Consider the following 105414-nt stretch of genomic DNA (forward strand, 5'->3'; position numbering starts at 1 on the left):
GGGAGCAGAAGCAGCAGATTTAATATTAAACATGTTTAAAATCATTATTTGGAAACAAGCGATCAGCTGCGGCAGAAGCTTTCCAACTCATAAGCCGGCTTGAAAGCTCTTCCGCCGCAGCTCTTTGGCTTATCTATTCTCTCGATTCATTCGCTCACTTTCTTTGAAACCAAAACCACGCAAAAACTTTGTAACAAACCCACACACAAGCACGCACAAATTAAAACATAACTAATTTTACGCCAACACAAAACAAACCCCTCGCTAAATCAATTCGCTTAATAGGTGGCATAAATTAATGCCCTCCTCAAAACATTTGATGACCCCGACGTGATCGCGTAAAAAATCGTTTTCGTTAAAATAAAAGGTGAAAAGTGCTTATATATAGTTCGTATGCTCACACAATACAATTGCATATCGTTGCATTGCTATTGAACTCTATCGGTACATTCGAGTACATAGCATATCTTTATACATTTGTGCACTAGCATATAGTTGCAGCCCTTTTATATACTTTTCGTGCAAATTGTGTTTGTGCTGTTGGTTTTGGTGGTCCGATAGAACCGTTAGCTCGCGGTCAGTGAACGCCAAGCTTGGCTCCGCTATTCTTTCGTTCTCTATTCTCTGAGTTTAGTATAGCTGCATCGGTCGCAAACCCAAGGTGACATTTTAATACTCTTTTTGAAAAATAAAATGGCAGAGCATGATTCGGTTACTGCGTGCCCATCCGGGGCCAATAGTGACTTGGACTTTTATAAAGCCAAAGCGGACTCGGTTTTTCGACAGCTAGGGGCTTTAAATGACTTTTTCGGTTCAGAAGAGGTGGCTCATTTTGATGAGGCCGACCTTCAAGTCAGGCTTGAGCTTATTGAACAAATGCAAGATAATTTTGATAAATCTCAAACAGCTGTCGAAAGGCTCAATCTACTGGAGCTGGCTAGTGATGTGCGTGCAAATTTTCTAAACATTTATTGTGCGGTGAAATCCAAAATATCTCGCGAACTAGCAAAACTCCGCCGAGTGTCAGTGATAAATTCGACTGCACTCGCAAATTTCAACGTCGAGCAGGCTTCAACCTCCAGGGCTGGTGTCCAGGCCACTAATCTGCCCGAGTTTAAGCTGCCACGGTTTGGAGGCGCTTATATGGACTGGCCAGATTTCTACGCTATGTACAGTACAGTCATCGGCAACAACGAGGACCTGACCAATTTGGAAAAATTCCAGCATCTACGCTCCTGTTTGGATGGCCCCGCGCTAGACACAATTCGCTCGCTGGAGCCAACAGAGGCCAATTATGAGAAGGCAGTCGACCTATTGACTGCTAGGTTTGATAACAAACTTTTGCATTTTCAGGGGCACATACGATCTATTTTCAGGCTTTCTAGTGTGGTGAAAGGGTCGACAAGGAGTTTGCGGCAATTGAGCGACGGCATCAACTCTCATCTGCGAGCCCTTAACACAATGGCAACCACCCAGGAGATTGCGGATGGAATGCTCATATCCCTGGTGTCCTCCAAACTGGATCAGCATACCCAGGAGAAGTGGGAAGACGGATTGCCTACCAATAAGCTGCTAAAATGGACGGATATGGCTGCTTTTTTGGAGAAGAGATGTCGGATGATGGAAAACATTGAAAATGCTATGGTAACAAACACACCTAGCAACCAGGTGGGAAAAACTATCAATAAAAATGTCCAAAGCGCTTGCACCGCATCCTCCTACACCTCATTATGTATTTTGTGTGATTCTAAGGATCACTTTATTTCGAAATGTCCACAATTTATTGCCTTGAGTCCCACATTACGCTACAAAGAAGCAAAAAGGCTACATCTTTGCCTAAATTGCCTCCGTAAAGGCCACAGCCTGCAGCAGTGCAAAGCTGGGAACTGCAGGCATTGTCGCTCTAAGCGTCATACAATGCTACATTTGGAGTCAAATCCTACTTCATCACCCTCGCAGCCTACATCCACTTCTGCTCCTCAAAATAGTGCCTTGCTCATTTCTGTTTCGCCAAATTCACCCCCACCTAAAGCCTCGGTAGATCATCAATCTGATTATGTGCTTCTTGCCACTGCCATCATATATGTCCGAAATCGTTCCGGCATAATGGTGCCCTGCAGAGCCTTGCTCGACTCTGCATCGCAAATTAATTTCATTACTTCTCGACTCGCTCATCAATTGCAACTGTCAACTCGTCGCTCAAATACATGCATCTCAGGTATAGGAGAGTCTTCACTCATGGCTGATAAGGCGGTAGATATTATTGTACAATCTCGCAACAAAGGTTACCGAACATCATTCGCTGCAATAATGACTAGCACCATCACAAATTATCAGCCGCATTTCGACCTAAACTCTTCAGAATGGAACATTCCCAGCAATTTATTCCTCGCCGATCCGCTCTTTCATAAAAGTCAAAGGATTGACATTCTTATAGGAGCTGGAATCTTCTTCGACCTGCTTTGCGTTGGGCAGATACGGCTGGCCGACCACCTTCCCTCTTTGCAAAAAACTAGATTGGGTTGGGTAGTATCTGGTGGCATATCTTCGCCGGCCCATAAACACTCTTCTCTTCCCGCATTGTCAGTTGAGCACGATGTACAATTGGACCCTGAATCGTTGCCGGACCTTGTCAAACGGTTTTGGGAAATTGACAGCTATTGTGGATCGTCATCTGCTCCAACTGATGAGGATGCCTTGTGCGAGAATTTATTTGCTCAATCTTATTCTCGGCTTAAGTCAGGCCAATATTCAGTTCGATTGCCCGCAAAGACTAGTCTCGATATGCTAGGAGATTCATACCATCGTGCTTCGCAGTGAATCAAATCATTGGAATCCAAATTGGCTAGAAATCCTAATCTCAAGGCTCAATATATTGCCTTTATAAAGGAGTATATCGATTTAGGCCATATGTCGCTCTCTTGCAAGCAGTCAGCTTTGCCGCAATATTATTTGCCCCACCACTGCGTTCACAAATTGGACAGCTCGACTACCAAACTCAGGGTAGTCTTCGATGGTTCTGCCAAGTCTTCGTCTGGATACTCTTTAAACGAGTTGCTCTTTGCTGGTCCCTCCATTCAGCCTAAAATCTTCAACACTTTGGTTCGGTTCAGATTCTTTAAAGTGGCACTATGCGGCGACATCTGCAAAATGTATCGCTGTATGCGTGTCACCGAACCTGATAATCTGCTCCAATGTATCCTCTGGCGTGATAGTCCAAGCGAAGAAATTAAAATATACACCCTGGACACCGTCACTTATGGCACTAAGCCTGCTGCATTCCTAGCAATTCGTGCTATGCAGCAGCTCTCCTATGATGAGGAGAAGGATTTTCCTGTGGCAGCCAAGATCATGCGTAGGGACTTTTATGTTGACGACCTTATTTCTGGAGGCGACTCGATCGAAGAGGTCGTTTATATCCGGAAGCAGGTTAAATCGTTACTTGCAAAATGCCTATTTCCAATTCGTAAATGGTGCTCCAATGAGCCGGCAGCGCTTGAAGGAGAACTTGAGGCTGATCGCGAGAAAATGCTCAAATTCAATGATGGGACTGACGTCGCCAAAACACTTGGCCTATACTGGGATACAAGTTCCGATAATTTGCTTTTTGGATTCTCTAGAAATGTAGCAGACAAGCCAGCTACCAAGCGCTCTATTTTATCAGCCGTAGCCAAATTCTACGATCCCCTAGGTCTTATAGCGCCCATTATAACCAGGCTCAAAATATTCCTGCAAATCCTGTGGAAAGATAAGCTCGTCTGGGATGAGACTTTGCCACAATCTTTGCATTCCTTATGGTTGGAACACTCCGCGCAAATCTCGGCAGTCAGCCATTTAAAATTTCCTCGCTTCATCATGCAATCTGACTCATCTTTGGAAATTCATGGATTTTGTGATGTAAGCTTGGCGGCATATGGTGCCTGTATTTATGTGCGCTCCGAAACAGGGGGCACCTACTCATCACATTTGCTTTGCTCCAAGTCTAGGGTCTCGCCGCTTAAAACACTAACCATACCCAAGCTTAAATTATGCGCAGCTCTATTGCTATCCGAACTCATCCACAACATCGCTAATGCCATTTCTCAGCCTTGCACATATCATTGTTGGTCTGACTCAACAATTGCGCTGTCTTGGATTCGCCAGGCCCTATAAGACTTTAACATTTTCGTCTCCAACAGAATCGCGCAGATTCAAGAAAGGACCAAAGATATGGCTTGGCATCATATATCGACCCACTACAACCCGGCTGACATATTATCCAGAGGATGTACTCCGCTCGAATTTTTGGATTCGACGCTGTGGCGTGAGGGCCCACCATTCCTGCGGACTGACGAAGCTTGCTGGCCGCCTCATACGCCTACTCTAGTAGATGTGCCTGAACGCCGCCGACTCGCGCTGGTGCTGACGTAAAGCCAGGATATTTCGTATGGCTGCAAGTTTCAAAATTGTTTTGGAAAGCTGCAGCGAGTCTTTGGCTACATACATCGGTTCCTAATGCTAAAAGCCAAGGATGAGCCACGACGGCGAGGACCTCTTACAGTAGACGACATCAAGGGAGGCACGCATCTGCTCATCAAGGGAATCCAGCTCATCAACTTTGCTGAGGAGTATAAGGCCCTGCAATCCGAAAGGCAGATTTCCTCAAAAAGCAAGCTGTACTCGCTGCATCCAATCTGCGATGAATCGGGACTTATTCGAGTTGGCGGTCGGCTGCAGAATTCATTATTGGATTATGATGCAAAACACCCAATTTTGCTTCCCAAGGATCATCCAGTCACGTCAGCAATCATAGCTCACTATCATTTGAAATTTCTTCACTCAGGCCCGCAGAGCTTATTGGCGGCTTTACGGCAAAGGTTTTGGCCAATTGGTGGTCGAAAAATAGTCGCCGCCACTATCAACAAATGCATTCGCTGCTTTCGATTAAAGCCCAAATTAGCTGAGCACATCATGGCCCCCTTGCCATCCAACCGCGTGCAGCCATGTCGACCATTTGTCACAGTGGGAATCGATTTCTGTGGTCCTTTCTACTCCAAGTCTGAAGTCAGAAACCGGCCACCCGTCAAATGCTATATCGCAATATTTGTTTGCTTCGCCACTAAAGCCTGCCATTTGGAGCTGGTGGAGGATTCGTCTGCGGCTTCATTTATCGCTGCCCTCAAGCGCTTCATAAGCCTAACGGGCAAGCCTGGCATAATATGCTCCGATAACGCTACAAACTTCGTTGGAGCCAAAAACGAGCTGCTGGAACTGAGGCAACTTTTTCTCGCCGACCCTCAAAACAGCGATCTTCAGCAGGCCTTCGTTTCCATCGGGATCAAATGGCAATTTATTCCCCCTCGTTCGCCTCATTTCGGCGGCCTATGGGAGGCTGCCGTCAAATCTGCAAAATATCACTTTCATCGGGTCGTTGGCAACACTATTCTCGCATTCAATGAGCTTCGCACTTTAGTCTATGAAATTTCAGCGATGCTTAACTCTCGGCCGCTCTGTCCAATTTCAGAAAACCCTAACGATTTGGATGTCCTTACACCTGGTCACTTTTTGATTGGGTCTTCTTTCGCCACAATCGAGGAGCCCGACATCACGCACCTCAGCATCGATCGGCTTAGCCGCTGGCAACGAGTTTGCCAAATTCAGCAAATCATCTGGCGGAAGTGGAGTACCAGCTACCTCTCGCTTTTACAAGAGCGTGGGAAATGGCGTGCATCAAGGCCCAACATCCTACCGCATAGCATTGTGGTGCTCAAGGAGGACAACATCCCTCCGCTTCAATGGCGCCTTGGCAGAGTGGAGAGCATCATCCATGGAGCTGACGGTGTGGTCCGTGTCGCTGTCATTCGGACAGCCACCGGCCTAATAAAAAGGGCTGTTGGCAAAATAGCTGTTCTACCCCTGGAAACCACCTCATCTGGCAGCGTGCCGCATCCAGCGGGGGGAGTATGTCGGGAGCAGAAGCAGTAGATTTAATATTAAACATGTTTAAAATCATTATTTGTAAACAAGCGATCAGCTGCGGCAGAAGCTTTCCAACTCATAAGCCGGCTTGAAAGCTCTTCCGCCGCAGCTCTTCTGTTTGGCTTATCTATTCTCTCGATTCATTCGCTCACTTACTTTGAAACCAAAACCACGCAAAAACTTTGTAACAAACCCACACACAAGCACGCACAAATTAAAACATAACTAATTTTACGCCAACACAAAACAAACCCCTCGCTAAATCAATTCGCTTAATAGGTGGCATAAATTAATGCCCTCCTCAAAACAGGTTGAAAATAAAACAAAAATTATATATATATTTTAATGGCAGATGATAACGGGATAGAATGAAGTATAAGCTTAAGTTAAAGGGTTCTTCTGCTCAGCTGGAGTCTAGTATGCACATATATTGAGTTCAAATTGTACTTCATACATTGATGCATATAGAAACAAATATAAAAAGACATTAATTTAGAGTCCCGGTCATATTCGATATTCTTCGGTCGGCCAATGCAAAAAAAATTTGTCAGCATTTTGACATGCGTAGACTCCACAAATAACAGACCCCAAATATGTGCCCCTTCGGCAGCAGAGCCATGAGACTTAGCCATATTTAGACTTTAAGAATATTTTATAAATCAGAAGCCAATGCGGATTGAAAGTGGAACCACTTTCTGCTCCTCATTCTAGCACAGCACATCTTATCATTTAAAACATATAAAAATAACATATGAAAAAAAACTTACGAATCGTAACGAACATTGCCAATACACTTGTGCCAGCACCGGTGCCCCATCAGAAAAGCAGACATCACGGAAGTAGAAGCCTGTGCAGCCAGCACTGGCCCCATCTAAACCAAAGATCTAGACCCGAAATTGTAATCCGACAGCACTCCTGAATGTGTCCAACAGCCAAAATTTTCTTTATGCACTGCGACGCATACCATTTAAATTTAATATACAAATTATTAAATTAATCTAAATCTTATCTGCCCAAACAGCAATATAGTATATTTAGGCAGGCATATAAATATGTAAAACAAAAACAACCCATAAACACATATATATATTCAATACTAGCTATACCCTGCCACGTTTCTCTGTGGCATATTGTGGTTGAACGCATAAGAAATAAGTCAAACAAAAAGGAATAATTTTCAAATTCATTTAATTCTGTAATACTTGTTGGTATACAATATTCTTCGTTTCTCCATTCTCCGCGTAAATATAAAGACTATCTGGTTTTCCGACACGGGAACACGCAACACATAATTGTCTGTGTGAAAAACAATCTGCATCCAAATCTAGACCACACAACTACAGAGATTGACCTTGAGCTTTATTAATGGTCATTGCGAACGCCAAACGAATGGGAAACTGCAATCTCTTGAACTGGATCAGTCGGGATCAGAGGAATCCTAGGAATGAGGACATCTTCACCTTTGAAAGGACCAGTTATGATCGTTGCTTCTACTACGTTGTTCATCAATTTCTTGACTGCAAGTCGCGTAGCGTTGCAGAGTTTTGGGTGATTTATATTCCGGAGCATGATATTCGGCACACCTATTTTTAATTTCAATATGTGTGGTGGCATTCCAGGCAGATCAAGTGAGTTAAGAAATTCCGTTGGGTAATTAACTGCTTCCTCTGCCTCCACAACGGTATCTATCGACTTATATGTAATTTCGTCAGTTTCTATTCAGGATTGGATTACATGATTGAGCTGGTTGACATCTTTGTTCTTGGCAGCGAGAATCGCTCGTCCACTGAGCCAATCGTGATTCCTATAATTTATTCGGTTATCGGGGAAAACTTTTTGGACAAGTCCTTCCTTCGATGTAACTAAATTACAGAAATTCTCGGACAATACTATTTTTCTCGACGTCTCATTGACTGGCAGCTTTCCGTTCCCAATGTCCAGTAGCTGTCGTGAGAATACGTCGGCTGAGTCATCGTTCTGTAACTGGACACGCATATTCGTCTTCAACTGTAATGTACGTACATGTTGCCACAATATAGAATATTTTAGGCAAGCATTTATCTCGTCAGCTGGTGTCGATCGGGAAATCACAGGCAACGTTTGCCTGAAATCCCCTGCGAGCAATATTAACGCATTCCCAAATGGTTGGACAGCTCCATGCAAATCCCGCAATGATCGATCGAGAGCCTCCAGCGATTTTTTGTGTGCCATTGTGCATTCATCCCAAACAATGAGTTTACATCTTTGCAATACTTTTCCCATGCCAGATGCTCTGGAAATGTTGCACGTAGGAGTCTCGATGATTTGCATGTTCAACGGCAACTTCAGCGCTGAATGAGCAGTCCTCCCACCAGGTAACAATGTCGCAGCGATTCCAGATGAAGCAAGAGCTAAAGCTATGTCCTTGTTAGCTCGAACCGTAGCCAGAATCAATGTAATGAGGAATGTTTTCCCCGTTCCTCCTAGAGCATCCAAGCTTCAGCTACCCTTGCCCTATCGCGTTCATTATTTTGAGAGTGAATCAAATCGGTTGCTGCAGAACGCGACTGCCTAACTCTCAATCGTTTTCTCTAAAGCATATCTGCTCGTCTTTCTGCGTATTCCGCGTTGTGCATCTGCATTGCTCTTAGCCGCTTAGTCTCTCGGATGGAGGCCCGCTCTTCGTCAGTCATATTCGTAATCTTACCTCTTTTTGCTTTTGTATTGCGAGTACGACGACCCAAACTCGACTTCTTGGGTGGCATGACTTCGTTTCTTACTGAACCTGAACAAAAAAATAAAATTTTAATCTCCAATTTCTTCTTTCAATATGTTTTGAATGTTTGACAGGAAATGCTTCGATTCAGCTGGGTGCCTGTAGAGGGCGCAGCAGTAGGGGCACGGGGAAACGCGAAAAAAAACTGATATATTCGCAAACGCAGATAAGCTATCAACATCAAAAGTAGACAATACCCGAGCTGGAACATCAACGCATGTTGTGTAAAAATTTGGGCTTAAACGGTTCAGAACTTTTCAAGTCTATAAAGGAAGTAGACAGGAACAGAGCATTTTTATATATATAGATTAATTAACTGAAGGGTTTCTACAGTTACCACCTTTTGCACGAACGCACGCAAATATATTTTCAAGCGGATCCAGGTTAACTCGACTAGTTACGAAAAAAAAGTGATCCGTGTGGTCTTTAAAAAGATATTTTACGAGTCCAAACATATCCTCAGTAGTTTGGAGCACGCAATCAAGGCAATATATAGTACTTCCTTGGTATTTAACATTCTTTATTCCTACCTTTCCTTCAGTTTGTTCCAAACCATATAATCAATTTGAAGTGCGCATTTCATGGGGTTTTTGTCAGTTAATAATCAGCTATTTAGTCAAAGTAATTATTAACTCTTTGGACAAATGCAGCTGTAGAGGCTGCCACTTCTGAACTATTTCAATGGAGCTGCTTGTTTTGGTTACAAGCAATCATACCCGCATAAGCTTAAATCTATTATATCTATACCTCTCGTACAACATCAAAATCAACTTTCATTTCATTCACCTATACATAATATATTTGCAGTTTTACATTTATTATTTATAAAGTAAATAGCAATGACTGCCATTCTTTTTTAACGATGTGCTCCGTCTCACATCAGGTGGGCAGAGGCAAGGATAGGTAATTTAACAAAATTTGAACATTAAACTCGATGGATAATTCAACATGTAACAGAAAATTATACATATTGTACATGGAACATAGAACACGGAAAGGATCATGCTCGTCAATGTTCGTCTTACAGACGTTAAGGGCAATTGGACGAAAATAACGAGAAGGCCTTACAGGGACTGCGAGTCGTAATTTGCTTAATAAGTATGTGGAGCAAATTTGACCATTAATTAGCTTAAGAATAAAAATAACGCCGTGGCAGATTCGACGATCCTTTAGGGTGGGGAGGCTTAAAAGTCTTAGCCTGTCGGCATACGATGGAAGACGACGATGTGGGTCCCAGTTTAATCCACGTAAAGCAAACAAAAGAAATTGTTTCTGAACAGATTCAATAAGGTCTTGATACTTCGCATATTGAGGTGACCAAACACACGAACAATATTCTAGAATAGGGCGAACGAGTGAGATATAAAGAAGTTTTGATGTATAAGGATCATCTAACTCATTTGACCATCGCTTAACAAAGGCAAAAACCCCTCGAGCTTTACTAATAATTAGACCAATGTGGTCATTAAAATTAAGGATGTGGTTAAATAGGACTCCGAGATCTGTTACCGTATAGATGCGTTCAAGATCGCACGCACCTATAGAGTAATTGGCGAGCAGGCAAAAGACATAAATTTGCATTTGGAGTTGTTGAGAAAGAGGAGATATTAGTGCACCAGGATTGCATGTTATTGAGGTCAGTTTGCAAAAGGTTGTGTGAATGAGAGTTCGTCAATGGCAAACATAGTTTTGAGTGTAGAACCACTTCAGGCAAGTCGTTGATAAAGAGGCCGAATAGAAGTGGCCCAAGGTGGCTTCCTTAAGGAACGCCAGAAGTAACAAAAACCCGGTTTGAGAGAGAGCGCTTAATGGCAACACGTTGACTACGGTTGGATAAATATATTGCAATCCAGTTAGTCAATAAAGCAGGGAAAGCCAAAAGCGTATGTGTTGGCTAATATGATCATTTTTTTTAAGTCTAGTGTAGTTAGTTTTGGGCGAAGGCGAGAGCGCAATAAAGCTCTCTCGCGCTCTTCGCGAATTCGCCTCGCCTTCGCCAACCTTAGCATAAGCTAGGCTAAGCTAAGAAATATAGATTACTCGCATTTTTTGAATTCGAAGCATCGCATCAATTTTTCGTCCGTGCTTACCAAGTCACCGAGAGTAATTACGAAAAGGCGATGGCCAGTTTGAAAAAGGTTTACGACAACGAATGCCTCATCTTTATGAATAATATTTCAACATTGTTTAGTCTTCCAAAAATATCGCATCAATCCGCATCCTCCTTGAGAAATCTTATCGACACTGTTTCGTCGATTTACGGTTCTCTGCTATCGATAGGAGATGATACAAGATTTCGAACGCAATGTTGATATATTTGGTATTAAATAGAGTCGACCCAGTGACTAAACAAAAATGGGAGGAACAGCTCGATTATGAGACATTGCCACTTTGGTCCGATTGTGAGAAAATGTTAAATCGCCGATACCAGCATTTATCGGCTGAAGAATCGACAAAACCAAAGCTGGAAAAATTACCGTCGAGCAAACCACATAATCGAAGATCATTTTCGTGTTCCTCCTCCAACAGCAAGCCTCAGCAAACTTGTAGCTATTGCAATGCAGAAGATCATTCACTACAGAACTGCAGCCCGTTTGGGCGTCTCTCTGTAATGCAAAGGTTCGAGTTTGTTAAGTCAGCCTCCTTATACATCAATTGTCTGCGAAAAGGCCATACTGTGTCAAAATGCAAAGGAAAAAAGTGTAGAGCTTGTGACCGCTCACATCACATTCTGCTCCACAGATACACAGTGCCTGATAAAAGTTTAGAGTTGCCACCCCTTCAAGAGAATATTTCTCCTCCCTTTAACCAAGAGCAGCCTTCCACGTCACATGTTATGCATGCTACGTCATTGGACAGGATGATCTTGGTTACGTCAATCGTAAGCGTGCGCACCACAAGCGGCAAATACGTTTTAGCCCGAGCACTTCTGGACTCTGGGTCTCAAACGAATTTCATAACAGAAAAATTTACAAGCCGCTTACAGACTCGTAGAGAGGAGTCGTGTATCAACTTACTTGGTATTGGCGAATCCAATGGGAGTGAGTTCTCGTTCGATTTCTGGATCTTGAAATCGATCACCGGTTATCATCCCGATCAATCGGTGAACGTCAACGATTGGAAGATTTACAAGTCCCAAAAAATTGATATGCTAATTGGAGCCGAATCATTTTTCGAATTGCTAGCTGTTGGTAAAATTAAACAAGGTCCTGACTATCCAACTCTTCAAAAGACCCTTCTTGGTTGGGTTGTTTCGGGGAGATATAAGACTGCAGTCCCGAAGCAAGTTGTGAATAGTTTCAGTTGTAGTGAAGGATCGTTAGTGTCGATCGACACCACGCTACAGAAATTTTGGTCACTGGAGGAAATGCCAAATCCAAAGAAAATTCTTTCGCCTGAGCACAAATTATGTGAAGAGTACTACAGGAAGACTACTCAGGTATTGCCGTCAGGTCGGTTTGAAGTAAGGCTGCCGTTTAAATCTGACCCTAAGGGGTTAGGCAATTCTTTTGAAGTTGCAAAACGGCGGTTTTTGTCGCTTGAGAGAAGGTTGTCTCGAGATCCTGACTTAAAGACCATGTACTTGGAATTTATGGAAGAATATCTCGCCTTAGGTCATATGTCGCCTACCGACAATAAAATTCTCTCCACTCCACATTATGTCATTCCCCATCAATGTGTGTTGAGGCCCCAGAGTACGTCAACAAAGTTGCGCGTTGTTTTCGATGCATCGTGCAAAACATCGACTCAGGTGGCCTTAAATGACATCTTGATGGTGGAACCGACAATCCAAGAAGAGTTGTACTCTACTCCGCTTCCGGCTGCACAGGTATGCCCTGACTGCCGATGTAAAAAAGATGTATCGCCAAGTGATGGTTAACGAAGCGGATAGGCAGTTTCAACTCATAGTGTGGAGAAGAGACCCCTCTGAATCCTTGAGATTATACAAGCTCAACACCGTTACATATGGTACTGGACCAGCCCCTTTTCTTGCTATTCGGTGTTTAAAAAGGTTGAGTGAATCTGCGAAACTTTCATTCCCTAGAGCTGCCGACGTAATTGGATCCGATTTTTACGTCGATGACATGCTAACTGGTGCTGCATGCGTAGAGGAGCTACGGACAATCAAGTCTGAAGTGTCTCAGGTTCTTCAAACAGCAGGTTTTGAATTGACAAATTGGTTTTCAAACTCACCTGAGGTCACTGCATCTGAGAGCACAGTTAAGTCGATACCTATCTCGGACTCAGAGTCAACTAAGGCGTTAGGAATATCTTGGTTGCCTAGCGAAGATGCCTTCAAATTTAAAATTGACGATTCGGTCATGGGTCTCCGAGCGACAAAACGGAACATTTTATCGGTAACATCCAAGCTGTTTGACCCCCTCGGCTTATTAAGTCCCATTGTAATAAAAGGAAAGATCCTATTGCAGGAACTGTGGCTTAAGAAGTTAGACTGGGATGAGTCAATTCCGCTGAATTTAGAAACTGCATGGAATATGCTAAAAAACACCTTGTCTCAATTAGATAAGATAGCTATTCCTCAGTTTGTGCATACTGATCCGATGACACCGGTGCAATTACATGCCTTTGCCGACACATCCATGAGAGCCTATGGAGCTTGCGTCTACATTCGTAGCAAATCTGCTGAAGGTTACAAATTATCGTTGTTGACTTCAAAGTCGAAAGTAGCGCCGCTCAAGACAAAAACGCTCCCAAGGCTTGAGTTATGTGCCGCTCACCTTCTCGCAGATCTCTGCCAGAGAATCAAACCGCTAATAAATGTCTCTATCGAGCGAATCGTTTACTGGTCGGATTCGGAAGTCACTCTCCATTGGATCCGATCTCATCCATCGTCGTTGTCGACATTCGTTTCGAACAGGGTTGCGGAGATTCAAGAATTGTCAGGACAGGCTACATGGCGGCATGTTCCAACGAAGCAGAACCCAGCAGATATAGTGTCTAGAGGTTGTGACGTCGACGAAATTGGACAGTCGATCTGGTTCACCGGACCTCAATTTCTGAAGGACGAGGAGGAGAACTGGCCCAAAAATGTTCATTTCGAACCGGATGAGAAAGTCTTGCGTCAGGAATCAAAAAAGACTGTGGTCGGGCTGACCGCTGCGGTGCAAACTCTCGATTTGCTAGACGTTATCGAGGGATTCTCGTCACACCTGAAACTGCTGAGAGTGTTCGCTTATATGTTCCGCTTTATAAGAAAATGTAAAGACAAGAGTATAGTTTTCGAAAAAACTCTGTCACCGACTGAATATACTGAAGCATTTAATAAGATCGTCGAAATAATTCAGAATCACGAGTATCAGGTAGAAATAGTAAAAATTCGTAAAAGTTCCAAGGTCGGCCCAAGTCTTCAGCGATTGAACCCATTCATCCATGAAGACGCCGGCACTTGGTGCAATTTTTCGTTGTTGCGAGTTGGGGGGCGACTAGCAAACGCTCCTATATCTTACGATGCCAAGTTTCCCTTGCTGTTGACGAAACGCTCCCAATTTGTGCAGAGCTACGTCCGGCATCTGCACCACACAAATTTTCATGTCGGTCCTCGAGCACTTGTGAGCATCCTACGACAGCGTATTTGGACCATAAACTCTCAGGAACTCTGCAGTCAGACAGTTCGATCGTGTGTGCGCTGTTTTAAATACAAGCCCCGACTGATGACTCAAATTATGGGAAATCTTCCCGCAGAAAGACTCCGTGCTCTCCGCCCATTTGCAATATGTGGCGTTGATTTTTGTGGCCCTGTTTATACGACATTGAAAATACGAGGAAGGCCCCCATATAAGTCCTACATTGCCCTATTTGTTTGTTTTGCGGCCAAGGCGGTTCATTTAGAAATTGTTTCAGACCTAAGTACTGACTCTTTTTTATTGGCTTTTCAAAGGTTTATTGGTCGCCGAGGTCTGTCCCCAGTCTGTCCCCAGACCGTACATTGCGACAACGCGAAGAAACTTCGTCGGAGCGAGTCGCCACTTCCAGGCTCTTCGCGAGAGGCTCGAGGAGCAGGCGGACGCGATTCGCATCAAAAAGCGGATGCGAATTTGCGTTCACACCCCCTCGGGCTCCGCACATGGGCGGACTATGGGAGGCAGGTGTGAAAACTGCCAAGCACCTACTCCTACGAGCGGTGGGCAGCGCACTCCTCAACGCAGAAGAGCTGGGGACAGTCCTCGTCGGAATCGAGGCCATAATGAACTCACAGCCCCTCGGAGCTCTCAGCCAGGACCCAAGCGACGGAAAGGCACTCACTCCCGGACACCTGCTGACAGGCCCCTCGTCGCAGCACCAGCACTGCGGACCCCGGACCAGGCGGGTCTCAGCTGCTTGCGGCGATGGCGGCTTGTCTCGTCAGCCAAGCAAATGTTTTGACGGCGATGGTCCCGGGAGTATGTGCTGGGCCTTCAAATCCGAGGCAAGTGGCACCACGAGCAGGACAATGTAAAGGAGGGACAGATCGTCATCGTGGCAGAGGACAACCTGCCGCCTCAACAGTGGCTACTGGGGCGGATCGTCGCGACGCACGCAGGGGAGGACGGCATGGTCAGGGTCGTCGATCTTAGACGGAGCGATGGAGCCATCTTCCGGAGGGCGATTCACAAGCTGGCGCCGCTTCCAGGAGGTTGAAGCTGTGGAGGCGTTCAACGGGGCCGGTGTTGGCTAATATGATCTTTTTTTTTGAAGTCTAGTGTAGTTAGTTTAGGGCGAAGGCGAGAGCGCAATAAAGCTCTCTCGCGCTCTTCGCGAATTCGCCTCGCCTTCGCCAACCTTAGCATATGCTAGGCTAAGCTAAGAAATATAGATTACTCGCATTTTTTGAATTCAAAAAATTGCATCAATTTTTCGTCCGTGCCAAAGTCTTGCCACCACATCTCGGTCTAGTTAATTTAATTTTAATAAACTAATTAAAAAATTCAGTATGCTTTCTTAGTAGGTGATTGATCGAGTCAAAAGCTTTGCTAAAATCGGTGAAGATAACGTCCGTTTGAAAATTCAATTTGAAAGTGTTTCTAATGACAGCACAAAACTCAAGATGGTTTGTAGACGTTGATCTGTTTTTTATAAAGCCGTGCTGAGAGGGGGACATAATTGACCGACATTGGTGCTGCGCAGTAATCAGAAGTTCGAATAACTTGGGAATATCACTAAGCTTTGCAATTAATCTGTAGTTTTCGATATCAGATTTACTGCCCTTTTTATGGAGAGGAATGATAAAAGATTCCCTCCAACTTTCTGGGAAAAATGAAAGACGAAGCGACATCTGAAAAAGAATTCACAAAGGTCGGCATAAAGCACCAGCACAATGTCTTAAAACACAGCTAGGAACGCGATCAGGACCAGAAGAAAAGGAAGGCTTTAGTGTCTTGAGGTTCTGAAAAACATCGTCTTCGCATATAGCAGGCATGAAAATGGAATTAGAAAGTGGAAGAGCATAAGGATATGAAGAGGTTGTATTGTAGCCAATGGATGAGTATTTAGACTGGAAATAGGTTCGCTATATTAGGCTCGTTAGACGCGAACTCAGTATTGAGATGAAGACAAGAAGGGAAAAGTTGGGATCTTCGTTTTGAATTAACAAACGCGTAAAATTGCTTAGGATTAGCCTGGAACTCATTTCTACACCGATTTTCTGTAGCATTCAGAATTGTGGGCTAAGAATTTTGTGCGAGCTGTCAAATATCTAGAAAGGTCAAACCTGTGACCCAGTCCTAGTGAATTTCTTGTAAAGCCTAGACTTCAAGTTATTAAGGTAAGAAAGTCGACGAGAAAACCATGGGGGCTTGTAAGACGCATCAGGTGAAGGAAAGGATGTGACTTAAATGTCAAAGGCAGAGTATAAAATATAATAAAAGCGCATAACCATGTTATTGGGGTCGTCTAGAGAATTCAGTCGAAGAAACATTCAATTTGTTGCTCAAGTAAAAAGCGATGAGACAAAAACTAGCCTTTTTGAGGGGAAGCTAAGTCATCGGCAACACCCGTGATATTAACATTGGGTGGGTTGCGTAGGCTAAACAGCAAAAGGGGGCTCGAAGGGTCTGCAACAGGCAAGAAATTATTAGGAATAGCTTCCGTATTGCTATTTGATGATCGTTTTGAAAAAAGATTCCATTTTCTGGAAACGGCTTGCCAAATCCTTGAACTATTCCGTCAGCGGTTTCAAACTTAGCTTTTAGTAAGTTACTTCTTATACATTCGAAAAGATGCGGAATGTCATTAAACAAATAATACTTCTTATTATTGAAGCTAAAGTAAGGTTTCTCATTCGTGACTTCAAGTAACAAGGTAGATTTTCTATTGTTATAAAATATTGTTTTATAAATAAGACTTTTAAGACATTCTCCTTTAATGTTTGTTTCTGGCACAAAAAATTCAATATAAATTTCAATAAATACCCCGTATAACAAATACTCAAATGTGGCTTCCCATTTTATTTGAGAGTTCTAGTAAATGCTCTAAGCCATCAATTACGTCAACTGAAAACTGTTACGTTAAGTTTTTTTTATTGCAACATTGCAACATCACAATTTATTATGAATTCGTTTTAAGATTCTGTCATTTCCTTTATAGTATTTTTTAAGGGCTGAGTTCAAATATTCGTTCTCCCGGCTGTAATTTATTTATGCTGTTCCACTTTTGTAAAGACGATGGACTGCGAAGATTTAATTCCTAGAAGTCTCTTAAAAAGATATATATTGAGGACTACCTGTAATAAATGCTCTGAGCGAACAACTTTTAGGAATCATTCCTCATATTTGTTGCCTTTTTTTATTTTAAAAGCATTTTAGCACAATATCTTTTCGTTTCCATTTAAATTCATTTTGTCAATTTCAGAAAGTAGGTTTTTTGCGCCTATGCTTCTAACCTAATCACCGTTTGAATCTTATTTTTTCAGCTTCTTTATTCTCATTTGTCTATCATCAGACAATTTTCTAAATGGAAAAATATTTTTTTTTTTTTAATTTTAAGGTTTTTGTGCTTTTATGGCACTGAAGATAAATTTCAGCAGGTGAATGTGAGCGGTGTCTTTTTAGTGGAGGAGAGCTTACAGCATTAAAATCTGTTTCAACTGTAATCTTTCACTAGATTGCGATCTGGGATTGTTCCTTGGCATAAAAACAGTAATGAAATGTTCGCCACAAAATCCTCGCTAAAATTGCATTTTTCTGCACATTTTATTAAAATTTCTGGGTCTTTCTCTGAAAATTTAAACTATTTAAGGGCGGGAAATCGCGCCTAGATTTTTGGCAGTGGGGCTGCACTTGTTTCCTCCGATTTGTCTGCCATTACCATAAAGGCTTTTAAGTGTCCTAATTAACAACTCCTAAACAACAAATAATGCTGAAACTCAAACCTGTGTCAATATCAAGCAGCAGCAGAACGTTAAATTGGCGCGCAAAGTTCCGCAATATCGAAAAAAGTTGTAATTTTCTATTTATACCACTTATTTGCACAATTTTTACACTCACTTATTATAGTTTATGACACAAATGCAACGGGTTAAATTTTATTTGATGGGAATGCATTTGAGTAATTAATATTCTTACTAATCTTATTAAATAATTATGAATTGGCGCGCCTTTCTTAGTCCGCTTTTTCACCCGAGCGCGCAAATCAAAACAAATTTGAATTACAGAAAATCATGTAACTAAATTTTATTTTCATATCAAGTACTAAAAATGGGTTATTTGCATAATATGTACATTCAGAATATATAAATATATATGTATACTAGCTGTAGCCTGCCACGTTTCTCTGTGGCATATTGTGGTTAAGAGGGCACTTCTGAATACATCAAGGTTATGGCAAAAGCATCTTCCTGGCATAAGGTGAAGAAGGCAGTCAGAGTTGTCGTAGGGGGATTCAGGACTCTTTCTTGCACATTTAGTTCTGTGAAACAGACACGTTGACCATTCTCCAAATTGATTGCCAAGTGAACTACAGCTGGATAGCGGTCATGAATTGGGAACGAAAAAATTCGCCATGCAGCCTCGTTGCTGCTTATGTATTTTCCAGCCTGGTATTGAGAGATTTCATCGACAACTCGTACTGCATTGCTGTCACCATTTTCTGCCTGAACACGGAATTGCAATATTCTACGTTGATGTGCGCTTTGTATGATTTTGACAATAGTGGTGAGTATGGAACCACCCAACGATTGTCTACCTCAATATCACCAATTCTCATGTTTAAAATTGCCGAAGTCCCTCCATCTTCAGTTGACCGTCTCCTATACAGAGGATATCCATCGTCCCCTGTTACGGTGTTGGCTGTAAATGCTCGAGGATATCGCTTGGAACACTTCCCGTCTACCATTCATGGTGAACATGGGTTGAGGGTAACACAAGGGCCATGGATCATGTTCTTGATGACAACTTCATGCAAATCCGAATCTCAGCGCATATAACATCGTCGATTTCGTCTGGAGTAATTTTATCATACCGCCAAATCAGTATGTGCGCATGCGGCAATCCTCTCTTCTGCCATTCTACTGAATACATCCAGCACCGCACAGATCCAAAAACTCCATGTTTCACAATGAAATCCATCAGTGGCTTGAGTTTTTGTCTGAAAACACGGGCTGTGATGTCATGCCTATCCCTATATGATTGTCCAGGAAATATCAGCTGTACTATCTCGTCCCAAGCTGGATTGCATGTGAAGGTGATAAATAAATCTGGATGGCCGTAGCAACGAACATATGCCATGGCATCTTGAGCATATTCATGCATGTGGCGTGGACTACCTATGTATGAGGATGGCAAAATCGTGAGCTTTCGAACGTTGGTTGTATTACGGTCATTCATCACAGCATCCCGCAAATGGATATATTCCTCGGACCGAAGTTTCGTCTGATTCAATCGAAGGAGCCTGACAGTATATGCAGACCTGATGCATCCGGCCAATAACGACATTGCGATTCGAGCTGTAATCAACAGTTGGATTATATCTGAATGCAAGACGATTGTATTGCAGGTTTTGATTTGCTGCAAGCTGTAAACGCGCTTCAGCTACCCTTGCCCTTTCGCGTTCATTATTTTGAGACTGAATCAAGTCGATTGCTGCAGAACGCGACTGCCTAACTCTCAATCGTTTTCTCTCAAGCCTATCTGCTCGTCTTTCTGCTGATTCCTCGTTGTGCATCTGCATTGCTCTCAGCCACTCAGTCTCTCGGATGGAGGCCCGTTCTTTGTCAGTCATATTCGAAATCTTACGTCTTTTTGTTTCTGTATTGCGAGTACGACGACCCAAACTCGACTTCTTGGGTGGCATGACTTCGTTTCTTACTGAACCTGAACAAAAAAATAAAATTTTAATCTCCAATTTCTTCTTTCAATATGTTTTGAATGTTTGACAGGAAATGCTTCGATTCAGCTGGGTGCCTGTAGAGGGCGCAGCAGTAGGGGCACGGGGAAACGCGAAAAAAAACTGATATATTCGCAAACGCAGATAAGCTATCAACATCAAAAGTAGACAATAAACGAGCTGGAACCTCAACGCATGTTGTCTAAAAATTTGGGCTTAAACGGTTCAGAACATTTCAAGTTTCTTTCAATATTCTTTTAATGTTTGAAAGGAAATGCTTTGATTCAGCTGGCTGCCTGTAGAGGGCGCAGTAGTAGGGGCACGGGGAAACGCTAAAAAAACTGATATATTCGCAAATGCAGATAAGCTATCAACATCAAAAGTAGACAATAAACGAGCTGGAACCTCAACGCATGTTGTCTAAAAATTTGGGCTTAAACGGTTCAGAACATTTCAAGTTTCTTCTTTCAATATTCTTTTAATGTTTGAAAGGAAATGCTTTGATTCAGCTGGCTGCCTGTAGAGGGCGCAGCAGTAGGGGCACGGGGAAACGCTAAAAAAATTGATATTCGCAACCGCAGATAAGCTATCAACATCAAAAGTAGACAATAACCGAGCTGGAACCTCAACGCATGTTGTGTAAAAATTTGGGCTTAAACGGTTCAGAACTTTTCAAGTCTATGAAGGAAGTAGACACTAACAGAGCATTTTTATATATATAGATAGATTATATATTTGAATAATTAAAAATATATATTAATTATTATTATTATTATTATAACAAAAAAGATCATATGAATTCATATTTATAGATGTATTTACATTTATTTAATTCAATTGACTAAGAAATAATGTATTATAACACATAAATTATTAAAATAAAATAAAATAATTGTGAAACAAGAAAGGAAGCTAACTTCGGCACTACAAAGTTTATATACCCTTGCAGATAGAACAATGAAGTAATGCCTGCTTTCATTTCATTCACCTATACATATTATATTTGCAGTTTTACATTCACAGATTTGCATTTTTCCTCCACATCTAACGATCGTTTTTATAGCACCTATATGATATAGTCGTCCGATTTTCATAAAATTTGACACAAGACTGATATAAAATGGCTATATCTCTAATTTGATCTGTAGAAAACTGGAAAAGTTATAATTTTTAATTGGATTAATTTATCGATCGTTCCTATGGGAGCTATTTGATATAGTAGTTTAATTTTCATAACATTTTACACAAAATTGTAGAATAATATGAAATGGCTATATCTGAAATTTGATTAAATTTTATTGAAAACTGAAAACGTTATAATTTTTTTTTGTACAAGTTATCCAATCATTCATATGGCAGCTATATGATATAGTCGTCCGATCCGGCCCGTTCCGACAAATATTCGAGTGAGATTATATGGAAGACTAACTACAAAGTTTCATTCAGATAGCTTCAAAACTAGATGACTAGTTTGCGTAGAAATGGACATACGGCTGTTGATCCTGATCAAGAATATATATAATTTATATAGTCGGAGGTTCCTCCTTCACTGCGTTGCAAACTTCTGACTGAAATTATAATACCCTGCAAGGGTATAACAAGAAAGGAAGCTAACTTCGGCACGCCGAAGAACTTCGATGACTAGGAATCTATACAATATAAATTATATATATTTTTGTTAAAAAACAGTGAAGTAATACCTGCTTTCATTTCATTTACCTATACATATTATATTTGCGGATTTACATTCACAGATTTGCATTTTTGCTTCACATCTAACGATCGTCTGTATGGCACCTATATGATATAGTCGTCCGATTATCATAAAATTTAACACAAAATTTAAGACTAATATAAAATGGCTATATTTCTGATGAAAACTGAAAACGTTATATTTTTAATTGCATTAATTTCTCGATTGTTCCTATGGGAGCTATATGATATAGTTGTCCGATTTTCATAAAATTTTCCACAAAATTGTAGAATAATATGAATTGGCTGTATCTCAAATTTGATGAAAATCTTTTGAAAACTGAATATGTTATAATTTTTTATTGAATTAATTTCTCGATCGTTCCTATGGGAGCAATATGATATAGTAGTCTGATTTTCATAAAATTTTACACAATTTGTTATAATATTTAATAGAATTAATGTCTTGTTCGTTCCTATGGGAGCTATATGAAATAGTAGTCCGATTTTCATAAAATTTTCCACAAAATTGTAGAATAATATGAATTGGCTGTATCTCAAATTTGATGAAAATCTTTTGAAAACTGAATATGTTATAATTTTTAATTGAATTAATTTCTCGATCGTTCCTATGGGAGCAATATGATATAGTAGTCTGATTTTCATAAAATTTTACACAATTTGTTATAATATTTAATAGAATTAATGTCTTGTTCGTTCCTATTGGAGCTATATGATATAGTAGTCCGATTTTCATCAAATTTTCCACAAAATTGTAGAATAATATGAATTGGCTGTATCTCAAATTTGATGAAAATCTTTTGAAAACTGAATATGTTATAATTTTTTATTGAATTAATTTCTCGATCGTTCCTATGGGAGCAATATGATATAGTAGTCTGATTTTCATAAAATTTTACACAATTTGTTATAATATTTAATAGAATTAATGTCTTGTTCGTTCCTATAGCACCTATATGATATAGTCGTCCGATTTTCATAAAATTTGACACAAGACTGATATAAAATGGCTATATCTCTAATTTGATCTGTAGAAAACTGGAAAAGTTATAATTTTTAATTGGATTAATTTATCGATCGTTCCTATGGGAGCTATTTGATATAGTAGTTTAATTTTCATAACATTTTACACAAAATTGTAGAATAATATGAAATGGCTATATCTGAAATTTGATTAAATTTTATTGAAAACTGAAAACGTTATAATTTTTTTTTGTACAAGTTATCCAATCATTCATATGGCAGCTATATGATATAGTCGTCCGATCCGGCCCGTTCCGACAAATATTCGAGTGAGATTATATGGAAGACTAACTACAAAGTTTCATTCAGATAGCTTCAAAACTAGATGACTAGTTTGCGTAGAAATGGACATACGGCTGTTGATCCTGATCAAGAATATATATAATTTATATAGTCGGAGGTTCCTCCTTCACTGCGTTGCAAACTTCTGACTGAAATTATAATACCCTGCAAGGGTATAACAAGAAAGGAAGCTAACTTCGGCACGCCGAAGAACTTCGATGACTAGGAATCTATACAATATAAATTATATATATTTTTGTTAAAAAACAGTGAAGTAATACCTGCTTTCATTTCATTTACCTATACATATTATATTTGCGGATTTACATTCACAGATTTGCATTTTTGCTTCACATCTAACGATCGTCTGTATGGCACCTATATGATATAGTCGTCCGATTATCATAAAATTTAACACAAAATTTAAGACTAATATAAAATGGCTATATTTCTGATGAAAACTGAAAACGTTATATTTTTAATTGCATTAATTTCTCGATTGTTCCTATGGGAGCTATATGATATAGTTGTCCGATTTTCATAAAATTTTCCACAAAATTGTAGAATAATATGAATTGGCTGTATCTCAAATTTGATGAAAATCTTTTGAAAACTGAATATGTTATAATTTTTTATTGAATTAATTTCTCGATCGTTCCTATGGGAGCAATATGATATAGTAGTCTGATTTTCATAAAATTTTACACAATTTGTTATAATATTTAATAGAATTAATGTCTTGTTCGTTCCTATGGGAGCTATATGAAATAGTAGTCCGATTTTCATAAAATTTTCCACAAAATTGTAGAATAATATGAATTGGCTGTATCTCAAATTTGATGAAAATCTTTTGAAAACTGAATATGTTATAATTTTTAATTGAATTAATTTCTCGATCGTTCCTATGGGAGCAATATGATATAGTAGTCTGATTTTCATAAAATTTTACACAATTTGTTATAATATTTAATAGAATTAATGTCTTGTTCGTTCCTATTGGAGCTATATGATATAGTAGTCCGATTTTCATCAAATTTTCCACAAAATTGTAGAATAATATGAATTGGCTGTATCTCAAATTTGATGAAAATCTTTTGAAAACTGAATATGTTATAATTTTTTATTGAATTAATTTCTCGATCGTTCCTATGGGAGCAATATGATATAGTAGTCTGATTTTCATAAAATTTTACACAATTTGTTATAATATTTAATAGAATTAATGTCTTGTTCGTTCCTATAGCACCTATATGATATAGTCGTCCGATTTTCATAAAATTTGACACAAGACTGATATAAAATGGCTATATCTCTAATTTGATCTGTAGAAAACTGGAAAAGTTATAATTTTTAATTGGATTAATTTATCGATCGTTCCTATGGGAGCTATTTGATATAGTAGTTTAATTTTCATAACATTTTACACAAAATTGTAGAATAATATGAAATGGCTATATCTGAAATTTGATTAAATTTTATTGAAAACTGAAAACGTTATAATTTTTTTTTGTACAAGTTATCCAATCATTCATATGGCAGCTATATGATATAGTCGTCCGATCCGGCCCGTTCCGACAAATATTCGAGTGAGATTATATGGAAGACTAACTACAAAGTTTCATTCAGATAGCTTCAAAACTAGATGACTAGTTTGCGTAGAAATGGACATACGGCTGTTGATCCTGATCAAGAATATATATAATTTATATAGTCGGAGGTTCCTCCTTCACTGCGTTGCAAACTTCTGACTGAAATTATAATACCCTGCAAGGGTATAACAAGAAAGGAAGCTAACTTCGGCACGCCGAAGAACTTCGATGACTAGGAATCTATACAATATAAATTATATATATTTTTGTTAAAAAACAGTGAAGTAATACCTGCTTTCATTTCATTTACCTATACATATTATATTTGCGGATTTACATTCACAGATTTGCATTTTTGCTTCACATCTAACGATCGTCTGTATGGCACCTATATGATATAGTCGTCCGATTATCATAAAATTTAACACAAAATTTAAGACTAATATAAAATGGCTATATTTCTGATGAAAACTGAAAACGTTATATTTTTAATTGCATTAATTTCTCGATTGTTCCTATGGGAGCTATATGATATAGTTGTCCGATTTTCATAAAATTTTCCACAAAATTGTAGAATAATATGAATTGGCTGTATCTCAAATTTGATGAAAATCTTTTGAAAACTGAATATGTTATAATTTTTTATTGAATTAATTTCTCGATCGTTCCTATGGGAGCAATATGATATAGTAGTCTGATTTTCATAAAATTTTACACAATTTGTTATAATATTTAATAGAATTAATGTCTTGTTCGTTCCTATGGGAGCTATATGAAATAGTAGTCCGATTTTCATAAAATTTTCCACAAAATTGTAGAATAATATGAATTGGCTGTATCTCAAATTTGATGAAAATCTTTTGAAAACTGAATATGTTATAATTTTTAATTGAATTAATTTCTCGATCGTTCCTATGGGAGCAATATGATATAGTAGTCTGATTTTCATAAAATTTTACACAATTTGTTATAATATTTAATAGAATTAATGTCTTGTTCGTTCCTATTGGAGCTATATGATATAGTAGTCCGATTTTCATAAAATTTTCCACAAAATTGTAGAATAATATGAATTGGCTGTATCTCAAATTTGATGAAAATCTTTTGAAAACTGAATATGTTATAATTTTTTATTGAATTAATTTCTCGATCGTTCCTATGGGAGCAATATGATATAGTAGTCTGATTTTCATAAAATTTTACACAATTTGTTATAATATTTAATAGAATTAATGTCTTGTTCGTTCCTATGGGAGCTATATGAAATAGTAGTCCGATTTTCATAAAATTTTCCACAAAATTGTAGAATAATATGAATTGGCTGTATCTCAAATTTGATGAAAATCTTTTGAAAACTGAATATGTTATAATTTTTTATTGAATTAATTTCTCGATCGTTCCTATGGGAGCAATATGATATAGTAGTCTGATTTTCATAAAATTTTACACAATTTGTTATAATATTTAATAGAATTAATGTCTTGTTCGTTCCTATTGGAGCTATATGATATAGTAGTCCGATTTTCATCAAATTTTCCACAAAATTGTAGAATAATATGAATTGGCTGTATCTCAAATTTGATGAAAATCTTTTGAAAACTGAATATGTTATAATTTTTTATTGAATTAATTTCTCGATCGTTCCTATGGGAGCAATATGATATAGTAGTCTGATTTTCATAAAATTTTACACAATTTGTTATAATATTTAATAGAATTAATGTCTTGTTCGTTCCTATGGGAGCTATATGAAATAGTAGTCCGATTTTCATAAAATTTTCCACAAAATTGTAGAATAATATGAATTGGCTGTATCTCAAATTTGATGAAAATCTTTTGAAAACTGAATATGTTATAATTTTTTATTGAATTAATTTCTCGATCGTTCCTATGGGAGCAATATGATATAGTAGTCTGATTTTCATACAATTTTACACAATTTATTATAATATTTAATAGAATTAATGTCTTGTTCGTTCCTATTGGAGCTATATGATATAGTAGTCCGATTTTTAAAAAATTTTCCACAAAATTGTAGAATAATATGAATTAGCTGTATCTCAAATTTGATGAAAATCTTTTGAAAACTGAATATGTTATAATTTTTTATTGAATTAATTTCTCGATCGTTCCTATGGGAGCAATATGATAGTAGTCTGATTTTCATAAAATTTTACACAATTTGTTATAATATTTAATAGAATTAATGTCTTGTTCGTTCCTATGGGAGCTATATGAAATAGTAGTCCGATTTTTATAAAATTTTCCACAAAATTGTAGAATAATATGAATTAGCTGTATCTAAAATTTTATTAAATTCTGTTAAAAACTGAAAATGTTATAATTTTTTTTGTAAATATTTTACGATCATTCCTATGGCAGCTATATGATATAGTCGTCCGATCCGGCCCGTTCCGACAAATATTCGAGTGAGAGTATAAAGAAGACTAACTACAAAGTTTTATTTAGATAGCTTCAAAACTGAGAGACTAGTTTGCGTTGAAACGGACAGACGGACAGAAGGACAGATGGACCGACGGACATGGCTAGATCGACTCGGCTGTTGATCCTGATCAAGAATATATATGTATACTTTATATGGTTGGAGGTGCCTACTTCACTGCGTTGCAAACTTCTGACTGAAATTATAATACCCTGCAAGGGTATAAATATTTAATAAATTTAATCGCGAAATCGGTATTTTGAGGCACGTCATGTTGATGTACATATGTATGTATGTGAATGAGAGAGCAGCTGGCTCTCTCGCTGGCTTTTGATCGAAATGTGAGAGAGCCTGAAGCCAGTTCAAAAGCCAGCACGAAAAAATCGTGCTCAAAAAAATCGTATGGCGTTACGAATCGTTCACTCTGTATATTCTTTGTTATAGCCGACCCAAGCGATGCCTTATAAAGATAACCACACAAGGCAGATTTTTTAAGTTGAACATTTTGTCTTTGCCTAAAGCCAATTCTTAAAACGTGTCAATATACCATACGATAAAATAAGTAAACATCTATTAAATAAAATCTTGATTATTTATTAACATTCCAACTAATTCTAAAAAGGATAATCTGATGTCGATCCGATACACTTTTAGTTTTTGACACAAATTTTTTCGTGTAGAATTGTCCAAACCCACTCCAATAAAACAGACCATTGGCTGTGGCTTGTTTGAGCGTCTTTATTCGAATATTCTTTAGTTCTCTTAGACAAAGGCTTGCTAGCTGTCGGAGCAGCGACAGAGCAGATGTTTTATATATATTTTTTTATATAAGTAAAGTAATAATATGTAAAATGGGCAGAGAGAGACATTTATGCATGCACATATGTATATAATCGGTCAGTGTAGGAACCATGCTGACTCGGCTCTAATCGGCCAATGCTAAGTGTGCATATCATATTACGTTTGCACTTGAAATGTGTGTGGGCACTTGACACTTGTCGCTGAGTGACAAAGTCAATGCCATATGTACTTTATTGGCATAACAACAAAGTGTTGTGACTTCGGCTGACAAAGTGTTGCCTCTCAATATTTATGTAAAGTAATAAGAGCGCATATGTGCATACACTACATCTCCCTCCTTCTGAAAAAGTAACGAAATTTCATGAAGTTATTTTAATTCTTATTATCTAAAAAATAAAAAATAAAAAAAAATTTTTGTGTTTTTTTTATATGTTAGAGATTGTACTTAATAACGATAAAGAAAATGAAATGATCAAAAACATCTATATATCAAAAATATTTATATATTTATACATATACTATCTATACCCTGCCACGTTTCTCTGTGGCATATTGTGGTTGCACGCATAAGAAATAAGTCAAACAAAAAAGAATAATTTTCAAATTCATTTAATTCTGTAATACTTGTGGGTATGCAATATTCTTCGTTTCTCCATTCTCCGCGTAAATATAAAGACTATCTGGTTTTCCGATACGGGAACACGCAACATATAATTATCCGTGTGAAAAACAATCTGCATCCTTGAGCTTTATTAATGGTCATTGCGAACGCCAAACGAATGGGAAACTGCAATCTCTTGAACTGGAACGGTGTATCAGTCGGGATCAGAGGAATCCTAAGAATGAGGACATCTTCACCTTTGAAAGGACCAGTTATGATCGTTGCTTCTACTACGTTGTTCATCAATTTCCTGACTGCGAGTCGCGTACCGTTGCATAATTTCGGCTGATTTATATTTCGGAGCATGATTATCGGCACACCTATTTTTAATTTCAATATGTGTGGTGGCACTCCAGGCGGATCAAGTGAGTTTAGAAATTCCGTATGGTAATTAACTGCTTCCTCTGCCTTCACAACGGGGTCTATCGACTTATATGTAATTTTGTCAGTTTCTATGCTGGACTGGATTACATGATTGAGCTGGTATACATCTTTGTTCTTGGCAGCGAGAATCGCTCGTCCACTGAGCCAATCCTGATTCCTATAATTTATTCGGATATCGGAGAACACTTTTTGGATAAGTCCTTCCTTCGATGTAACTAAATTACAGAAATTCTCGGGCAATACTATTTTTCTCGACGTCTCATTGACTGACAGCTTTCCGTTCCCAATATTCAGTAGATGTCGTGAGAATACGTCGGCTGTGTCATCGTTCTGTAACTGGACACGCATATTCGTCTTCAACTGTAATGTACGTACATGTTACCACAATATAGAATATTTAAGGCAAGCATTTATCTCGTCAGCTGGTGTCGATCGGGAAATCACAGGCAACGTTTGCCTGAAATCCCCTGCGAGCAATAATAACGCATTCCCAAATGGTTGGACAGCTCCATGCAAATCCCGCAATGATCGATCGAGAGCCTCCAGCGATTTTTTGTGTGCCATTGTGCATTCATCCCAAATAATGAGTTTACATCTTTGCAATACTTTTCCCATGCCAGATGCGCTGGAAATGTTGCACGTAGGAGTCTCGATGACTTGCATGTTCAACGGCAACTTCAGCGCTGAATGAGCATTCCTCCCACCAGGTAACAATGTCGCAGCGATTCCAAATGAAGCAAAAGCTAAAGCTATGTCCTTGTTAGCTCGAACCGTAGCCAGAATCAATGTAATGAGGAATGTTTTCCCCGTTTCTCCTGGAGCATCCAAGCTTCAGCTACCCTTGCCCTGTCGCGTTCATTATTTTGAGAGTGAATCAAATCGATTGCTGCAGAACGCGACTGCCTAACTCTCAATCGTTTTCTCTTAAGCCTATCTGCTCGTCTTTCTGCTGATTCCGCGTTGTGCATCTGCATTGCTCTTAGCCGCTCAGTCTCTCGGATGGAGGCCCGCTCTTCGTTAGTCATATTCGTAATCTTACGTCTTTTTGCTTCTGTATTGCGAGTACGACGACCCAAACTCGACTTCTTGGGTGGCATGACTTCGTTTCTTACTGAACCTGAACAAAAAAATAAAATTTTAATCTCCAATTCTTCAGAAGTCTGACACTTCTTCTTCTTTCAATATGTTTTGAATGTTTGACAGGAAATGCTTCGATTCAGCTGGGTGCCTGTAGAGGGCGCAGCAGTAGGGACACTGGAAAACGCGAAAAAAAAAACGGATATATTCGCAAACACAGATAAGCTATCAACATCAAAAGTAGACAATAACCGAGCTGGAACCTCAACGCATGTTGTGTAAAAATTTGGGCTTAAACGGTTCAGAACTTTTCAAGTCTATGAAGGAAGTAGACACTAACAGAGCATTTTTATATTTATAGATGTATATATGTATATTATATATCTATGGCCATACTAAATGTGATTATGAAATTAAAATTTTTAGTTTATCTTTATGAACTGTCTGTTTTTTGTTTTTGTAATTAACTATTAACTCCTATTTTCGTTACTTTACCAGTATAATTTTAATCTAACTTATGACCTGTTTTATTTTTTATTAATATTGTATCTCCTACTGATATATCTATTATTTATTCTTATGCTCTTACTTTTATTCTTATGCTCTTCTATCATTATTTTAGCTCTTTTATATGCTACTTTTAATCTGTATTTACTTCCTGGAGCATAATCATCTATATACATTATTATATTGTCTATACTATTATATAAAGTGGTAATGTAAGTTTGTTTGTATGATTTGAATAGGCTCCGAAAGTACTTGGCAGATTTGAAAAATTCTTTCACTGTTGGAAAGCTACATCATTCCTGAGTGTCATAGGCTATATTTCATTTAAAAAAAATAGGCATCCTTACTAAAATTAAGATAACGTAATCCAAGGTGTTAAAAAAAAAAACAAAAAACTACCTTACATCTACCGCCCTCTACAGGCAGCCAAAGCATTTCCTGTCAAACATTCAAAACATATTGAAATAAGGAATTGGAGATAAAAATGTTATTTTTTTGTTCAGGTTCAGTAAGAAACGAAGTCCTGCCACCCAAGAAGTAGAGTTTGGGTCGTCGTAATCGTAATACAGAAGCAAAAAGACGTAAGATTACGAATATAACTGACGAAGAACGGGCCTCCATCCGAGAGACTGAGCGGCTGAGAGCAATGCAGATGCACAAGGAAGAATCAGCAGAAAGACGAGCAGATAGGCTTGAGAGAAAACGATTAAGAGTTAGACAGTCGCGTTCTGCAGCAATCGATTTGATTCACTCTCAAAATAATGAACGCGACAGGGCAAGGGTAGCTGAAGCGCGTTTACAGCTTGCAGAAGATCAGATATAATCCAACTATTGATTACAGCTCGAATCGAATGTCGTTATTGGCCGGATGAATCAGGTCTGTCAGGCCTCTTAGATTGAATCAGACGAAACTTCGGTCCGAGGAATATATCCATTTGCGGGATGCTGTGATGAATGCTGCAACTCTCTTGAAGGATGGCAAAACTGCTCATTCTACTTTTAAACTTCCACTATCCGTCAATCTTGAACAACAATCTACATGTTCAATCCGCAAAAATGGACCAATTGGTAAATTACTACAAGACGCCTCATTGGTTATGTGGGACGAATGCACGATGAGCCATAGAGCACATATAGAGGCCGTGAACAGAACCTTACAGGATCTAAGGAACTCCTCTGCAGTCATGGGCGGGATTACTTTTGTATTTGCTGAAGATTTTCGACAGACTCTACCCGTTATTAACAGAGGCACGCGAGCAGAAATCATCAAGGCATGCTTGAAATCGTCTCCCATATGGACTACGATTGAAACGTTAAAATTAAGGACAAATATGAGAGCTCATCTTCATGGAATCACTGATAGCGATTTCCCACAGCAACTGCTAAAACTTGGGGAAGGAATTTTTCCAACTCCAAATTTAAGCGGTCAATGTGACATTCTTCTGGATGAGTCTCTAGGCCAAATACTCGATAATTTGGAAAATTTAATAGATTCTGTATACCCTGATATCGAGAATTTGCACGAAAGAGACTTCCATTGGCTGTGTTCTCGGGCTATAGTATCACCTAAGAATGATACTGTCAATGAAATAAATAATCTGATTGTTCAAAAAGTCCCCGGCCAAACAAAAACATACAAATCGATCGACACTGTAACGAATATTGAAGATGCAGTCCATTATCCACAGGAATTTTTAAATTCGTTGAACCCTTCTGGACTGCCACCCCATGAATTGACGTTAAAAATCGGAATCCCAATCATGCTTTTAAGAAATTTAAACCCTCCGAGCATGTGTAATGGGACGAGGCTGCTTATTAAGGAGTTAAAGGACAATTTAATAGTAGCAAATATTATCACTGGCCCAGCAAGTGGTCAACTAGCTCATATACCGAGGATACCGATGATCCCAACTGATCTGCCAATCCCATTTAAACGGCTTCAATTTCCGGTAAAAACATCTTTCGCATTAACAATTAACAAGTCCCAAGGCCAAACCTTCGAATTAGTAGGGATCGATCTGCGAAATAAATGTTTTACTCATGGTCAACTGTATGTTGGTCTATCGCGAATCGGAGCCCCTGAAAATCAATTTATTTTGCTGCCACAAAATAAAACAACATCAAATATTGTTTACAGAGAAGCACTAACTAAATAAATGTAATGAACTCAATAATTGAAAAAAAAGGATGAATATGTGTCATATTATTATTATTATTATGAATGTGTTAAAATTGACTAATCTAAATGTAATGTTTAATTCCCGTGCGAAGCAGGGACGGGCCGGCTAGTATATTATATATGGTTTGTATTGCTATTAAATTGCTTTGGCAGATTACTTGTTTTACCAAATACTAGCTTATATAGATGTCGCAGTGTGATTCCTAGTAAATGTAGCATTCTGGTAAATTGGGAATTCGGGGAATTCCCTGCTTCTGCTTTACTAGCTGATATTGAGCGAAAGCACGGCAGCAGAGGCAGAGACGCTCTGCTGCTGAGTGAGGTTCGATGGTAAAATACCAAGAGTCTTGAGTAAGACAGAGATGGCTGACTCGACTTGAGTGAGTTTATGACGTGAGCGCGTATGCTGAAATGGTCAGTTAGTGGAACTTGGGTATTCGAACCGATCGGAACTCGCTGTGCAGCTGCATCAATTATCAAAAGTGTTAACATGGATAACATACCCTTGCCGCCGACCGACATACCCTTGCCGCCGACATCAGAAGTGGGATTGGCTCCGCCAAAAGAGGACAGCTCTAGTCTATATAGGGCAGCCTTAGAAGAACAAAATCGGAATTTAATGGAAATAATAAAATCCATGCAGGCACCAAGAGCACCGGTAATAGACGGGAGAGCACTCCACGTCACTCTACCCAAGTTTTGCCCTGACACAGCTGGAGCAGATGCATCAGCTTGGTGTACTACAGTGGACTTATTTTTTACGGATAATGCTCTCGAAGGCAGTCCGCTTGTGATTACGTTAAGAAAAGCATTAGAAGGCAGTGCATCGCAATGGCTGTCCCAAATATGCTTCGCTGGCATCACATGGCCGCAGTTTAAGGAACTCTTCATCCAACGTTTCGTGGGCATTGAGACAACTTCTGCCATACTGATGAACACTTTGAACGGACGTCCTAAAACTGGAGAGAGTTTTGCTGAGTACGGCAGTCGCATTGTCACCCTATTGCTCTCTAAGTGGAAGTGGCTTTCAAGAAGCGTATCAACGAGGAGGATGGATATTCGACGGGTCCGGATAAAAAGAAAACAAGAATGCAGTTGCAGGTGAAGTGCCATTTTTGTGGAAAGGCTGGCTACAAATATGCAGAATGCCGCTCTCGAATGGAGAAAACATCAACCCCAACAGAAAGGAGTTATAGCGTGAGCAGCACGGCCGGAGTGAAGGATCGATCAAAAATTAAATGTTTTAAGTGCGATGAAAACGGACAAGTTGCAAGTTCTAAGTAATATTAATATTGAACAATATTGTTTAGAAGTTTTATTACATGGACAAATATTTGAAGCATGACGTGTTGATTGGCCGTGAAGTTTTAAGCCTGGGCTTTGGTGTATCAATTATTATGCAGATAAATTTTGCTTTTATAAGACAAAAAGAGTAAATGTTCTGAGCCTTGTGAAGTATGAAGAAATCATAAATTCTGATACCAATTTAAACGATTCCGATAAGACGATATTAAACAATATGTTGAGATGTCACTCTGATAGGTTTATTGACGGAATTCCAATGACTCGTGTGACGACTGGTCAATTAGATATTAGGCTAATAGATCCACAAAAGACTGTGCAACGCCGACCTTATAGGCTTAGCGAAAATGAGAAGAAGCACGTTCGGTGCAAAATTGATGAATTGCTTACATCAAAAATTATTCGTCCCAGCTGCTCACCATTTGCTAGTCCCATGATGCTGGTTAAGAAGAAAAATGGCACAGATCGTCATGGCGTAAATGTAGCATTCTGGTAAATTGGGAATTCGGGGAATTCCCTGCTTCTGCTTTACTAGCTGATATTGAGCGAAAGCACGGCAGCAGAGGCAGAGACACTCTGCTGCTGAGTGAGGTTCGATGGTAAGATACCAAGAGTCTTGAGTAAGACAGAGATGGCTGCATACGCTCGACTTGAGTGAGTTTATGACGTGAGCGCGTATGCTGAAATGGTCAGTTAGTGGAACTTGGGTATTCGAACCGATCGGAAGTCGCTGTGCAGCTGCATCAATTATCAAAAGTGTTAACATGGATAACATACACTTGCCGCCGACATAGACAATAGTTATGTGCCATTGAGGGGGTCGTTTTGTATTAAAGAACAAAGTATTGAAGTCATACGTCCAATCAGTTTTATCAACCGATATACATATAAGATCGTATGTATTCATTAAAAGTTCTATGACTTCTTTCTATTGTTCCAACTGTCTGGTGGTGGTGTGCTGTAGACGTAATATTTTTAATATTTAAATACTTGCACAAATTGTCTATAATTGAATTCTTGTATTCTGTTCCCATGTCCGTATAGAACGTCTTCATTGGACCGTACTTCAGGATAAAAGATTCAAATATTGCTTTAGCGACAGTATTAGCGTTCTTATTTGACACAGATATGGTTACCTGCATACTCGTTGCCATTTTCTGATTTTGGTAGCGGACCAATAGTGTCCACTATCACTCTGTCGAAAACATTTATGGGAGTGTCTGTTATTGTTAGTGGGGTCTTACTGTGTTTAGTTATTTTAGCTTTGTTTATGGGGAAGACAACGATTTTGCCACCCTTGACCAATAATAGCTAACGCACTAATAGGTTGATTATATGTCGTTTTTTATTTTCTTGTTTTTTGTTCTCTAGTCGGAGCTACAACAACCGATCGAACGCTTGGCTTCAATACATATAATCTACAATGTAGCTTAGCTTAAAAGATAAGGCGGCAGAATAAGAAGAGAGAGAGAAATAGATATGAAAAGAGCTAAGAGCGCAGCAGATGCAGCCATGCACGCATAATTAGGCACTAGCGTTCTGCTCCGAACATACTCCCCCCGTTGGAAGAGGTACTGTTCCAACTACATCGGCTTGATACGATTTTGCGGCCTCCAATTGGCCAACAACTTTTCCGCAATATGGTCAGCAAAGCTTGTGATCCTGCATTCGAATATTTACTCTTATCGTAAGAGTGCTGTTGCATTGCTGTTGTTGCCAAGAAGGCAGCTGGCTTTACTACAGCAGGAAGCGTGCCATCATCAGAATAATTACTTGGATCCTTGACGATGGTAGCAAAGACAGACTGAGGAGTTGACGCTCTCGGCAGCCCTTCAGACAAGATCCAACCAAGTTTGGTGTTCTGAAGTGTTGGCAACGCGCTATCCAAATGATTTTGACCGCGGAAAATGAGGCACGATAGCTTGCATCCCGGGATTGCGCTAGAATGTCGACTGCATTATCAGAATTCAAGGAAGATTATGCGACTTTCGATGATTAAAATTTAGTTGGTTCGCTAGGAGAGAAGTTATGAAATTTATTTGACGCCGAGTCAAAGATCGCTCGGCAAGGCATAAATTCTCCAGCCTTATTTCTCACATAGATAATAGCGGCTGGAAGCAACACGTAGTCGATGGGCAGAATATTTGTGGGTTTTGGTGGAGGGTTTGATGAATGGTGATCACGTTAAGATGATGAATGTGAACATGGTAATAATGCTGATGAAGATGATGTTGATGGCTGAGAGTTCAGAAATGGATAGGATGATAGAGATGAACGCAAGAATAGAATAGAATCCAACGTAGATATATTGTTGATGGACAAATCCTCTTCCCATTTTTCACGCGTCCTCTGATTGAGCTTTCGTCCAAGATTGCTCTCAGATGCGAATTCATGTAATCGCTTAACTCCCGAAGACCCTTGGCTGATCCCTTCTCGACACCTTTTAACCCAAATATTGTCTCTACGTGTGCCTGAAAATGTAGAACTTTATTATCGAATCGATTTGTGAGTAAATTCAAAGCCTTTCAAGCGAACGTATGGTCTCTAGAGCCATGCCGCCTAAACTTGACATTAGATATTGTAATTTTTAATATCGCTTAGCTCCTCATCATTTCCGATGACTGTGGTGAACGTCGCAATAAAATCCGGCCAATCAGAATAGGATCCATGGAACCGAGCTATCTCCAAAATTGGCAACCGAGGCTTCCTAGATCGGAAAGAAAGATCCAGATGGTTAATAATGTCTATGGATGTTGAATTTGCAGCGGTTGCAGCCGGCAATTGCGATTTGCGAAGCGCCGCTAAACCTGGATTTATCTTCGCCTTCACATCCATGAACGCCGTGGAGAATTCGATCCGATGGTCGCTTGCTATCTCCGAAAAGTCCAATTTTTCCAGCGAAAACTGTGCGGAATCAAAGGCCAGGTTTAAAGAATTAATCCACTCCAGCCGCGCCAGTAAATCAGCTTCATCACACTGATCTATAATCTCTGGGCTTATATAATAATTCTCGGGCTTTGGCTCGGTAAAAGTCCACGTCACTTCGCAGTTCATTTTGATGCCGAACCGAGTTTTCCGTTTTAGACATTTTATTTTCTCACGCGACATGAAATAATAAAAGGACAATGTCCGACCGCTTTAGTAGGTATGAACCCGTTTAGTTTTCGCCTCGCAAATTTAGAGGTTAATCAGCGTCACAGATATGCAACGAAACCTCATCAACGTTGTTGTTGTAAATTGCCTGCCTCGCATCAGCGGAGTTTTTGCAAACGATCGTCTATGCTATGTATACATATGTCTATATATATTGTATATAATGTTTGGCACAACACCGCTTTGTTTTAACAGCACGATGCAACCGAAAATCAGCGGCCGGCTATATGCACTCAGCTAGTTATGTATGTAAGTATGTATGTGAGTTTGCTTGTGTGCTTATGACCGAATGCCAGTAAGCGACAGTGGAGCAAAGCGATTTGTTTTAACAATATTAAACAGCGAACACCGGGTTGCAGACTTCGAGCCAAAGAATCACGTCGGGGTCACCAAAATGTTTATGGGGAAGATAACGAATTTGCCTCCCTTGAGCAATAATAGCTAACGTACGAATAGGTTGAGCATATGCCGTATTTATTATCTTGCTTTAAGTTCTCTAGTCGGAGCTGCAACAACCGATCGAACGCTTTGCTTCAATACATATAATCTACAATGTAGCTTAGCTTAAAAGATAAGACGACAGAAGAAGAGAGAGAGAGAAATAGAGAGAAGAGCGCAGCAGGAGCAACCATGCTCCGAACAAGCTTTCTGGCCTTTTTTGACATTTTGAATCTTAATATTTTCAATATTTTATTGCCCATTAATTTGAAATTATCTATTGAAGTATACTCAAAGATATTTTCCCACGGTGCCACTTTAAGTTGGCTGATTTTATTTATACCGGCTTGCAGTTCAAGCTTTTGGAAAAATGGACCTAAGTCTAGAAATCCATTGGTATATAAATCGCTAACATCGTATCTTGCAGTAATTTTTCTGCCATGTTTAAATAAATATAACATATCTTTTACATGCAATGTCACTACTTTACGTACTTCGTCATGGTTTATGACTTCATATAAGTTGGGCCTAGAAGCTATAGTTAAAGATTGCGAAGGTAATTCTTTCTCTTTATTTTCCGCGCGGATTTTCTGTCTATTCTGATATCTTGTAGTGACTTTGTTGATATTGCCAGTTATGTTTTGTAGGTCTTTCATGGTCTTGATAACGCATCAGCTACATATGTAGTTGTCTTTACCCTTTAAGTATTTAACTGAGAAATCATATTCTTCTAACTCAAGCCTCATACGTGTCAGTTTAGAACTGGGATTAATCATTGAGAAGAGGTATATTAAAGGTCTATGGTCTGTTTTAATCAGGAAATGTTTTCCATATATATGGTCTAAAATGTAATATTGCCCAGTGTATTGCAGCTAATTCCTGCTCAGTAGTACACTTATAACTTTACTTCTATTTACTTACTCTTTTAGTAAAAGCTCTATGTGCATAATCAATGCGAAGTTGGAGTCCATCATGGTTTTGAGCTAAAACCGCTCCACATGCTTTTTTGCTTGCATCCAATTATACATATTTCTTTATTATTTATTATTTATTGTAATAATTTTGGTTCTATTAGTTTGGTTTTATTGGAATATATTGGAATATTGGAATGCGTTTTGGTATTTAACTGTCCATTCAAAGGGAACATTCTTTTTGCATAATCTTGTTATGTGCCGGGAATATTCGGCAAAGTTTTTTTTTTTTGTCATCTGTAAAAATTGCTTTATCTGTGCATTTATGACCGAGAAAAGTCAACTCATGCATAAAAAATGAACCTTATTCTAGATGTAACTTTAGATTGTATTTCCTGCATTTCTCAAAAACATCTGTTAAGTTTTTAAGCATATGTTTTTCGAAACAACCTGTAACTATAAAGTCATCCTAATAGAGGAATACTTGTGAAGGCTCTAATCCAGAGAATGCAAAAGTCATCATCTTCTGAAATGAATTAGGCGCTATAGGTAATCGCGTGAAACGATACGAGCCATTGCTCGTTGAAACTGACGTTATATCTCGTGAACTTTTTTCTAGTTCAATTTGGTGGAATCCTGACATAAGGTCAAGACACGAAATTTATTTTGCTCGCCTTAGTTGATCTAAAATGTCATCAATTCTAGGGAGTGAAAATTTATCAGACAATAATTTTTTGTTTATTTCACGATAGTCAATCACTAATCGCCATTTCTTTGAATTTGAATCGGGAGATGGTTTTTTGGGGAAAAGTATTATTGGGCTATTATATTCAGATACAGAAGGTGATCCGTCAGTGATAAATTTTCCGACTTGCTTCTGTATTTCGTTCACCTGACTGTGTGGGCTTCTATATATACTGGTTCATCATCTCAGTTTCTGTTTGTAAAAATTATTCGTACTGGTTGGTTTTGTTTCCAATCCGAATATATCGCTGTTTTGGTGCATAAGCTTGAGAGCTGTGACTTAAATTGTGAAGGAAAATTCTTTGATAGTTGCGATAATACAGACTTTTCTCTATATTTTCATTGTTAGTTTTGACTACTTCGTAGTTCGAAAGTGATTCCTATACCATGTTACTGGTACTGACTACATGATCTCTACATGTAGTATTAAGTAGTCTAATTAATACATTTTTTTGTTGTTGCTATGGTACTGGATATGTAAATATAATGTTTAATTTCTTAGTTTGAAATCAATTCACTGTCTTCTTGGAAGTTTAGTTGAATTTTCCTAATAACTTGGGATCTTGGTGGCAAAAGTATTGCGTTGTTGCCAGAACTCTATGTTATTGGCACATAAATTGGAAATTTAAGGTTATCGGGTCTGATTATAAGCCAATCTTCAGATGGCTTAAAGTCTAATTGACAGTTGTATTTCTTTATGAAGTCGATTCCTAATATGCCATCGGATGGAATAACAAAATGTAAATCCACGATATGAAAGTCGTGTTGGATTATATATTTAGTTGTCTGCATCTCAAGAGAGGTTAAGCATTTTGATTTGGTAACCTCCTGACTTATTCCTTTTATATATATATTATATATTTAACGTTTATGTCATTATAGACATCAGAATTCTCTTTGATTATTTAAATGTCTGCACTCGTGTCTAATAGAAACACCAGTTCTTCTCCTGTGGATACGTTAATAAAAGAAACAAATATATTTTGACTGAGATTAATTGCATGAACTGTTACATTTTCTACTGTTGGGCACTTAAAGGGTCTTGAGAATTTCAAGATGTATTTTGGATTACTCTCACCCTATTATTGGTGTTATTGTTATTGTGGCCACGATTTGAGTTACCATGTCCTCGATTGTTTCCTCTTTATTGACCTCTTTCATTATTATTATAATTGGAACTGTAGTAGTTGTTGTAATTATTGTTACGACTACGAAAGTTTCCTCTGAAATTTCCACGTCCACGGTTTCCACCACTCTGTGGATAATTTTTATAATAAAGGACAGTATTTGGTTGACCAGTTACTTCCGTGCAACTATTTACGAACTTGAATATGGCATCATTCATGGTGTTGATGTTGCCAGCCTGCATAATAAGTTTTACCTAGTCAATTGCGCAATTCTTTGTCATTGCCTTAACTGCAGGCTGTGTAAAATAACTTCTGGCTAACTCAAGGGTTAGGCCGTCCGCTATGTACGCACTTTCTAGAGCTTTTGTCAAATGCTCAACCTCTGATGTAAATTGGTTAGCAGTTTTGTTACGTTGCTGTAGCTTCATCAGTTTAGCTGATAATACTTTTATGGTTTTGCTTTTGATATTGCTTTTTAGTCCGGAAATGACTTCTGATATAAATGTTTCATTTCCGACTAGGTTCTGGCGACCCCTTTTAACTTTGTTTTTATTATTGAAATAGCTAATTCTTCGTGTTCGCCTTTTATTGATTCTATAATCTTCAATGCATCGATAAAACTTGATAAGTTTTCTGCTTTACCATCAAACACTGGTATAAGCTTTGATGCAGTGTTGATGAAATCAGTAATTGACTGTGCAATTGTAATAAATTTGTCTTTAACTATGCTCGAGCTAGTGTCTGAATCAGCAAAATTGTCCAAATCAGACAATAATATAACTGGGATAGTGAGATTATTTATAAATTTCTCTTCCAAATCCTTTTGACCAATATTAATAACTTCTATTGATTCTGGTTCTTTATCAGTTTCAATTATTACTGACGTATTAGGTATAATAGGTACTGATATATCTAGCTTGAACTTTACTCTAATGATTGTTAAATTGGATCTTAGTCTGATCAAAAAATTTGATATTTTAGACCAATGATCTTGATTGAACTCATCTCTATGTTCATATATAAGTATTCGTGCTTCATTAAAGCATTTAACAACTAATATTTCTACGTCCTTTCTAACTGTGCTTTTCTGTATCGGTCTATTTTGGGTTAGTGACTTATGCGATTTGTCAAATTCGGCTTCAAGATTTGATAAATTCTTTGATATTTCATTCCATTCCATTATATTATGGATATGATTTATTTCTTAGATACCATCATAACAATTGCTCTACCTAAAGTTGGATGTTCATCTATTCTTGATTTAACTTGCATACCCGGAATGGTTGTCAGTACTATTCCTTTTTGGGTTATAGTGCAGTGAAACAATGGTGAGGCATGACCGTTAAATGTGTCTATATAAAGGATTTCTAAATCGTATACACTAACAGGGGTTGTAGATACCCTGCAGTACCGCATGTCATCAATAGGCCACTGTCATCGACTGTCATCAACGCGGCGACTGCGAATCTTACCGCGGCGATGCTCTGCCGACTGCGACTTCTACTATGACGCTCTGCTCACGATACAGTTACCACGGTAGTCTAGACAGCAGTCGTCGGCCGTTCCATGGCCCGATCGTCGATGAATTTTGTTGATAAAACATCAATAAATTGTTGGTGGAACATTGATGAATTGTTGATGAATTTTTTGATGACACATCGACGAATTGTTGATGAAACATCAATAAATTGTTTTTGAATTTGTTGATGAATTGGTGATGAATCATCGATGAATTGTTGATAAATTGTTGTTGATGGCAGCCTAGGACATGCCCATATTAAATTCATCAACAATTTGTATGGCCATTCATCGAAGAATCATCAACAACACCGCCTTGACTGTTGATGAAACGTTGATGAATTACTGATGACTGGTACTGCAGGGTACCCTGCAGTACCGAATGTCATCAATAGGCCAATGTCATCAACGCGCCGACAGCGACTTCTACCGAGTCGACGCTCTGGCGACTGTGCCTTCTACCGAGTCGACGCTCTGCCGACTGCGACCTTTACTTCGACGCTCTGCCCACGATACAGTTACAACGGTAGTCTAGACGGCAGTCATCGGCAGTACCATGGCCCGGCCGTTGAGAAATTTGTTGATAATTCATCCATGAATTGTTGATAATTCATCCATGCAATGTTGATGTATTTTTTTGATGACAGCCTAGGACATGCCCATGTTAAATTTATCAACAGTTTGTATGGCCATTCATTGATGAATCAATAACATCATCGACTTGACAGTTGATGAATCGTTGATTAATTACTGACGACTGGTACTGCAGGGTAGCCAAAGACGTAGTCTGTGTTGGTTATTTGAATTTGTTGAGTGTAGCCTGTGGTGAATAATGGAAACAACATGATCGTACACAAGGTTCCTGCGGATGTTTAACGAAATTAGTTATCTTTTTCTTCTTAAATTGTGTTTTGTAGTACTGGGTTTCCCTATTTCGATTAGTGATTTTGTAATGGTCTTCATTAATTTTTTTTTTTTTTTTTATGTACCTTGAATGGGTTTTCTAATTTTCGTTTTTGATTTGGACCTTTTCTGTATCTCTTGTCAATTTTAAATTCATGTCGATCTTCATTTATTTTATCTATTTTTTTTTTCTTTAGTTTTTTGAGTGTCTAATATTGGCTGTCCTGCGTATGAGAATATTTGAGCAGGTGTTTGTCCAGTGGTCTCTAGTTTAGTTTTTGATTGCATGTGTAAAGGATTATTTCTATCTTGCTTAGTTTTACTTCTTCATAATCGGATGAATTTGCAGGGTTGGACGTTGGTGAACTACGGTTAGTACATTCAAGTGGCCCAGGCACGTGCCCTTTTGGGTTAGGTGTTAGTAGGCGCGATGGAAAATATAGGACAGAATACGAGGAAATTGACTACCGGCGTACTGCCAGGTTGTTTGCTTGCATGTTTACTAGTGTGTTAGTATTAAACATTTTAATTTGGGAAGACTACCTACGTTAGAGATTAGTGTGTACAAATCATTATAATTTGCACATAACACTCTAAAAGGTTCTTGCAGTTCGAAGGAGGTCCTACAGTGGCGCAACACTAATGGGATATAGGATCTAGTGGTTCTACATGGTACATGGAAATTAAGCTGACTCAACAAGTCAGCACTTTCCACATCACCATGGATAAGGTTAAAAATAAAGGTTATCCCTAGCATCGTTCTACGATTGGCTAAGGACGGCAAGTTTATTAATAGGAGTCTACTAGAGTAGGAAGGTAATCTTTGGTTTGCATCCCAATTTAAACCGAGTAGATCGAAAAGTAAAAAGTTCTTTTGAACGGACTCAATGCGTTTGCTATGGACGCCGTACTGAGGGCTCCAAACGCAGCATCCATATTCTAAGATAGGACGAACTGAAGAAGTATATAAGGATTTAGTAACATAGGGGTCATTGAATTCCTTCGACCACCGTTTAATAAATCCAAGCACACCATAGACGAAATATGATCAATAAAGTCAAGTTTTGGGTCCAAGCGGACGCCCAAATCGTCAACAGAATTATGTCTTTCCAAAGAGCAGCAGTTCAGCGTATAAGTAGCAAGTTTAGGAACGACACGAGAGAATGTCATTAGCTTGCATTTCGAGCCATTTAAGTTTAATAAGTTTACACGGCACCAAGTTTGAAAATTATTGAGATCTGTTTGTAAATCCGACTGGCAGGCGACGTCATTATATTGCACGCAAAGCTTGACGTCATCCGCGTACATAAGTACTCTGGAGTTAGTCGAGACTTTGGGCAGGTCATTTATGAACAATGTAAACAATAAGGGTCCCAAATGCCTTCCTTGCGGGACGCCAGATGTAACCCTTAGAACATTGGATAAATTATTCTTAAAGAGGACCTTTTGCGTCCTGCCATTCAAATAACTAGAGATCCAATTAAGAAGATCACTTGGAAAACCCATTGAATCGAGTTTTCTAACGAGGAGAGAATGGTTAACAGAGTCAAATGCTTTTGTGAAATCAGTATAGATTACATCTGTCTGAAAATTATTATGGAAGCCCTATTATAATATAGGAAGATAGCTTCAAAAGATTTGTTGTTGTTGATCTTCGCTTAATAAAACCATGTTGACATGGAGAAATAACTGATTTACAAAGGTGCTGTAAGTGAGGGGTAATAATGTTTTCAAATAATTTAGGGATGGCCGACAACTTAGAGGTTCCTCTATAATTGCAGGCATCCAATTTGCTACCTTTTTTGTGGAGAGGAATAATAAACGATTCCTTCCAAATAATGGGAAAGTGGGAGGTTTCTAAGGACAAGGTAAACAATTTCAGAAGGGGATAGTACAGGGCGTCGGCACAATACCTGAGCACACAGCCAGGGATTCCGTCGGGACCTGGCGAATAAACAGGCTTGACACGATTAAGATCTAAGTGGAGAAAGCTTTCGTTTAGGCTAGGACAGAAAATTAAGTTTGATTTGGGCGGTTTTTTCGAGCTTGGCGGATAATATAATGGAACACATTCAGTAAAAAATGAATTCATGGCACTGTAAAAAATATCCACGGCAACTGCCATGTCAGTGCACATGTATAGATCGGACCAATTGACCTCGTTTATAAAATTATTCAGCCGTTCAAAGTCTGTTTTGCGAAAACATAGGACTTTATTGACTGGACGGTCAGAAATATTCTGTACGTCACGCCCAATATCAAGAGTCACATCGAAAGTTGGATGATAAGGATCTTCGGGCTGCATCAGAGGCGCCACCCTTGCTAAACTGACTCTCGCAGGATCAGAGACGAAGCAAAGATCAAGCAAGCGCTGTAAGGAATTTCGCACATGGTTGACTTGAGACAGCGAAATGTCGAACAAGCCAGTGACATGACTTATGTTATGTAGGTGTATAGAGAGTATTGGTGGAATTATTTGAGCACCAAATAGCACCAGGGATATTAAAATCTTCTAGGACTATCAACTGGTCTCTATCCAAAAGTCTACTGGAAACCATCTGAATAGCGGAAAGGTGATTCCAATAAATAGGAAGTTCCGACAGTGGAGGTATGTAGGAACAGGTAATAAAAATGGAGCTACCTTTGATAGATAGCTTCACACAGAGGAATTCAACATCGTTGCATTCCTCGAAGGTTAATAATTCTGACGTGAGTGAGGAGTCCACCGATATAAGAACTCCACCCCCGCGTCTGATAGGGCGATCTAGCCCATATACTGTGAACACAGCTGCAAAAACTTCGGAGCTCAGAATATACCCGAACGCACTGTCCTCGCTAATATTTCAACATTAAACGATTCAATCTCATATGTTTCAAACCACTTAAACTCCCTATGGGGTAGAGGCTCAGACATGGCCCAACCATACAAGTTTTTAGCATCTACATACATTAAATATTCAGACTCCTGCCTTGGTATACCTATGACTACTTTGTACTAAGCCTCCTCGAACTATACACTGAATATATCTGATCATGTCGATATCAGTCAGCAATTCGAGGGTTATTTGCGTACTCTTTAGCATCGAATCCCTAGACAAAACAGGAATTGTAAAATAATGAGCATCATGTATTTTTAAACAAATTACTCTAACATTTTTAAAAATATCGGACAACAACAAAACATCAGTTTTCAAATAAAGTTGAAGGTAGAGACTCCAAACTTTACACGCTTGCTCGTAATCAGCCTCAGAACACCCTGACATTTTTGAAAAATCTAATTTTTTTTTAAGACATCAGGCTTAAAAATATCACATTACTTGTGGATTCTACAGCCATTAGAGCGCTACCGGTATACTTTAGAGTACTTTCCTTATTTTCTTTTGCTTTTTTCTCAAAACTACGTTTTTTAAAACGGTGTACATGATTTCTCAAAAACCGCTAGACCGATTCTCTTCAAATTTTTTACACAGCTTCTCTATAACGCCCTCTATGGCATGACATAGGATTTTTTTGATGATTTTTTTTTTAAGTTATAAATTTTTAAAACAAAAATTTCGTAAAAAAAAATTTAATGTGCTCCCATTTGCTTAAAAACAATTTTCCAAAAACGGCTACGTCGTGCTATATCCATACTTATATACTTTATAACAAATTTTTGTTTTTGAATTTCGGATAACAAATGTGGTGTGCAGCATGTACACCATCCTACCATTCCCTAAAAAAAATGCGTTTTTTGACTGGCTATATCTCCGCCGTTCGTAAATATTCTTTTTCCAATTAGTATTTTTTTAGTTTAACATATGTACTTTGATGTACTAATATATAAAAAGGTGTATTCCTAATAACTTAGTTAAAAGACATTTTTGAAAAACCCTCCCATTTTCAGGGTGGTCTACCCCCTTAAGTTTTTGAGTTGAATCAAAATACTCTTCTCTGTCTGGGCATTGGTATTTTAAAACATTTAAATTATTCTCATTCAAAATGCTAGTCAGAGTCTCTAGATTAGAGGACATAAATCTGAAAGAGTCTAAAAATCTAATTTCTTATGTATTATTTCCTACTGGTATGTATTTGGAAATTCCTAATTTGAGATTGCACTCATTATGAGCTGCACCTCGATGTCTACCTGTAAAATAAAAGTAATCCCGCACTTTGTCATTTCTTATTGACCCTTAAAAATGTGACAATTAAGGGCCTCATTAAATTTAGCTCTATACTGTTGAGTCATGTGTAATGGCTCTGTATTAGTCATATGACTCTGATATATGTCGGACAAATCCGACGTTAAAGATTCAATGAAAGTGACTCACATTCGCACCTGTCTTAAAATTTTACTTATCTAAACTAGAATCAAATGCACACTTTACATATATAGTATGCAAATGATATTGGTACATGCTTATTACTCATTCTAGTTTAATCCCTTATTGCTACTGATATCAGCTCCAGTATGCATTCACAATAAATGGCACTCCAGCTGGTGTTAAAAATTTTTGTACACCAGCTCTGTCGCATTGGGATGTGGTGCTTCGGGGACTACACTGCTACATGTTTCAGCATGTTTCTCCGGTCTTTCGTTATTTGTTGAATAACTCAAGCATTTTTTGCTGAAGAATCGTTGCACCTGCTGTTTTCCCAATAAAGAAGACAGTAATCTGCAAAAGTAATTATATAATATTAATTAGTATTTAAATTATATTTTGATTTTTTATTTATTTAATTATTTATATATAAATATATATTTTTTTCTTGTGTTTTATTTATACTTATATTGGCATATTTTTAATGTAAACGTAATGTCCAGGAACGTCAGCAGTTGGTCCATCCAAAAACATTAAATTTATGTGGTTTTTCTTTTCCACTCCATCCGAGTAAAGTGGGCCAAGCACTATTTTTTATACCCTTGCAGGGTATTATAATTTCAGTCAGAAGTTTGCAACGCAGTGAAGGAGGCACCTCCGACCATATAAAGTATATATGTATATTCTTGATCTGGATCAACAACCGAGTCGATCTAGCCATGTCCGTCTGTCCCTCTGTCCGTCTGTCCTTCTGTCCGTTTCTACGCAAACTAGTCTCTCAGTTTTGAAGCTATCTAAATGAAACTTTGTAGTTAGTCTTCTATATACTCTCACTCGAATATATGTCGGAACGGGCCGGATCGGACGACTATATCTTATAGCTGCCATAGGAATGATTGGAAAATTAAAAAAAAAAAAATTATAACATTATCAGTTTTCAACAGAATTTGATTAAACTTGAGATATTGCCATTATATTATACTCTACAATTTTCTGTACAATTTTATGAAAATCGGACTACTATATCATGTAGCTCCCATAGGAACGATCGAGAAATTAATACAATTAAATATTTTAACTTTTTCAACTTTCAACAGATTTTCATTAAATTTGAGGTATAGCAATTTTATATTAGTCTCAAATTTTGTGTCAAATTTCATGAAAATCGGACGACTATATCATACCATACAAACGATCGTTTGATGTAGAGGGAAAAATGCAAATCTGTGAATGTAAAACTGCAAATATAATATGTATTGGTGAATGCAATGATAGCAGGTAATACTTCATAGTTTTTTAACACAAATATATATAATTTATATTGTATGGATTCCTAGTCATAGAAGTTCTATCTTCAAGGGTATATAAACTTCGGCGTACCGAAGTTAGCTTCCTTTCTTGTTTTTCATCAATTCCAAACACGTTTAAACTAATGTGTGAATTTTGTGAAGTTTTTCACTTCATTTACCTTCACTGGGAAATTTAAGCCAGTGAAATCCAGGATTATGATTCCTTGTACATATATTACAGTTGATTTTATATCAACCCTGTATGTTGAGTATCGCTGTGGCTTTTTAATTTTTGGAAAGCTTGCCCACTCACAAAAATACTCATCATTCTTTTGGACATTTATTACTGATAATTTTTCTCCAGATTTGCAGGCAACTTGAAGTTTCCTGATCCTTTCAATGGATCAAATTTAAATAAATTCATCTCAACTCTGAGGATGAGAGTTACAGTCCATCCACTATACCTTTCTTGGAACTCAGTCATTTTCAATTCCAGTTCCACTTTGTGGAAATTTGTAAATGCCATTAAATTGGATGCTGACGTAATAAGTCATTTTGCTTTGAAAAGACTTTGTCTCCACACGTGTATCATGCTTTTTTACAAGCATATACTCTCCATTGATTTCAAAATATATTTTTGAGCAATGATGGCAGTTCAATACTCTTTGCATATGAGGGGTTTCTGATGGCAACCCCCTCATTCACAAACATGTACTGGACATGTACGTCCCTTGAATACATCCAGAATTAGCTTTTTCGGTTTTTCCATTCCACACCCATAGGCAAATCAATTCTGCAATATTTGCAGTGAAGGTGCAGTTGGAGGTGAAGGCGTTGTTAGTCTTGTTGTTGCTTTTGTGGTTTTGGCGATAATTGTTGACTTTTTTGTTTTCGTTGATTAATATGTTTTGGTTTTCACGTTGTTTGTTGTTTTTAAATGCTTGTTTTTTATGTTTATATTTTGTAAATATACTTTTGTAAATGTTTATATTTTTTATTTTAAAATGTTTAAATATTTTGTTTTAGAAATGTTCCACGTACACTTGTGAATTAAAAAAAAAAAAATTAATGTTTAAAATTATTGTAAATGTTCTACGAATACTAGTAAACTTTTCATAATTTTTTATTTTTTGGAAATTTAATGAAGGCGAAGACCGGCGTGTTTAAAACCTTTGGATCACAAGCTATATGCGAAACCTGAGGTTCTAGGTCTCTGCGTTTGGGTCCTATAGACTGAGTTTGCAACAACAACTTGACCGGACTGGAAACAGGTTGTTTTATCTTGGGTGATGACTACATAAATCTGTACATCACCCCATCCCTTATGTTAGAGTAGGGTCAAGGAGGCATCGAAATTGTGCACATAATTTTTTAAGATTTGCTCTTACGTTGAGAAGAAGGGGACAAATCATTCTTGAGTACAGTCAAACACCATTACGGGGTTATGAAAGGATGGTGGATCTACTTTTCTTCTTCAGGGCTTATCAGGTAAATGGGTACATGAATGATGGGAATGGATTGAATGCAGCTTATGACCTTTTTAACCGTCCATTTCATTTTAGTTTGGGATCACCAGTGAGGATCCTTTGGTGGAGGGGATTGCACACAAGTGTCCTTTGGTGGAAGGGGATTGCACACAAGTGTCCATTTTTTTATCATCAATGAAAATCTCGGCTGACGGTGACTTTTTCATCCCTCTTCAATGCATTGTGTGATCGAAAGTGTGCACAGGCTTCTTGTGAAATTTTTACCCTCTATCCCTTTTTGGCGTGTGATTCGATTGTGGGAAGATGATTGAACGCGGATCGAACGCGTTTCGATATCGCTCCGTCGCCTCACCCCATTAAATCAGTCACCCTAATTCATTTTTATTACCCTACCCTTTTAAGGGGTAACAGGTGACACTTAACCCTAATTAATCTAATTAATGATCCTAATTAACGATAAAAAGATCAAAGCAGTCCCGCCAAACCACACATGAGCTCTCCATTCCTATAATATAGGGGCAACAAACAATTCGGTAGCGCCTCAGAGTCTATTGGTGGAAGGGCTTCCTAGTACTCCCATCCTAATACGGGCACCCACTTATCCCTCTTCGGTTATTTATATGGATGAAGGTCAACTTAAGGTTGTAATTCCGGCCACTGTCAACCATGCCCTGCCAGAAAAGGCCAGCTAAGACAGACGCAGGAATGAGGAGTTACACCTAGAGATGGAAAACAATCGATGGCACTATCGATACCATCGATGTTTCTTAAATTTTCTAAACATCGATGGCTCATAGGCCACTATCGATTGTTTTTGATTGTATCTGTGCATTGGGGCAACGTGTAAGTAAAATTGGTTTTGTCTCGCATTATTTTGTTTTTTTTTTTATTAAATTTATGATTATATATAGTAAACTTGGACTAACTTACTGCAGACGAAATCACACTTATAAAGGAACTGGTTGAGATACTTAATCCATTTCAGGATGCAACCGTATCCGTTTCTGCAGACACAAAAGTGACTATATCACTGATCATTCCAACATGCTGTGAGCTGCGCAAACAAATATTTGAAATGAACTCCTTCATATCTCCAGAGGATAAACTAGTCGTCGACTACCTAAGGGTCCGAATGCCAGAGCGATTTTCACCGTACGAGAAGCGTACCGCGACAAGGCTTGCAACCATTTTGGAACCACGTTTCAAAAAGGATGGATTCCTGCAGGCATCAAATGCTGGGTAGGCTAAAAAAGCCTCCACATTTTTGTCCAAAACAACACCACGTCCACAGCAAAGACCACCACAACCCAAACGCTTTTCCTTTATGATCCAAAAGCTAGAGGATAAAGTGAAATAAAATAAAGCTGACGGCATAATACTTTTGCGTCAATATTTTGAAACGGCGCATAAAGCTGAAGAAGTGAATCCACTTGACTATTGGAAGGTAATAATAAGTGTAATATAATTATTCACATGGTTAATATAACAAAAATAATTTTCTCTTAATTTTAGGAGCATACAAAGGATACGACAGCCTTAGCGATTTTATCAAAGAAGTATTTTTGCGTACCAGCGTCTTCCTGCGCTTCTGAGCGAGCGTTCAACAAAGCTGGACAGATTGTATCCGATAGGAGATGCGCTCTAAAATCGAATATAGTGGATAAGCTACTTTTCCTCAACAAAAATCAAAAACAATGATCTCAGATAAATAAATTTGTTAATTTTTAATTTTTTGTTTTAACTGAAAACGTCGATGTTTTCCTTCAAAAACATCGAAAACATCGATGGCCCCAGACATCGATTGTTTTCCAACTCTAGTTACACCAGACCATACAATAGTTGGCCGCCCAAGTTGCAGTGGCGCAAATTACACCCACACAGGCAGAATCCCTTCAGATTAAGGTTTAAGGCTTAAGGTTTAGACGCCGTTAAGTGCCTGCCCGAATTTTCAGGGGCACAATAGACATATGTCTCCTGGCGGCAAGCGGCAAATGCAGCATATTACATATTTAAAAATTATGTAAAATATCTCACACCTTTACCAGACGGTTATTATAAATAGGAGTAAAATTAGAGGCCCTGTCGATGTCGTGCTGTCCTCGTTTGGCACAGTATTAAATTTTTATGCGTTCACACAGTGACAAGTGTCAGATTCACGTCATCAAGCAGGAGGAGGGCACCCTCAGACAGGGAAACCTCACACTCCTACAATACTATAACGAGGACGAGAAAAAACTCACCTTGCTCACTAATAAGGAGCTATGTCGTACGAAGCGTCGGCAAGATGATGCACTCCGTATATATATTTCGGAACTCAAGCAGAGTATCACTGATGTCCTATTTTCGGCAAAATCGAAGGACATGCCAACTACGCTGGCATTAGTTCAGGAAGTGGAAGTGAAGGAACCACACCCTGAGAGATACACTTTCGCAGCGTCGTTTGCTTAGAGCCAGGAGGACAGGGATAAAAAGCAAACTCCGAAGGCCCAACCAATTGAGTGCTGGCAACAATCGACACTTAACTAAACAACACAAGGCACAGGTGTACTCTGCTCCGCTAAAACCATCACAGGTCCCGGAATAGGAAGCCGGCTGGGTCCAATCCATCAGGCCCACATAAGAGGCAGAGGGTAAATCACATTGCGCAAAGCATTAAAAAAAACTGGTAATTCATACACCACTGCGGCCTCTAGCGCAGAACAAGATATTGAAGACGACGCCATCTGCGAATAAGACAAAGATGCCATTCATTTTTTAGGGGAAAATTCTGGCTACCTATCATCAGACGAAGAGTAACGGGGATTAATTTGAAACATCTCATCGACACAGTCGCCTCAAAAAATTTCATCCGACCATACGAAGGATTGAAAAGCGTCCACCAAGTAGAATCCCCCTTCAGAATTCATTCCATTCACGGCGTCACCACTATCACGAAGAAATGCGTCGTGTCACTTTTTAATTTGAAGGCCACGTTCTTCATCTTACCTGCCTTGTTTTCCTTTGATGCAATCATCGGGCTCGCTCTACTAAAACAGGTAGAAGCATCATTTTGTCTAGATTCTGGCCATCTGAGTCAGCTTTATTTCCACGTACCATGTAGAACTACTAGATCCTATATTCCATTAGTGTTGCGCCACTGTAAAACCTCCTTCGAACTGCATGAACCTTTTTGAGTGTTATGTGCAAATTAAAATGATTTGTACACACTAATCTCTAACGTAGATACCCTTCCCAAATTAAAATCTTTAATACTAACACATTTAGTAAACATGCAAGCTAACAATCTGGCAGCACGCCGGTAGTCAATTTCCTTGAATTCTGTCCTATATTTTTCCAGCGCGCCTACTAACACCTAACTCAAACAGGCACGTGCCTGGAGTCATACGGGCCACTTGAATGAACTGACCATAGTGCATCAACGTCCAAGTTTCAAATGGGGCACCAAAGTGGAGAAAATCGATATTCCTACGTGCCCCGCGACGTAAATTTTACTGAAGTGGAATCCTCAGATGCAGAACTTACTGCAGACGAAATCACACTTATAAAGGAACTGGTTGAGATACTTAATCCATTTCAGGATGCAACCGTATCCGTTTCTGCAGACACAAAAGTGACTATATCACTGATCATTCCAACATGCTGTGAGCTGCGCAAACAAATATTTGAAATGAACTCCTTCATATCTCCAGAGGATAAACTAGTCGTCGACTACCTAAGGGTCCGAATGCCAGAGCGATTTTCACCGTACGAGAAGCGTACCGCGACAAGGCTTGCAACCATTTTGGAACCACGTTTCAAAAAGGATGGATTCCTGCAGGCATCAAATGCTGGGTAGGCTAAAAAAGCCTCCACATTTTTGTCCAAAACAACACCACGTCCACAGCAAAGACCACCACAACCCAAACGCTTTTCCTTTATGATCCAAAAGCTAGAGGATAAAGTGAAATAAAATAAAGCTGACGGCATAATACTTTTGCGTCAATATTTTGAAACGGCGCATAAAGCTGAAGAAGTGAATCCACTTGACTATTGGAAGGTAATAATAAGTGTAATATAATTATTCACATGGTTAATATAACAAAAATAATTTTCTCTTAATTTTAGGAGCATACAAAGGATACGACAGCCTTAGCGATTTTATCAAAGAAGTATTTTTGCGTACCAGCGTCTTCCTGCGCTTCTGAGCGAGCGTTCAACAAAGCTGGACAGATTGTATCCGATAGGAGATGCGCTCTAAAATCGAATATAGTGGATAAGCTACTTTTCCTCAACAAAAATCAAAAACAATGATCTCAGATAAATAAATTTGTTAATTTTTAATTTTTTGTTTTAACTGAAAACGTCGATGTTTTCCTTCAAAAACATCGAAAACATCGATGGCCCCAGACATCGATTGTTTTCCAACTCTAGTTACACCAGACCATACAATAGTTGGCCGCCCAAGTTGCAGTGGCGCAAATTACACCCACACAGGCAGAATCCCTTCAGATTAAGGTTTAAGGCTTAAGGTTTAGACGCCGTTAAGTGCCTGCCCGAATTTTCAGGGGCACAATAGACATATGTCTCCTGGCGGCAAGCGGCAAATGCAGCATATTACATATTTAAAAATTATGTAAAATATCTCACACCTTTACCAGACGGTTATTATAAATAGGAGTAAAATTAGAGGCCCTGTCGATGTCGTGCTGTCCTCGTTTGGCACAGTATTAAATTTTTATGCGTTCACACAGTGACAAGTGTCAGATTCACGTCATCAAGCAGGAGGAGGGCACCCTCAGACAGGGAAACCTCACACTCCTACAATACTATAACGAGGACGAGAAAAAACTCACCTTGCTCACTAATAAGGAGCTATGTCGTACGAAGCGTCGGCAAGATGATGCACTCCGTATATATATTTCGGAACTCAAGCAGAGTATCACTGATGTCCTATTTTCGGCAAAATCGAAGGACATGCCAACTACGCTGGCATTAGTTCAGGAAGTGGAAGTGAAGGAACCACACCCTGAGAGATACACTTTCGCAGCGTCGTTTGCTTAGAGCCAGGAGGACAGGGATAAAAAGCAAACTCCGAAGGCCCAACCAATTGAGTGCTGGCAACAATCGACACTTAACTAAACAACACAAGGCACAGGTGTACTCTGCTCCGCTAAAACCATCACAGGTCCCGGAATAGGAAGCCGGCTGGGTCCAATCCATCAGGCCCACATAAGAGGCAGAGGGTAAATCACATTGCGCAAAGCATTAAAAAAAACTGGTAATTCATACACCACTGCGGCCTCTAGCGCAGAACAAGATATTGAAGACGACGCCATCTGCGAATAAGACAAAGATGCCATTCATTTTTTAGGGGAAAATTCTGGCTACCTATCATCAGACGAAGAGTAACGGGGATTAATTTGAAACATCTCATCGACACAGTCGCCTCAAAAAATTTCATCCGACCATACGAAGGATTGAAAAGCGTCCACCAAGTAGAATCCCCCTTCAGAATTCATTCCATTCACGGCGTCACCACTATCACGAAGAAATGCGTCGTGTCACTTTTTAATTTGAAGGCCACGTTCTTCATCTTACCTGCCTTGTTTTCCTTTGATGCAATCATCGGGCTCGCTCTACTAAAACAGGTAGAAGCATCATTTTGTCTAGATTCTGGCCATCTGAGTCAGCTTTATTTCCACGTACCATGTAGAACTACTAGATCCTATATTCCATTAGTGTTGCGCCACTGTAAAACCTCCTTCGAACTGCATGAACCTTTTTGAGTGTTATGTGCAAATTAAAATGATTTGTACACACTAATCTCTAACGTAGATACCCTTCCCAAATTAAAATCTTTAATACTAACACATTTAGTAAACATGCAAGCTAACAATCTGGCAGCACGCCGGTAGTCAATTTCCTTGAATTCTGTCCTATATTTTTCCAGCGCGCCTACTAACACCTAACTCAAACAGGCACGTGCCTGGAGTCATACGGGCCACTTGAATGAACTGACCATAGTGCATCAACGTCCAAGTTTCAAATGGGGCACCAAAGTGGAGAAAATCGATATTCCTACGTGCCCCGCGACGTAAATTTTACTGAAGTGGAATCCTCAGATGCACCACCTTTAATCAGAAAGAAATTTTTTTAAATTTTAACAATTTCCGCCAAGCTCCACCCATACCCAATGAGGGCAGCTGATTTTGTCATTGGCGAAATACAAGATCTGCTAAAAAATTTCATTATCCAAAAGTCAAAATTCCCCTGCAATAACCCAATATGGGTAGTAGACAAAAAGGACACCGAGGAATCAAGCAAACGGGAAATGCTTTGGGTGTTAGACTTTCGCAAGTTAAACGAGAGAATAATACCCGAATATCAGACAGGAAGGTCCTGGAGAGATCATCCTTTTCAAACCACAGGTACATACAGTTTCAATGCGAGTTCGTTCACTCTCCAAAGGCAACAGTCTTTAGAAACCCCCGGAATACTAACTGGGAAAAGTTTCAAGATATAATCTCTCGTAAACTCGCGACTAGTCCGGGCACAATAAAATCCGATAAAGACATAGAAAAGTCCTTAGAGACCCTCTCAAAGGAATTACAGGATGCATATCACGCATCATGCCCGATTTCAAGAAGCAAGAAAAGGACCAGACCACCGTGGTGGAACAAAGACCTCTCGCTCCAAGGCGATAACCTCAGAGAATTCTTCAAACTCGCCAAGCAGGCGAAGGATATTATAATCAACGAGGAATACAAAATCCTGCTAAGGAACTACAAGAAGGAAATACTCAGGGCACAAATAAGCTCTTGGATAAACTTCTGCTCCCACATAGAGACGGCTGGCTAACGGAAGTTGCTTTCTAAGCAACCCATCAGAGTCATACAGAGTCAGCTCAAACACGACGACGGGCAGTGGACTGAGGACAGCGAAGAGGCCCAATAGCACTAATGCACGCGCACTTCCCAGGTTGCACAGAGATCACCGATGCAAAAGAGCACCAGGTACTAGCAACCAGGGAAGAGCATCTCCCAAAAGATCTCATATCCACTAGAAGAATTCAGGACTAGATGGAATTTTTCTAGCCATGCTGCAGACGACCAAAGAAGTCATCAACCCATGGCTATACGCAATATACGCAGCAGTACGGGCTATATCCCAATCCTATGGAGGACCTCGACCATTGTCTTCCTGCCTAAAGCAGAAGAGAGCAGCCACGTCAGTCCCAAGGACTACAGGCCGATAAGCCTCACCTCCATTCTACTCAAGGCGCTAGAAAAGCTGCTGGACCTAAACATCAGAAACAATGTGGGCAGATCACTTTCAACCAACCAGGACGCATACACAAAAGGGAAATCAGTGGAGACGGCGCTGCATTCGCTAGTAGCCACCATTGAGGAAGCCCTGCACAACAAGGAATATGCGCTTGGAGTCTTTGTAGACATATCCTGGGAATTCAATAATGTAAGCACAAACACAACAATGGAGCGCCTAGGAACGACTAACACGCACCCCGCCATCAACTTTTGGATTGGAAATCTATTAAGTTGCCGACGGGTACAATCGGATTGGGGCACTGCTTTAATGGTAAAAGGAGCGCACAGAGGCACGCCGCGAGGTTCGAGAGGAAGGCCCCAAAGATAACAGCCTATGCTGACGACATAAGCATAATTATCACGGGAGTATGTCCATCGACCCTTAGCTCGATCATGGACTCAGGGAGATATGTAAGAGGACGGACAAGGAAGGACTCAATATCAAAGCGGATAAGACGGACCTCATTCTCGTCACAAAGAGATACAAGGTACCGCCATGGATCCCCTCAAAAATAATCACAACCAGGCTGACCCTGAAAACACAAGTCAAATACCTGGTCACTGTACGGGGCAGCAAGCTGGCATGGAAACCAAATGTACTAGAGAGGGTGAAAAAGGCCACCATTGCGTTATACGCATCCAAGGAGAGGCTCAGCTGCACATGAGGCCTCTCACCCGCTCTGATGCACGTGGTCTACATATCGGTGGTGCGTCCGACTCTGCTATACGGGGTCTTAGGTCTTAGAACCTACAAAAAGCTTATGGAGAGAACCCAGCGGCAGGCAATGCTTTGCATATCTGGGGCGTTGGGGTCAACCCCCACAAAAGCTCTAGAGAAGATACTTGGAATTGATCCCCTGGACATCCACGCGCAACTGACCGCGGGAAAGGCCACACAGCGTCTAGTGGCGCTAAGAAGTATGTCGACAAAAGGATACGGGCACAGTTCAATTGGTCGAAACATGAGCAGTGTATCTGACTACATGACGCCTAGAACTTGCCCGGATGTGAAAACATTAACATTTATAGGACCTGAAGACTGAAAAACGGTTCAGGACCACGCTCGACACCCTAATATTGACACTGATGGCTCCAAGACGGAAGGAGGAGTTGGAGCGGGCATATACTGCACAGACCCCGAGATGAGGCTGTCGTATAAGCTAACAAGCCATTGCAGCATATTCCAGGCGGAAGTCTTCGCCATCAGGAAGACGACAGAGCTTGTGCAGGAAATAGCCCACCCATGTGAGGCGGTAAGCCTGTTCGTAGACAGTCAGGCAGCGATTAGATCCATGCAATCGTCAGCGGTCAGTTCCAAAAATGTACTGGCAAGTAGGGACACACTTGATATCCTGAGCACGACAATGTCAGTGCGGATCTACTGGGTTCCCAGCCACCAGGGCATAGAGGAAAACGAAATCGCCGACGAACTGGCAAAGGAAGGAGTCTGACTGGCTACTAATAGAACAGAAAACGTCCCAGTCTCACACAATTCATAGTGAGACTAAAAAAAAGCCCTTAAATTGCTTTCAAACCCAGATAACTCTGAAGGAAAAACGTTTTCCGTCGCTTTCGGTAACAAGAAACGGGACAGGATTGACTTCATATTCAAGTGAGGATCTTGCTTGAGGAACTCGCTGACATTATTGTTCCTAAACGCCATTCATTTTGACTTTCACACCCTAGCAATGATACAGGACGAATTGGTTCGCCAATTTCCAGCAACCAAATTTTGGCACTGCAAAACCCGTGTAACGAATATCTTTGGGGTCGCTGAGAGACGGAATATCCTTACTGCCGAGCACAGTGCTTACAGATCGGCCCAGAAAAATGTGAAGCAGGTACTCTCAGAGTACTACTTCCCAAAAATGGCCAAGCAAGCAATCGAAATTTTCGCTAACTGTAAAACATGTGCTAAGGCAAAATATGACAGGCATCCAAAGAAGCATGAGCTTGGCAAAACGCCAGTCCCGTCTCATATGGGAGAAATGCTACACATAGACATCTTCTCAATGGTCAAGAAACATTTCCCTTCAGAACCATTCCTTTATGATTCAGGTCTGAATCAGGTTGGAACGGACAGGACTGAATCATTGGGAAGCTTTCATACAAGCCATCCAGGAACAGTAGGTGCCCTTCAGTACCAAAATTCCTTTCCTGTCCGATTCCTGGTGTCATGTTCAAAAAACAAAAACAAATCTCATGGGTTTCGGTAAGAGAACTCCGAAACAAAGTAGGCAATGAAAATTCTACCTGTGTTCGGATACTGCCCAACAATTAATTGTTGTTTTTGACGTGAATTTCGGCACGAATTCCCCCCTGAATCAGAAGGGAATTTCGGAAGGGATTCTGAACAGAATCATCCAGGAATTTGGGACGGAATCAGGCAGTAATCGTAGGGGAATTTAGAGTAGAATCAGGTAGGACTCTCAAAGGAGTACCAGGCGGAATCACCAAGGAATCGTAGTGGAATTTAAAGTAGAATCAGATAGGAATCCCAGAGGAAAACGTGTAGAAGATCCCCGGAACCCCCCGTCCTTCCGTTCACACTATCAAGGTTAAAACAGAGTCCAGGTTCAAAAGCAATTCTAGAAATGAATTTATTAACTGAATACAAATAAGTCACTTACCCTTTAACAACAACAATAAATTACATTACAAAACACTTGTAAATACTTCAGCTGTCATTGGAGCTGTAAAAAAAACGGTTCTCAACAACTTGACTATCGATTGTTTTTTTTTCGTTTAATAATATTTTTCATCATCTCATTCTAATTTCGGAATTTAATTGTTGACACAAGGAATCGGACAAGAAAGGAATTTTTGTAATAAAGGGTTACTTACGTTCATTGCCAAATTGACAATTCCCTCTAGAAGCATATAGGATTTAAACCCGGCCCTATTAAAATTTTTCAAAGTTTTCCCCAAGGCCAAGGGGATCTATTGCGACAACCATCATCATCATCACACCATAGTGACCATGCTGGAAAACAACTTCGGCGTTAGTACCTCGAATGCCCCGCCACTCCACCCCGGGTCTCAAATGGAAAAGTGGAGTGATTCCACAGCACTCTGGTAGAGCTTTCCAGATGCTTAAAAATCGAAAGAGGCATTAGCGACACCGTTGAGGCCGGGAAAGGTGGTGCAATGCGAGATACAGGACAAGATAAAGCACACCCAGGATAAGCTAAAATCCAGGAAAAATACATCCCGACAGAACAGGAAGTTCAAGGTTGGTGACAACATCCTAGTAAAATCCAATAGGCGACTAGGCAACAAGCTTTCACCATTATGTGAGGAGAAAACTGTGGAAGCGGACACGGGAACCTCCTCATTAAGGGGAGGGTGGTCAACAAGGACAACCTTAGGTAGGCCTTGTCAGCCTTCTAGTTTTTATTATTGGTCTACAAAGACATCCTTAGGTAGGCGATATCTGATCATTTTTTACTTCTTCAATTTTACTATTTTCATCCCTAGTCACTTGGCGTAAGTTTTCACTGGTATTATGCTACGATTTTTTTGTCTTGGTGGTGGTTGGGTGGTGTTTTTAAATAAACACAAAACAATAAATCAAAATTTATAGTTTCACACCCGAACTCCTGCTAGTCCTCTGTGCCATAGCAACGGCACACATCGCATATTACTCTAAAGCTAAATACATTCCCATCATTGATGGTCGAATCTTAGTACGGGTAGTAGAGTCTGAGGGAATGACCAACATGTTCCCTCAAACGCATATGCGAAACTCTTAATCGTTGGTATATATCGGCCGTCAGCCGATAGGGTGCACAGGGGGATCAGCGGATGACTGTGTCATCTACCGTAACTATATACACCATCGGTAGTGTGACTATACTCTCCAAGCGAGGGCGGCTGGAAGCAGGTCCCCAGTCGAGGCTCGACCGGGGATGCTGACCAATTGTAGTCGGGCGGACTTAGGCAGGTCTTTAATCAGCCTCCCCTCAAGTCAGGTGTGTGATGCGACCCGTGCACACTGACTTCCAGGTTCGCAACTGAGGGGTTAACCCAGCTGTGTCTGTACGGAGCCTTCCCAGGGCTAGGCAACCCTGGGTCGTAAGTGACCCTGCCGCAGCTTTGGGGCGAAGCTGCGGTCGACCTATATTCAAAGCCCCAAACCCCCTCTGGCCCGCTGCGCTTACCAGGACGAGCAAAGCTGGCGTTCATGAAATGCAATGAATACTTCAAACCAAGCTTCGGAACTCCCGGGAGAGGATAAACCCCAAAAACTTTCAACGAAGGACGAGAAGGAGATACTGAGGCCATGATTGGTCGCGGCATCTCACATTGTATCGGAGACCGACGATGAAGAGTCGCAATCCGAGGGGAGGGCACTCCCCAATCTAAACACACAGGTGGGGCTCAGCTGGGCCCCACCTCAGAGATGGCGAAAATGTGTCACCATCAGAGACGAGCAAGGGTCAATAGAGTCCGCTTTGTTCTCGGAAAGATTGCCAAGAACGAGGCCGAGGGCAAGACCGACCCTCGGAAAGCCGAGGACAAGGCCAGATTCCTTGCGGAGATCGCGGAATTCGATGCTTATAAAACGGCAAACCCGTCGGCGTTCCAGCCCTCGAAGGCGAAGCGAATTCGTTCACAGGAGGTGAGCGAAAGCGCACCTAAGAGAGCGAAGGACCCACAGGGTAAGCCAAGAGCGACAAACTTTGTCAGCAAGACAAATAAATTTATCGAGGTGACCATAAGACAGTCTGGCTAAGGCGCTCGTGAACGAGCTCAACGACGACGGTCGCCTGCTGTTCGAGAAGTGGGAGGAGATCGAGGCCAAGTTGGCCGACATGGTAACCGACAGGTTGGTTAGCATGCCGACCGGTCCCACCCCCTCCTTCGACTCTTCAGACGTAGTCAGGGGGCACCAGGTTATCAGGTGTGACGACGGGTTCTCCCGAAGCTTCCAGGCGGAGTGTTTGGCTAAGATCAGCGACACATGGGCTGGCCTTAAGATTAGGCTAGTCCATGCCAGGGAGATCCCAAGGAGATCCAGAGCTCGCATCTGGTTACCAAAGGGGCAAACCGACCATGCCAGGGTGATTGCCTGTCTGAGGGCCCAGAACCCAAACATCCATACAGAGGACTGGACCATCCTCAGAGGGGAGCAGGAAATGAGGGCGAGCCAACCTTTTCACCTGCTGATAAACCAGCGCTGCATGCCTCAGCTGGAGGTCAATGACCGCAAGGTCCGGTACGGCATCAGGAAGGCCAAGATAAATTTCTTCTTGGCCGAGGCGAACGAGATATTGGAGATCGATGACACCAACAAACTGTTGGACGACATGGGCATCGACGACAAATCTCCTGACGCCACCTGAAGGGCAGCTCGCACGCTTTAGCTAATCTCTCGATCCTTCTAAGGGAGGGATGTCGACATCGGTTTGATACAGGAGCCTTGGACCAGGGACGGGCAAGTCGCTGGACTAAGGGATAGTAGGTCGAGAGCTTGCATAGTAATTAAGAATCATTTTAATACTTTTCTCTGTCCCAATCTCAGCACACCTGACCTAGCAGTGGCCAGATTCGTGGCGGCGGATGGGAGCGGAGTCACCATAGCATCGGCGTACATGGCCCATGACGAGCCGGCCCCGCCTGAGCCGGTAGCTAAGCTGCTGCAATGGGCGGAAGTGATGAAGACGACCCTGGTGCTCAGGTGTTATGCAAATGCAAGGCACACGCTCTGGGGGAGTTCGGAGACAAACGAAAGAGGTGAGTCACTCTTTGGCAGTATCATTTGTAGAAACGATACGGTATGTAATAAGGTCAATACGCCGACCTTCATCTTTCCGAGCACGGAAAATTTTCAAGGTTGGGAAGAGGTGTTAGATCTCACCTTACAAATAGAACAGAATAATTACATGGTCGAGAACTGGAGGGTATCGACAGAAGACTCCTTCTCAGACCATAGGTACATTTTCTTTGAAATAACGACACCAGTCAATAAACAGGTGCCAAGAAGGAACCCCCGTAAGACGGATTGGTAAAAAATTCAGCGAAATTGTTCCATCTAAAATAAACGGCAGGAGGATCAAGACAATATCCACTGCAAAGGCACTCGACAAGGAGGTGGAGGACCTCACGGACATCTTGAACAACGCCTTCAAAGAGACATGTAAGCTATCATTCTCGATGAAGCAGTACCCACCGTGGTGGACAAAGGAACTAAGCGGGCTCAGAAAGAGAGTGAGCAATTCCTTCAACAAAAGCTATGTAACTCGGGAATATGAGCCATACAAAGAAGCACAAAGAGCTTACAAAAAAGCAGAATATAAGGCCAAGAAAGAATAGTGGCAAAACTACTGCGAGTCTCTAGAAGACATAAAGGTCACGGCGAGAGCTACGACGACAAGTGAGGAGTCACTAGAGCTACTGGTTGACACCCACTTCCCGGAAACCTACGAGTGAGCTCTGAACCGGAGGAGGGAACGAATGCTCAAATGGGCACGCCAACGAAAGACATAATTACCACTGAGCGAATTCAGTGGGCAATAGATTCTTTCGATAAGTACAAAAGCCTGGGCCCAGGTGGCTTAATACCGAAAATGCTACAATCAGCCAAGGATAGCATTTGCAAATGGCTAAAAGCCATCTACGAAGCTTGTATAAGACTGACGCACATCCCACTCCTGTGGAAGGAGACAAAAGTCATATTTATACCGAAACCGGGCAGAAGGGGACACATCCTAGCAAAGGATTACAGTCCGATAAGTCTCACCTCCTTCGCCCTGAAGACACTAGAGAGACTCCTGGACGTTCACATCTGGAAGTCGCTAGAGGGACATCAACTCTCGGATGCGCAGCACGCGCACCGTAAAAGAAAGTCAACGGAAACAGCACGACACAAAGTTTTACATCATCGAGAAGACATTACAAAACAAGCAATACACGATGGCTGCCTTCCTAAACATCGAAGGCGCATTCAAAAACGTGAACCCCCACTCTATCCTGGGCTTGTTAGGTATTTAGAGAGGCATCAGAGAGTGGATCGGTGTCATGCTAAAGAGCAGGACAATCACAGCCGAACTGAGTGGCACTCACCTCCCGCGGACTGTGAAGAGAGGCACACCTCAGGGCGGGGTACTATCGCCCCTACTCTGGCTCACAAATATAAACGCCATATTGACAGATCTCAATACGGGTATCAATCCCACTAAGACAGAAGGGTGGTATCTTTGGTCTACGTGTGAAGAGCATAAGTCACACGTAAGGGTGGTATCTTTGTTCTACGTGTGAAGAGCATAAGTCACACGTAGAACGAAGATACCACCCTTCAACATCCCGAGTATAAACGGCATGGAGCTGAAACTAGCAGAGCGAGCAAAGTATCTAATGGGAACAAATGGGGACTGCACCCTAATATAATTATATGGCTCTACACCTCAGTGGTACAGCCAATACTGACATACGAACATACGCTATCCTAAATATAATGCCGATAGAACTGTTCGTGAAAGACATTGCAGCACAGAGCGCAGTGAGACTGAAGGCAAGCAATTGCTGGAGAGAATACGGCGCCGGGCACGGCAAGATTCTTGGGAGCAGTGGCATAAATACAAACGTTAAGACCGACTACATGATCGCGGAGATGAACTTCAGGAACGCATTCTCGACCTCATACCCAACAAGGGAAGACTGGAGCAGGGGCAAAGTAGTAGTAGAGAACGAGGTGTCCCTCTACACCGATGGCTCAAAAATGAGCTGCGGCGTAGGGGCTGGGATCTACGCTGAAAATTGGGGAATTGAAAAGGCTTTCAATTTCTCTAACTCGGCGACGGTCTTTCAGACTGAGTTACTAGCCATAGGGAAGCAGTCAAACTTTCCTTAAGGCAGGACCTCAGGGGCAACAGAGTGCTAATCTACTCTGATAGCCAAGCGGCTATAAAATCCCCAGCTGCCGTGAAAACGAACTCACGACTAGTGGCAGAATGCAGGCTAAGTTCAGACTTCGAATTACCGATCTCCCTAAACGCAATCCAGACAAGGATCCATGACCACTTTAAGCAGATAGGTAACAAAGAATGGCTAAGTAACAGCGATCACAGAAGGTCAAGGGAATGTTGGCGGAGGTACGACAAAAAAACGAACCAGTGCACTGCTATCCAACAGCAAGCGGGATATTAGCAGGATCACGGCAGTCACCACCGGACATTGGGCGATCGGTTCGCACGCAATGAAGATGGGATTGCCATACAATACAATCTCAATTTAGTTTTCGTATTGTGCAGTTGCAGTGCTGCCAACTTTTGATTTAATAAATAATAGTTTAAAAAAAAAAACTTAAAAAAACACGCTTTTATAAATGACCAAACTAAAAAGAAGAAAATAATTTATAATTTCAAACAAAATCATTAAATTCAGAGCAGTAGTATATAATTATAAATAAAAATAAAATTAAAATTTAAAATTAAAATTAAATTAATTAATTAAAATTTAAAATTATAGTAACAAGAAATTAAACAATTAAGCAGAAACATTAAATTATAAAAAACAAAAATGCAAGCTTTTAAATTAAATAATTTATTCAAAATCGACCTTAGCACCAATTATAGTGCTAACCAAGAGCTATACGTTTAAATTTTTATAAAATTAAAATAAAGTCTTGGCACATGTGTTTTTATATCCTTGCAGGGTACTATAATTTCAGTCAGAAGTTTGCAACGCACTGAAGGAGGCACCTCCGACTATATAAAGTATATATATTCTTCATCAGGATCAACAGCCGAGTCGATCTAGACATGTCCGTCTGTCCGTTTCTACGCAAACTAGTCTCTCAGTTTTGAAGCTATATGAATGAAACTTTGTAGTTAGCCTTCTATATACTCACGTATATATGTATGTCGGAACGGGCCGGATCGGACGACTATATCTTATAGCTGCCATAGGAACGATCGGAAAATTTTTACAAAAAAAATTTAACATTTTCAGTTTTCAATAGAATTGGATTTGAGATATGAAACTATGGCTTTAACTTTAATTGGGTTTGGTTTTATACCTTTGGGGGTTACGATGTGACCAAGAAAACTAGCTTCCTTTTTTATACCCTTGCAGGGTATTATAATTTCAGTCAGAAGTTTGCAACGCAGTGAATGAGGCACCTCCGACCATACAAAGTATATATATTCTTGATCAACAGCCAAGTCGTTCTAGCCATGTCCGTCTGTCCGTCTGTCCGTCTGTCCGTTTCTACGCAAACTAGTCTCTCAGTTTTGAAGCTATCTGAATGAAACTTTGCAGTTAACCTTCTATATACTCTCACTCGTATATACATATGTCGGAACGGGCCGGATCGGACGACTATATCATATAGCTGCCATAGGAATGATCGGATAATTTTTACAAACAAATTATAACAATTTCAGTTCTCAACAGAATTTGATCATATAGCCATTTTACTATACTCTACAATTTAGTATAAAATTTTCTGAAAATCGGACAACTGTATCATATAGCTCCCATAGGAACGATCGAGAAATTAATACAATTAAAAATTATAACTTTTTCGGTTTTCAACAGATTTTCATCAAATTTAAGGTATACCCATTTCATATTAGTCTTAAATTTTGTGTTAAATTTCATGAAAATCGGACGACTATAACATATAGGTGCCACACAAACGATCGTTTGATGTAGAGGAAAAATGCAAATTTGTGAATATGAAACTGCAAATATAATATCTATAGGTGAATGAAATGAAAGCAGGTATTACTGCATTGTTTTTTAACACCAATATAGTGACATATTCACAAATTCTGTTAAGTTCCAAGAAATATGAATCTGCAGCGTAGGCGATCCCACGCTGAACCAATGTAAACAATCCACATCCGGAGCAAGCAATGCTCCTTCTCAATAACATAAATAATTTTTCAATCAATATCCCAAGCGGGCGATCTCGCTCCCCAACTTTTGTAAACAAAGGGCAGTAGAAGTAAGATTTTTGTCACAATAATTTAGTCTTAAGCTGAGATCATTTGAATAAAGACGTGAAGCGGAATATTCGTTTTATTAATTCAACTTAGCGTTGTCCTTAGTCAACTGACGGGACATTAGTTCGACTTACAAAACAGAAACACTTCACTGGCGCAGTCGGTAGGATACAAAAAGTATCCGAAAAAAAAGAACCTCGAGTGAAAAATAAATTTTTATAATTTAGTTCTCGAACAATAATTACGCAAAACGTTTTAAAACACTTCAACTTGGATTATAATTCCAATTCGGTTGTCCAACAAAAAGTGGAAGAACAAAACAAAACAAAAACACAATAAGTCCAACGGCACCTAAAAGTTAATAACAACAAATAAATTTTAAGAAAATTAATTTAAACACTTCAACTTTAAAAAGTGAAATCAAAAATAAACTAAAATAAATTTTTATTTTACTATAACAACAAATTTACTGTAACAATGGCACAACCAGTTATCGCCGCACCCCAAATCGTTGCACTAAGCGACAACAACCTTGCTGAAGCTCGTCGGCAACTAAAAGGCATCATGCCATTTAAGGGTGATCCAGAAACTCTCTACACTTTCGTCAGCAGAGTGGACTATGTAATTTCACTCTACCAAACTAATGATGTGCGACAACAGAGGATTCTTCTTGGAGCCATCAAATAAAACTTGGACGGACATGTAACACGATCATTGGGCCTTCTGAACATTGAAGATTGGCCTACCCTTAGATCGAGACTAGTTGCAGAATTTAAACCCCAAACACCGAACTACAAACTAATGGAGAACTTCAGGGAGACACCTTACAAGGGAAATCTGAGAGCATTCTGCGAAGAAGCAGAAAGACGACGTCAAGTACTAATTTCGAAATTGCATCTAGAAGGTAACCAGCCAGATTTTCTTATTTATATTCAGGCGATTAAAGATTCCATTAAAATATTGATCAGAAAATTACCAATACAATTATTTACTATTTTGGCTCATCATAACATTGAAGACTTAAGATCATTAATCACTATCGCACAAAATGAGGGAATATATAAAGAACATGTTAATTTTGAATTAAATAAAATTCCAGAAAATCGTAATAAAAACTCAAACCCTAATCAGAATTCTAAACCACACAAATTCAATACAAATACACAAACCCAATATCGACCAAGTTACCCACAATATTCTCAACCATTCCAACCTAATTTTAACCAATACACGCAATCATTTAGACCCACCTATACACAAAAGATACCTAACAACCAAACTATGTGGCCAAATCATTTCGGACTCAACCAATACATGAACACACAACAAAACAACTCACAAAAATCCTTTTCCACAATATTCAAATAAAATTCAAAATCCTCAAACAGCACATTTTAAAGGAAATACATACCCTCAACAACAACAACCCTCTATATCTAAAAATACTAACTTCCCGGTTACCAAACGACTAAGACCATCGGACAGTGAACAAACCAAAATGTCTATTGACGAATTAAGATTTCAAGACGCACACGAACACCAATACATAGAAATAGCATACAAAGGTTGCACATACAATTGCCTTATAGACACAGGATCCACAATAAATATGATCAATAAAAATATATTTTGTCTTCCTATTCAAAATACTATATGCAGAGTTTTGACATCAAATGGCCCTATTACATTAAACAATTTAATTATGTTACCCAGTAATAGTATTTAAAAAAAAACTGAACCATTTTATGTACACAATTTTTCTAATAATTATGATATACTAATTGGCAGAAAATTGTTGAAAAATGCACAATCAATTATAAATTACAAAAATAGCACAGTTACCCTTTTTGATAAAACATATAAATTAATAACTTCAAAATCAGAAAAGAACCACAATTTTTATATCCAAAAGCCAATAGAACCAATTAAAAAATCACCTCAGGAATCAATAAAAAAAATTGATTTTGGATTGTTTCGATTAGGTCACCTGAATCAGGAGGAAACTTCAAGGTTGAAAGGATTATTAAATAAATTCAAAAACCTTCAATATGAAGAAGGAGCCAATCTAACATTTACAAATACCATTAAACACGTACTAAATACAATACATAACTCCCCAATTTATTCAAAACAGTACCCACTTGCTCAAGAGCACGAAATTGAAGTCGATAACCAAGTACAGGAAATGCTTAATCAGGGATTAATTAGGGAAAGTAATTCACCATACATTAGTCCTACCTGGGTCGTACCCAAAAAACCTGATGCTTCTGGAAAAATTAAGTATAGAGTAGTAAGTGATTATAGAAAGCTAAATGAAATAACTATTCCCGACAGATATCCAATACCAAACATGGACGAAATCCTCGGTAAACTAGGTAAATGCCAATATTTTACAACTATCGATTTGGCAAAGGGATTTTATCAAATAGAAATGGACTTTGAAACAATACCTAAAACTGCATTTTCCACCAAAAGCGGTCATTACGAATACCTTCGAATGCCATTTGGCCTTAGAAATGCACCTGCTACTTTTCAAAGGTGCATGAATAATATCCTTCGACCGTTGCTCAATAAACACTGTTTAGTGTATTTAGATGACATCATAATTTTTTCCACATCATTTAAATTCATTACAGCTAGTTTTTTCCAAACTTGCATAAGCAAATTTAAAGTTGCAGTTAGACAAATTCGAATTCTTAACAAGAAAGGAAGCTAACTTCGGCACGCCGAAGTTTATATACCCTTGCAGATAGAACTTCTATGACTTGGAATCCCAACAATATAAATTATATTTATTTGTGTTAAAAAACAATGAAGTAATACCTGTTTTCATTTCATTGACCTTTACATATTATATTTGCAGTTTTACAGTCACAGATGTGCATTTTTCTCCACATCTAACGATCGCTTGTATGGCACCTATATGATATAGTCATCCGATTTTCATAAAATTGTACACAAAATTTAAGACTGATATAAAATGGCTATACCTCAAATTTGATGAAAATCTGTTGAAAACTGAAAATGTTATAATTTTTAATTGTCTTAATTTCTCGATCGTTCCTATGGGAGCTATTTGATAAAGTTGTCCGATTTTCAGAAAATTTTATACTAAATTGTAGAGTATAGTAAAATGGCTATATCTCAAATTTGATCAAATTCTGTTGAGAACTGAAATTGTTATAATTTGTTTGTAAAAATTATCCGATCATTCCTATGGCAGCTATATGATATAGTCGTCCGATCCGGCCCGTTCCGACATATGTATATACGAGTGAGAGTATATAGAAGGTTAACTGCAAAGTTTCATTCAGATAGCTTCAAAACTGAGAGACTAGTTTGCGTAGAAACGGACAGACGGACAGACGGACAGACGGACATGGCTAGAACGACTTGGCTGTTGATCAAGAATATATATACTTTGTATGGTCGGAGGTGCCTCCTTCACTGCGTTGCAAACTTCTGACTGAAATTATAATACCCTGCAAGGGTATAAAAAAGGAAGCTAGTTTTCTTGGTCACATCGTAACCCCCAAAGGTATAAAACCAAACCCAATTAAAGTTAAAGCCATAGTTTCATATCCAATTCCAACAAAAGTAAAAGAGATTAGAGCTTTCCTTGGATTAACCGGTAATTATCGTAAATTCTGAGCTCCGGAGATTCTGAGCTCCGAAGTTTTTCCAGCTGTGTTCACGGTATATCGGCTAGATCGCCCTATCAGACGCGGGGGTGGAGTTCTTATAGCGGTGGACTCCTCACTCACGTCAGAATTATTAACCTTCGAGGAATGCAACGATGTTGAATTCCTCTGTGTGAAGCTATCTATCAAAGGTAGCTCAATTTTTATTACCTGTTCCTACATACCTCCACTGTCGGAACTTCCTATTTATTGGAATCACCTTTCCGCTATTCAGATGGTTTCCAGTAGACTTTTGGATAGAGACCAGTTGGTAGTTCTTGGAGATTTTAATATCCCTGGTGCTATTTGGTGCTCGAATAATTCCACCAATACTCTCAATACACCTACACAACATGACTTTATCGCTGGCTTGTTTGACATTTCGCTGTCTCAAGTCAACCATGTGCGAAATTCCATACAGCGCTTGCTTGATCTTTGCTTCGTCTCTGATCCTGCGAGAGTCAGTTTAGCAAGGGTGGCGCCTCTGACGCAGCCCGAAGATCCCAACTTTCATCATCCAACTTTCGATGTGACTCTTGATATTGGGTGTGACGTACAGAATATTTCTGACCGTCCAGTCAATAAAGTCCTATGTTTTCGCAAAACGGACTTTGAACGGCTGAATAATTTTATAAACGAGTTCAATTGGTCCGATCTATACATGTGCACTGACATGGCAGTTGCCGTTGATATTTTTTACAGTGCCATGAATTCATTTTTTACTGAATGTGTTCCGTTATATTATCCGCCAAGCTCGAATAAGCCGCCGTGGTTTACTAAAGAGTTGAGCCGACTTAAAAATAAAAAATCTAGACTGTATGCTAAATTTAAAATCACCGGTTCTCAATCTGCCCTTTCATTTTATTTATCAGCTCGGTCAAACTTTACCGTGCTGAACGCGCAGTGTTATAAAAACTATTTAAATCGTTGTAGGGCCCAGTTCTCACAGGACCCAAAACAGTTTTATAATTTCGTTAACACTAAACGTAAACCTAAAACATATCCTCGCTTTCATTTGAAAATACTACCGCAAATAATGATCAGGCAATAGCCGATCTATTTTCGCAGTTTTTTCAAACAACCTATTCTAGCTCTTCGTATATATACCAGACTTATTCCTACGACATACCCAAATCGAACTTAATTTTCTGTCCTAGCCTAAACGAAAGCTCTCTCCTTTTAGATCTTCATCGTGTCAAGCCAGTTTATTCGCCAGGTCCCGACGGAATTCCTGGCTGTGTGCTCAGTTATTGTGCCGACGCCCTGTGCTATCCCCTTCTGAAATTGTTTACCTTGTCCTTAGAAACCTCCCACTTTCCCATTATTTGGAAGGAATCGTTTATTATTCCTCTCCACAAAAAAGGTAGCAAATTGGATGCCAGCAATTATAGAGGAATCTCTAAGTTGTCGGCAATCCCAAAATTATTTGAAAATATTATCACCCCTCATTTACAGCACCTTTGTAGATCGGTTATTTCTCCATGTCAACATGGTTTTATTAAGCGAAGATCAACAACAACAAATCTTTTGGAGCTCTCTTCCTATATTATAAAGGGCTTCCATAATAATTGTCAGACAGATGTAATCTATACTGATTTCAGTAAAGCATTTGACTCTGTTAATCATTCTCTGCTCGTTAGAAAACTCGATTCAATGGGTTTTCCAAGTGATCTTCTTAATTGGATCTCTAGTTATTTGAATGGCAGGACGCAAAAGGTCCTCTTTAAGAATAATTTATCCAATATTCTAAGGGTTACATCTGGTGTCCCGCAAGGAAGCCATTTGGGACCCTTGTTGTTTACATTGTTCATAAATGACCTGCCCAAAGTCTTGACTAACTCCAGAGTACTTATGTACGCGGATGACGTCAAGCTTTGCGTGCAATACAAAGACGTTGCCTGCCAGTCGGATTTACAAACAGATCTTAATAATTTTCAAACTTGGTGCCGTGTAAACTTATTAAACTTAAATGGCTCGAAATGCAAGCTAATGACATTCTCTCGTGTCGCTCCTAAGCTTGCTACTTACACGCTGAACGGCTGCTCTTTGGAAAGAATTAATACAGTTGACGATTTGGGCGTCCGCTTGGACCCAAAACTTGACTTTATTGATCATATTTCGTCTATGGTGAATAGAGCCAGGGGTGTGCTTGGATTTATTAAACGGTGGTCGAAGGAATTCAATGACCCCTATGTTACTAAATCCTTATATACTTCCTTAGTTCGACCTATCCTAGAATATGGATGCTGCGTTTGGAGCCCTCAGTACGGCGTCCATAGTAAACGCATTGAGTCGGTTCAAAAGAACTTTTTACTTTTCGCTCTACGCGGTTTAAATTGGGATGCAAACCAAAGATTACCTTCCTACTCTAGTAGACTCCTATTAATAAACTTGCCGTCCTTAGCCAATCGTAGAACGATGCTAGGGATAACCTTTATTTTTAACCTTATCCATGGTGATGTGGAAAGTGCTGACTTGTTGAGTCAGCTTAATTTCCATGTACCATGTAGAACCACTAGATCCTATATCCCATTAGTGTTGCGGCACTGTAGGACCTCCTTTGAACTGCATGAACCTTTTAGAGTGTTATGTGCAAATTATAATGATTTGTACACACTAATCTCTAACGTAGATTCCCTTCCCAAATTAAAATCTTTAATACTAACACACTTAGTAAACATGCAAGCTAACAATCTGGCAGCACGCCGGTAGTCAATTTTCCTCTTATTCTGTCCTATATTTTTCATCGCGCCTACTAACACCTAACCCAAACAGGCACGTGCCTGGTGTCATACGGGCCACTTGTATGTACTGACCTTAGTGCATCAACGTCCAAAAGTTATCCCAAACTACGCAGACATAGCAAAACCAATGACCAAATGTTTAAAAAAAGGAGCAAACATAGATACACAAAATATCGCTTACATAGAAGCATTCAAAAAACTTAAAACATTAATAATAAGAGAACCAATTCTCCAATTACCCGATTTCGAAAAAAAAAAATGCACTTTAACCACAGATGCCAGTAATCTAGCCCTTGGAGCCGTACGTTCTCAAAATGGTCATCCTATATCCTTTATTAGCAGAACACTTAATGAACATGAATTAAATTACTGTGCTATCGAAAAGGAATTGTTTGGGCCACTAAAACTTTTCGACATTATTTACTAGGACGACATTTTCTCATTGCTAGTGACCATCAACCTCTTAGATGGCTGCATACTTTAAAAGAACCAAATGCCAAGTTACAAAGATGGAAAGCCAAGTTAAACGAATACCAATTTAAAATCGACTATATTAAAGGGAAAGAAAATTCAGTTGCCGATGCATTATCAAGAATTAAAATTGAAGAAAATCACCATAGTGAAGTTACTCAACATAGTGCAGAAGAAGATAATAGTAACCTAATTCATTTAACAGAAAACCCAATAAACTATTTCAAAAAACAAATAATTTTCATTAAATCCGATAACAATAAAGTAGAGCATTCAATAATATTCGGTAACTCCATTACAACAATCCAATATAATGTAATGACACTCGACAAAGTCAAACAAATTTTACTTGATCATTTTATTCATAAAAACATTACCTTTCATATTGAAAGCGATGTAGATTTTAAAATCATTCAAAGAGCACACAGAGAAATTATTAATACCACTTACACTAAAGTAATTCGCAGCCTCCACTTATTAAAGAATGTTTGTTCATACGCCGAATTCAAAGAAATTATACTTCAATCACATGAAAAACTTTTACATCCAGGTATACAGAAAATGACTAAATTATTCAAAGAAAATCACTTTTTTCCAAATAGCCAACTATTAATTCAGAATATAATAAATGAATGCAACATATGTATGTAATTTGGCTAAAACAGAACACAGAAATACCAAAATGCCTCTTAAAATCACACCCAAACCTGAACATTGTCGAGACAAATTTCTGGTAGATATTTATTCATCTGAGGGAAAACATTACATCAGTTGCATTGACATTTATTCAAAATTCGCTACACTTGAACATATTAAATCAAAGGATTGGATAGAATGCCGGAACGCACTAATGCGCATTTTTACTCAGTTAGGTAAACCCAAATTACTAAAGGCAGACAGAGACGGAGCTTTCACCAGCTTGACTTTAAAGCGATGACTTGAAGCAGAAGGAATTGAATTACAACTTAACACGGTAAAAACCGGTGTAGCAGACGTCGAAAGACTACATAAGACAATAAATGAAAAAATTCGAATAATCAACTCATCCAATGATGAAGAAGTAAAATTAAACAAGATAGAGACAATTCTTTACACATACAATCATAAAATAAAACATGACACCACTGGACAAACATTTTAACATTGACACTAGATACAGAAAAGGTCCACTTCAAAAGGGAAAATTAGAAAATCCATTTAAAGCTAATAAAAATGTAGAAAAAATAGACGAAGACCATTACAAAATTATTAATCGAAATAGGGAAACCCAATACTACAAAACACAATTTAAGAAACAAAAGAAAACTAATGCCGTTAAACTTCCACAGGAATCTTCTGTACGATGATGTTATTTCTATTATTCACCACGGGCCACACTCAACAAATTCAAATAACCAACACAGATTCCGACCTTGGCTATTTACTCTTTTCAATTCAAATACCGGTAGTATATGAACATCACTGTTTAAGAATTAATCTAACAGAAATCAATATTATCACCGAATCTTTTGGTAACAAAATCAAAGACTCGACCAGAATGAAATATTTGTACAATAAACTACTAAAAGAATTAAATGGTATAACTATTCATCAGCAAAATAGGCAGAAACGTGGACTATTTGACATAATAGGTTCATCTTTTACATTTCTTTTTGGCACACTTGATGAAAATGATAGGGTAAACATTAACAAAAAATTGACATAATTGCAGAAAATTCAATTCAACTTCATAAATTAAATGATGTCGTAAAGTTTGTGAATGAAGGACTGGAGAAATTTACTAACTACCAAAATAACCGCAATAGTATTGACACACTTGTTTATTCCCCATTAGCCACAAAACCATTAACACCATTAAAATAATTCCTTATCCCGACCATAATGGATATCAGTTAGACTATTCAGATCAACAATCATATTTTGAAGATAAGAATAAAATTTATAATCAAAACAATAAAGAAGTTAATAATGAATGCATTAAAAATATAATTAAGCGTAAAAATCCAATTTGTAATTTTATACCAACTCCTTCAAAGGAAATGACTCAATATGTAGAACCAACTATTATACTTACATGGAGTCTAACTGAAACTACAATCGAACAAAATTGTCAAGAATTAAATGGCGATATTAAAATAAATGGAAGCAAAATTATTAGAATATTAGAGCTTCTCTGTACACAATATTTGATGTTGTTTTATTTTGTGGCAGCAAAATAAATTGATTTTCAGGGGCTCCTACTCGCGATAGACCAACATACAGTTGACCATGAGTAAAACATTTCTTTCGCAGATCGATCCCTACTAATTCGAAGGTTTGGCCTTGGAACTTGTTAATTGTTAATGCGAAAGATGTTTTTACCGGAAATTGAAGCCGTTTAAATGGGATTGGCAGATCAGTTGGGATCATCGGTATCTTCGGTATATGAGCTAGTTGACCACTTGCTGGGCCAGTGATAACAGTTGCTACTATTAAATTGTCCTTTAACTCCTTAATAAGCAGCTTCGTCCCATTACACATGCTCGGAGGGTTTAAATTTCTTAAAAGCATGATTGGGATTCCGATTTTTTACGTCAATTCATGGGGTGACAGTCCAGAAGGGTTCAACGAATTTAAAAATTCCTGTGGATAATGGACTGCATCTTCAATATTCGTTACAGTGTCGATCGATTTGTATGTTTTTGTTTGGCCGGGGACTTTTTGAACAATCGGATTATTTATTTCATTGACAGTATCATTCTTAGGTGATACTATAGCCCGAGAACACAGCCAATGGAAGTCTCTTTCGTGCAAATTCTCGATATCAAATTTTCCAAATTATGGAGTATTTGGCCTAGAGACTCATCCAGAAGAATGTCACAATGACCGCTTAAATTTGGAGTTCGAAAAATTCCTTCCCTAAGTTTTAGCAGTTGCTGTGGGAAATCGCTATCAGTGATTCCATGAAGATGAGCTCTCATATTTGTCCTTAATTTTAATGTTTCAATCGTAGTCCATATGGGAGACGATTTCAAGCATGCCTTGGGACTTGTTAATTGTTAATGCGAAAGATGTTCTTACTGGAAATTGAAGCCGTTTAAATGGGATTGTCATATCATTTTGGATCATCGGTATCCTCGGTATATGAGCTAGTTGACCACCTGCTGGGCCATTTTTGTAGCGGTGGTATTTTAATTTCTTTTTTTCAATAAAAAAACGCTTATTGTGACATGACTGCAATAGTTAGAGATATGCTGTCACTGATTTTTTGTAGATAATGGTGTGTTCTAAAAAAATGTAGTATATCCTTTTGTTCTATCATCAATAGTTTTCGCAGCGCACGCGATGTAAGGTAGTTTTTTGATATTTTTTTAACACCTTGGATTACGTTATCGTAATTTTAGTAAGGATGCCTATTTTTTTTAAATGAAATATAGCCTATGTCACTCAGGAATGATGTAGCTTTCCAACAGTGAAAGAATTTTTCAAATCTGCCAAGTACTTTCGGAGCCTATTCAATTCATACAAACAAACAAAAAATCAAACCTTTCCTCTTTATATATATGTATAGATGTATAGATGTATAGATGTATAGATAAAACAATGTAGAGTTAAAATTGGAAATGTTATTTTAAGCGAAAATTCGTTAAGTCCAGAATTTGATTTAACAGCATTGTCTTCACCGATTAATGTTACTAAGATAAAGATAGTAGAACATAATGACGTTTTAAAACTAATTTCAGAAAATAATACCACACTTTACGTAATTATAATATTAGTAGTTATCGTTCTTATTATTTTTGTTGTCCTATCAAAATTGTATACACAAAATCCACTTACCTTTTTATATACAAAATTTAGAAAACAAGCTAAAAATAATCAAGAACCACAACAAGAAATAGAACCGGCACAAAACCAGTTGCCTGCATTGTACCCTGAAATGCCAGCCCAAACATAGGCAACCCTTTTAAGGGGAGGGAAGTGACATATTCACAAATTCTGTTAAGTTCCAAGAAATATGAATCTGCAGCGTAGGCGATCCCACGCTGAACCAATGTAAACAATCCACATCCGGAGCAAGCAATGCTCCTTCTCAATAACATAAATAATTCTTCAATCAATATCCCAAGCGGGCGATCTCGCTCCCCAACTTTTGTAAACAAAGGGCAGTAGAAGTAAGATTTTTGTCACAATAATTTAGTCTTAAGCTGAGATCATTTGAATAAAGACGTGAAGCGGAATATTCGTTTTATTAATTCAACTTAGCGTTGTCCTTAGTCAACTGACGGGACATTAGTTCGACTTACAAAACAGAAACACTTCACTGGCGCAGTCGGTAGGATACAAAAAGTATCCGAAAAAAAAGAACCTCGAGTGAAAAATAAATTAAATTTGATAATTTAGTTCTCGAACAATAATTACGCAAAACGTTTTAAAACACTTCAACTTGGATTATAATTCCAATTCGGTTGTCCAACAAAAAGTGGAAGAACAAAACAAAACAAAAACACAATAAGTCCAACGGCACCTAAAAGTTAATAACAACAAATAAATTTTAAGAAAATTAATTTAAACACTTCAACTTTAAAAAGTGAAATCAAAAATAAACTAAAATAAATTTTTATTTTACTATAACAACAAATTTACTGTAACAATGGCACAACCAGTTATCGCCGCACCCCAAATCGTTGCACTAAGCGACAACAACCTTGCTGAAGCTCGTCGGCAACTAAAAGGCATCATGCCATTTAAGGGTGATCCAGAAACTCTCTACACTTTCGTCAGCAGAGTGGACTATGTAATTTCACTCTACCAAACTAATGATGTGCGACAACAGAGGATTCTTCTTGGAGCCATCAAATAAAACTTGGACGGACATGTAACACGATCATTGGGCCTTCTGAACATTGAAGATTGGCCTACCCTTAGATCGAGACTAGTTGCAGAATTTAAACCCCAAACACCGAACTACAAACTAATGGAGAACTTCAGGGAGACACCTTACAAGGGAAATCTGAGAGCATTCTGCGAAGAAGCAGAAAGACGACGTCAAGTACTAATTTCGAAATTGCATCTAGAAGGTAACCAGCCAGATTTTCTTATTTATATTCAGGCGATTAAAGATTCCATTAAAATATTGATCAGAAAATTACCAATACAATTATTTACTATTTTGGCTCATCATAACATTGAAGACTTAAGATCATTAATCACTATCGCACAAAATGAGGGAATATATAAAGAACATGTTAATTTTGAATTAAATAAAATTCCAGAAAATCGTAATAAAAACTCAAACCCTAATCAGAATTCTAAACCACACAAATTCAATACAAATACACAAACCCAATATCGACCAAGTTACCCACAATATTCTTTACCATTCCAACCTAATTTTAACCAATACACGCAATCATTTAGACCCTTTTCCTTTTCCACAATATTCAAATAAAATTCAAAATCCTCAAACAGCACATTTTAAAGGAAATACATACCCTCAACAACAACAACCCTCTATATCTAAAAATACTAACTTCCCGGTTACCAAACGACTAAGACCATCGGACAGTGAACAAACCAAAATGTCTATTGACGAATTAAGATTTCAAGACGCACACGAACACCAATACATAGAAATAGCATACAAAGGTTGCACATACAATTGCCTTATAGACACAGGATCCACAATAAATATGATCAATAAAAATATATTTTGTCTTCCTATTCAAAATACTATATGCAGAGTTTTGACATCAAATGGCCCTATTACATTAAACAATTTAATTATGTTACCCAGTAATAGTATTTAAAAAAAAACTGAACCATTTTATGTACACAATTTTTCTAATAATTATGATATACTAATTGGCAGAAAATTGTTGAAAAATGCACAATCAATTATAAATTACAAAAATAGCACAGTTACCCTTTTTGATAAAACATATAAATTAATAACTTCAAAATCAGAAAAGAACCACAATTTTTATATCCAAAAGCCAATAGAACCAATTAAAAAATCACCTCAGGAATCAATAAAAAAAATTGATTTTGGATTGTTTCGATTAGGTCACCTGAATCAGGAGGAAACTTCAAGGTTGAAAGGATTATTAAATAAATTCAAAAACCTTCAATATGAAGAAGGAGCCAATCTAACATTTACAAATACCATTAAACACGTACTAAATACAATACATAACTCCCCAATTTATTCAAAACAGTACCCACTTGCTCAAGAGCACGAAATTGAAGTCGATAACCAAGTACAGGAAATGCTTAATCAGGGATTAATTAGGGAAAGTAATTCACCATACATTAGTCCTACCTGGGTCGTACCCAAAAAACCTGATGCTTCTGGAAAAATTAAGTATAGAGTAGTAAGTGATTATAGAAAGCTAAATGAAATAACTATTCCCGACAGATATCCAATACCAAACATGGACGAAATCCTCGGTAAACTAGGTAAATGCCAATATTTTACAACTATCGATTTGGCAAAGGGATTTTATCAAATAGAAATGGACTTTGAAACAATACCTAAAACTGCATTTTCCACCAAAAGCGGTCATTACGAATACCTTCGAATGCCATTTGGCCTTAGAAATGCACCTGCTACTTTTCAAAGGTGCATGAATAATATCCTTCGACCGTTGCTCAATAAACACTGTTTAGTGTATTTAGATGACATCATAATTTTTTCCACATCATTTAAATTCATTACAGCTAGTTTTTTCCAAACTTGCATAAGCAAATTTAAAGTTGCAGTTAGACAAATTCGAATTCTTAACAAGAAAGGAAGCTAACTTCGGCACGCCGAAGTTTATATACCCTTGCAGATAGAACTTCTATGACTTGGAATCCCAACAATATAAATTATATTTATTTGTGTTAAAAAACAATAAAGTAATACCTGTTTTCATTTCATTCACCTTTACATATTATATTTGCAGTTTTACAGTCACAGATGTGCATTTTTCTCCACATCTAACGATCGCTTGTATGGCACCTATATGATATAGTCATCCGATTTTCATAAAATTGTACACAAAATTTAAGACTGATATAAAATGGCTATACCTCAAATTTGATGAAAATCTGTTGAAAACTGAAAATGTTATAATTTTTAATTGTCTTAATTTCTCGATCGTTCCTATGGGAGCTATTTGATAAAGTTGTCCGATTTTCAGAAAATTTTATACTAAATTGTAGAGTATAGTAAAATGGCTATATCTCAAATTTGATCAAATTCTGTTGAGAACTGAAATTGTTATAATTTGTTTGTAAAAATTATCCGATCATTATATATTCCTATGGCAGCTATATGATATAGTCGTCCGATCCGGCCCGTTCCGACATATGTATATACGAGTGAGAGTATATAGAAGGTTAACTGCAAAGTTTCATTCAGATAGCTTCAAAACTGAGAGACTAGTTTGCGTAGAAACGGACAGACGGACAGACGGACAGACGGACATGGCTAGAACGACTTGGCTGTTGATCAAGAATATATATACTTTGTATGGTCGGAGGTGCCTCCTTCACTGCGTTGCAAACTTCTGACTGAAATTATATTACCCTGCAAGGGTATAAAAAAGGAAGCTAGTTTTCTTGGTCACATCGTAACCCCCAAAGGTATAAAACCAAACCCAATTAAAGTTAAAGCCATAGTTTCATATCCAATTCCAACAAAAGTAAAAGAGATTAGAGCTTTCCTTGGATTAACCGGTAATTATCGTAAATTCTGAGCTCCGGAGATTCTGAGCTCCGAAGTTTTTCCAGCTGTGTTCACGGTATATCGGCTAGATCGCCCTATCAGACGCGGGGGTGGAGTTCTTATAGCGGTGGACTCCTCACTCACGTCAGAATTATTAACCTTCGAGGAATGCAACGATGTTGAATTCCTCTGTGTGAAGCTATCTATCAAAGGTAGCTCAATTTTTATTACCTGTTCCTACATACCTCCACTGTCGGAACTTCCTATTTATTGGAATCACCTTTCCGCTATTCAGATGGTTTCCAGTAGACTTTTGGATAGAGACCAGTTGGTAGTTCTTGGAGATTTTAATATCCCTGGTGCTATTTGGTGCTCGAATAATTCCACCAATACTCTCAATACACCTACACAACATGACTTTATCGCTGGCTTGTTTGACATTTCGCTGTCTCAAGTCAACCATGTGCGAAATTCCATACAGCGCTTGCTTGATCTTTGCTTCGTCTCTGATCCTGCGAGAGTCAGTTTAGCAAGGGTGGCGCCTCTGACGCAGCCCGAAGATCCCAACTTTCATCATCCAACTTTCGATGTGACTCTTGATATTGGGTGTGACGTACAGAATATTTCTGACCGTCCAGTCAATAAAGTCCTATGTTTTCGCAAAACGGACTTTGAACGGCTGAATAATTTTATAAACGAGTTCAATTGGTCCGATCTATACATGTGCACTGACATGGCAGTTGCCGTTGATATTTTTTACAGTGCCATGAATTCATTTTTTACTGAATGTGTTCCGTTATATTATCCGCCAAGCTCGAATAAGCCGCCGTGGTTTACTAAAGAGTTGAGCCGACTTAAAAATAAAAAATCTAGACTGTATGCTAAATTTAAAATCACCGGTTCTCAATCTGCCCTTTCATTTTATTTATCAGCTCGGTCAAACTTTACCGTGCTGAACGCGCAGTGTTATAAAAACTATTTAAATCGTTGTAGGGCCCAGTTCTCACAGGACCCAAAACAGTTTTATAATTTCGTTAACACTAAACGTAAACCTAAAACATATCCTCGCTTTCATTTGAAAATACTACCGCAAATAATGATCAGGCAATAGCCGATCTATTTTCGCAGTTTTTTCAAACAACCTATTCTAGCTCTTCGTATATATACCAGACTTATTCCTACGACATACCCAAATCGAACTTAATTTTCTGTCCTAGCCTAAACGAAAGCTCTCTCCTTTTAGATCTTCATCGTGTCAAGCCAGTTTATTCGCCAGGTCCCGACGGAATTCCTGGCTGTGTGCTCAGTTATTGTGCCGACGCCCTGTGCTATCCCCTTCTGAAATTGTTTACCTTGTCCTTAGAAACCTCCCACTTTCCCATTATTTGGAAGGAATCGTTTATTATTCCTCTCCACAAAAAAGGTAGCAAATTGGATGCCAGCAATTATAGAGGAATCTCTAAGTTGTCGGCAATCCCAAAATTATTTGAAAATATTATCACCCCTCATTTACAGCACCTTTGTAGATCGGTTATTTCTCCATGTCAACATGGTTTTATTAAGCGAAGATCAACAACAACAAATCTTTTGGAGCTCTCTTCCTATATTATAAAGGGCTTCCATAATAATTGTCAGACAGATGTAATCTATACTGATTTCAGTAAAGCATTTGACTCTGTTAATCATTCTCTGCTCGTTAGAAAACTCGATTCAATGGGTTTTCCAAGTGATCTTCTTAATTGGATCTCTAGTTATTTGAATGGCAGGACGCAAAAGGTCCTCTTTAAGAATAATTTATCCAATATTCTAAGGGTTACATCTGGTGTCCCGCAAGGAAGCCATTTGGGACCCTTGTTGTTTACATTGTTCATAAATGACCTGCCCAAAGTCTTGACTAACTCCAGAGTACTTATGTACGCGGATGACGTCAAGCTTTGCGTGCAATACAAAGACGTTGCCTGCCAGTCGGATTTACAAACAGATCTTAATAATTTTCAAACTTGGTGCCGTGTAAACTTATTAAACTTAAATGGCTCGAAATGCAAGCTAATGACATTCTCTCGTATCGCTCCTAAGCTTGCTACTTACACGCTGAACGGCTGCTCTTTGGAAAGAATTAATACAGTTGACGATTTGGGCGTCCGCTTGGACCCAAAACTTGACTTTATTGATCATATTTCGTCTATGGTGAATAGAGCCAGGGGTGTGCTTGGATTTATTAAACGGTGGTCGAAGGAATTCAATGACCCCTATGTTACTAAATCCTTATATACTTCCTTAGTTCGACCTATCCTAGAATATGGATGCTGCGTTTGGAGCCCTCAGTACGGCGTCCATAGTAAACGCATTGAGTCGGTTCAAAAGAACTTTTTACTTTTCGCTCTACGCGGTTTAAATTGGGATGCAAACCAAAGATTACCTTCCTACTCTAGTAGACTCCTATTAATAAACTTGCCGTCCTTAGCCAATCGTAGAACGATGCTAGGGATAACCTTTATTTTTAACCTTATCCATGGTGATGTGGAAAGTGCTGACTTGTTGAGTCAGCTTAATTTCCATGTACCATGTAGAACCACTAGATCCTATATCCCATTAGTGTTGCGGCACTGTAGGACCTCCTTTGAACTGCATGAACCTTTTAGAGTGTTATGTGCAAATTATAATGATTTGTACACACTAATCTCTAACGTAGATTCCCTTCCCAAATTAAAATCTTTAATACTAACACACTTAGTAAACATGCAAGCTAACAATCTGGCAGCACGCCGGTAGTCAATTTTCCTCTTATTCTGTCCTATATTTTTCATCGCGCCTACTAACACCTAACCCAAACAGGCACGTGCCTGGTGTCATACGGGCCACTTGTATGTACTGACCTTAGTGCATCAACGTCCAAAAGTTATCCCAAACTACGCAGACATAGCAAAACCAATGACCAAATGTTTAAAAAAAGGAGCAAACATAGATACACAAAATATCGCTTACATAGAAGCATTCAAAAAACTTAAAACATTAATAATAAGAGAACCAATTCTCCAATTACCCGATTTCGAAAAAAAAAAATGCACTTTAACCACAGATGCCAGTAATCTAGCCCTTGGAGCCGTACGTTCTCAAAATGGTCATCCTATATCCTTTATTAGCAGAACACTTAATGAACATGAATTAAATTACTGTGCTATCGAAAAGGAATTGTTTGGGCCACTAAAACTTTTCGACATTATTTACTAGGACGACATTTTCTCATTGCTAGTGACCATCAACCTCTTAGATGGCTGCATACTTTAAAAGAACCAAATGCCAAGTTACAAAGATGGAAAGCCAAGTTAAACGAATACCAATTTAAAATCGACTATATTAAAGGGAAAGAAAATTCAGTTGCCGATGCATTATCAAGAATTAAAATTGAAGAAAATCACCATAGTGAAGTTACTCAACATAGTGCAGAAGAAGATAATAGTAACCTAATTCATTTAACAGAAAACCCAATAAACTATTTCAAAAAACAAATAATTTTCATTAAATCCGATAACAATAAAGTAGAGCATTCAATAATATTCGGTAACTCCATTACAACAATCCAATATAATGTAATGACACTCGACAAAGTCAAACAAATTTTACTTGATCATTTTATTCATAAAAACATTACCTTTCATATTGAAAGCGATGTAGATTTTAAAATCATTCAAAGAGCACACAGAGAAATTATTAATACCACTTACACTAAAGTAATTCGCAGCCTCCACTTATTAAAGAATGTTTGTTCATACGCCGAATTCAAAGAAATTATACTTCAATCACATGAAAAACTTTTACATCCAGGTATACAGAAAATGACTAAATTATTCAAAGAAAATCACTTTTTTCCAAATAGCCAACTATTAATTCAGAATATAATAAATGAATGCAACATATGTATGTAATTTGGCTAAAACAGAACACAGAAATACCAAAATGCCTCTTAAAATCACACCCAAACCTGAACATTGTCGAGACAAATTTCTGGTAGATATTTATTCATCTGAGGGAAAACATTACATCAGTTGCATTGACATTTATTCAAAATTCGCTACACTTGAACATATTAAATCAAAGGATTGGATAGAATGCCGGAACGCACTAATGCGCATTTTTACTCAGTTAGGTAAACCCAAATTACTAAAGGCAGACAGAGACGGAGCTTTCACCAGCTTGACTTTAAAGCGATGACTTGAAGCAGAAGGAATTGAATTACAACTTAACACGGTAAAAACCGGTGTAGCAGACGTCGAAAGACTACATAAGACAATAAATGAAAAAATTCGAATAATCAACTCATCCAATGATGAAGAAGTAAAATTAAACAAGATAGAGACAATTCTTTACACATACAATCATAAAATAAAACATGACACCACTGGACAAACATTTTAACATTGACACTAGATACAGAAAAGGTCCACTTCAAAAGGGAAAATTAGAAAATCCATTTAAAGCTAATAAAAATGTAGAAAAAATAGACGAAGACCATTACAAAATTATTAATCGAAATAGGGAAACCCAATACTACAAAACACAATTTAAGAAACAAAAGAAAACTAATGCCGTTAAACTTCCACAGGAATCTTCTGTACGATGATGTTATTTCTATTATTCACCACGGGCCACACTCAACAAATTCAAATAACCAACACAGATTCCGACCTTGGCTATTTACTCTTCTCAATTCAAATACCGGTAGTATATGAACATCACTGTTTAAGAATTAATCTAACAGAAATCAATATTATCACCGAATCTTTTGGTAACAAAATCAAAGACTCGACCAGAATGAAATATTTGTACAATAAACTACTAAAAGAATTAAATGGTATAACTATTCATCAGCAAAATAGGCAGAAACGTGGACTATTTGACATAATAGGTTCATCTTTTACATTTCTTTTTGGCACACTTGATGAAAATGATAGGGTAAACATTAACAAAAAATTGACATAATTGCAGAAAATTCAATTCAACTTCATAAATTAAATGATGTCGTAAAGTTTGTGAATGAAGGACTGGAGAAATTTACTAACTACCAAAATAACCGCAATAGTATTGACACACTTGTTTATGAACTCATGCAATTTATTGAGTACATTGAAGACATCGAAATGGGCATGCAACTTTCACGTCTTTGACTTTTTAACCAAAAGTTACTCAATTACGACAAACTAGAACGCATTAACAGCCAAAATATACTTTTAATCAAAACATCTACGTGGATTGACTACAATCACATATTCACATATCCCCATTAGCCACAAAACCATTAACACCATTAAAATAATTCCTTATCCCGACCATAATGGATATCAGTTAGACTATTCAGATCAACAATCATATTTTGAAGATAAGAATAAAATTTATAATCAAAACAATAAAGAAGTTAATAATGAATGCATTAAAAATATAATTAAGCGTAAAAATCCAATTTGTAATTTTATACCAACTCCTTCAAAGGAAATGACTCAATATGTAGAACCAACTATTATACTTACATGGAGTCTAACTGAAACTACAATCGAACAAAATTGTCAAGAATTAAATGGCGATATTAAAATAAATGGAAGCAAAATTATTAGAATATTAGAGCTTCTCTGTACACAATATTTGATGTTGTTTTATTTTGTGGCAGCAAAATAAATTGATTTTCAGGGGCTCCTACTCGCGATAGACCAACATACAGTTGACCATGAGTAAAACATTTCTTTCGCAGATCGATCCCTACTAATTCGAAGGTTTGGCCTTGGAACTTGTTAATTGTTAATGCGAAAGATGTTTTTACCGGAAATTGAAGCCGTTTAAATGGGATTGGCAGATCAGTTGGGATCATCGGTATCTTCGGTATATGAGCTAGTTGACCACTTGCTGGGCCAGTGATAACAGTTGCTACTATTAAATTGTCCTTTAACTCCTTAATAAGCAGCTTCGTCCCATTACACATGCTCGGAGGGTTTAAATTTCTTAAAAGCATGATTGGGATTCCGATTTTTTACGTCAATTCATGGGGTGACAGTCCAGAAGGGTTCAACGAATTTAAAAATTCCTGTGGATAATGGACTGCATCTTCAATATTCGTTACAGTGTCGATCGATTTGTATGTTTTTGTTTGGCCGGGGACTTTTTGAACAATCGGATTATTTATTTCATTGACAGTATCATTCTTAGGTGATACTATAGCCCGAGAACACAGCCAATGGAAGTCTCTTTCGTGCAAATTCTCGATATCAAATTTTCCAAATTATGGAGTATTTGGCCTAGAGACTCATCCAGAAGAATGTCACAATGACCGCTTAAATTTGGAGTTCGAAAAATTCCTTCCCTAAGTTTTAGCAGTTGCTGTGGGAAATCGCTATCAGTGATTCCATGAAGATGAGCTCTCATATTTGTCCTTAATTTTAATGTTTCAATCGTAGTCCATATGGGAGACGATTTCAAGCATGCCTTGGGACTTGTTAATTGTTAATGCGAAAGATGTTCTTACTGGAAATTGAAGCCGTTTAAATGGGATTGTCATATCATTTTGGATCATCGGTATCCTCGGTATATGAGCTAGTTGACCACCTGCTGGGCCAGGTACATTTTTGTAGCGGTGGTATTTTAATTTCTTTTTTTCAATAAAAAAACGCTTATTGTGACATGACTGCAATAGTTAGAGATATGCTGTCACTGATTTTTTGTAGATAATGGTGTGTTCTAAAAAAATGTAGTATATCCTTTTGTTCTATCATCAATAGTTTTCGCAGCGCACGCGATGTAAGGTAGTTTTTTGATATTTTTTTAACACCTTGGATTACGTTATCGTAATTTTAGTAAGGATGCCTATTTTTTTTAAATGAAATATAGCCTATGTCACTCCGGAATGATGTAGCTTTCCAACAGTGAAAGAATTTTTCAAATCTGCCAAGTACTTTCGGAGCCTATTCAATTCATACAAACAAACAAAAAATCAAACCTTTCCTCTTTATATATATGTATAGATGTATAGATGTATAGATGTATAGATAAAACAATGTAGAGTTAAAATTGGAAATGTTATTTTAAGCGAAAATTCGTTAAGTCCAGAATTTGATTTAACAGCATTGTCTTCACCGATTAATGTTACTAAGATAAAGATAGTAGAACATAATGACGTTTTAAAACTAATTTCAGAAAATAATACCACACTTTACGTAATTATAATATTAGTAGTTATCGTTCTTATTATTTTTGTTGTCCTATCAAAATTGTATACACAAAATCCACTTACCTTTTTATATACAAAATTTAGAAAACAAGCTAAAAATAATCAAGAACCACAACAAGAAATAGAACCGGCACAAAACCAGTTGCCTGCATTGTACCCTGAAATGCCAGCCCAAACATAGGCAACCCTTTTAAGGGGAGGGAAGTGACATATTCACAAATTCTGTTATGTTCCAAGAAATATGAACCTGCAGCGTAGGCGATCCCACGCTGAACCAATGTAAACAATCCACATCCGGAGAAAGCAATGCTCCTTCTCAATAACATAAATAATTCTTCAATCAATATCCCAAGCGGGCGATCTCGCTCCCCAACTTTTGTAAACAAAGGGCAGTAGAAGTAAGATTTTTGTCACAATAAATTAGTCTTAAGCTGAGATCATTTGAATAAAGACGTGAAGCGGAATATTCGTTTTATTAATTCAACTTAGCGTTGTCCTTAGTCAACTGACGGGACATTAGTTCGACTCACAAAACAGAAACACTTCACTATAGATGTTATATGGTCTGAAATATAATATCGCCCAGTGAATTGCAGCTAATTCCTGCTCAGTGGTACATTTGTTACTTTCACCTTTTGTAAATGCTTTTGATGCGTATGCAATGGGAAGTTGGAGACCGTTATGATTTTGAGTTAAAACTGCTCTACATGCTTGCTTACTTGCATCTGTTATTATACAGAATTCTTTAGCGAAATCTGGATATTGTAGCAAGGTAGGTTCCATAAGTTTTGTTTTTAAGTATTGAAATGCATTTTCACACTCATCTGTCCATTTAAAAGGAACATTCTTTTTACATAATCTTGTTATGTGCCGTGAATAATCGGCGAAATTTTTTATAAAACGTCTATAATAGTTACAGAATGCTACGAAACCTCTAGCACTGTCCGCGTCGTGCGGAACTGGGTAGTTCATAATGACATCGTATTTCTTGTCATCTCGAAGTATTCCTTTATCAGTGCATTTATGACCTAAAAAAGTCACTTCATGCATAAAAATGAACATTTTTCTGGATGTAGCTTTAGGTTGAATTTCCTACATTTCTGTTAAGTTTTTAAGCATATGTTTTTCGGAACAACCGATTACTATTAAATCATCCATATAAAGAAACGCTTGAGAAGATTCTAGACCAAAGAACGCAATAGTCATCATTCTCTAAAATGAATTAAGAGCTATTTTTAATCCAAAGGGTAATCGCGTGAAGCGATATGAGCCGTTGCTTGTTGAAAAAGACGTTATATCTCTTGAACCTTTTTCTAGTTCAATTTGATGGTATCCTGACATTAAGTCAAGATATGAAAAGTATTTTGCACGACCTAGTTGATCTAAAATATCATCAATTCTAGGTAATGGGAATTTATCAGATAGTAATTTTTTATTAATCTGGCGATATTCAATCAATCAATCGCCATTTCTTTACATTTGATCCGGGGGATGATTTCTTAGGAACAAGTAACAATGGGCTATTATATTCGGATACTGACGGTTCGACAATCCCGTCTGAGATTAGTTTTTCTACTTGCTTTTGTATTTCATTCACCTGACTATGTGGGCTTCGGTAGTTCTTTATATAAACTGGTTCATCATTTTTTAATCTCAGTTTCTGTTTATAAAAATTATTTGTGGTTATTGATTCGGTTTCCAATCCGAATATATCGCTATACTGGGTTCATAGGCTAGTAAGCTGAGACTTGAACTGTGGAGGGAAGTTTTTTGATAGTTGTGATAGTTCAGATTTTTTTCTATTGTCTGGATTTGTGTTGACTACATCGTAGTTCGAAAGTGATTTACATATATGTTAGATTATCTGTACTCACTACTTGGTCGATATTTGTGTTTAATAGTTTTATGAAGGCATTGTTGGATGTTGCTATGGTATTTGCAACGTAAATACCATGTTGAATTTCCTGATTTGGAATTAATACACTGTCTACTTTTGAATTAAGTTCAATTTTCCGAATAACTTCGGATCTTGCTGGCAGAAGTATTGAATTATTGCCAGAACTATGAGCTATTGGTAATTTAATTGGGAATTTTAAATTATTGGGTCTAATTATAAGCCAATCTTAAGATGGCTTGAAGTCTAATTGACAGTTGTATATTTTGATAAAGTCGATGCCTATTATAATAATAGTATTATTCCATCGCATGGAATTGGGAAATGTGAATTAAGGATATGAAAATCGTGTGGAATTATGTATTTGGTTGTCTGTATCTCTATAGAAACTAAACCTTTGGATTTTATTATTTCTTGACTTATGCCTTTTATGTCTATGATGTAATCATCTTGGATGTTTTGGAAGTTATCCGAAGTTTCTTTTAAAATGGAAATGTCTGCACCTGTGTCTATTAAAAATATAGGTTACTAGCCGGCCCGTCCCGGCTTCGCACGGGCATATTATGGTTAAGAGGGCACTTCTGAATACATCAAGGTTCTGGCAAAATCATCTTCCTGGCATAAGGTGAAGAAGGCAGTCAGAGTTGTCGCTGGCCGATTCAGGACTCTTTCTTGCACATTTTTTTCTGTGAAATAGACACGTTGACCATTCTCCAAATGGACTGCCACGTTTCTCTGTGGCATATTGTGATTGAACGCATAAGAAATAAGTCACATTGAAATGGTATCCATCGGCACCATCCCAGAAGATTAGTGGATACTGCAAAGCAGCGTAACAACGGTGAGTTTCTGCGACGTTTACCAATCGATCGTTTCGTCGATGGAGAACAATATCTCGAGGTTGAAACTGATCCCCGACTATGACAATTGCCACTTCGTCTATAGTTGGAGCATTATATCTCCTGATATGTTCTCCAGCAGGCGTTTTGTCTGCATGAATGACAATTTTATGGGTATCCGAAGGCATCATATCGATTGCTGTTTTGAATAAACGCACCAAATTGTTCCGTTCGTGAAAAAGATTCTGTAGCTGCGAAATAATTGGCCTCTTCAGCGATTTATTGATTCCATAACGTGCATCTACTTCATCTCCATCATCACCAATGAAGTACATTTGAAGAAATTTGTGTTCGCTGTCTTGGAACGGAAGCCGGGAACCGGCTTTATGATAGATTTGTCCTTTGATTTTAAAAGTTGGCATGAATTGCGCAGTTATAATTTCCGCACCAAATGACGTCATTTGAAAGCAAGAGTTGTATTTCCTAATGTTCGACAAGAAATGCTTCGATTCAGCAGTAGATCCAGCGGATAGAGAGTGCAGAGGCTCTGGTGGTGCTTCAAGTTGAGGCAATTTCACTTTCCCGGAAGCGCAACACAATCCTTTTGGTTCGTTTTTGAATTTGAGAGCCTGACAGTATATGCAGACCTGATGCATCTGGCCAATAACGACATTGCGATTCGAGCTATAATCAACAGTTGGATTATATCTGAATGCAAGACGATTGTATTGCAGGGTTTGATCTGCTGCAAGCTGTAAACGCGCTTCAGTTACCCTTGCCCTGTCGCGTTCATTATTTTGAGAGTGAATCAAATCGATTGCTGCAGAACGCGACTGCCTAACTCTCAATCGTTTTCTCTCAAGCCTATCTGCTCGTCTTTCTGCTGATTCCTCTATGTGCATTTGCATTGCTCTCTGCCGCTCAGTCTCTCGGAAGGAGGCCCGTTCTTCGTCAGTCATATTCGTAATCTTACGTCTTTTTGCTTCTGTATTGCGAATACAACGACCCAATCTCGACTTTTTTGGTGGCATGACTTCGTTTCTTACTGAACCTGAACAAAAAATAAAATTTGTATCTCCAATTTCTTCTTTCAATATGTTTTTAATGTTTGACAGGAAATGCTTTGATTTGCTTGTAGAGGGCGCAGTAGTAGGGGCACGGGGAAACGCTAAAAAAAATAGATATATTCGCAGCCGCAGATAAGCTATCAACATCAAAAGTAGTCAATAACCGAGCTGGAACCTCAACGCATGTTCTCTAAAAATTTGGGCATAAACGGTTCAGAACTTTTCAAGTTTCTTCTTTCAATATGTTTTGAATGTTTGACAGGAAATGCTTTGATTCAGCTGGCTGCCTGTAGATGGCGCAGCAGTAGGGTCACTTGGAAACGCTAAGGGTGGACTACCCCTAACATTTAGGGGGATGAAAAATAGATGTTGGCCTATTCTCATAGATACCGGATAAGCACAAAAAATTTCATCTAAATCGGTCAAGCCGTTTCGGAGGAGTAAGGGCACGAAAACTGTGACACGAGAATTTTATATATTAGATTTCCCAGTAGCTACATTAAAAAAAGAAACGAATATATTTTGGCTAAGATTAATGGTGTGAACTCTGACTTCATTTATTGTTGAGTATTTAAAGGGTTTTGGGAGTTTTCCGATGTGTTTTGGTTATTATTTTGGGTCATTTTTACATTGCCTTGGTTATTGCTATTGTGGCCTCGGTTCGAGTTGCCACTGGCTCTATAGTTTCCTCTATATGAGCCACGCCCTCTATTGTTATTTTTATAATTGTTGTTATAATTATCGTTGTTGTAGTTATTGTGGTTGTAGTTATTGTGATTACCACGAAAACTACCTCTGTAACTTCCACGTCCTCGATTTGAGCCGCGCTGTGGATAATTCTTATAATATAGGACAGTGTTTGACTGTCCAATTGCTTCAGTGCAACTATTGACAAATTTGGAAACGACTTCGTTCATAGTACTGAATGTGCCAGCTTGCATAAGTTTTACCTTATCGATTGTGCAATTTTTAGTCATTGCTTTGACTGCATGCTGCATGGAATAACTCCTGGCTAGCTCTAAAGGTAAACCATCCGTTATATATGCACCTTCTAAGGCTTTCGTCATCTGCTCAATTTCTTGTGTATATTGGTTAGCAGTTTTATTGCGCTGCTGTAGGTTCATCAGCTTCGCTGATAATACCTCTACAGTTTCGCCCTTGACGTTGCCTCTTAGTTTAGAAATCACTTCAGTAATGGTTGTCTCATTACCGATTAGATTTCTGGCGACACCTTTTAGCTTTGTTTTTATTATGGAGACAGCTAATTCTTCGTGCTCGCCTTTTATCGATTCTATTATTTGTAAAGAATCAATGAAACTTGTTAAATTTTCAGCCTTACCATCAAAAACTGGTATAAGCTTGGATGCTGTATTAATAAAATCAATATTTGATTGTGCCATTGTTACAGAGTTGATTATTTTCTTTTCTATTACGCTGGAGGTATCTGAATCTGTTGAATTGTCCAGATCAGTGTATACCGCTGGAATAGTAAGATTATTCAAATCTTCATCCTCTATTTTGAGGTTTACTTTGGGAATCTCTTCTGACTCTGATTCATTCGCTTCTGTTGATTCTGAGTCAGGTGCAGTGTCAACTGCAATTGGGGTGTTTAGAACGGTTGGTACCGATATTTCTAAACTGTACTTTTGTTTAACAAGTATTAAATTAGATCGTAGTCGAATCAAAAGTTTTGACACCTGTGACCAATGATCTTGATTTAACCTTTCCCTGTGTTTATGTATTAGCATTCGTGCTTCATTAAAGCATTCTACTAATATTTCAACATGCTTCCTAACCTTGTTCGTTTGGATAGGTCTATTCTGGGTTAGTGACTTATATGATCTGTCAAAATTAGTTTTAATGTTTGATAATTCTGTGTATAATTTGTTCCATTCCATGCCCTTAGTTTGGCCGTACTTTGTGAGAGGAATATATTGACATATTTTTAACTATTATTTTATGTTATATTTTTTTTTTTTTTATTTATTTCATTTCATTTTCTTAAATTTTTAGGTGTTAACATTTATGTGTAATCTGTTGTTTGTGCTGTATATATTTTTTCTTATTTTTATTTATTTTGCTGCTTATATTTTATCCAGGTCATTTCCCCGGCTCATATACCTTTTTTTCAGACAATTATTATGCAGCTTGTAAATCTTATAAAAAACAGCGATGCACATAATAACGACAATGATTACTAAAAGTACATGTACCCAGTATAGATCAACGTTGGTAGATTCTACCTTGTTGATGACATTGGCAGTGGAATCCACTGTTTTTATGTCCAACGTCATTTTGGTGGGTTTTACATATACTTTTATTTGTGTTTCATTAAAATTATAAAGATTTTCTGTTGAAAATTTACTTATCGCATTACTGCACATTTAAGTTAACAATCTTCCTACCTAGTTTTTTGCGTAGCTTTACAGGCTACACGTCTAATCGAGCAGAAGAGGTTCCGCTCAATTTTACAAAATATTATATTATTAATATATAAAAAAAATATGCATCGCAGTGCAATCAAAAAAAATATGCAGCGCAGTGCATGGAAAAAAAAAATTTTTTGCTCCCAGGCTTGGTTTACTTCTTCCTTCCTTCCACGTCAGCTGGTCGTCGCCGGTTTGGCTACGCTGACGCTCCCTCGAGGGCGCAGGTGGCGGTCGTGCCTCCCACGCTTGCTATTTGCTGCTACTGTTTTTGGTTGGTCTTCGGATTATTCTTCGGCTTTACGCATGTGCACTTGCATGCTGCAGAGTTGAGAGGTCCGGGGCAGTCGGTCGGGCAGACCTGTGGTCGTCTTGGCAGCGGCTTGGAAATATTTTGTGTCGATATTAGTTTTTGGTTTAAAACTTTAATTTGATTTTCCGAGTGAGTTGTGCTCTGTGGTACTCTGTTTTGGAGGGTTTCTCTTAAAAATTCAAGCTCATTGTACAGCTTTTGCGCCGTCGTCCATGCGGGCGGTGTTGATTGAGCAAATAGTAGCCACTTTATGCGGGCTATTCTTTTGTTAATTTTTTTCTTTAGACCTCCACGTACCATTGTGCACACTCTACTCACTCAGACGTTTTTCTCGTATGCTGCATTTTTCCTTTAAATCCTTTGCATTTTCATCCTTTTGGCCTTGGTTCCGAATATCCTAAGTCCTCCAGGACGTCCTGTCACGGTCGCCATATAATAAGTTTCTTTTAAAATAATAAGTTTTGTCTTATTTATTTGGAGTTTTATTGAAGGTTTATTGGAGCAGCAATGGTGCCGCTCCAACGATCGAAATGTCTCTGCCTTTTTACAATATTCTTTAAGTCTAACTAAGGCTAAGTCTCTTAGCTGCGCTGCTCGCAGGCAGCGGCAGAGAGACGGCTACGTATCTATATACTTATGTATATTGCTATGCGCTCTCAAGTGCAAGCGCGAGGGGTATGCATATGCTGTCCGTTCGTTACAATTATGCCGACGCTAGCATTTACTATGTGTGGGCTAAGCCATAACGAGCGGATCATATTTCGGCCACTTAGGAGTTATGACCGGGATTTTGAAATATGTAAACACTGCAACAAAGTGTTACAGTGTGTACCCTTTAAGTATTTTCGGTACAGTGGGTATTCAATATATGTGCATACTACATCTCCCTCCTTTTGAAAAATAACGTAATATAATGAAGTTATTTTTATAATAAAAATTTCTAATTAATACATTATTTATTTTTATATTATCAGAATTAAAGAAAATGCAATTATTAAAAAAATATGTTTATTTATTTATTTATTTATATACGTGTGTCTTTGTATGGCCATACTAAGTACAATTTATGAAATAAAGATTTTTAATCTATCCTTATGAACTGTTTGTTTCCTATGTTTATTATTTGTTATTATAATGTTGTCTCTATCTCCTATTTCCGTTACTATATACGGACCTGTATATTTAGGATCTAACTTATGACCTGTCTCGTTTTTTTAATAAAACTTGGTCACCTACTGATATATCTATATCCCTTACTTTCTGATCATATAGTATTTTATTTCTATTCTTATTTGCTTCTAACATAACTCTAGCTCTTTTATAGGCTACTTCTAATCTATACTTACTCTCCTTAGCATAGTCATCTATATTATATAGTGCTTCTATACTATCTATGCTATTAAAATGTTTCGGTAAATTACTTGTTTTACCAAATACTAGCTCATATGGACAATAAGTGTGTGCCATAGAGGGGGTCGTGTTGAAACAAAAGACAAAATATTGAAGCCATACGTCCCAATCAGTTTTATCAACCGATATGTAAGATCGTATGTACTCATTGAAAGTTCTATGACTTCTTTCTATTGTTCCAACTGTCTGGTGGTGGTGTGCTGTAGATGTAATATTTTCAATCTTTAAATATTTGCATAAATCGTCTATAATTGAATTCTTATATTCTGTTCCCATGTCCGTAATGAACGTCTTCATTGGACCGTACTTCAGGATAAAAGATTCAAATATTGCTTTAGCGACAGTATTAGCATTTTTATTTGGAACAGGTATTGCAACTAAATACTTAGTTAAATCACATATTAAAGTGACTGCATACTCATTGCCATTTTCTGATTTTGGCAATGGACCAATGGTGTCCACTATCACTCTGTCGAAAGCGTTTATTGGTGTGTCTGTAATTGTTAAAGGTCTTTATGTGTTTAGTTATTTTGGCTTTCTGGCATTTTTGACATTTTCTTACGTACTCAGTTATATCCTTAGACATGCCTTTCCAGTAATAGTGTCTTTTTACTTTGGCCAAAGTTTTTGATATGCCAGTATGACCTCCTTGAATTGGATCATCATGAAATGTAGACAAAATTGCTTCTTTTTCTTTTAGATTTGTTATTTGGGTCACCGGGTTGAGTAGCGCTACTCTTAATGTTTTCAAGATTTTATTGCCCATTAATTTAAAATTATCTATTGAAGTATGTTCAAAGATATTTTCCCACGGTGCCACTTTGAGTTGGCTGATTTTATGTATACCGGCTTGCATTTCAAGCCTTTGGAAAAATTGATCTAAGTCAATAACTCCATTAGTATATAAATCGCTAACATTATATCTTGCAGTAATTTTTCTGCCTTGTTTAAATAAACATAACGAATTTTTTATCTGCAAGGTCACTACTTTACGTACTTCATCATTGTTTATGACGTCGTATACGTTGGGCTTAGAAGCTTTATTTGAAGATTGCATAGGCAATTCTTGTTTTTGATTTTCCGCGCGGAATTTTTGTCTACTTTGATATCTGGTAGTGACTTTCAATATATTTCTAGTTATATTTTGTAGATCTTTGATGGTTATCCTTGATAAAGCATCAGCTACATAATTATCTTTTCCCTTTAAATATTCGACTGTAAAATCGTATTCTTCTAGTTCGAGCCTCATACGTGTCAGTTTAGAACTGGGATTGATCATTGAGAAGAGGTATATTAAAGGTCTGTGGTCTGTTTTTATTAAGAAATGTTTTCCATATATATAGTGACATATCTACAGTCCCATAGACTTTAGCACATGCCTACTTATTCCACATATATGTACACCCATGAATCATCATCGAATGACCATAAAGTCATTGGACACCACAACTCCACACGAGTTCGACAGTAGAATAAACACAAGTCCCCAGTAGTAGACTAAACAATTTTATTGTCTAAACATCCTTTCCTATTTGTCGCGTTCACACGCTCAAAGTTCGGACCCGTTAGCTCGAAAACAAAATTATCAAATTTCAAAAGAGCACTTGTATCCAAGAGCGAATGCACTTGAATCCAAGAGAAATTAAATAATCAATTAAGCTCTCTCTTAGAATCTTTCGAAATCAATCAAGATCCACAAAAGCTCGAAACCGAGGTTTGATCGTCACCCATCCTAGTTCAATAAGTTGAGTTCAGTTTGAGACACGAAATTATTCGGTCGGTGTTCTTCATACATACAAATATCTTGTAACTTATTTTGGTTAAATAAAAATAAAATATATTTTTTTTAACTTACAAAATAACAAGTATTTAATTGGCGCAGCCGGTAGGATCAAAAATTAAAATAATCCTTTCAGTACGGTATTGGTCAACTTAAAGGATAAGCTATACAACTAGCTATCCAGACCAACGAATTGATATAGTGATTAAAAAATTGATCCGCAAAAGAATCTACGTGCAAGTAGTATTCTAAATCGAAAAAAATCCCGTGCGGTCGGAAATAAAGTTCAAATCCGAATTTTTAATTCTGTGACTTTTAATACAACCAAACCAAAAAATCCCGTGTGGTCAGAAATAAAGTTCAAATCCGAATTTTTTTTAATTCTGTGACTTTAAAACAAACCAAAAATGGCAACAGTGCAACAACTCTCCGAACTACACCTAAATCAATTGCTGCACCAAATTAAGGAGCTGCATTATTATGATGGCACACCAGGGAAACTTTCAATATTCATCAACCAGGTGGATCAGCTGCTAAGTCTGTACCCAACACAAGATAATCGGCAAGCCCACATAATCTACGGCGCTATAAAACGAGTTATAGTTGACAACGCCTTAGAAGCAGTAATCCAAGCAGGAGCAACAACATGGAGAGAGATCCGAGAAGCCCTTTCTACTTCGTTCAAGGATCACAGGCCATATGTAACACTGATGAAACAACTGGAGGAGACATCATATTCAGGAAGTATCAGTAAGTTTATCCAGATGCTGGAAGCACAGCATCGTAATATCTTCGATAAGCTAGAACTAGAATGTAATCCCGTAATTAAGAGCAATTATTCCGATATGCTAAAATGGACTATCAAGTCTACTATCGATAAGAAACTACCAGATCGAATGTACATGTCGTTGGCTCGCAAGGATATTGACACTATCCCAAAGTTGAAACAAGCCACTATGGAACTAGGTCTTTATGACGCAAATCCAGAAGATATGTATTTTCAAAAATCTCACGATAATAATCGCAGGAATAAGGGAAATAAAAATTTAAATAATAATCAAAGATATTACAATAACAAACACAACACAAATTCTTATTATTCGTCTACATATCAAAATAATAATCAAGCCAGTAACTCGAATCGAAACACCCAGAATCGAAATAATTCTACTATTGTTGACCCACAAGTCTATCACAATTTTAGGAACAAGTTAAATCAAGGTAGGCAGAATAATCCACTAAACCATCAGCCCTCTACTTCACACCACCCGAGTAGTAACGGTCCCGTTAAAAGACAAAGAGAAAGTAATAGTGGACAGACTAAAATGGAGGTAGATGTAAATTTTCATCAAACTGCCTCGGAAATCTCGGACACGGGAGAAGAGGTAGAATCAGTCCATATGTAAGAATTACATATGAGAACAATCTTTACAAAGGTATGATTGACACAGGTTCGTCCATCAATATCATTAGGGAGAATTTTGCAAATTTGAAGGAAACTAAAGAAAACCTCAAGGTATACACAATTAAGGGTCCAATAATACTAACGAAAAGCATAATGATTAAACCCAATGTAGTATGTCCGTTTGAACAAAAGTTCTATGTGCATAATTTTTCTCAAAAATATGATTTCCTGTTAGGTCGTCAATACTTAGAAGATACCAAAGCAAAGATTGATTATGAGAAGGAGACTGTAACCTTAGGTTCAAAAACCTATAAATTCAGATACGAGGATGAGAAGGGCGAGACCGCATCAACTAGATGCCTTGACCCAATCAAAAAGGGCGAGACCGCATCAAGTAGATGCCTTGACCCAGTCAAAAAGGGTGAGACCACACTAAAAAAGTGTCCCAGTCCAAAAGACAAAAAGGTTAACCCCAAAATCAAACAAAAAGTGGAGAAGACCGCACCCCTAAAGTGCCTTACTCCCAAAAGCAGTAAAGATGCTGAGGATTCAGATGCAATGCAATCCAATCCTACATCGATTGCTGACGAAACAATTAACTTCGCGATCAATAATGAATTACGCGAATGTAACGAGTTTAGGCTCGAACACCTCAATGTTGAAGAAAAGGAATGTTTAAAGAAGGTCCTATACCAATATAGAGACATTCAGTACAGAGAAGGTGAGAATTTGACTTTCACTAGTACCATTAAACATGTTATCCAAACTCAACATGAAGATCCGGTTTATCGCAAACCATACAAATACCCCCAGAGTGTTGATCAGGAGGTAAATAAACAAATTAAAGAAATGATAGAGCAGGGCATTATCCGAAAATCTAAGTCCCCCTATTGTTCACCCATTTGGGTAGTTCCAAAGAAGGCAGACGCCTCAGGTAAACCGAAATTCAGATTAGTAGTCGACTATAGGAATCTTAACGAAATAACAATAAATGATAAATTTCCGATTCCTAGAATGGACGAAATACTTGACAAACTGGGAAGATGTCAGTATTTTACTACTATCGATCTAGCTAAAGGTTTTCATCAAATTCAGATGGATGAAAAATCTATTGCAAAAACAGCGTTTTCAACCAAACATGGGCATTACGAATATACCCGCATGCCCTTTGGCCTTAAAAATGCACCAGCAACTTTTCAGAGATGCATGAACAACTTGTTAGAAGATTTAATCTACAAGGATTGTTTGGTATACTTGGATGATATCATAATTTACTCCACTTCATTGGAGGAACATATTTTATCATTGAAGAAAGTCTTTGGAAAATTAAGGGACGCGAATTTAAAATTGCAATTAGATAAATGTGAGTTCATGAGGAAGGAAACAGAATTCCTAGGACACATTGTCACTACTAACGGAATTCGGCCTAACCCAAACAAAACGAACGCAATCACAAAATTCCCATTACCAAAAACTCCTAAACAAATAAAATCATTTCTAGGATTATGTGGATTCTATCGCAAGTTCATTCCTAACTTTGCTAAGGTAGTTAAACCTATGACCCTAAAGTTGAAAAAAGGAGCGGTAATCGACACCAAATGCAGAGATTATGTAGAATCATTTGAAAAACTAAAGGTATTGATAACTTCAGACCCGATTTTAATCTACCCTGATTTCTCAAAACCCTTTTCCTTAACAACTGACGCTAGCAATATAGCAATTGGAGCTGTTTTGTCACAAAACCATAAGCCCGTATGTTACGCAAGCAGAACGCTAAACGAACACGAAATAAACTATGCTACTATCGAAAAAGAATTGTTAGCTATAGTTTGGGCAACTAAATATTTTAGGTCATATCTATTCGGAAGGCCATTTGAAATATTAAGTGATCACAAACCATTGGTGTGGCTTAACAACATAAAGGAACCTAACATGAAACTACAAAGGTGGAAAATCAAATTGAATGAATTTGATTACAAAATTAAGTATCTTCCAGGCAAAGAAAATTATGTAGCGGATGCTCTTTCCCGCACAGTAATAGAGGAAGCCATGGTTGGCGAAATTGCTGATAGCATGGATGCAACAATTCATAGCGCTGCTGAAGATAACTTAAATTACATCTCTATCACCGAAAGACCCCTAAACTATTTCTCCAGACAAATAGAAATGGTAAAAGGAGATGTAGACGCAGTTAACACGAGTCATTACTTTCAGAAATTAAAAATTAAAATCACATATAAAGAAATGACAATCGAGTTAGCTAAAAACCTCATCAAGGAATATTTTTGCGCAAAGAAAAGCACTATTTATTTCCCAGATGACGGCGACTTTCTGATATTCCAAAGGGCATATATCGAAATCATAAACCCTAATTGTTTCACAAAATTGCTGCGATGTACTCAGAAGTTAACTGATATTTTGACGTATGCAGAATTTAAAGATCTAATCTTAAAGAAACATAAGGAACTTTTACACCCAGGTATAGAAAAAACCATTAATTGGTTTAAAGAAGAATATTACTATCCTGACAGTCAGAAACTCATTCAGAATATTATCAATGAATGTGAAGTTTGCAATATAGCTAAAACTGAACATAGGAATACAAAACTTGTATTCGAAACGACACCCGAAGTCCTAAACGCTAGAGAAAAATACGTGATCGATTTTTATCTAACCGGGAACCAAATCTTCTTATCTTGCATAGATATCTATTCGAAATTTGCTACCCTAATCGAAGTAAAGAGTAGAGATTGGCTAGAAGCAAAAAGAGCCCTCATGAAGATATTTAATGACATGGGAAAACCGCAAGAAATAAAAGCAGATAAAGATTCAGCGTTTATGTGTATAGCATTGCAAAACTGGCTAAAATCAGAAGGTGTAAATATAACCATCACAACAAGCAAAAACGGCGTATCCGATATAGAAAGATTCCATAAGACAGTAAATGAGAAGCTGAGAATTATTGGTAGTGAACAAAATATAGAAGATCGATGCACAAAATTTGAAACGATCCTATACGTTTATAATCACAAAACAAAACACAATACCACCAAAAGAACTCCAGCAGACATTTTTCTATACGCAGGTAGCCCCGATTTTAACGTACAACAAAACAAAATTAACAAAATTGACCAGCTAAATAAAAACAGACATAGTTATGATGTTGATACAAAATATAGGCAATCACCATTAGTCAAAAGTAAGGTGACCAACCCGTTTAAGAAAACAGGTCAGATTAGACAAGTGGACGATAAACACTTCGAGGAAACAAACAGAGGCAGGAAAATCGTACATTACAAGTCCAAGTTCAAGAAACAAAAGAAAATTAACAAAAGTAAATACGATAATTCCAGACCCGTCGAAGAAGATTAAAAGATGCCCCGTATCTCCCATAATGATTATAAGTCTGGCAATCATCGCTCTCATCACTGTAGCCCAAGGCAATAGCATAGAAGTAAACACAATAAGTGCTAAAAATGGATACCTATTATTTCAGACAGGAGTTACGGAGATACCAACGAGTTACGAATATCATTACTTAAGCATAAACATAACTAACACCATGTTAATGTTTGAGAATTTGTTGGATGAAGCGAAACATTTTCCTGACGTAATCCAAATAGATTACTTAGTTGAAAAACTAAAAAGGGAAATAAATGGTTTGAGAATAATCAAGAGAACCAAACGAGGTCTAGTAAATATTGTAGGAACAGCATACAAATATTTATTTGGCACACTAGATCAAGACGACAGAGATGAGTTAGAAAGCAAAATTAATAACTTGTCAGAAAATTCCGTTCAGAATCATGATTTGAATATGATTATTGATGTGATTAACAGCGGGATAGATATCATTAACAAATTGGAAATTGAAAACGAAAAACAACAACAGGTAGCAGTACTTATTTTCAATTTACAACAATTCACTGAGTATATTGAAGACATAGAAATGGGTATGCAACTCACGAGACTGGGAATTTTCAATCCGAAATTACTTAAGCATGATTATTTAAAGCAAGTAAATTCCGAGAAAATGCTAAAGATTAAAACATCCACTTGGCTAAAAACAGATACAAACGAAATTTTAATAATTTCCCATGTTCCTACTGAGATAACAAAAGTCCCAATATTCAATATAGTTCCATATCCTGATGAGTCCAACTACATCCTTACTGAATCCATATTTGATAAGTTTTATATTTACGAAGATAAGGTCTATAATACACACACAGGTAAACCAATTTTCGATAAGTGTTTAATAGGCATTATTAAACAAGAACCTACTGAATGTAAATACACTAAAACACACAAAGATTTCCAAATCAATTATGTTGAACCAAACATATTAGTCACTTGGAACATTCCGGAAACAATTGTTAATCAAAATTGTATCAACAATAGAGTTTCTATACATGGAAACAACATTATTAAAATAAAGAATTGTACTATGCAAATAGATGAATTCATAATTTCAAACAACCTTGCAGATTTTACACAGTCAATTTATATTGTAAACAACATTACTAAAATAGAACCTTTGGCATACATCCAGACAAGAGATATAATTGAATCCCATGTAAAATATTACAGCATGTTTCAAATCATATGTCTTACATCCTTTGTTATTACAATCCTAAGTTTAATATTGTATGTCAGTTATAAATTTAAGAGTATACCTAAGAAACTCATTGTTAAATATAAGAAAACACAAGAAGAACAACCGATCCCGGAACAAATTGTAAATGATCAGATCATACCGGAAAATAACATTATGATTTATCCCACGTTATCCGCCTGAGGACAGGCTAAATTCAAAGGTTGGGGGAGTGACATATCTACAGTCCCATAGACTTTAGCACATGCCTACTTATTCCACATATATGTACACCCATGAATCATCATCGAATGACCATAAAGTCATTGGACACCACAACTCCACACGAGTTCGACAGTAGAATAAACACAAGTCCCCAGTAGTAGACTAAACAATTTTATTGTCTAAACATCCTTTCCTATTTGTCGCGTTCACACGCTCAAAGTTCGGACCCGTTAGCTCGAAAACAAAATTATCAAATTTCAAAAGAGCACTTGTATCCAAGAGCGAATGCACTTGAATCCAAGAGAAATTAAATAATCAATTAAGCTCTCTCTTAGAATCTTTCGAAATCAATCAAGATCCACAAAAGCTCGAAACCGAGGTTTGATCGTCACCCATCCTAGTTCAATAAGTTGAGTTCAGTTTGAGACACGAAATTATTCGGTCGGTGTTCTTCATACATACAAATATCTTGTAACTTATTTTGGTTAAATAAAAATAAAATATATTTTTTTTAACTTACAAAATAACAAGTATTTAATTATATA

General features: G+C 38.1%; 2 protein-coding genes, 4 long non-coding RNA genes and 1 pseudogene across 9 annotated transcripts; 6 read left to right on the top strand and 1 right to left on the bottom strand.

Moving 5' to 3' along the window:
• The first annotated feature begins 4494 nt into the window (after nt 1–4494).
• On the top strand, nt 4495–5964 carry LOC147642999 (uncharacterized). The gene has a single exon (XM_086837405.1). It carries the CDS (start codon nt 4495–4497, stop codon nt 5962–5964), a length of 1470 nt encoding a protein of 489 aa, XP_086693531.1.
• A 31635-nt stretch (nt 5965–37599) lies between these two features.
• LOC147643000 (uncharacterized) lies at nt 37600–75348 on the bottom strand. Of its 2 annotated transcripts, none has more exons than XR_015272685.1 (2): nt 74464–75348; nt 37600–47442 (listed from the first exon to the last, which is right to left on the bottom strand). It is a non-coding gene; the product is annotated as an uncharacterized LOC147643000 (long non-coding RNA). The 2 variants fall into 2 exon arrangements; XR_015272686.1 differs by having other exon boundaries at nt 74391–75348.
• Nucleotides 48557–51612, top strand: LOC147643001 (uncharacterized). Of its 2 annotated transcripts, XR_015272684.1 has the most exons (4): nt 48557–49865; nt 49940–50707; nt 50776–51308; nt 51377–51612. XR_015272684.1 is itself a non-coding variant. In XM_086837404.1 (3 exons), the coding sequence occupies exons 2-3, from the start codon at nt 50651–50653 to the stop codon at nt 51105–51107; spliced, it is 315 nt and encodes a 104-aa protein (XP_086693530.1). In that variant the 5' UTR covers nt 48557–49865; nt 49940–50650; the 3' UTR covers nt 51108–51612. The 2 variants fall into 2 exon arrangements, 1 of the variants encoding a protein (XP_086693530.1); XM_086837404.1 differs by having other exon boundaries at nt 50850–51612.
• LOC147643002 (uncharacterized) lies at nt 53388–54204 on the top strand. Its single transcript, XR_015272687.1, has 2 exons — nt 53388–53900; nt 53969–54204. It is a non-coding gene; the product is annotated as an uncharacterized LOC147643002 (long non-coding RNA).
• LOC147643003 (uncharacterized) lies at nt 61571–63786 on the top strand (annotated as a pseudogene).
• On the top strand, nt 74336–76198 carry LOC147643004 (uncharacterized). Of its 2 annotated transcripts, none has more exons than XR_015272688.1 (2): nt 74336–74563; nt 75342–76198. It is a non-coding gene; the product is annotated as an uncharacterized LOC147643004 (long non-coding RNA). The 2 variants fall into 2 exon arrangements; XR_015272689.1 differs by lacking the exon at nt 74336–74563 and adding an exon at nt 74771–74986.
• Nucleotides 76199–85300: 9102 nt separating this feature from the next.
• On the top strand, nt 85301–87339 carry LOC147643005 (uncharacterized). Its single transcript, XR_015272690.1, has 3 exons — nt 85301–85711; nt 85847–85951; nt 86307–87339. It is a non-coding gene; the product is annotated as an uncharacterized LOC147643005 (long non-coding RNA).
• The last annotated feature ends 18075 nt before the right edge of the window (nt 87340–105414 follow it).

The sequence above is a fragment of the Drosophila serrata genome, unplaced genomic scaffold, assembly GCF_035046125.1.
Source record: "Drosophila serrata isolate PLE 108 unplaced genomic scaffold, ASM3504612v1 contig_304, whole genome shotgun sequence".
NCBI lineage: Eukaryota > Metazoa > Arthropoda > Insecta > Diptera > Drosophilidae > Drosophila > Drosophila serrata.

What these genes read in the sequence shown, in the direction of transcription:
- LOC147642999 (XM_086837405.1), top strand. Translation starts at nt 4,495, where the DNA reads ATGCTAAAAGCCAAGGATGAGCCACGACGGCGAGGACCTCTTACAGTA.
- LOC147643001 (XM_086837404.1), top strand. Translation starts at nt 50,651, where the DNA reads ATGGCTCATAGGCCACTATCGATTGTTTTTGATTGTATCTGTGCATTG. An exon ending in TCTGTGCATTGGGGCAACGT is followed by an intron (nt 50,708 to 50,849) that starts GTAAGTAAAATT and finishes AATCCATTTCAG; the next exon opens with GATGCAACCGTATCCGTTTC.